The sequence below is a fragment of the Nothobranchius furzeri genome, chromosome 15 (assembly GCF_043380555.1).
Source record: "Nothobranchius furzeri strain GRZ-AD chromosome 15, NfurGRZ-RIMD1, whole genome shotgun sequence".
In the NCBI taxonomy this organism is placed as follows: Eukaryota; Metazoa; Chordata; class Actinopteri; order Cyprinodontiformes; family Nothobranchiidae; genus Nothobranchius; species Nothobranchius furzeri.
This window is the reverse complement of record NC_091755.1, coordinates 29114984-29259162: the sequence shown is the minus strand read 5'-3', so window position 1 is coordinate 29259162 and position 144179 is coordinate 29114984. Positions and strand designations below refer to the sequence as shown.

At 40.6% G+C, this 144179-nt stretch overlaps 5 protein-coding genes across 9 annotated transcripts in view; all 5 read right to left on the bottom strand.

Annotated features, from left to right (window-relative positions):
• Positions 1–26572, bottom strand: part of clstn1 (calsyntenin 1) — a 29559-nt gene extending 2987 nt beyond the window's left edge. Inside the window, exons 1-16 of one of the 4 annotated variants that reach the window (XM_015967665.3) lie at positions 26308–26572; positions 13509–13631; positions 11111–11140; positions 8468–8663; positions 6204–6412; positions 5724–5873; positions 5306–5491; positions 4983–5231; positions 3257–3378; positions 3013–3175; positions 2686–2736; positions 1708–1865; positions 1449–1597; positions 970–1214; positions 263–433; positions 1–109 (exon numbers count right to left, since the gene is read on the bottom strand). The exon at positions 1–109 is cut by the window's left edge and continues 37 nt beyond it. In XM_015967665.3, coding sequence (XP_015823151.3) covers positions 1–109; positions 263–433; positions 970–1214; positions 1449–1597; positions 1708–1865; positions 2686–2736; positions 3013–3175; positions 3257–3378; positions 4983–5231; positions 5306–5491; positions 5724–5873; positions 6204–6412; positions 8468–8663; positions 11111–11140; positions 13509–13631; positions 26308–26389 — 2393 coding nt within the window. In that variant the 5' untranslated portion in view covers positions 26390–26572. The remainder of the gene's footprint in view (positions 110–262; positions 434–969; positions 1215–1448; positions 1598–1707; positions 1866–2685; positions 2737–3012; positions 3176–3256; positions 3379–4982; positions 5232–5305; positions 5492–5723; positions 5874–6203; positions 6413–8467; positions 8664–11110; positions 11141–13508; positions 13632–26307) is intronic. The other 3 variants (XM_054745837.2, XM_054745835.2, XM_054745838.2) reach the window with 3 other exon arrangements.
• Positions 26573–42560: 15988 nt separating this feature from the next.
• Positions 42561–63276, bottom strand: ctnnbip1 (catenin, beta interacting protein 1). The gene is made up of 4 exons (XM_015967666.3): positions 62964–63276; positions 55559–55673; positions 55025–55115; positions 42561–45887 (listed from the first exon to the last, which is right to left on the bottom strand). The coding sequence occupies exons 2-4, from the start codon at positions 55652–55654 to the stop codon at positions 45829–45831; spliced, it is 246 nt and encodes an 81-aa protein (XP_015823152.1). The 5' UTR covers positions 55655–55673; positions 62964–63276; the 3' UTR covers positions 42561–45828.
• Positions 63277–66131: 2855 nt separating this feature from the next.
• On the bottom strand, positions 66132–88653 carry pik3cd (phosphatidylinositol-4,5-bisphosphate 3-kinase, catalytic subunit delta). The gene is made up of 23 exons (XM_015967667.3): positions 88337–88653; positions 87484–87658; positions 86871–87099; positions 85602–85834; positions 85235–85411; positions 83683–83838; positions 83174–83263; positions 82016–82237; positions 78818–78914; positions 78546–78676; positions 78411–78461; positions 78141–78308; positions 73334–73455; positions 73106–73249; positions 72926–73025; positions 72683–72849; positions 72212–72321; positions 72036–72114; positions 71774–71941; positions 69738–69861; positions 69328–69473; positions 68099–68231; positions 66132–68007 (listed from the first exon to the last, which is right to left on the bottom strand). The coding sequence occupies exons 2-23, from the start codon at positions 87622–87624 to the stop codon at positions 67870–67872; spliced, it is 3126 nt and encodes a 1041-aa protein (XP_015823153.1). The 5' UTR covers positions 87625–87658; positions 88337–88653; the 3' UTR covers positions 66132–67869.
• Positions 88654–93954: 5301 nt separating this feature from the next.
• On the bottom strand, positions 93955–105881 carry tmem201 (transmembrane protein 201). Of its 2 annotated transcripts, XM_015967668.3 has the most exons (11): positions 105663–105881; positions 105186–105306; positions 104917–105108; positions 103518–103697; positions 102696–103060; positions 102401–102601; positions 95698–95918; positions 95561–95623; positions 94870–95160; positions 94591–94722; positions 93955–94473 (listed from the first exon to the last, which is right to left on the bottom strand). In XM_015967668.3, the coding sequence occupies exons 1-11, from the start codon at positions 105770–105772 to the stop codon at positions 94376–94378; spliced, it is 1974 nt and encodes a 657-aa protein (XP_015823154.3). In that variant the 5' UTR covers positions 105773–105881; the 3' UTR covers positions 93955–94375. The 2 variants fall into 2 exon arrangements, with proteins under 2 accessions (XP_015823154.3, XP_054601816.2); XM_054745841.2 differs by lacking the exons at positions 93955–94473; positions 94591–94722; positions 94870–95160; positions 95561–95623; positions 95698–95918 and having other exon boundaries at positions 102228–102601.
• A 946-nt stretch (positions 105882–106827) lies between these two features.
• foxl2l (forkhead box L2-like) lies at positions 106828–108479 on the bottom strand. The gene has a single exon (XM_015967458.3). It carries the CDS (start codon positions 108091–108093, stop codon positions 107308–107310), a length of 786 nt encoding a protein of 261 aa, XP_015822944.1. The 5' UTR covers positions 108094–108479; the 3' UTR covers positions 106828–107307.
• Positions 108480–144179: the final 35700 nt, after the last annotated feature.

Sequence of the window (144179 nt, the reverse complement as noted above, 5' to 3'; positions counted from 1 at the left end):
AGCTCGGAGCAGACCAGTTTGAATTTCCTGTCAAAGAGAGCCTCGGTGTGCCAGTTCTTGTAGCGGATAAGGTGCAGCACCTGCTCGTAGTTGGCCATGGTGTTCACACCTGGGAGACACATGAGGATAAAAAAACCCATCAGCTCATAAGTAAGTTTATCATGCAGATAAGTTCCTATGGCTTCTCTGCTTTAAATCTCTACACCATAAGAACAAACAGACATGTATTTGTAGATCACTCCTGCATGAGTGCTGATTGTACCGATGATGATGAGGCCCAGGTTTGACGAGCTCATCTCCAAGGCGCGCTGCTGCAGCTGGGACTGGTCCACCTCCAGGCTCTCGTGATCGCCATCCAGCTCGTCTCCGATCACGGTCACCTCACACGTGTCCAAGTTGTGCATGATCTCCTCTGACACGACTGTCTCTTGGACTGAAAGGAAAACAGGTCAAATTCTCAAGGGAACAATTGTTTCAAAGTTAAAAATAAACTAATACAAAAGTGTCCGTTATTTGTACTCCAGATACTGCTAATTAAGTTTTTCTTTCATCTAGTGTGACGTTTGATGAGGTGGGGCGTGGTAAAGCAGGCAGGAGCTACTGATCTCTCTAAACCCTTTCTGTCCCATATGTCTGAACAGGACAGGACATCTCTCCGTATCCGTGTCAGCGTCCCAGCACATCTATTGTCCTAGTTCTCCTTAAATCAGGTGGAAGCCTAGCAGATGACTCAGCTGGTCCAGAAATAAACATCTTATCTCATCTGTGTCTACCTCCCTCTTTCTGTGTGTCCCTCACCCCCACTTCCGGACATAATCTTCAACACAACCAGTTACTATCAATGTACATCTACCTCGCTCTCAACTCTTCCTGCAGGGCCGCTCAGCATCGTAGTAGAAGACACGAGCTGAATCATGGTGAAAAATTCATGTCGATTCTACTTAAAGTCTCAAGTGAACGTCTTCCTACCAGTGGGATCGTCGTCTGCGCCGTCTGTAGCTTCAGACTCAGCATCGGCCTCCACTTCGCGGGTGATGGTGCTCACAATACGGAGCTCGGGGAACAGAGTCACTCCCTCCTGGCTCTCGAACTCGGCAGCGCTGCGAGCAAAGTGGTCGATGCCGCTCAGGCTGATCTTGGGTTCCTCTGGCTGCAGCACCATCACGTAACCTTCAGCATCTGGCACCATCACACAGGCGTCCTCGTTGAAACATCTGGGGAGGATTTAAAATCCAGCATCAAATATAAAATGATAAAGAACATAAAATAGCAAACTTGCTTTATAATCATTTGGAAGACCAACAAGATTATTACTTTTGTTTATTTGCTGCTAAAATCGACTGATGTACATTTTAAAAGCTGATAAGAACCAAATTATATCCTAATAGGGAAAACAATTGCAGAGATAACCAGCGAGGGAGCGGATGGATGTTTCTACCGATACTTACTTGACGGAGGTGGAGATGCGAAGGTGTCTGATGCCAGGAGTCGGGAACTGACGGGAGTTTAAGTAAGAAATGTGCTGCATGACTTTATCAAGTGCATCGATGTCGTCGCCTTCCACAGTCAGAGAAGACTGGTTAGGGTTGAACTCAACCTGAGAGAAGAAACCACATGATGATTTTTAAAAATATCCTGTTTTTGTTTTCCTTTCAGCAAACAATCCTCGATGGATGAAGCTAACGCAGGAGTTCCTGCTGCCCTCACCTTGACAGCTGACGCTACCTCCTCAGGCAGCTGCACATCCAGCCCTTCTTTGCAGGTGTACAAACAGTCGATCACTTTCTTGTTCTCCAGCTTGCCGGAGCGAATGATCAACCCCGCGAGGTTCCCTCTGAAGAACTGAGCCATCCGGCCGCTTCCACCTGGTTTCGCCAGAACGGCACCACACAAAAACAAATGAGTGATTTAAGAAAGTGCTCAAAAGATCATAAGGTTGAAAATTGAAGCATGCCATTCTGAATGAGCCAAGCTGGTATGAATGAAGATCATGCAAGTTAGTATATGTTTCCCTAAAAGGCCCGAGGCCCAGAAGCTGAGCCAGGCAGATGATGGATGAGCTTGTGAACGCCATCAGTACATGCAAATATGTGAAATAATGATGCAAACTGCTGCCTGGAAAAGGACACAGCATCAACCCAAAAATGAAATAAAAAAAAATCTGTCATTTATAAAAAATGTTTAGAAGGAACTGATTTAATTTGTAATTTGGAGAACGTATGAACGGCTATCTATGTGAGTGTTAGTGTCAAACTCTACATCTGAAGGTCGAAGGCTTCATCTGTGTGCTGCTTCGGGTTTGTTATCTGATACGTAGGAGTTTCTGTTTCGAGCCACAAGGTCACACTTTGAAAGAAAAGCCAGGGAGGATGAAAAGCTGCAGCCAAGTCCGACTTTTTAAAATAGATTTCTGTTCCGTTTTCTGTGATGTTATCAGGTTAAATGTCCAAGCTTCTGAGGTGTGTGAGGCAAATAAAACAGGAGGATGAAGAAAACACGAAAAATAACCAAGTCGATCTGCATCAAAGTACCACAAAAACCTTCCCATGCCAAAAAGTATTACAAAACAAAATATTTCACATTTAAAATGTCAAAATGGTATGAGGATGCAGGTAAGCTGTTAACATGGTGGGACACTGTGGACACACGGACATATCTGAGGAGTGAGAGAAAGACTTAAGCAACCTGAGGCGGTCTCAGGGACTGTTTCAGTGTCATTGTCATGTCCTGAGTTTTCTGTAAAGGACGGAAACGAGAGAGCAGGGAGAGACAGGAAGGAAGGTTGAGGATCTACAGGATAGATTCAGACGCTGCATGAAATAGTCATCATTTAAAAACCCAATAAAGACTGAAAATAAAGTATCCTGAGAGAGTTTTTATTTATTTATAAGAAACAGAGAATCATCCACATAAAAATAACTATAAAGTTTTTATGATAAAATATGCATACGATTGTAAGAGTAATTACATGTGATCATGCAGGGAGGTAAATTAAACAGCGACTAGGTCTACCTTGCCAGCAGGCACCAATTGTGAGCTGAGTTTCGATCTTAGAGGCGTGCAGTGGGTAGTCCTCCGTGACCATGAAGGGCTCAAACGTGGATCCATCCACAAACAGGGAAACAGTGGGGAACTCCACGTTGAGCACATAGTGATGCCACTCTTTGTCACACACCTGAAAAAGACCAACAGCCAGTAAATGGAAGTCAAGGGTCATCCTGGGAACATTCACAGTTTGGTGTCGGGAGAAGCTGACCTGGTCGAGTTTCCAGTGAAACTCTGCTGGTTTGTAGTTCTCAGCCTCAGCCGGATCCTGGCGCAGGAGGAAGATCAGCCTGCAGTTGTGAACGTAGAGCGAGTAGTGGTGTCTGTTCATATCTGCCAGGAGAAAACCGACATAGAAAACATGTAACCATGCTGACTTTACTAAGACAATACCAAAAAAAGAGGAGGCATGGACTGAAATGTCAACAATTATCAGAGCGGATAGGAAGTCTAAAAGACTTATGACATTCAAAAAGTTATCTTAAAGCACACAGAGGGAATTCTGCTGTGATTGTGTTGGCTGGAGCGCACGTGCGGTTGTGAGAAGCAGTCCGAGAGGAGAAAGCGAAGCGAGTGGGAGATGGTTCGGTTGGGAGCAGCTTGTTGGAAGTTTTGACCTGTTGCTCTTGCAGCTCTCCCAGATTGTTGGCGGCACTGAGCTGCTGTGATTTTGAATTTATAAATAAAATAAGAAAACTAAACTGGCCTTACCATAAAAAGGCTGGCATACTAGTAAGTTGTTATATTGTTCGGTAGGTGTGTCATATTAGGAACTACGGCAGAAAAGGCGCCGACAACGGTTGGAAATTGTAAGATAACGTCATGTTTTTATGGTTGTTTGCTGTTGCTTCTGGTGTTAAACTGTTTTCTGAGCCTGGAGAAAGGGGGTTGAACCTTAAAATTATAGTTTTTAAAATATACCTGGGATCAACGGCTTTTTCCAAGAGCAACCACTTTAAGGTCCGAAAAGGAGTCAATCTGTTACTAAACTGTAGAAACACACACACACACACACACATATATATATATATATATATATATATATATATATATATATTTTTTTTTTTTTTTTGACGGGCACAATGTTTACATTTACTAGCCAATAGGGGGTACCATTGCCGGCACTGTGGAAAATGGTGGACTCTGTAAGTCAAACAGCTGCTTCTGAGCCCAGAAGATGTGGTTATCCTTCTCAGTTGCATATTCCACCTTTAATATGAGAATATATATTTAATCATCCCAAACTATGTCCTCAATTCCTAAGAAACACAAGTCGCTTTATGACTTAGCACTTGCTCATTTACTCAATTCCTTCATGCATTTTTAGTTTTCGTTTTAATCTGTGACTGTGCAGAACACGAAAGGGTAGAAGTGGTGGTCATGTGACGTAGACTCTGTGTTAAACGGAGGTCATGAACGGTGTGATGAGATCATGGGTTAGGGAGCATCCTGTCCAGGGCACAGCCGCTCTGATGTAATCCCTCTTATATAAGCAGCAGCTCTGAGGCTGGTGAACAGACGCCGACTCTCTCGGCACGCCACACACTTACAGTGAATAAGATCAAGAAGTGTGGCTGAATTGAAAAACAAAAAAACACATTCAAAGATGAGCGGTCAGTGAGTAATCAGAAGATTTGAAGAAGAAAAGAAACAAGGAAGTGTGTTTGTGTGTGTTAGGCATCCAGCTGAGCTCAACAGCTTATTATAGCCTCGGTCTGAGTTACTATAGTTATTTTAAACGTGGGGATTTTCAGATGCAGGAACAGGTCTGACCTCTTCAGTAGACACCAGGTTCTTTCATATCGATTCAAGTTTCATTTTGTACCTTATGTCTGAATATGCTCTGAAATTATTTGCTGATTATTATAAATCCTACAAGTTAATCACAAATTTTCATGCTTACGTCCAACAGGATGACCCATCTCGAGAGTGTTCACCTGTTTTGTCAGAGTTACAGAGGATGGTCTCCTTCTCGTGGGCCCCGGGGCCGTGCCTCATCCACACAGAAATGGTGAAAGGCTCCTTCATGTTGGTGTTCACCACACCGTCAGGAACCTTGATGGCCTGGGTCCCGTTGAACTCAAACACCTGGTCGCTGTCGTGCCCGTTGTCCGTGGGCAGTCCTACAGTCCAGTTGGCAGAGCTGCTTGGTGTCGGCAGGAGCTCCATGGTACCAGAGCTGGCTCCTGAAGAACCAAGGCGATCATTCAGCACAGTAAATCAGTTCGATGTCATTTGTTTACAGAAGTGTGTTATTTACCACACAACTTGTGCAACGACTTTTCAGAGTAGGTATCGCGGTCGCAGCCCTTCCCGATGTGGTTGGTCTCCAGTTCAATACTGGCCCGAATGGAGGTGACGGGCATGTCACATGTCTCCAAGTGCATGCTGGAAAACAGGGCCAGGCTACCTGTACCAGGCTCATACTCAATACGTTTATTGAAGCCTAAAAAAAACAAGAAAGAAGGAGGAGAATAAAAGTATTTGTTTTTTTATGAGCCAGGATACAGGACTTGGTAATTTAGTAGTTAATGGTTTAAACAGATGTAAATTATTTCAATAGTGGCAAAAGACTTAAGGTTAAAAGGAGTTTTACAATCCTTTTAACAATGAGTCCCTCTTGTTGAACACAGACCCATTTAAAGAGGTTAGTGAGTAACGATACGAAGCTTTGATACCTTGCCAGCTGGGTTTGCAGGTGGGCTTGACGCTGATCTTCACAAGCACGTCCTCAGAAGCTCGGTTCTTTCCACAGTCGTAGGCGGTCACGGTCAGCTTGTACATGTGCTCTTTTCCGTAGCTCAGCTTCTCTGTGTTCTTGATGAAGCCTGAAGAAACAAGAATCATCATAAAAACAAAGATAATTCACACGGTTTATGTTATTTCTCTATATAAAAACATATCAGCTGTATCGTGAAGTCCGGTATATTTATTATATTCCATTTATGAAGATCCGATTATTACTAATCTCAAGAGTCCATCACGAATCACCAGCCAGCTTTTGTGACATTTCCAGAAGGTTGCCATTGCCTGATGTGAATCCTAAATGACAGCTTTGAGGCATTGATGCTTGCAGGAATCGATGAGACGTTGTGTTTCGCATCAATACAATCCAGGCTAGCTACAAACAGACAAAAAGACAAGGACACTGTCTTTACCGTCTTTGTCAATAGTGAACGGGACGTCGGGGGTCACAATCTCGTAGTTGCAGATTTGGCTGTACTGGAAGGAGCAGTCTGCATCCACAGCCTCCACTTTCAGGATGCTGTCGTACTTCTTCCCCTCGATCACAGTGGCTTTGTAGGTTTTCTCCTTGAACACTGGCGAGTACTCGTTGATGTCGTTGACCTGGATGTGGACGGTCGCCCTGAGAAGAGTGCAGCACCAGTCAGATCAGTCAACGCATTGTTGATAACAGTTAAATTTTAAAAGGACATTAAAAGAAGGAATTTTTTAACTAATTTTTGTTCGGTTTCACATGCAACTCACTGGCCAGACCAGATAACAAATATCTCAATAAATACCTGAAAATGAATGATTAAATTCTCTTTAGGTATTTTCTGTCTTGCATGACCCCACATAGTAACTCTGGACAAAAGTTTCATACAGTAGAAATTGTCACACATCTTATTTTGTATAAATAACCACAAAAATACCCAAAACATAACGATGTAACGCTCAGTTAGATGTTAGTTTCTTAATGTTCTGTTTACTGACAAATGAAATCCCAAACAAGGAATGACATGAAATGAATGCTTTGCATTTCATTCAGTTGTTTTAGCTGGCATGTCCATTAGGTAGCTCATTAAAGCTCTTTCCATTCTGTGATGGATGAGAGAAAACACCCACACAAGTCCTCGTGAGCACAGATAATTACATGGATCAGTTGGAACAGAATGCCCTTGACAGTTGCGCTAATGAGCACAAAGATTTTATTTATTTTAATTTCACACACAAAAAAAGACTTGTCTCTATATTTACACAACCCTGTGGTTACTTTAATCTGCTTTCAAAACCATCATCTGCTGAACCACATGTGATGAATATGAGTGCATCCTGAATTATTATGCTTAAATATTAAAGAGGTTATTTAATTATTTTTCTTGATCAGTTCCAGGGAAGTAATTATATTAATCCATCCATCGATTTTCATCAGCTTATCCGGAGTTGGGTCGTGGGGGCAGTAGCCTAAGGCAAGAGGCCCAGACTTCCCTCTCCCCAGCCACTTGGGCCAACTCCTCCGGGGGAATCCCAAGGCGTTACCTAGCCAGGTGAGAGACGTAGTCCCTCCACCGTGTCCCGCGTCTACCTTTAGGTCTCCTCCTGGTTGGACGTGCCCAGAAAACCTCACCAGGGAGGCGTCCAGGAGGCATCCTGACACGATGCCAGAGCCACCTCAACTGGCTCCTCTCGATGTGGAGGAGCAGCGGGTCTACTCTGAACCCCTCCCGAATGATCGAGCTTCTCACCCTATCTCTAAGGGAGAGCCCAGCCACTCTTAGGAGAAAACTCATTTCGGCCGCTTGTATCTGCGATCTCGTTCTTTCGGTCCCTACCCAAAGCTCATGACCATAGGTGAGGGTAGGATCGTAGATCTACCGGTAAATCGAGAGCTTCCCCTTCTGACTCAGCTCTCTCTTCACCACGACAGACCGGTACAACGCCTGCATCATTGCAAATGCAGCACCAATCCACCTATCGATCTCAAGCTCCAGCTTTCCCTCACTCGTGAACAAGACCCCGAGATACTTAAACTCCTCCACTTGGGGCAGGACCTCATCCCTGACCCGGAGAAGGCATTCTACCCTTTTCCGAATCAAGACCATGGTCTCAGATTTAGAGGAGCTGAATCTCATCCCAGCTGCTTTGTACTTGGCTGCGAACTGCTCCAGCAAAAGCTGAAGATCACGTTCCGATGAAGCTAACAGGACCACTCATCTGCAAAAAGCAGAGACCTGATCCTCAGGCCACCAAAACGAATGCCCTCCACACCTTGGCTGTGCCTAGAAATCCTGTCCATAAAGGTTATGAACAGAATCGGTGACAAAAGGCAGCCTTGGCGGAGTCCAACTCTCACTGAGAACGAGCCCGACTTACTGCCGGCAATGCGGACCAAGCTCTGACACCGGTCATACAGGGACCTAACAGCCTGAATCAGAGGGCCTGGTACCCCATACTCCCGGAGTACCCCCCACAGGGCCCCCCGAGGGACGCGGTCTAACGCCTTCTCCAAATCCACAAAACACATGTAGACTGGTTGGGCTAATTCCCACGCACCCTCCAGGATCCCCCTAAGGGTATAGAGCTGGTCCAGTGTTCCACGGCCAGGACGAAAACCACATTACTCCTCCTGAATCTGTATATTAATGTAAGTAAGAAAGTCAAAACAAACATGTTTGGATTTAGATGTAAAGAGACTCACTTGTGTGACTTCTTCATGTTGGCACCATCAGGACCTTCTCCACAGTCGTAGGCCTGGATGGTGAAGGTGTGCTCCTTCTGTAGCTCACAGTCCAGCTTGTCCTTGGCCCTGATAACGCCCTCGCCTGTGGACTTGTCCAGAACCACTGCCTCGAAGGGGACATTCTGTCCATGGATCCTGAAGCCACAAATCTCACCTGAACATTTCAAACACAGTTTGCTCAGAACACCCCAGCAAAAGCTGCAACGATTTAATTTCAAACAACAAAAATTAAGTTGGATTGACTAAAACCAAACACATCCACGCAAATTAAATCAATGTTAGCCACAGATCTGGGGGGCTGTAGGCTGAAGTGCATGGAGTCTGTAGAAGAAGCCAAAACGCACTTTCATATGGGTATTTCGGAAATGGTGTGGGACATTTAGTATCGTTATATTTTTCCAAGCCACTTGAAACCAGTGCATCCAGTCATGCAGGCAGAAACTGAAAAAAAATGTGGACAGGCATTTCACAGGAGTACTTGGAAGATTACGAACGGAAATAATGAAAACAAGCTCAAAAATGTACACAGAGGAAAGGATTTATAGCCAGACTTATTAAATTCCAACCTGTATGATAAAAAAACTATATTTTAACAAAAAACTAGAGAGCACTGTGATAAGATCATACTGAATTAATTCAGCCATTAAAAATATTAATAATAATAGTTTTTTGTTTTTTACAAATAAAGAAAGTCTCCCTGTGTAATTTTGCCTGCCTGTCATTGTTCAAAACCACTTAAAAATTATTAAGTCTTCAAATCAAAGAGAACTGAACCAGTAAAGGACCATTATAGCAACAAAAGGCACTGGATGAGAACTGGGGTTAGAAATATCAACTTGCTTGACATCCACATCAAATGACATCTGCAGCCATGCTAATGGTAGCGATTAGTGGTGGAGAACTAACTCAAGGGATTTACTGAGGCAAAGATGCAACAACAGCAGGAAGAGTTTGCATTAGTTAACAATCTCAGCAATCTCATTTGAGCACTTCAATTTCAGACAAACAGGTTAACAGGAGTCACTCTTACTGCAGAGATTAATCAAAGAATACTTTCCTTTTATTTAAATTAAGGATGCAGTTTCACCTACACGTACTATGAAATTTAAAGTGACAATGTGTAGTTTTTTTACCATTAATCTATGGAAATATCCATCAAAATTATGTTGAAAAGTAATAAAATGATGTCCAGTCATTTAAAAATATTGGCAGCTTCGTAACATATAACCTTAGAAATCATAGAGTGTGGGTCTAAGTCTCTGGGGATGCCATATTAGACGCCATGTTTCCTTCTACGTCAGCCGGGTCGGGGTCCTGCTCCTGTCGATGATGTCACACTAGATGACTGGCTGGATGTACGACTTACGGAAGTTACGGTACCACGTTCATAAAATTTACGTTAGCAGGTTGACCCAGAAGATTTTGATCGGTCTGGACAAATTTGAAGTTGCAGTCCTGTATTTACAAAGAAACTTCATTTTGTGGGAAATATGGTTAAATATTGCCAAAGAAAATGTTAAATTAAAGCTAAAGCATCACCCCGAGCAGCTCTGATTTTGATGAAATGGGGCTAATAGTAAAGAACTTTCTTGAGTGAGTAGATTTTTTTTTACATAGGAACTAACGAAATATACAGAAGATTTCCACATTCATACAAACAGAAAGGGCTGCTAACTATTCAAATACATTACAAATTTGTTGTGCTTTCTGGCAGTCTGATGTTGGTTTTATGTAGTTTCACATTCTTTACAAAACAAAGACTACAAGGTGTTTAATTGACCAATTACAGTTAAAAAGAAAGCATTTAACGGTAAGAAACATGAATCTAACAACAAAGCTGTAAAACTCTTTCCAAAACCGAACAGAATCAAAAAAGAGATGCAATACATTTTGGCCAACTGGTATTGCCGTAGTTTGACATCATCCGAGCAAATCCAGGAACTAGAATCGCCATTGCATTCTCTTGATGGGATTAACTGAAGGACCATCAAAGTGTGAGTCACGCATGCTTTCTGCTCCACAGGTAATGCATTTTTTAACTAGTGACAGTCGATATGGTGCAAAACTACCCTCAAATGTATGTACTGCCCCCTAGTGCCAGGAAACTACACACAGTCACTTTTAAATATTAGGAACTTATCTCGTGCAGGCTTTTAGATTTGACTTCATCTCTGAACATGAAAAAGGCTGATTTGGATTTCCATGTTTGTTTGTTTTTTATTTTTAAATGAATGCGATGGAGCAACAAAGTGAGTGAAAACTCCTGTTTATGAGCTGCTTCTTTTTCCAGGTGACAGCTGAACAACTGTTAGGGTCTGCAAACTGCAATGGATGTCTCATGCACAGATATTTCTAAGAACAGTCAGCCCCCACATCACACTTTTCATCCAGCTTTTGGTACTCTAAAAGAACCAAACGTTTACGGTGAGAAAAATACAAGGTTCAGACAAACCAAAATGGGGAAATTACAGAGCATAGCAGGAGGTTTCTGTGTAAAAGTGTGGATGCTGCTTTTGCGTTAGTGGGTTATTAGTAAAAATAAACAAATAAATAATAATAATAAAAAATAAGCACAAGGCAGAAGAAAAAGCCCACTATCACCTTCTTTGGTGAGGGTCACCTCAAAACTCTCTACAATTAGGAAAGAGAAGATAAACCCAAAAAGGAAAAGAGTTAGAAGGTCAAAGAAGACATGTTCAGGAAGAGTCAGACAAACTTAAGCTGTAGACTTTTAAAAGCAACATTGGAAAAGCTCAAGAGATTTTTTCTTTTCTCAAGAGAGGTAAAAACTGAGAACAACCATTCAGCAACAACAAAAATATCCCCTTTTCCTGACAGTTCTGTTGTTCTCAGCAGACTCGTGTCCTGAGTCTCTGAAGGGTCGGATGTGGTCATTTTAATTTTCACCCTCTCAACAGTCAGGAACAGATTTGACATTAGGAAGGACGAGCAGGCGCGGCTAATGGATGGATTTCACATTAAAGGCTGCTCCTAAAGCCTGCCACGCAGCAGGAGTTACGGTCTCTGTGGTCATGAGCGCTTTAATGATCAGTTCACACCACAGATTTAAGAATTCCTGAGCTTTTCATTAGTCCCAAAGCTCTCTCAGCAGGGATCGCACGTTTCATCTTGATCCACACCAGCCCTTTTCGTCGCTGATGCTGAATATTAGAAACGTCAACCACCAATCTTTAATATTCACTCAAATGACAGGAACGGTAAAATAAGTGCATATTATTTTTAATACAGACAGTTTTTGAAGGCATACTTTGCAACGTTTCCATATTTGTAATCATTTTTTGAGCCAGTCTGTGCTAAAATGACCTTTTACTGGGTTAATGAAATGTCACTCAGACCCCCACCACCCTCTGTGGCCAGAATACCGTACTTGCAGCTTCAGAGTGCCGGTTCGGTCCTGCTGGACTTAATAAAGTAGAGCTAACAAGCTAAACTGGCACTGCAGTCTGCTTCCAGCATGATTCCTGCAGGTTTTAGATCATGAACGCAGCTGTTGTGTTTGATTTGGTGATGAATCACTCTTGTAGACACTAATGAAGGCTGAGGAGACATTTCAGCAGTTAGAAAGCATTAAAAAGACGAGCGCACAGTGAGGAGATACATTTCACTTTCACTTTTATTAACAAACATGCTAAAAGCAAGCCAAAACTGCTTAGCATCCCTTTAAGAGGGAAACTGTTCCTGCTCTGAGTTGGGACACAGCCATCTATGAACATCGTGCTAGTTTTGTTGGTTTCTACCACTTCCAGTCCAGTCTGACTAATAACAGAAGGACACACAGTCTATCAGCAGCTCGTCTTTAACCACAAATATTTATTCTCCCAGTTCTGACTTTGATGCCTGTGATCAGGTCTGAATGGCCCCTGGTTGGACTTAACACTGACCCCTCCTCATAGATGGCACAGATGGGCTGATGATGGAGCAGATCACCCCTGCTGCCACGTGAAGCCCGGCTGCTTGCTCTGTCTCCAGAGAAAACTAGTTCACAGTTCATTCGCTAACACTGCTGATCAAAAAAAGGGAGCCCCAGATAAAAAAAGTGGGAATATCAAGCTTTGTATTCAGCACTAATTCACTGTGAAAGGAGAACAAACATCACGCAGAGCTTTCTGTTGAGACCTTAAAAACAGCAACGCTGACTGGTTTCCAAAAGAATTTCTTGTGATTTTAAAGTTAATTTGGCATCTTTTTCAAGGGTTGATCCATAGATGTTAATGTTTAACAGCAATCCTGAGGTTTAAACAGCCACATGGCGCCTAATCAGAGGTGAAATGGTAAGAAATCATCAGCCAAAGTCAATGATGTTGTGATTAAAAACCTCAAGAGCTAATGTTTGCTTTGAACACAAAGCATATTAATTGTGGCTCTCCATCAAGAAGGTAAAAGTCAACAACTTGAAACGTATTTTGATCTGGTTGTCAAAAGGGCCCATCTGGAGGATGTGGCAGCCAGATGTCCTTGGGTATTAAACGCAAGACATAAACATCAAAAATAAAAATGCCTTTGAGCCGCACGTGTGTGCTACCAGAACTTATTCATCCATTAATCAAAAATCCAAAGTAAAATGTTAGAGTTCCTGTCCTCTTCAAAGGGTTTTCTCATATCTAACCTGTATAATGAGAAGATTTAAGAATTATACATATTAAAACACGCTGCAGGGAGCGAGACCTTCATTTATTAACCATGATACATTCGTGGATTCAAAGCCTGAAGCTCAGAATAGATTGAAGGCTATACTTCCATGTCCAAAGACAGCTGTCTGTCTCTTTGGTTTATAAATAATTCATTAGCAAACAGATAATCAGTCTGCAGGAGTAAAAATAAATGTTCATCATTTCTTCTCCTTCTTGTACATGTTAAACAGTTTTAATGTTTAGAGACTATTCTGAATGTGTCAGAAAGTCATTTAAAAATCAGTCTTTTGATCTTTTTTATATTATTATTAAGTGAAGAAGCAGCAGCTTTGAATTTTCCATCTTACCAGCATAGCGTAAAGGAGCATCCTTGTCCAGTGCAATTAGTGGAGGGTCCAGAATAACTCTGTCATCATTTTCCGTCACAATACCATGGTACGTCGTTTCGATCCATGGTTTGTGCTTATTGACTGTGAAGAGGAAAGGGAAAAGGTCCGTTAATGGGGAAAATCAGCTCATGGTGGCAGTTCTCTCCTGGGACAAAACAAGATGATTAAAACTGCAACACATGTTTGGATTTTGTGTTTTTAATTATCTAATTTCTTATGTGTTTCCTCGTGTGCTGGTGTGACTTTTATCTCATCCCTCCCCCACATGCAGTTAAAATAAATTTTTAATGAGGTTATGGATGCTTCTAATGTTATTTTTAGAAGCACTAACACAAAACGAAGAGATAACCTGCAGCAGGAGCTGAGTCCCAAACACGATCAAGCTTGTATCTTTGCAGAGTGCAGAAATCGGTTTGTTTTCTGGTATTATTGACAATCACGTTACATCTAAATGTTTTGAGTAACTTTAAGCCATAAAAACACTAAATTATTTCAAATATCTAAAATGAAAATCAGTTGGTCGAGTCTTGTTGGTTTAGCCATTTAGGGTGCTACGTACTCATCAGCCTGAAAATGATCTGAGCTGCAGGCTGTGGTAGCAGGCGACAGCAGAAAAAGCTGCAGTGAGTGAAAGATTTGGGCCAGTTTAGAAAACAGCGTGGATGCAGGAGAGATGCAGTTCTCTACAGCCAATATGTACTCACTCCAGAAAGAGGAAACAATAGGATTACTGTGCTACTGAACTGCAAACGTGATGCTAACGCTGGCTGACAACCATTATGGGGGAACAGATATACGGGTCCAGAGGAAACAGAAAAACCAAGTCCACATCACTCCATTAGGTATAGTAAAACATTCAGAAACCAAATTAGTTGTAGCTCCATTTGTATTAGTTAGAAAAACTACAAACTACCAACTACAACAAACATAGTTCTGCGTTTTAAGCTTCTAAAATATGTTCATGCAACAATCAGCATGACCGTACTATAGGCATTAATGACCTGGCATTGCCTAAGCAATCAATGACAGGAAATGATTGACCGCAGCACAGTAATATTGCCTAACGTTACACAGGAAGCTGTACAGTGACATAATCTCTGCAGTTAACGAGTTTGTTTTTAACGACTGATTGTGAGAAATTATATCATAGCTGTCCTGCGGGTGGTTGAAATTTGGAAAAGCTACAGTTGTGTTGTTGGAGGAACCATGAACCAATGAGAACTCAGGCAGCAAAAAGTAGTTGAACATAAATATACTTTTATTAAAAATCCTAATCTTTTAAATACAAATTTTTATTTTTTACAAAAACATGATATATTAACCACCTGCTGAAAGAGTCATAACTACAGCTTGTTGTTATTCTAGAAGCTAATTTGTTTTGAGGCTCGATCCCAGTGCAGCTTTTGATAAAGTGGACCACAACATCCTCCTTGATAGACTCATAAACTGGGTGGGACTTTCAGGCACAGTCCATAGTTGGTTCTGATCACATCTCGAAGACAGGGCTTATGTTGTTTCTATTAGAAATCACAAATCAAAGCTGATCACTATGACATGTGGGACCCCCCAACCCACTGTGCAGAAACCTAGTTTGGACGTCCTACAGACGTGGTATGGACCGACGGATTCAATATAGACGTGATCTGCATGTCTATGTGACGTTGACTGTTTGCAGGGAAGGCTCAATTCTTGGACCAATGCTCTTCAACCTCTACACGCTACCCCTGGGTCAGGTCATATGCAATAACAACATTGCCTATCATAGTTATGAAGATGTCACCCAGATCTACCTAGCTCTATCACCTAGATAGTAACTGTGGTCCCCTAGACTCACCCTGTCAGTGTTTGGAGCAAGTTGATGACTGGATGCAGTCAAACGTCCTCCAATTAAACAAAAAGAATACTGAGGTTATTGTCTTTGGAAATAAGAAGGAAAGGATGGAGGTTATTGGTCAACTTGGCAGCAGAGGAATAGAGACAAAGACCCAGGTTAGAAATCTTGGTGTCGTAATTGATTCAGACCTGAGTTTCACTGGTCACATTAAGTGCTATATAACTAGATCAGCGTTGTATCATCTTCATCAAATAGCACGACTCAGAGGTCTAATGTCCAGACATGACTAGAGAAACTCCTCCATGCATTCATCTCCAGCTTATTGGATGGAAAATGTTTAAGCCTGAAAAAATAAACAACATAAAAAAACCTGCCATTTAATTTTTATAAGTACAAAAGCTTGCATTTGTTTCTCTCCAACTCAAAACAAAAGTGCATTTTGAGTAAAACAATTGTGTGGTGTTTCTAAATGACTATAACAATCCAGCATTGAAATAATACCCAAAACCCAACGTGAGCTGCAGAATTTCATCTGTACTCAATCACATTATTTTTTAAGCCTAAGTGAATCTAAAGCTACATTTTTTTGTACAAATTAAGGGGGTGGTTACATCAGCATGGTACTATAGTTACATTATAAGCTTCAAACCTAAATCAAATGAAATAAAGAAGGGATGGAAATCTTTTCGGATATCAATACGTGTCACTCTGATGAGTTTAGTACCAGTGAAGCAAAACACATATAGTTAATGGTAACAGCAAGTAGCACTTTACAATAAAGCTCATTTTATTAACATTGCCGTAAGTGTCCTCAAGGTTAGGACAGTGGGCCAGGGGGTGTCTAACTTAGTAATGCATTACACAATATGGCTAAGCAATTGTTAAAACTTTATTTAATAGTTTATTAATGCTTAATAATACACTAAGTAACTTTATTAAAGGGGCCCTTATTGTAAAGTGTTAACTAACAATTTTAGAGAAATATTACACTCTACCTGAAAGGGATAGGCATGATGTGGATACAAATATTAGAAATAAATTACTTACTATCAAATAACAGTTGGTACATTTGTCCACTCAATGATTAAAAGTGGTTAAAATTCAACAGTTTTATTTGATTAAAATTAAAATTACTGCTGTATTTTAACTTCAACACTATATCCACTACAATAAAGGTCAACTTCACTCATATTTTTATTACTTTGGCAGTGGTCTCTAGTAGGAAGGAATGCCTTGTAAGTCTTTCTCTGGAGGAAAAATCTCAGATTTGCCTGTTTGAGGATGTAGAGGTCAGCTGGAGGAGAAAGTAGCTTTAGATGACAGGAGTCTTGGAGTCTTAGTTCCTGATATTTGGACATCTTGCCTCTGATTGGATAACAGCAACATGACTCTACCACTGACTCTGTTTGCTTTGCAAAGTTGATGTTTTATCTCCACAAATAACACAAGCCTAAAGGAGTTCTGCTGTGCGGTGGAGTTGCTAATGCTAATGGTTAGATTCTATTAGCCGAGACAATCTCTGCTCTTTCCAGGACACTAAACAACAACAGCCTCGCAAGTCAGGTGGGTAAGTCCATGAATGCTAAGTGACAGTGTGTTGTAGATCTGTCACGCTTTTCTGAACTGAGTTTTTTTCCATTTATATCAGAAGCTAATGCAGGAAATAGGGGTAGAAGACTATTTTCAAGTTCAGCCTGCAGAGTGCCTGATCGTTTTCAAAAATAATAATTAAAAAAATGGTTTTCTCAGTGCTCTTTAAAATACTGTTCCAATGTAAATCATTACCTCATTCAGTAGAAGTAGCTATTCTGTTAACCTAATACTAAAGATGAAATTAAATGGCTTGATAACGAGATGCTGTTGTGCTTAAGTTGGACTTGATCAAGCTCAATAAATCGCTCTGCTAAGTGACTCGTGTGCTGAAGTGGGATGGATGTCTTTAGACAGATTGTCGGGCCAGACTGCAAGAATAATCTGATTTGGGTTCCAACAGAGTTATAGTCATAGTAAGCCAAGTCCCATGTGTGCCTCACAACCAACCACGAGTCGTCTATAGCCTCCACTTATTGGGTGTGCTGAGCTGGGAGCGCTACTAACATCAAACAGCAAAGTTAGTTGATGCAGGGTCAGCTGCGACTTAATCTGATTCATTTTGTATTTATGCACCAAGAGCTCACAAACAAGTTCACACTGATGAAACTATATGAGGTTTTTGGGCAGATAACCTGGTTAATTTAGTGCTTTAATGGTGAGACATACATGAGTGCTTCCCAGGAATGAAGGGAGACTGGCAGCATGAATCAACTGAAACAAGAGTTAACGCAGATATGATCAGCGAACTGTGGAGACATGTGACACAAAGAAGAATGTCGGTATGTAGACAAAAGAGACAAACCCACGCAGCGTTTGACAGACTGCTGCTGTGCGTTTGCTGGGGAAATGAAAAGTCAGCCTAAACCATATGAGCATCGTATTGAAATGAAATCTATAGCATTTCCTTTAAAGCATGAAATTCTCAAATGCTTTGTGTGAAATTGCCAACAAGGCCTCTTTGACAGACAGCTTCATCGCCCCCTGCAAGGCTCCACTGAATGGAGACAACATTTGTTGTGTTATCGTTTGTTCAGAGAAACAAAGGTTTAATTTGCACAAATGCAGACGGTATTCTTAGAAAATGCCATGCAGCTCCCACAAATCCCATTTACTGTGATTATGAAGGAGGGAGCAGTTGTGTCAAAAGGGGAGGCTTTAAGATTTATGAAAGACTTAAACAAAAAGAGCTCTGAAACAATGATGTCTGAGAGGGAAGAATGTTCCACTTGGAGGAGGATTCAGTTGTATTTGTTTAGATAAAGAAAACCAAACCCAGCATAATTACATCCTGAAAATCTAACATTTCATTTCAATGTAGAAAAACCAACAGAATCTGGGTCGTCTTTGCATAAATTAAATAAAAATTTGGCATGATGTCTCAACTCATTATTAATGTAGTAAATGAAAATATAATCTAGATCTAATGTGTTCTGAAAGCTTGTGCTGTTTTGAACTCATATTTCCATTTCTTGAAAAGGAAAATCTATTGTACAGAAATATATAAAATGATGGTGAAATCTAAAATAAGTTGCCAAACATACAAGGTGGCATCTTCAGTGACAATTCGACAAGGTAACAGCAAAAAGAAAAAAATAGCATTTTATTGAATGTGTGAATTATTTTTTTCTTTATCAACTTCTGAGCTCAGAAGTGCCTGTATCAGCATGGATGAGTAAGCTGGAGATGAGGGTGGCAGGATTTGGAGTCTTATTTCCTGATATTTAGACATCTCGCCTCAGATTGGATAACAGCAACACGACTCTACCACTGATGTCGTTGATGCTTTTATTTCCACAAATAACACAAGCCTGGAGGAACTTCTGCCACATGGTGGAGTTGCTAATGCTAAAGGCTAGCTTCTACTAGCTGAGATGCTCTCTGCTCCTTCCTGGATGCTAAACCCCACAACAACCTTTCCCGTCGCGAGTCAATATGAGTGAGTCCAATAATATTAATTAAGTGTGACGTAGATCTGTGAGGCTTTTCAAACCATACAGCTTCACTATCTATTTTCTATGAAAGCTAATGCAGGAGACTATTTTCATGTTCAGCCTGCATGAAAAACTCAGAGTGACCGATTATAATCAGAAATAATCATTAAAATGTTTTCCCAGTGTTTTACATCTTTAAATTATATATGCTATATTTAGCTTTAGGAGTCAGTAATACTAATGACTGCGCAGGTGTAATAGTCCCTGCAAGAACGAATTATAACAGGAAAATTTGAGAGCAACTTTGAATTCAAAAAGAGAAACAAACTACTTACTGTCAACAGTCTCTATTTTGGCACACATACATAACTCCTTAGATGTTTGGACTCTTAAATACAAATCAAAATCCAAGAGAGAAGTAGACCAAATAACAGGTGTTTTTATTAGTAAAACATCATGATGCATACAGAATACACTAACTCTGTTACCATAGCAGACACAAAAACACAACAACCCTAAACCATTAAAGGTGAATTATGTAGAAATGAAGTAAAAAATGACATCCTGTGGTAAAATTTGGTTACTGCAACCACTCTAAAGCCTTTGTCGGTCGTCGTCAAATTACAATAGCATTATTGTAGCATTATTAAAAATTACGCAGCAGTATTTGCTCGCAGGAATTAGTTATGTCCCTCCTTCCTTTGTACTAAAAGGTGAAAAACTGACAATCTCCGCCGCCAGCTGGATATGAAATATTTTTCAGTATAACCTTCCTTCCAGAATGACTTAAACATCAGACTCTTTTGGGATTTTCTCACTGTAAAATTATCACTATATTCTTACATACTGCACCTTTAAGATGCCTCTGAGAAATGATTGTAGAAGCTGTCTGGGTTCAGACTAACATATCAAGCTGTGGCTAAGTGCAGATGGTGGGCTACTGAGCACAGTGGAATGCAATCTTGTTACACAGCAAACAAAGCCAATAACATTTAATCCCTTAATGGAGTGCTACTTCATTCACTCACAAGGTCAAATAAGAATTATCCAAGTAAACAAAGAAGGCACCTGCTGTTTTTAATGTGTGTGTTTGGGGAGACATAGAATGATAACACAATAATAAAAGTAAACACAGCCTGCCATCAGCTTTAGCTTTATATCCACGATGCCCATAAACAAAACTGATTACAGGATGGAGAATATTTTGGACAAGACGAAGGGATGCTCAGGTAACTTCTTTCAAAGGAGGACAAGGATAAAATGACTTAAGAGAGTGTGCCAAACCATCTAAGGATCAGCTCTGCCACCTGCCCTGGGCGCTGTTTCATACAAGAGAAGGTTGTTAAGGTGCTGCAAAACAAATGTTATAAACCAGTCTGCTTCAATTCATATGCAACTATAATTTAGTGTGAAAGAAAGACTATCAAGCAGATCTGAGCAAATAAGTCCCTGTTACAATGAAATTGCTGCAATTTCAGATGTGTTGGTGTTTACCTTGCATCAGGAATAAACCAAAAATATGTGGTAACCACATTTAGGCAAAACATAAGTTCTTTTTTTAATTTTTTATAAATCTTCTGTTTTGTCAAAATGGTCACCCACTGAACAGACTAGCACCATTAAAGCTGCTTTGCTCTTTTACTGAAGCCTGACCTATACGGTCTGACCTGTAAACAATGTCAAACACTTCCTGTGAGAACGTTAAAGTCACAATCGGTCTTGGTAATATTGAGATTCAAAAGGTCATCAGTCCAACGACTCAACATCAGTAGAACTGCTGTGGTACCTCTCAATATTTTTACAATTTCCCTAAAAGAAACTTAAAAATGATGCACATCACACTATCTCAATGTGTTTTGCCCTCATTCTGCCATATTTTTTCTATTTTTACTCATAAGATACTGCAAAATAAAAGCATGCTCAGAAAACGGGATGTGATAAAATACTTGGCTGTTTTTTGGAGCTCAAAATTTCATAAAAACCCAAATTGTACTACATGCACAGCAGCCCCCAATCGTTTTGTAGCCTTCCGCTTGTTTTATATACTCAGTGACCCCTTCTAATTCTCCAGAAACATGATGCAAGTCTGCATGCAGGCTTTTGTTTTCTCTGGAGAAATAATAAAGCTGTTCATATTGTAGCAGTGGCCTGTGATTATCAGATGAAGACTTATAATATCAGGAAACCTCAAAGGGTTTGTTGTGTAATGATGATGCTGCAGTCACGTGTCACGCCTGCAGCACTGTGTGGAGCTCTGCTTCATTGATTTCACTCAAATTTTACAGCCAGTAGGCTATAAAAGATTTTCTTTGATCAGATCAAACGTGAAGCTGAGACCCACTCCCCACAAGGCTGGTCATCTCCCAGCATTTAGCACCTCAGCTATGTTTTATGTTACAACACATCAGTGGCAGCAGACAGGTTTGAACTGCAATCCCTCAAAAGCCAAATAAAACATGCACCTATGTAGCATAATTCATAATAAGCAGTTAGTGCATGGGATTAAATTTCAATTTACGCTGAAGAAAATGTTTGATTAATTGTATTTCTAAACATAAGAATAATTAGGAGTAAAACATGTTCATTAAGGGCAGCGTTAGAAGAAGCATGCTCTCCAGTGTAGGCTGACGCTCTTGTTGTTTGAGACTAAATAAAGCCTCTGTGTTGCCTGGCTGTTCAGACTTGTTTTATTAGCTGTAGTGGCACACTGAAGAGGAAGCGTTTATCTGTGCTCAAAGAATAAAAGCCCAGTTTGAAACATTTTTAACAGATCAGTCTTTTAAAACAGAATCACTGATAAACTGCATGACTTGTGCATTCAGAAACAACTGCAAGGTGTCTTCATGACACCTTAGAAAGCAGCTTTAGGTCCTCAGCAAAGACAAATAAACACTGCAGCCAAATAGGTGAAGGAATGTGATGCAGGCAAATCCGAGTCAAGGAATGACTTCCATTATGCTGATAGGTGCACCAGGAATAATCAATTGACAATCTGCTAACGGCCTGAAACAGTAGGCACACTTCTCTGTTTGTCTTGCTTAGCAAACTTTGGGTTTGTTGATGCAAGCCACTTCCATCAGAGTGGAGACTGTTTTCAGAGACCCAAAAGAGCTGTAAAGTGAGCTTGAGCTTCAGAGGCCTGAATCCCAAAGAACCAGACTCACACAGGAGAGCCTCTCAGTTCCCCTGCCAGGCAACAACATTTGTTTGTCCTCCATGCAGCCGCGACCGCCCAACAGTGCGAACACACCCTGGACGACCACAGCAGCCCTCTGAAGAGGGGGTTGGGAGCTTCAGAGCTTCGAACGCAACTCAATCACCTCTCTGTGTGAGCTGCACAAAAGCTCTAGTGAGAACGAACAGGCAAGAGTGAGACGATGAAGCTCTAAACAGATGCTGGGGTGTAGCTGACCTGCTGCAGGTAGTGTGCTCTCCAGTTACCCGTTTCCCATGGAACTTGAATTTTAATGTGAGCACACCCAAACAAGAATGGCTCTGCTTTCACCTGGAAGCAAAGCCACACAGGAGAGAAGCCTAGATAACCAGGGAGCTGAAATTTTCAATAAAAAAAATACAATGTAACCTCTCTTATGAGCTATTCCTTCATAAGATATGGTGTTCTGCTTTAATATTATATTTTACTATAACAATATGTGTATTTATACAGTAAAACAGGCTGATCTGCACATCTAGTTCCTGAACACAATGACCAAGTGATAAACTAAATGCATACTCCCGTTCTTTGTGACTGACACAACTTCCCAGTGGTCTTGCCAACTTAATATTCACAACTGAGTGACCCTTTCTTAACAGTTCACCGACTCCATTCAGCTCATAAAAGGCACCAAGGAGAGGAAAGTCACCAGCGACCCAAATTTATTCCACCAATTTTCCTCTCCATAACCTGAGAGGAAAATTATCAAATCAAGATGCTTTAGCATCTTAGCACTTGGGGATTATCTCATACGCACATTCTTCAGGGGCCTGAGATGTGATCCCTCCTGTCAAAATCTAAACTCTGAGAAATCCTTCAGTAAATACTGGGAAGAATGTGAGTCTTGACTTGTGGGAGCTGAGAACACACTGGGCAAATAAACTCAGAGCAATCCAGAGAAAGATGTACGGTAATGGTCCTTATCAGTCTGCACAGAAGCAACATCAAAATTAATATCCTGCTTTTATTGTCCCACTTGGGATGATGATGTTTAACGATATCTGAACAAATTCACAACTGACTTCCAGAGAAAAACGGGCTGAAACCCGCCCTGATATCCATCACTACTGTATTTTATCAGTTTTTATTAATAATAACAAAAAACATACTTTTGATGCCAAAACCCATTTTTATTGCATTATTCTTTTCAACAGATACCAGCTTATTGTGTTGTTGCTAATGTGGATATTGCTACTTCGCCTTTGGACTCTCGTCATTGTTTTTTTTTTTGAGTCACTCCCTGGGTGTATTTTCATTGGGCAATTGCAGACGAAGACTATCTGACTGTTTGAAGAATGTCTAAAGCTTAATTTAATTGTGAGGGGTCTTGATAAGTAGTGGGCCAGCCACAGACCTGCAAATTATGCTCATGTTCATTTATCTACGATGGATGAAAAAATAAAAAGAGTGAACCGGGCTTTAAACATGAACATGAATGTAGTTGCTCCCAAGTTACACTCTTTCTGATCATTTAACAATGTTGTCAAGAAGGTCCAAGGAGGTTTAGATCATGAAAAAATTACCTGCTTTTATTATTTTTCCTGAGCAGAAGTTGTTCAAAGTTATAAAATAATCTGCACAAAAACAACAGCTGATGTATTCTATCGATTTACGGCATGAATCACAAAGTATCTTAAAAGTGTTTTTGTAAACTATTGTTGTGTTGACCTGACTTTGTGTCACACCAGAGAAAAAAAGTATGTAAACCAACCCGACATAACAGCAAATAACACATGTCACTAGAGCTGGAAGGAAGAGGCAAACAATGTGGTTGTTGTCAGCCATGTTCATTCACATATCTAATGGCCACAACACAGCAAGATGATCAGCGTTTGCCTGAAGGCTGGAATTGAGCATAAATGATAATCTGTGCAACACAACAGAAATATGAGCATCCATGATCCTCAGGAGGCTTATTTTTTTGTGTTGTTGTTCCTGTCATTATATTTCTAATTAGATTGGGGATCAGAGCGTTACATAAGCCAGAAAAGAGACTCCAGCCAATATTATTTTCAAAATTAAGTTTGTATTTAGCAATAAAAATTAATTGAAGTAATAAGATTAAAGAAATTTGCACAAAACAAGAAAATTAAATGATCTAGTTTTTTCGATAAATTAAGAATACTCGTCACATAAAACACACAAGGCTGACCAATAGATTCTATTTTAAATGAAAATGATTGACCTGACAGAGCTATAACTAACATGTAATTAGGAGCTGATCGATGTTTGGTTCCTCCAGCACAGACGTGGAGATCTGAGAGTAAACCCTTGTGCCTGTAAAAGGCCACAGCTATGCGAGAAGACAGCGCATATGTTAACGCCACACAAAGCAGGGTGTCCAATTTGTTTGACTAGAATTAACTTAATTCAATGATGAATGAGCCAAGAAACTTCCCAGCAGCCCGACTTCTCTTTGTCTGATTGTGTGTGCAGAGGAAAACCATGCATCTCCGCAGACCTAATGTTTGACTCGACAACACGGGAACACCCAGCAGCTGTGCGTGATTACAGAAAACCAAATAAATTTTATGGGTTGACACCTGTGGAAAACGAGTTAGCACCATAATGAACACGAGATAAACACTAAAAACGTCTCTTCCAAATCATTAGAGAGCCATATTTCATTTTTACTCCTGCTTTTTCTTAATAGCAGTGAATTAAATCATTGCAACGTTTTATCTCAACCTGATGACATGAAGAATCATGTGTAAACATCTAAACTGGAGCATTCAAGAAGATGAAAATCCTTTTGGGATTATTCAGCTTCCCCGTTTTCTGCCCAGATAGCTGGCAATAAAAAAAACAGACAACAAACTAGGATGTGGAGCACAAAACAGACAGGTAACCTTTGGTTAATGAAAGACCAGCTCGTGTTGCTTTCACAGCTTTTCTTTCCTGATAAGAGCTGGAAAGGCAGCAGGTGCACTTTGCACACCATGCTTTATCATAAACACGCCACGTTCACAAACCTTCCAGCTGATATTTGCCGTTTTGACTGATGAACAAGGAATGAAGTTACTGCTCAGGAAAATGTGGCAAAGATAAAAAAAAGGCCCTTATGCAGACTTTTATGTGCACCTATATGAAGTTTGTTCATGGGGTTTAAAATGGGTGTAGCATTCAAATACAGCAACACCACACTCTGGGCCTGTTGCTGTCCAGACTTGCTGATAAGACCTGTAGTGACTAACATGCACCTGCCTTTACACACCCTGGATCAGGTGTGGAGAGTCAGTGTATTGACTTTAAGGTTTAAATAGTCTATAAATGCATACAGTGGTGGGGGTGCAGCTGTGAAGGGAGGAGGAAGGCAGACCGCCCTGCAGCAAATAAAGACATGCTGCAAAAAGAAGGGACCAGAATCACGCTGACTTCTTCTACGGTTTCCAGTCATAAGAAGGTGCAGATCCACATGGAGATTTTTGCTTCACAGCGTATAAATATTTAAATCCACCGACAAGCCAAGGACACGTGAAGAGGATCTGCAATGCGTAGTTAAGCGGTCTCCATCCTGGTGCGACCAGTGCGCTGCCAAACCCAAAAATCAGCACCTGAACTAACATAAACCTGCGTTTCATTAAATTCAATTGTACATGTTAGCTAGATATATTGATTAAACAAGTTAAATGAGAAATAACGTCACTGATACACAGGACAGGTACAGGGAGTATCAGAAACAGAAATATTAAAATTATTTATCAGCTCTGCAGAGGATGAGGGAAGGCTTTAATGTTTAATAAAAGAGGCCCCGAAAATTAAAATAAAAGATCTAAACAGAGACACAAAAGAAAATGACAGATGGGGCTCGAGTCGTAACCTTGATATTCTCTCTGAAGTACAAAACAGATGAAGGATTACGGGTTATACATGGTTAATAAGCGTAGGGTAGAAGTGTGTGGTTATTTTTACTTATTTTAGGATAAACTAGATAAAGCATCGCGAGATGCACTTGCTACCGGCGAGATACTCCTACATCCATCCGCTGCGGCTCGAGACCGGGCTGACCATCCCTGAACAGGTCTCCTCATCCCAGCCCAGAAAAAAGCTTCCTCTTTTAAACCTTCAGCTCCCAAAAAGAAGCAGTTCCAGTCTGAATGTTTACAAAGCGCAAATAAACATGTCAGACACGCACAGACAGACAGACAAGAAGACGCAGCGGGACACAAATCCCAGCTTAGTTACCTTTAGCTGCCTCCACCGCACATAATAGTCCGAGGACCAGTCCGACAGCGGATGCAAATCGTTTTTCCTCTCGGAACCGCATCCCGACTTCGAGTTTAACCGCGGCGAAATCAAACAGAGCCTTCTTCTGCCTTCGTCAGTCAGGCGGAGTGTTTTCCTAAGAAGAATAAAATCCAGAAGATGAGTGTCGGTTACCACGGCAGCTCTAAGATGGCCGTGCTCTCTTCAATCAGTGCTGCTCCCGGAGTCTGGTGCGTTCAAGGACCGTCGGAAATGAGGTCGACCAGTCAGGTGCACTGAATATTGCAGTTAAAGTAAAACGTTTGATTGCGAGTTAACAGGATAATGTTTATGATATATTTGTTTTTCAGTCATGTTTAAAAAATTTTCTGCAAATGTCAACAGAAACATGTTAGATAACTCAGAGTCCAATTTTTTATTACACACATCCATTATACAATTATATATCGAGCAATGAAGAGTTTTGCAGAGCAAAAATAGCAAAATCATTCAATTTAGACAATAATTCCTATACACAAACAATGAAAAAACGTTATTTAATATTAAAACCCTTAATTACATTGAATGCTTTTTTAAATTTCATTTTTCTTTTAATCTGCCTATCAAGAAAGTACTCTATATTATTTAATCCCCGAGGCAACTGCTTTTGCTTATTTTTTTCAGGGCACTTATACCTCTCAATGGTCCAAAATCGGAGCTGAAGTTGCGAACCTGAAGGTAGCACGTGTACGACGGTAGCAAGTGACGTCAGTGCTGTTATTGTGGGATCATGCATCTATTTACGCAGACGGCTGAACGGAGACCCAGGGCTCGTGCCAAATGCCTCTCAGACATTCCGCTATAATAGTAAAGTTTAAGGTTGATTAAATTATAAAACGTCACAAAAATAAACTCACAAAACAAGGTTCACATTTAACTGTGTATCTGTAAAATACAACTTGCAATATGTGTGATAAACACAGGTGTAGTGTGGTAATTTATTTAAAAGGCCCATATCAGAAACATTAATTTGTCAAAATGTGACAATTAGTTTATGCTTTTCGTGTGTTTCAGGTTCAAATTGAATCATACAATCTGAAAATCTTAAATGCACGCTCTTCCACTTACTAGTGTTTCCTAAAGTTGGAGACAGGACACTGTGCGGATCACTAACCCTAATCTTAACCAAAGAATCTTCACTGAAGAACCTAAAATACACTGCCCTAGCTTACTCTCAGCAAGGGCCTGTAATTCAAGAAATACAGTGCAAGAAGCAGGTAGCTATCATCACTGATCATTTCACCACACTCTCCTCCTATAGCAACACAACAATGTGAGAAAAGCAATTCCTTGAATTGCAAATTGGAGCCTACATTTTAATCAACACTCTCCGACATAAACGGCTCCCCTGAGGAGAAGAAGATGCAATGAGTTAAGAGCTACTGAGGCACGTCTACATTGCTAAATTTGCACAACACTGATCTGCGGTGATGTGGCTTATACTCATCTAAATATGTCGCAAATATTTCACTGCAAATCTGAGAAATGTGCTAAATGTCTGTCAAATTCTTTTAACAGTTAAGCATGAGTTTGTTTTGCAGTGAAATATGAATAAAAATGCCCAACTATTAGACCTGACCACTGTCCAGCAGCACCAATCATCTCTTGTAAATGTGCTGCGATGAGGTGGCGGGCCTATAAACAGGGACAATCTGTGGACTTCAGGGCCGCAGCAGAAAGGAAACACAAAGCCTTGTTTGTCTGCAGTTGGCAACACATGAAGTGGTCACAGATGTCCAACACTCTGGGGAAAAGATCGAGGCAATGGTCATTGTTTCTCTGGAGAATAACAGCAGGCAGTAAAAAGACTTAAGAGGTGAGAGACATCAGTGAGTTTTCAGATGAGTGTCACTTCCTCCAGAACATCTCACCTAATTGAGAGGAAGCTGTTCGGATTTCTGTGCTTAATTGCAGCTTTTCAACATCTCTCTCTGAGATTTTTATGTAAAAGTGGATCACAGAGTTTTAAAAAGTGGGACCCATTTCATATTTCCACATCTGAAGCATTGATATTTACTGGTTAAATATTTTATATACTGGAGAGGTAACACCATGATAGCTCATGAATATAGAAGAATGTCCTCTGGTTCCCTTCAGGTCGGGACTAACATGGGTTCTGGACCATTAGATAATAATATCTCTCTCTCTGTGTGTGTGTGTGTGTGTGTGTGTGTGTGTGTGTGTGTGTGTGTGTGTGTGTGTGTGTGTGTGTTTGTGTGTGCATATGTGCATGTGTGCATGCTTTAACACATGCATGACAAGTGATTGGCTCTTCTGAAAATAAAAAATAAAAACAAATTCAGACCTGTTCTCTACATCCAATCATATTTACTTAAAGTGACACTGTGTAGTTTTTGCCATTAATCTCTGGAAATATCCATCAAAATGTTGTAGTAAATGAATTAAAAAATGCCCAGTTTTTGAAAAATATTGCCAGTTTCATACAAATCTGTTAAATACATGGAGTGGGTCTAAGTCTCTGGGCGACACCATATTGTAAGTTGTAAGTTTTTACAAAAATGGAAGTTTTTTGACTGATTTTGAGAGTCAGATGGAGGTAGAGGTGGCTCTGAGGGGGATTTTTGGTCTGATCAAACAGAATAAATGTTTGAAAAGGTCAACAGAGGCTGAATAAATCATGAAGCATATGTGTAAATGATCAAATCATTACTTTATAGCCAAATAAAACCCAACCCGAAGTAAAATAAAGCACGTCACACAAGGGACAAGGAAATAAAATAAAAACAATCATTTTAAACAGTTTTAATTAATTAAAATTAACCAATTTTAAAATGACCCCAAATCACTCAGATTGTTTTATAAACATCCCTTTTCTGAGACTTTCCTGGTATTATTAGTCAGGTTTTCTTTTACTGCATGCTGTAAACAGGACATGCATGAAATCTGTACATATTCTCCATATAACAGAATTACAGTCAGACATTTATGACTTTAAAAAGTTTTCTTTGCACAGAAACTAGTACTCTATTCACTTAACTGGACGTTGACTCTAGACAACAAATGAAATATTTTTATTTAAAGCAGATTACAGTTTCTGAAATGTGAAATTTTCTGTTTATATGAATGAAAATCAATTTTTATGGCTTCTGGATTTCGTTTGACAACATCTGACACCTTAAAATTGTTAGAATTTTTTTTTATACTTGTACAGATTAAAATGTGTCATAAACTAAAACAAAACATATCAGCACTTCCATCTTTTATATTACCCAACCAATGAAATTACTTCTTCAGCCTGCAGCCATTGATTTAATTTAATAGATATTACTTCACATTATAACAACTGTCAAAATGTACAAATGCCCAGTGGCTGGTAACAGTATTAAAGCATCCATTTCTTCCTCTTTCTGCCTGTGTGTCTTGGTTTGTGAAGCAGACGGATGCAGTGGGAGTTAAACTGCAGTAATCACTTTATCAGAGACATTAATGTGGGCTGCACTCAAGGCGGTTGGCAGCAAACAGAGCATTAAAAAGATTGTTATCAAGGGAATCAAGGTAAAGTGACCATTAAACACATAAGATTAAATATTCTCCTTCCTGTCTAGAGTCTAGACTGCAAAACTACTGCTTTCACGTACCTCCCAAAAGAGGCAAAGACACCATAAATTCTCCTAGTTTTCTTTTGAAAAGCTCATATTTTGCTGGAAGTCCCAGAAGATAAAATGTTTGGAGCCCCTGAAGCTTTACATAATGACTTCCTACATGATTTTATTTTAATGATGTGTACGGACCAAAATATTTGAAGTGTCTTTTACAAAGGCGAAGCTTACTTTAGAAAAGACGATTGAGCATTTAATGGCCCATGGGAAGAGCTCAGAAAAGTTATTTCAGAGGATTATAGCCATGCACGCCAACACGCCTGAACTTTTATTCTATCTATAGCTAAATCAATGTGTGAGTGTGTGTGTGTGTGTGTGTGTGTGTGTGTGTGTGAGTTAAATCTTAATACTTTTTACCTCATAAATGAAAATACTCAACTTTTAGAGAACATTTTTGTTGGAATATCAACTTCATCCAGAGCTGGACTTTTATCTTTATCTGTCTGAGCGTGGACGTCTTCAATCTACGACCAGGGGGAAATGAAATCTCACTTTGGAAGTTTATCCAAATCTTTCAGATGAAAAAATTAAAACCCCTGGGTGTGGATGTGCAGTTATGCTCCTTTCATTGTCCAACTCACTTAGTTTTCAGAAGGATATTTTATAACACGCCAATGATGATTGATTCTCTTCAACTTAAGCAAATCTCATTTATCTCCCCACTGAAGCTGTCATTCCTGCTCTTTCTCTGTCTGCACTCACTCTATGAATTAATGCACTCACTGTTTTTAAATAAACCCTCATTCATCAGAGTCGTGTCTTCTTTAAATATTGAAGGTAACCATGTTCAGCTTTATTTATCTGTTTTCTTTGCATATTGATGCAGTGCAAGTTTCAGGTAAAATGCATGAATGTAAAGCTTTATTTAAATCTCTTAAAGCACTTTTCCAACATCCAGTGCTTTTCTGTGCTCTTTAGTGTTTTTATGTGCCTCAGCGTGAGTTGTTACAGAGTGAAACACACGTTAGGAGTGAATCAGGCACGGAGGTGTGGTAACCTCTCAGAACACTTCAGTCCTCTCCGCAGGGTTGAAGGATCCTGCAGATTTAGCTGCCAGTCATCACACTGACACACATCCATATTAATCAGAGCTGTGCTTTAGTTGGTTCAACAATGTCAGGTGTTAGACATTTTAATTTAATCTAATCAACTGAATAGATGCCTAAAGTAACTATTTGCCACCCGTGTGTGTGTGTGTGTGTGTGTGTGTGTGTGTGTGTGTGTGTTGGATTCCAGATGGGTAGCTCTGAGGAGTGTTTGGGTGCCACGAGTCTGATGTTTTCATTTTTAAGAGCTTGGCCCCTGAACCCCACAGAAGGTCACCTCTGACACATGATTGGGAGGGTTTGTAGCAGGGGTCAGTGCAGTGACAAACTCTCACCTCCTTGGCTTTATTGCCTGAGAGGGTTTGGGGAGGGGGGAGGGCTCTGTCGAGGCTGTCACAACACGTCCAATCAGTCATTTGTGATAGGCAAGGTCTCTGGGCTCCCCGGAGACTCTTGTTTTGAGCTCTGGAAATTAAACGCCTTGGGGATGGCAGCTGATGAATTTGGACATGTTGGACATTGTGAAGTTGGACTGTTCAAATGTAAATGAGGCTAAAGCAACAATTGTGTGTCTTTATGACGCAAACTAGTGTTTCACAAGCAGATACTTTTACATAAACGAGTAAGTTTGTTTCTGAGGCTGTACCGTCATACCAACAGAGCAATCTGAGCTTACTCTTCTCAGGACTTTGCAAATCCAGTTGAATTGAAAACAAAATATTAGACGATTCAGTCCCCAGATGTGAACAGATTTTTTTAATTAATTAAAAAAAACATGGTAAACACTAGAAAATAAGCACATTTCCCTTCATTTAATTGTAAAAGTTAAATAAATGCTTATTGTTGCTAAAAATTGCAGCAGTGTGTCAGCCATCACTGCTGCTAACCACTTAACATTCTGCCTCTCCTGATCATAACATTTTACTCTCCTTGACATAGAATGTGCTACTACTAGTTCACCTGTTGAATTAATTATAGATTGCCTCAGATAAAAACAATAAAGTTTTTCTCTTAGAAATCACAATGAAGCGATAGAAACACTACTTGGTATATATGTGTGTTTAGGTGTGTGTGTGTGTGTGTGTGTGTGTGTGTGTGTGTGTCTGCTCTGTCTTCTCGATCCCCAGTGAGTCGTGGTGGATGGCTGCTTATACTGAGCCAGGATCCTGGAGGTCTTCCTGTTAAAAGGGAATTTTCCTCTCCACTATCGCTACGTGCTTGCTTAGTATGAGGATTGCTGCAAAGACTCTGACACTTGCTGGGTTCTTTATGTAGGAAACCTTTTACTCATTGGCTTAATGAACTGAACTGTATTGGAATGTTTACTTTGTGACGTGCCTTGAGACGACTCTTTTTGTGATTTGGCGCTTTGTAAATAAACAGAACTGAATTGAATTAAACATTCTCAATAGTCCAGAACTGTGGACTTTTCAGACAGTCTGGTTTGTTAGTGAGTTTAATCAAATCATCACTTAAAAATGTCCCTGTTTGAAAACATCACTTTATGTAATCATGGTCATTAAAAAGGTGGAACACCCCTTTACGTTGGGGGAGGTCCGCCTCAAGCAAAGAGGTTACTGGCATCTTGTGCACAAATAATGATGGAGCCAGTGATGGACGGATGGATAGGAGCTTCAGTTTCAGTTTCATCTGTTGTGATGAAGGAACTGAGCCGAAGAGCAAAGCTCTCAAATTAACTGGTCTGTTTATGTTCCAGGCTGCACAGTGGAGCAGTGCACTCCAGGGTGTATCATGCCTGTTTGCCCCGAGATTGCTGGAGATAGGCACCAGCTCCCCCGCTACTTGCATGGACAAGCGGGTATAAAGAAAGGATGGATGTTTATGTCCCAGTTCCCATCTACAGTAACACGATTTGGGTCTAGAGCAGAACATCGGGATCACAGGATGAAATGATCAGCCTTACTAAGGTGGCCGACCTTAGAGATAAGGTGAGGAGCTCAGAGTGGAGTAGCTGCTCCTTCCTATCAAAAAGAGTCAGCTGAAGTGGTTCAGATTCAGGGTGCCTTGTCATCAATTCACTCTGGAAGTTTAGATGTCCAGCTCACCTCAGATTACTTGTTTGATGAGGAGGAGCCCCCCTCCCAAGTCCCTCTTTGTACGATAAAGCCCCTCACGTCATTTAAAGGCCTCCTCAATGGAGAATGCTTTTTAACTGCAAGTATCCAAGAGATAGTTTATATTGGGTCATGAGGATCCAAATCTTGTGACAAGCTGAGGGTCAGAATGTAGGTGGACCAGAAAATCTAGAGCTTCATCTTCCAGCTCTATAGATACAAAGATCTCATGCTCTGGCTCCATCGCTCAGAAACAAAACCCCAAGATAAGCAGAGACTCACTCCAGACAAAGTTCTCCACCTTTTTCCTGTCAACCCTTTGTTGTTAAGTTTACCTGAAGTAAATGTTATGAATTTACATTCGACAACGTGTGCATGACATATCATTTGCATTTAAATCCACCTGAACAAATCATGAAGCCACTTTCAACCTCTGTCATTACAGATGAGCAAAAACTGATCTCAACACTGACATTTTTATATATAATTGCATGAAACATGTTATTTTTTTATGTATACTCTGAACTTTTGGTAACACATAAATTTGAGAAAATTGTAGTCCTTCATCCAATCTTTCTACAAGTCATTCTCTTATCCTTGTGCCCAGTACTTAAATTGCACACACGCGCGCGCACACACACACACACAGCCCACCCAGTGTAAAAAGCTCCAAGTTGAATTTTGTCTGTGATTAAAATCTGTGTCCTGTAAACCTGTTGTCCAGACAGAGGAAGTCAGCAGTTTGCTCCCTCATTACCCTTGAAGGAGGCTCATATGGTGAGTGGGTTATACGAGAGCGGAGGAGGTTAAAAATGGCTCAGAGCCATCGGCAAGCTCCATCGTCTCATGCCGAGTGTCGGCAGTGTATAGGACACGATTGACTCTGAAGTTGAAATGATAAAAAATCTAACAAAATTAAACATGAAAAAGATCATTTGTTTACACAAATTCAACTGTAAGCATTAGAAAACTATTTTTTTTATTTATTTTTGTGCAGCTGTTGTTAATAAGCATCCAACATTTACCGCAGAGACGTATCAGAGCATCTGGTCATTTCTCTGCCTCACAGTCTGCTCCTAATTATGTTGTTAGTCTGTTATTAACTCAGATTAGTGATTACAACCTCATTAGGCCTCTGCACAGACAGAAAGTCGTCAATATGTAGTCCACTCTCCAAGGTGGGTTCAAGCTACCTGATTTGACTCTGAGATTTCATCAAAAGCGACACATGATTTCCTGATTTGCCGCATTTGATTATTTTAGAACTTTTATTAAATTAAACAACAAAAAAAGTCTATAGCTAAGCTCATCAGAGTCAGCATTGTGTGAGAACTGCTCCCTGTGCATCCATTTGGTTAATTATGTTCAGTCATTACTGGTTTTGTTGAGCTTGGACTTTCCTTCACACAAAAAGAAGTTTGACTCATGTCCAAAGTGGATGGCTGGTGATGCACTTACTGATTATACTGGAGGGGGGTGCAAACTCAATAGCAAAAAGCTTGATGCAAAAACAACTGCAGCAAATAGGAGCAAAAATAGTCAAATGGGTTCAAATTCGTCCAGATTTACTCAAAATTGGTTTGTCAAGGTTCTTTGTGGAGGGTCCAGCAGGTCTTCTTGACTCCATGATGTCCTTCAGCTGTTCCACTGGGGGATTCCCAGTTATTTTCAGTTCTGGGAAATATAATCAAGTCATGAGTCAGCTATACCTCTTAGCTCTTTAAGGAGGAGGTGTCCAAACTCAAAAAGCAGCCGATGTTCAAAACATTTTTGAAGGCTTCCCAAATGCCTAAAGAACTATTGATCGAGACCACTTAAAACAATACAGGAACGTCTGGCTGTTTTTGCATAATACTGGAGCAAATGCTGAGATTTCAAAATCATTTTTCATGCAAGAGCAGATGCAACACCTCATGGTAAATGTGTTCTTAAAAAGAACTAAAAATCTCTAACTTACTCTTAAGACTCTTTGAACTTGATTATTGGCACATAAATGTGCATAAAAATGAAATTTCATTTACGTTTCTGCATGAGATCATGCATGAGCACATCTTTTGTGTCCAAAGCATTTATCCAGCAATATTTTAAAGCATGTGATGCATTATTTAAAATATGAACTCTAACCTGCAGGACGACACCTCAGGGGTTGTTCTGTGAGTATTGAAGGAGCAGAGTGCACGTTTTTCAGCAATTAAATCCCATAATGCATTGGTGTTGGCAGTCACCTCCGGAGGTGAGGGATAAGCAGATTTCTGCTTCATATTGGATTTAGTTGAGGAACGATCTCCCTCTTTCATATGACTTTTTGATTATTGATTTTCAAATCGCTGGATATCATCCCTCCTCTCCTCTCGTCTCTCCAGTTTTTCTCCTTTATTTTATTATCTCTTCTTTTCTTTTAATCCTGTTTTATTCACCTTCCAGAATCACACATGCACAAACACATTTCTGCACACACCTCTCTCTTTTTTTCCTTTCCTGTGCTTTCCCGCTGCCTCCCTCTCACATTGAAATGCGTATCCCTGCTGGTCATGAGCTGCGGTGTCAGCAGGGGAGAGTGAGGAAAGGTAATTCATACCCGACTGTCATCCCGGCTGAAGGTGAATAAGCTCACCTTTTCCTCCTCTGAGACAGCCAGAAATGAGCCCAGCAGAGAAGCATCAATAATCCAGCAGCAACGACATCCTCACAAGGTCTAATCAAACACCGCACGCTCATCCTGTCGCCATGTTTGTACAGTTGAAACCCAGAATGAGATGAATGAGAGTTCTCTCCATCTGTTACTTCCAAGAGCATCCTCCATTGTTTTGTAGGTGACTGAATGATATTTGGTCATGCAGGGATGAAAGGGGTGTCTGTGTGTGTTTTCATTGTTAAAAGGGAAATTAAACTTGACGTTAGGTTTGAAACAATTGTAAAATCAACATGACACACCACAAAATCACAAAACTTTTCAGCTTTAGACCCACAAAAATAGCAGTTGTCAACACATGTGATCAGACATCTCTGGTTTGAGATACAAACATGCTTAAAAATGAAAAAGTTCAGGACTTAAAGAAAACGCTTCAGCTCATGTTCACATATTCACTTTGATTACTAGAAATCATCTCAAGCCCCCCCCCCCCCCCCCCCCCCCCCGTGCAGCTCTTGGTGACCCCCTGTGGAGCCCAGACTCCAACTTTAGGAACCGCTGGACCCGGGAGTTCAAAAGTACTTGTAGGGTAATTTGAAACTTAAAAACCTTCAAATCAAATGAAAAACTCTCTGGTAATCAATGCAGAGGCTTTAGGATGATGGGTTAAAAAAGAAAACACATAACAGAGCAGTCTTTGAATAATTTATAACCTCCAGTCCCCAACTTCTATAACCTCTGACCTCTGTGCAACCCTGATTCTTACAGCATCCCCAGAATAGATGTTCCAAGACAGGAGGATGAGTGCGACGCCTTCACTTTGACAGATTTATGTCGTAACACAAACAAACAAACCTCCATACCTGTCGTATCAGTGACACCGTTTTAAAACAGATATTTACGTCTACCCACTCCTCTTCGCATCAGCCTCGGGATAATTCTGTCCGCGACATTTCAGGAATCTGTCTCAGGAAAATATCCGGGAGAAGACAGCTGCCCTCTAATTTTAAGTGTAGGGCCTGTGGATTCAGGTGTCAGCCGAGGGATGAGAGCCAGCGGGACGTTAAAGTCGGTTTAAAAAAAGCTGCGTTTCCTCACGCTGCCGGGCTGGATGGTCTCCCGCATTTTTCTCAAGTGGCTTCAATGAGGTCACAACCTGGTCCAGAGACACAGTGTGAATGGCCAGTCAACTCATGATTCACCTGACACTTTCCATCTACTGTTACCGTGGCAACAGTAGATGGAAAGTGTCATGCACACACATGGTGGCATCTTTCCTTTGCGAGGAGCCAGCAGAAACAAATAGGCACCTCGGCGAATGTTGCTGTTTGCGTTTCCACCAAATCCTGCTAATAATCAGCTCATAAAAACGTCTTCAGCTGCAGAAATCTTCATGATTCAAGGCCAGCAGGTGCTTCATGAAGCCCGAGTGGTTTGTTGCAGCTCACAAGCATCCAGATATTGATGCTCTTATTCTTAAGCTGATGCTGCTTCTCTTTCGTTCACGCCAGTGAACCTTTGGGAATAAGTATCGACTCAAACATTTATAAATTTCTATGCAAAGGACACGCAAGGCATTTTAATGAGCAGCTGCGGAGTCCATCCTTCAGCTTGAGGGGTGAGATGCTGGTCTTTGCAAAATCTCCTGCCAGGTGCTGACCTGCAAGTAATTCCGCTGTTGTCCAGTGGCAAAAGAGAGAAAACACAACTTCTGCAAGACTTCAAAACAATCAAAAATAAAAGTTTGCAGAGAAATACACATTTCTGTGTCAATGCAAATGGAACCGCCTGTCAAAGGTTGCATCCTGCAAAGCTTTGTGAGGTTTTGCAGGAAGAGTTTGAGGTGATGATGCATGTCAAGCTTTTCTTTTCTTTCCTGGTGCTTCCCAACCACAATCAGTGTAATTTCAAAAGAAAATAAGATGACATTTTTAAAGAAAGCAGACCATGACATCTTGCATTGGACAAGTGGGAGGAAGTGTTCAAACACAGGAGTTTTTGCCAGTTCTTGTAATGATTCTCCTCTGATTGCTTCAACTTCTGAACAAATTAGGCTCGGTAATAACTTCGCAGCCTGCAGCTGCGACTAATCGGTCAGAGCAGAGTTACAATGACAGAGCAGGCGTCAGGTGCCTGCAGGCGGCCAACTGAGGATGATAGTGGGGGGTGATGGATGTCTGCTCTGCCAGCTCTTGCTGAGAATGCTGACTCATTCTGCAGAATCCCAGCTTTCAGTGGGATTCTTCAATAATTTATCAGGTGTCAAAGTCCTCAAAAAGCTCAACATCCATGCAAATATTCCCAGATTCATCTTCCTTCTAATTAAGTCTGCTTTTTTCTCTCTCTGGTTCATAATGTCGAACAACTGAGTCAATCTGTGTCAACAGAGGAAACGACTCCTACCGATAATACGAGACCTGTCTCTTATAAGAGTTCTGTTCTGACGACTGCATCGTCCACTGAGAGGTAGAGACGAGTAATAAATGCAGCTTTGAACTTGAGAGCTCAGGGTCTGGTTCATTAATCAACGCTGGAGCGGCTGTGCCGCTCTGCATCGCTCCTCTTCCTCACTTGACCTCTTTAGGGAGGATTAATATGACTTTAAGATTCTGACTTTTTTCAGATTCATCCTGGGAGGAAAATGAAGGTCGTGCATTTATTATCTTTGCTTTTCTGAAGAAAAAGAAAGAGACGAGGGTTGTGGATTAACATCGAGGCATCATGGCTGCAGGTGTTGTGTTTGGCACTTTTCTAAACACTGTCTAAATTTATTCTGCTCCTGCAGCAACAGTGTTCACTGCTATTTATTTCGGGCTTGTTAGCATTCTCACAATTTGGCACCCGGTTGCACACTGAAGCGGATATTTTAGGACAAGAGCAGAAGCTTTTTGTGTGACTCAGCTTAATATTTGCCATACTGTTAATGACAATGCATAAATAACAATCAAATACTGAAAGTAAAGATTATACGATTATAAAAGTCAGACAAAATGTCAAAAGTTTTGTAGTTAAGGTGAAAAGTAAAACTTTTTGCATCATCAAGAGACATTTTTAAAGCAGTCCTTTCTTTCCCAGGTCTCCTTGTAGAACCAGAGATGTCATCCACATCTATCTTGTCTTGGAACTGTGACATACCTACACAAGAAATCCATCCCACTCAGAGGAAGTAGCAGAGTGGGAATCCTGGAGGTGGACAGTTATGTTAATCCCGAGACTGTAATGTGGGTAAAAAAGCATCTGTCAAAAAGCTTGAAAAAGCTCTAGCAGATGGCTGGAATGAGTACGCCTTCAGGTCACAACACACAGGTGGGGCCGTGGAGTCCGCAACAGATCCGTCTTTGCTGTTGTGGGAGTGCTAGTGTTTCACAATAAAGCGAGATAACACAGGTGCTGAAAAGACAACAAGGATTTAGGATTTAGCTTCAGATATAATTAAATATTCAGTCCAGCCTAATAAATAAATAAATAAAAATAACGTAATCATTGATAATCTCAGATGACGGTTTTGGTAACTTTCACTCTTTAAAGAAAATTAGGTACAGAAAGCATAAATCCAATGACTTTTGACTAAATGTCTATTTTAGTAGCATTTTAAACATTTATTTTACTGATCTCACAGCACGTTTGAATAACATTTCTATTTCAGTGAATAATGTGTGAGCAAAAGACCAATCAAGGCTGCTTCTGATGCATTAAAGAGGTTTCCATCATGAAGAAAATTTTAGATGCTGCAAACTGAAGGAAATATGAGCAAATCTCATCTATTAGTCATGAGATTTTTGTGCACGTCCTTGTGTGGGACTGCGAGGGATTCTGCAGAGCTGCATGGTTCCATGTTCTCCCCATCAGCCTGCATGCCTCTCCCTCCTCCTCCCTGGATTCTTCCTGGCTTGGCTTTAATACGGTGAGTCAGAAAAGTGGGAAGGAGGCCCTCCTCCCTTGCTCGTGGAGCTGCATGGGCTCACACTTTTCACCTCCTCTCCTGCTTAGAAGCTGAAAGGCAGAGCTAGTTCCAATCATTCCCTGTTGTTCTGACTGGCTTATCTTTCATGCATGGTGCCGTTTAACTCCATCTTTTTACACAGCTTTATGATCAAAGCTGGATCATAGATCTGCAGCAGCGAACAGCCCCGGAGCACAGACTCACCGTGTTGCATAACGTGATGCTATGGTGTGCTGCTGGTGGCAGACATGAGCTGGCTCTGACTGACCAGCTGCCGGCTGCTGAGCTCTGCATCTGATCTGTCTGACATCAGATAAACACACAGCATGCGAAGGCTCACGTGTACGCTGAGACGAAGAGTCTATGCTGCTGGAAGGAGAGGCAGGCTGCTCTCAAGCAGAGCGCTCTGTCGGTGATTCAAACAGCAGGCATTTATTTCTAATGAAAACAAGACACCACTGCTTCTTTGTTTATCTGGCAGTTTGTGTTATAACTAGTGAACATAAAATCTCAATAGACTCAATAAAAACCTTGTTTTCAATCATTCATCTCTAATGTCTTGAAGAGATCAGCTTCTTGCTGAATAACATTTTATTCCTTTAATCTTAAGGGATACTTGGTTTTAATTTAAAATATTTTATATGTTCCAGTTTTGTAATTTAATACAATTCTTAATTCTTTTAAAAAATATTACTAATACCTTTTACTAATCTGTGATCAGCCGTGCTTCTAGAGGTAAGGGCTTGTTTACTCCCTGTTGCATTGGGTGCACCACCTTATCTGTGTGATCAAGTCAGAGGTTGGGAAATTAACAGAGTGAAATCTGTGACACCTTGTGGTCTTTAAATGAATCTGTATGAGGTTTTTAGTTCTTTATTTTGCTTAGACCACAAGTGAAATGAAGTTAAGTTTAGAGATCTAATCAAATTCAATTCAATTCAATTCAAGTTTATTTATATAGCGCCAAATCACGACAAGAGTCGTCTCAAGGCACTTCACATAATAAACATTCCAATTCACAGTTCATTAAGTCAATCAGAAATAATGTTTCCTATATAAGGAACCCAGCAAATTGCATCAAGTCACTGACGAGTGTCAGTGACTTTACAGCAATCCTCATACTAAGCAAGCATACAGCGACAGTGGAGAGGAAAACTCCCTTTTAACAGGAAGAAACCCCCAGAGAACCCTGGCTCAGTATAAGCAGCCATCCTCCACGACTCACTGGGGATCGAGAAGACAGAGCAGACACACACACACACACGCACGCACGCACGCACGCACACACACACACACACACACAATAATGTGTCTATAGTTCTATTGTGATGTCTTAGTAAATATTCTATTTGGTGAGATAAACTTTATTGTATTTATCCTAGTGGATCTATAATTAAATGGGTAAACTAGCAGTAACACGTCCAACGTCAAGGAAAGCAAAAATCAAATCTAAGGTACAAAGTGAAATTCTTCCAAATGATTGGAGGAACACTAAGCCTCCCCAAGCAAAATTTAGTTTTTGTCTAGCAGAGAGGGATGTGGGTTTGAAGAAGTGAAAATGCCTTATTTTTAAATAACATGCAGTTGTCAGCCTTCATTAAGCACGATAGCTTAAATGAGTCATCTGGATTCCATCCAAGCGGCAAAAGGACCTCAGAGAGATGTACACTACAGGTGTCACAGTGCTAAAGGTACTAAGATGCATGTATTGTACATATTCGGTTTAAATATTCATTAAATATTTACAACCACACCAAGAAAAAACATTTTAATTATAAATAACTGCTACAGAAATAAAATGATGCATAAAGAGTGAAAACTTGGCCAACAGCTGGTTTGTTATTCCCCAAGCTCGTTGGCTCCTAATTGAAAGAATTTTTTTCTTCACCTGTGAACAAATTCATGAGAACAGTAAACAGATGTTCATCATTAGCAGCACAGGGAAACGTGGGGTCTCTTTTCTAACATGGTGGCCAAATTGTGCCTCTGACTCAATTAATGGCTGGATGGGAACGTGTGAAGGTGTTGCTGTGTGCAGGTAGAATCTGCTGGCCTCTATGATAAACTCAAATCCAGGTAGCTTTTAAATAGTCTAGAACAGTCTGGTTTGATTGTAATTCTGAGAACTAATGCACCAGTTCTGGTCATAACTTTAATGGACAGAGTTTCTAAGTGCAGGTGTGGGGTGGAGGGTGTTGAGTTGGGTGCTTTCTTTGCCAGAAACATCCATCTCATCTATGATCAAAAACATCAAGTTTTTGATTACAGGGTGGCATGGAGGAAACCCCAGAGACATTAGAGAGTTGGCCTCAGAATCCCACTGGAGGAGCTGGGAAGTGTCTGGAAAGAGGACACCCCAGGTCCCACAATTCAGAGGTGAAAATAAAATGGGAGAAATGCTTTAAATTCTGAATATCACTGTTTTAGAACCCCTTTTCCTCACTAGCTATGCAGGGAGTTGGAGCGAGAGGCAGGAACAGCAACGAGACAACACACACACACACACACACACAGGGACTATTCAGGGGCGCAAATATGGTCTGAGAAAATCTACACTTGCATGGGGAGAACCACTCAGAACAGACAGGCTGCAGCAGGGTTTCACACTGGCAACCTTCTCACTGCTTCACCATGCAGCCCAATTCAGCATATTTTTTGCATTTTTTTGCCAAAGACACTTGGACCCAAATTTATTTTTAGAGTCAATTATGATTACACGATATTAACTTAGCATTTTCTAGAAGAAAGCTGCAGTTTCAATTTATTATCCAGAACAGAAGCAAATATCAAGATTTTGTTCTACAAAAGCAAAAACTCATCAACATCTAAATAAGCTTTAATTTGACATTACCATGAATGAAACAAGAAAACGTAGAATTTTACTCTTTAAAAGTTCTTTAATGGTTCAGATGGATTTGGAAGCATTGGATCTGTATGGTCAGCAGCAGCCACACAAAACAAAACAAAACCAACTCATCAAAAATAAAATACAAAGCCAAGACAACAAAATAAACAATAATAATAAAAAACATGTAGGCAACATGAAGTCACAGTAAGAAGATACACAATAAAAGCCTCGATGCAACAGCATGGTGGAAATCAAACAGGGAGTTTTCTTTTTAAGTTCAAAAATTATCACACACACACGCGCGCGCGCGCATGCATGCCCACACTCACCCATTATTTTACACGTGGAAGGCTGTAGAGCAACCCTGTACAGTAAGTCACTTAAAAACAACAATGCATAGACAAACAGAAAAACGCCTTATAATAAAAGTAAACATAACATCGAGCTACAGACCTGATGGCTGTTTACATTGTGGTGATTGTTGAAGACATTCAAAAATAACTTATTGCCTTAACACTTTTTCATACTAGAGAAAATAAAAGTAGAAATAAAATCCCCCCAAAAAGCTTCCACAGATATGAAGAATGTACAAACGACAATCATCCTGGCACGGCTTCAAAGATCCTCGGCCGACACGCTCGGCGTTAAAACGTCGCACTCGTTTCACTAATTTATAACCTGTACTTAAGACAAATTAAATATTCCGCCTGTCGCTAGAAAAACGTTTCAATTAACAAATAGTCATTTATTTTAAATCCCATTGAATCATTATTTTTAAGATAAAAAACAAAAACAAAGTTTACAAAGTCCAGTTTTTAAAAACCAAACAGGGAGTTGCCGTGCTAAATATTTAAATGTATGTTTTACAAACATCCCGCAGATAATAGTGCAAGAGATACAGCACAGTCAAAACTAGCACACACTTCTGATGTTTGGCTTCATGTTTTCAGGTAGCTGAGAATTTGTAAGGGTGAGTTTAGTGTGAATGAGGAGTCGCAACTCCTGATCTTCTCTACCTTCTGATGAACAGCGTTTCAACTCAGAAAGCAATAAATTACATTTACAGCTCATCCCTTGTGGTAAGCTCATCCTACATTAAAAAAACAGAGCTGGCACGCGTTTGTTCTTATCGGCCTACTTAACTTTATGTACAATTTAAAATATTAAGGGTTTGCTTGTCACAATAACACAAAAAAAGGGGGAAATATTTGTCTGGGATGGAAATGCGTCTCTGTGATTCATTAATTACATTTTGTCTGGTAGTGTTATGTATTGCGCATTTCCTCACCGTTATATTGTACACACACACACACTCACACACAAACAAAAGCCCCCCGACCTTCACGTGGTTCTCATTCATAAATATCATTGACTTTCCCAGGAGACGAGTTACCCCACACTGTGAACTCAACGTGAATGATTCACTTCAGGTTCGATGTCAGTACTCAGCATCAATTCGCCTGTCGATAAAATACTAGAGACGAGATTAAAATCTTACAGATCAGAAAATGGAGTGGATTCAGCTTTGTTTCTGTTCTTTTTTCTGGCTGATTGAAGAAAACGAGCAGCAGTTAGCAGCATGGGATGGATGCTGAGGACACCTGCTACAGCTGTGGTTGTGTGTGAAGGTCAGAGACTTGTGCATCGCATCGGTGTTCTTGGTGTAAACGTTCTAAATAATCACCATTTAACCCGCTGCTTTCTGAATGACCTCAGTTTGGTGAAATAGCTTCTAATTCCTCAAGGTTGATGAGCTAACAGCTAGTATAAAAGAAGCCAAGACCAAAGTGGATTGCTGCCATCCTAAAACTGTGCCAGCCTTCTAAACTTTGTAGGAAATCAAGCTACAGTATTTAGAAGCACAGAGCTTATTTGGAGCATCAATAAATGCAGACGAGCAGCGATTTTGTTTTCTGCCAAAAACACCATCCATCCATTACCGTCTGCTTATCTGGAGTCGAGTCGCGGGGTCAGCAACCTAAGCAGAGAGGCAGAGACTTCCCTCTCCTCCGTCATGACTGGGCTTCTCACCCTATCTCTAAGAGAGAGCCCAGATGCCCTGCAGAGAAAACTAATTTTAGCCAATTGTATCCACAATCTCATTCTTTCGGTCACCACCCAAAGCTCGTGACCATAGTTGAGGGCTCAGCTCTCTCTTCACCACGACAGACTAGAACGCTGTGATGCAACACCAATCTGCCCATCGATCTCATGCTCCACATTTCCCTCACTCGTGAACAAGACTCAGAGATGGGTTTCTGGCATGCACTGAAGACCGAGGAAAGGTTTATGTAACAATCTTTGCATGAACTGCTTTGAAAGTTAGGGTACTGGTGCTGTTTAAAGACAGCAGTAAACCACTTTTGAATTCAAGGGGTAAAAAAGTAAACTTTTACTCAGAATCACGTCTCAGTGTCTGAACTATCCCCTTAAATGGAAAATAACAGGCTGTAATCTGAATTTAAATCAAAATTTTAAACAATCCTGTTACACATTTATGGCCTGAATACAAACCGCTGTTGTTATGGAACGCAACAGGATGTTTTTATGCTCTTACTCCTTTTTTTAAAAGCATCTTTTAGGATTATTACTAACTTTCCAGTAACAGGACAGCAGTGAATAAACATGATCTCGAGTTAAACCCATACTTTCATTTTTTTTCACTGACCATTAGAACTAAATTGAGAGAAAATGAACCCATTTCCCTAGATTTGTTATGAACAGAAACATCCACATTTTAAACTCCAGAGGAACATGATTACTTCATGTTTCTGATAAAAGAAGCTCCTACTGCATAACAATAAAAGCCTTTAACACAACAGCTAAGACCCCCAAAAACCAGTCACATCCCTGTTAAGGTAAAAGCAGAAATACGTTAAATCTCTCTTTTGTGACACCGCTCAGGACCGGTTACCGGGCAGATTTAACACCATCCAACAACAACAATCTACCACCGCTAAACAATCTAACAAAATAAAATAAATCATCCACACAATTTACGAGTGTTTTCACAGACTGCCTTATTGTCAAGGCCTCAGCCTGCGGGGAGCCACTCGAGTGCATCTCGGGTAAAGGTGTGTCGAAGTGTGTGAGGACAGGATGACGTGTGAAAGGCTGAGTGGAGTGTGAGACCAAACAAACTGCCTCTTTCCTCTCCTGCTCCTCCCCCTCGCTGACGGCCCTCCTCTCCTTAGCTCATCAGTGTGTTGTTTGTGCCGTAGCGTGTTGTTGTGGTTCACATAAAGAAGTGATTAGTATGTGTGTGTGTGTGCGAGTGTGTGGAGGGGGAAGCCGGGGTCACTGTCGCCGATCCTCCGTCTCTGACCTTGAGAATGCCATCACCACGTCCTCTGCACCTAGGACACACATAGAAAACTTTAATATGTGTTCTTTTAGTAAAACAGCAATGCAAAAATGATTATTTGTCAGCATCGCTATCGGTAGAGACTGATGATGGTCATTTTTAAAAATCGGTATTGGCCTGATGAGTAAAACTGAGCAGAAATTAAGAGCAGTAGCAATGATGCATCCATAAAAACAATAAATATGTACAAGGAAATGTCAAATTTTGACTTTAAATCATCTCTTTGTTGTAACTAAAAAAAGTTCAATCAGATCAGAGCTGGAGGTGTTTAAAAAAATCTAAACAAGTACAAATTACCAGGTGAAATTAACCCATCACACCTTATTTAGGCATGAAATAAGAAACCCACTGAACATATTTGCAATTATCTTTTATGAATCAAAACATGTGGTAATGAGATGAATTCCCAGGCAGGAAGATGAAGACAAATCAAAGTTCACTGAATCTTCTTGGGGTGGGAGATGTTGTCTATTTTTTGATGCAACACCATGTGGATGTATAATTCTGAATCATGTACAAGCATACAAAATCAATATTATTAATATGTGATGAAATGTGAAAGGCAGAAAACACAGCCTCCGACGAGTGTTGTGTAGTTTTTACTTATAAAGCATTCATTTACCAACACTTGGAAGTAGGGGTAGGTCGATATATCGGGCCAATATTTACCATTCATTAACTGATTCAGCTTCAGAGATTTTGTGCATTTAATGATGTTATTAGTGACATTTTGGCATGAAAGTAAGGTGGAAAATGTCTAGCTATCAGCCATCAGCTGATCATGTCTCCTACATATTGGCACCGGCAATAGAAAAACCAATAGTTGAACACTTAAAACATCTTTAAAAGAGAACTACTGTTTGAAAAATCTAAACTTTTATTGCTTGGTTAAAGTTTGCACAGATAAAGATGACAACAGGTTAAAAAAAAAAAAAAAAAAAAAAAAAAAAGACAAATATTGGATGAATGATTGGCCAGGCACTTAATCATCGTACTACAGGCTTGTGAAGATGCTAAAAGGTGTTTTAACCTCGGCTTAAATAGGGTTTCTAGTAAAAATCAGTGTATTTTTCTGCTATCAGCACCTGAGTGTTCCAAACGATTATCGGATCACACTAAATGAAAGAAGCCATGTTTTCCGCTGCCCATCAGCGTTCTGTAAATTCAGGAAAGAAGACCCTGATGTGAAAATCCTTTTATGGATAAAAGGTGCATTCATCTAATCCAGGCTCGACCTGTTGGGAGTAAACCTGCCATCAGAGCCCTGACAGGAGATCCGGTAACACGCCGAGTGGCCCGCTGACAGCAGCATCCTGCACTGTCATAATAAAACTCATATCTGAAGCTTCAGTGCCATTCAACCCTCTAAGGCTGCCTGGGATGCCACAGCACAAGTTCTCAGTTAAACACACAACTGCAGATTAAAGGTATCCTCAGCTGATGATTATAGCTCCCCTTGTTTTGATTTGACTTGTGAATTCTGCCAAAAACACAATAAAACTGTCAGCTTCCTTTTGTTCAGGAAGCAATGATTCATTAGGTCCTCTCTAACTAATTTATCGAGTCATTAAAGCCGATGCACACCTGCCAAGAAGGCTCGTTCCTGTTTGCTGTTAAAAGCACAGTTATGCAGCTAATTCAGCTGCTCAGATGCCATTTTCTATTTGAGCAAAAACTCATTTTATTTCAGCACTTCAGTCTTTAGAGAGAACGCAGCACCATACCACACAGTGATGCAGTAGGTCAAGATGCTCTCAACGGTGCCTTTGTAGAAAGTACACATGATGGAGGCTGGTGCTTTGTGGAGAAAGTTGGCTAGTGCTACAGAGTTTTTAGTCCAGGAGAGGTCCTCTGTGATGTGCACACCCAGAAACTTGGTGCTGTCCACTCTCTCCACAGTTTCATCGTTGACGGTCGGAGGAGCATGCTGGGTGTGTATTCTCCTGAGTTCAACAACAATCTCACTAATGTCACTAATATCATCAGCTGGTGCTAGGGCTGGGTGATATGGCCTAAAATTATGATCACGGTATATTGAGGAGCTCACCTCGATAAATGGACGATAACTACGCAAACGCGTAAAAATTAAAGTCGTCCACTAGATGGGGCTGTCACATGCGTTAGGTAGCCACGTTCTCATGTGACTCCAGGTAGTAAGAAGGTATTTTGTTCGATGCCAGTATATAAAAAATGGTAAATATTGGCCCGCTATATCAGCTGACAGTCTACCCCTGGTCCAAAACCCATCCAAAAAATGTTATTTATTAAAATTAATTGCATGAAACTAAATATGTCGGATGCACAGAATAAAACTCTTCATCAATAAAACAGTTTATGAGACCAGAAGGCACGGGTGGAGTTTAAAGGTGAAGTCAATTTAAAATATATATTAAAGTGAGTAGAGAAATGACAGGTGTGATTGTCTACAGTCATCCTGTAGGAACACCTGACAAACTCCAGAATCATTAACACCAACATCCACACCTTTGGCGATGGCAGAGAAGAGTTTCTGACAACATCTTCATGCCTGCTTAAAAAAACTCTTCACAGCAGCTTTGGATTATTAGAGATGAGAAAGTAGGCCAGAGACTGTGAGGTTCAGCACATGAAGAGTAGATCCTCCTCATTATTAGAGAACATTATTTAGAATTTTTTTTATCCTTATTTCATTTAAATCACAGTTTCAAAACATTAGACTGAGTTCAAACATGAGACTCATAGAAAAGAGGAGGGTGTCCATTTGCAGGACTACTGAATCGAAACAAAAACTGGTGAAGAGGAAAAAATTATTTTGATTAGTTTAATTTTTATCCTCTAAGAGGCAAGATACATCTCCACCTTCATTTAAGAGCAGCTAAAAATAACTGCTTAAAAGATCATAATTCAGCAAAACAGCACATTGGATCATGCAAAAGCCTGTGTGAAGCTGTTTAGATCAACATCCTGGGCCAAAAACCTTAAAATACCTCACAGGCTGTGCTAAATATGAGTAAAACGTCCAAACCGCACCCTGATGCCAACAAACATGCACGCATGTTCTGAGAGAATACACACACAAAACAAGCTCCAGCCAACAAGATGGAAACATCAGGTCCCTTATTGCTGTTGCTTAGCGACAGATAGAAATCAGGCTGCATCTGCGGTGCTGCTGCTGCTGTAGCTTTGATACCACTCTGCTTCTGGCCGTTCTTTCCCCTTTCCATCTGCTTCTGGCTGATTCTCTCCTCGCCTGGCTGAGGTGAACGGGACGTCTCAAGAACGTGGATTACTCCAACAATAAGGAAATCTCATCAGATTCATCCAATATGTCGTTTCATAGAAAGAGGACTGAGGATTGTACAAATTGCCAAAAAAAAAAAGAAAAAAGAGAGAGAATACCAGTATCTACAATCGAACTTTTGAAATTCAAAGCTCCAAATAAAGAATTATCCCCAAGTTATCAATTTCTTTGGGAAAAAAATACCCCCATCCCCAAAATGTTGTTTCCTAAATAAAAACACGTAAAGATGAAGCAGTAAATATATTTTTGTTGATGTTCTGGCTTCAGACCATACACCACAGCGACAGCAAATGTATTTTTTAAGCTTCAGAAAGACAAAAAAAAAAAAAAAAAAAAAATCAATATGTGGTTTGCTTGGAATGAACAAAGAAACATAAAAGCTCCACCAAAACTTCTGAGGATAAGAAATCTTTTAATAACCTCAAAGGGAGCGTGTTTGAAGTGAGAGGCATCCAGCTGCGTCCTGCCCATCTCTGCAGCTCGATGGAGCAGAAAAGCATCCGTAGGACGGCTACGGCATCACAGCCATGCTGCACCGGCAGCATCTAAGGTCACAATCTGTGAGGGGGTCGGGGGGGATGAAGACGCTGAGAACAGCAGGGGTGACTTACAGCAGGGGATGGTGGGTGGTCCGGCTAAACAGACACAGTGGGGGCTACAAAACCACAATCAGGGCCTCCAAGGATTCAAATCCATTATTCACAAACATTGGTGACATCTTAGTTTCAATATTAAATTTAAAATAAAAAACTAAACAAGGTCAGACGTGTAAACTTCCCAGTTTTTTGTTGTCAAAACTAACGTGCTCTCGGAGCCAGTTTGGGATAGTGCATCATCAACGTAATTAGCATTCTCTAAATTTAACCTGCGCTGTTCTATAAATGATACACGTCACAACAGCACCGAACACCCTGGGGAAGCGCAGCTTTCCTGGGACAACTTGGGTTGCTATGGCAACGCCTCCTCGTCTCTCCTCTTTTGCCGAGGCTCGCCGACATCCTTTAGGGAGGGTTCTACTTGAGTCAAATAGGACAGGGTTACCTACATTTAAAGGCAGTTATGTAACATTGTGAATCTAAATCCCAGGTTTAAATAATGAAACCATGTTTGTGTGTTTACATCTGGTCAAATGACATTTAGTTTGAGGAAGACCCGTAAAAGAAAAGGGTCTGCATTTTCTCCAACATGCAGCATCCTTGGTGCTGCATGTTGTTTATGTTGAGACGCTCAACAAGAACGCTGAATAAAGAATATCTCAGGTTTGGCTCATTTCAATTACAAAACACATTTCTGCGTTAGCATCTATGGTAATGAGCCAATTAAAACTAACCAACATGCAAATGCGGTGATCCATAGACTTATGAGAAAAATAACCATTATCATATTAGATTTTTAATCCAAAATATAGCTTTGAGTAACAAATTAGTCAGTAAAGTCAGCAAACTAATTTACTTATTAGAAATCTCCAGACAGGTGATTTATATTTTACACCCAAAAATTGAGGAGCTCTAACAGACATTTCTGTTTAAGATTTCAAACACAACTCCACCACGGCTGCACCCTCAGTCACCTCTAAGTGAGACGCCACTTGATCAATGAGATTCGGTCTGATGCTGGACACCGAGACCTTCTGAGGACACAGCATCAGGCATGATCTGACTCTTTTCCGATTCACACCACGTTCGCTGTGAATAAAAGCTTTGATTCACACTCAGGAGGGAAATTTTCATTTGGTTTATCTCCAACAGATCCATAAAGCATCACTTCTTCGTTCCCATAGAAACTTTAAACACAACCGGAGCAGGGATCAGGGTATCTGCAGGTTTAGGGAAGCCAATTTTAAGACGCAAGACCTTTTTAAGGCCACATTGATCAAATCTAAGACCTTACATTCTCAGAATGAAAAATGGGGTGTGCTTACGTTACAAATGGTTCCGTCTGAACCTTTTTTGGAACTGAAAGGACTTAAAAATACCACAAACATCAAGATGCCTTGCAGAGGATGAAAGTACACACACACACACACATGCTATAGTGGTTAATATGCATCCTTGAATAAAACCCTCACACACGAATGAATGAATGTTGATGGTTCTGCTCACATGTCTCATATGCAAAACACCAATTAGAAATTTGCTAAATTCTTTATAGTGATTTCCAAATTAAATAAATCAATCTTGTGATATTTTTACAGCCAATTACTTATCATTTTTAGGTATTTTAAGGTCTCAACCCTTTGACTCCATCACCAAGAAATAATCAATGAAAACATTTCACTTTTGCATTTTTTGATGTGGGGCAATAAGGACTGTATTTGTGGGGTAAAGGATTAAAAGGACATTGGGCAGTTTTGTTTGCTTTTAGCACCCCCTAGTGCCCATTATTAACTGACTGTGGTTAAACCGAAAATGAAACTTATCTCGAAGCTGTGTGCTCGTCTTTTTAACACCTTAAACTAAATGTCTCAGCTTTCATTAGTTTCTACAGACGCGATTCATCACTAAATTAAACAAATCAGCTGAGTTTACAATCTAAAACGTGCAGAAAATGTGCTGGAAGCAGACTGCAGCTTCACCATGTCAGCTCCACTCCATTAAGTTGGGTATTCTGGTCTTAATGACATTTCATTAACCCTGTAAAGGGTCATTTTAGCACACACTGGTCCAAGAAAATTATTTAAAAAAAAATGAAAAAGTTGCACAGTATCCCTTTAATTCAGGAAAATTTTTCATTTAAAACTAGTTGCAAAGCTACTGTGAAACCGAAACACATAAACCCATTTTTATAAGTAAAACCTAAAATACACGTATGTAGTAATACATGTACTTTACTAATTAAAGTTTACAATGTTATATTTAAAGTAGGGATGCACAATATGTCGGCATCAATATCGGTATTGGCCGATGTTATTCATTTTTGTACATATTGGCATATAAAACCAGGCCGATATTAACAATTAATACTTTTTCCGTCTTGTTTCCATTTGTTTATCTGTTCCAGAGGATGAGGGGGGTGATGTGTATTTGTTTTATTTTCTGTTTAATATTTTCTACATTGGCCATCGGCCAATATTACTTTTAAAAGCCGAAAAAAAATTATAGAAATTAGGCACGTGTGGCCAACTACCGCCACTACTAGACTGAAGAAAGTACCCGAAGGACTCCAACACACAGTATTTTTTATGCGTTTGTTTTATATTTGAAGTTCAATAAATATTAAGAGATTTATTAACTTATTTTAATTATATTGCACACAAAATGTATATACATACATACATTCACACACACACACACACATATATATATTTATATATATATATATATATATATATATATATATATATATATATATATATATATATATATATATACACACACACACCGTATTTTTCAGACTATAAGTCGAATTTTTTTTTCATAGTCTGGCTGGTCCTGCGACTACTCCAGAGTGACTTATATACCAGATTATGTATACCGCGCTGCTGCGGACCGGCTCTGGACCAGGAATAAGCTCCTCTGCCCCGCCATCACCTGCTGGAGCCTGTGGCGAGCTGCAGCGGCCCGGGCGGCTCCAACCCACGAATGAGCTCCCCTGTCCCACTGGGAGGGTTTGAAACACCGCCATCACCTGCTGCAGCCTGTGGCGGGGTGCTGCGGGCCGGCTCCGGCCCAGGAATGAGCTCCCCTGTCCCACTGGGAGGGTTTGAAACACCGCCATCACCTGCTGCAGCCTGTGGCGGGGTGCTGCGGTCCGGCTCCGGCCCAGGAATGAGCTCCCATGTCCCGCTGGGAGGGTTTGAAACACCGCCATCCTCTGCTGGAGAAAGTGGTGCGCTGCTGCGCCCTGGTTGTTTATTCTGTTATTGTTACCGGTACTTGTCTTGCAATGTGAAATGCTTGGTCTCAGATTCTGTAAGAAAAATAATAAAATTTCCCCCCAAAATGCGACTTATAGTCCAGTGCGACTTATATTTGTTTTTTTCTTCTTCATTATACATTTTATGGCTGGTGCGACTTTTACTACGGAAAATAGGGTGTAATTAATATATATATATATATATATATATATATATAGGCCTTAATAATTGGCTTTAGATATCGGCCATCGGCAACACAATTCTTTAAAAATCGGTATTGGCATTGGCCTTAAAAATAAACCATATTGGCCGGCCTCTAATTTGTTTAGTAATGTGACAGTGATTGAAGCATAAATGTGTGTGGTGTGTGTACATAACGTAAATTCAGCTTTAATAGTTTTTATTCTATACAAAATCTGATTTTAGAAGCAATAATGTCAGGATATCGGTATCAGCAAATATCAGTTATCGGCCATAACAGTGATATTAATATCAGATATCGGTATTGGCCCAAACATTTCATATCGGTGCATCACTAATTTAAAGGCAAGCTTTCAGCACTTCTTTAAAAGCCATTTTCACATCTAAATAAGATCAACGGTGAACTTAAACTCTCTCCTGAAAGGCTGCTACGCCTGCTGGTACATACAAAGTGCTGCCCTTCAATTGGCCTTGAATATTTCAACAACGATTAACTCTCCGACCATGTTCCTAATACCTCATCACAATCACTCAGACAAGATGTAGCCCACGAATAATTCATGGGCTCACCGAGGACGTTCACCGTGTCTGTTTGTAATGTAGGACTCATACTCTCTGCACCACTCGATATTTATATTCCTCTATAATGAATGGGACTCGTCCTTGCTAGTTCGGTACAGGGTTCTGAAGCTCTGTTTGCTAGGTAATCTTTTGTTACAGTTCATTGGCATTGACGGAGAAAGGCCACAGACAAATCCTCAAATCTAAAATGAGAAAATGCGTCACAGGTCATTTTCTCCTCTAAAACCCTTCCAGAGTGCTGAAAGTTATAAAAAGAAAAGGCAGACACGAGCCACAGCAGGTTTACAACAGCAGGCGTTCTGTCTGATAACTGTGTTTTGGAACAGAGGTCTATTTACTCTGAAATATCTTACTTTTTTTTTGCTTTCTGCAGAGCATCTTCCAGAAGGATCACTGCGTTTTAATGCAGCACCCTCTAGCGGTTCACACTCCGGTCAAAGTAAAGGAAAAATAAAAGCTCAAGAGTGCACTCTAGTGTTTCAATCTGAAAGAACAACAGCATGTACTCCACAGCTACACACAGAGCTGTGATTTGCGTCACTCCCCCAACCAGGCCAACCATCAGCAGCGACACTGCTGTAGCACTCCTGCCGAGTATGAGTCACTGGATTCTATTCACGCTCGCCGACCGTTGTGTGAGTAATCTCACAGAGCTGGTGGGCAGAGGAGTCATCATCAGGGAGAACACTTGGCTCGATGATGTGCACGCTTTAAGACGAGTGATGTGTGTGCAGGGATTCTCCCTTGTTCTGTGTTACTCTGGGTAGTGCAGCACACATGTGTGAGGGGAGGGCGGAGCTTATCAGCTGCTGGTTTTCCTGTGTTCAACGTCAAATATGACTTTCAGAGCGCTGCATGGTCAGGCTCCACTGTACGTTCGAGACATGCTCTGTCCTTACATGCCTTCTCGAAGGTGGAGAGATCATTGGATCAAAATCTTCTTATGGTCCCCTGTACTCGGTCCAAGACACGAGGAGATCGCTCATTCCAGGCCGTCGCACCGAGGCTCTGGAATGAGTTACCTCTGTTCTTACGTTCACTCGACTCAGTTGATGTTTTTAAGAGCAATCTGAAAACCCATTTATTTCTCCGGGCGTTCTAAACATATTTTGTATGCGGATTGGCTGTTTACACTTTTTATGTATATTGTGACTGTATTTTATAGTAGCCTTTCTATAGGTGTGTGTGTGTGTGTGTGTCAGTGCCTTACCCTGGTCTATATTGTGCTGCGGTAGCTGGCTCATCTGACTGTGGACCACACCTGCGTACGTTCTGAGAAAAGCCTCTTCACTCGACGTAAGCTGAATAGTAAACAAAAGAAAATTTAAAATCACTAAAACAAAAACAGTCCAGATCCCAAAGACAGATATGCTGTTATTGGAAGTAGTGCACATTTAGTTGAAAATACTCTTGATTTTGGTCATTTTGAAAATCTCAGAGATATTTACCAACTCTGACAACAGAAGCAGTAAAAACAAACTTTCAGTCACAGAAATTTGAAATATATACTTTATTGTTTCTTAAAAATTGATTAAACACAATTTTTTCTAGCTGATTGTTCTTTTGACCGAAGCACATCTATATGACCCACTCTGTTTGGAAAAATAATCAATTTTTTTCTGAGATAGTTTGTAAAAGGGGCGTGTCTTTGCCAACTGCACATCCAATGAGAGCTTGTGTTTGACGTGTCTCTTGTTTTTGAATCAAAAACACCTGGTAGTGGAGATCAAGTCCATGTTCTTACATTTGATCCCATCTTTTTAAGCATGAGCAGGACCCGCACTTTCTGTTGGATGTAAATCTCTTCAGGAGACTTCCCCGGCGCCTCCTCGCGGTTCATCCCCCCTGCTCCTGTGGCTCTGGATGCAGACACACGAACACATCAGTGTTACACAAATCCAGTCCACATTAAACGTTAAACAGGAAGTTAAAAATTGTTGTTTTAGTCACACAATCTGGTTCCAGAAACCCAAAGTGAAGCCTTTAAAGGTGATCAGAGCCACATCCCACACTCCCTCCGGACATCTGACCTCCTTGGCTCTCTCCGCCTCATCATGAATATTGCGTGGTAGTTTTCACACACATCTCACGCCTGCCTATGACCCATTTTCATTGTCGCTCTGCAGAGAAGCAGAATGTACGCAAAGGGGAGGGGAAAAAGAGAGAGGCGATAAAAGGAGCTGCCACAGCTAATGTGGGTGACAAAAAAAAGATGGGTTCCGCTGTGATAGCGCACGCTCACACATCAAGGTCGTCTGTTGCCACAGTAGATCCCTCTTTTAACAAGGGATAAGCTCTGCTGGAAATTCAGCTAGTTTACTCTGTAAAAACAAAAAACATAGAAATTCATTTGTGATGAAACGCTAAATTACTAAAAGCTTAAAAAAGATTTTAAAAGGGAAAGAATAAATAAGTATGCATGTTTTTTTACCTCCCCCTCCAAGAATATTTCAGAATATGCGTGTCGCTATGATAAACCTGGCAATTTATTTTTGCCTCTTATCTGTACAAAGGGCCACTAACGCATGCTGACGGGCTGTTTGATGTAGGGTTATATTTAATTGAGGAACTAGCTCGCCATCCCCCTTTTTCGAGAGCCTAGAAGAGGGAGAGACTGGGGGTGCTGATGCTCGTGTGGATCCATCCAGATCAGAGCAGCTAGAGACTACGTTTCTGGTTCCTCTTCATAATTAGAGCGAGCTTTGACGGACTTTTACAACACTTTGAGTTTTTCTTCTGTTCCTCACAACGCACAAGCAGGACAATGAGCGAGCAGCCCATGAATACATTAGGTATTCACTCCAACCTGAGCTGTTTAATTGGTGAGCTGCTCTGAAGACAAACATGAAAAGACTGAGAGACTGCTGGTGTCAGTTCAGCTGCTCGGTAAACCTTCAGGGGATTGGCGACGGTGGTGGCTGAACTGCATTTGGGTGGGGGTGGTGGATGAAGAAGAGAAGTGTGGTGGCAGACCAGCTTCTGTGACACTTTTGATCACGTCTCCAGGCTCCTCACTTCAGACAAATTAGAGAGCTAATACATAATATTAAGAGACCTTCTGCACCGTGAAGATAGACGGAGACTCAGAAGGACCAAATCGGTCCTCCTCAGCCTCACTAAGTGAATAAGTCACAGCATCAATGTGGAAAAACGGCGACAGATAAGAATAGATGAAAAATGCAATTGGCAAAATGGTTTTGTCTTTTTAAAAAGATCTTTGAAAACAACAAATTAACATCAAAGACTTTGGAGTATTGACATCGTAACCATTTTCATCTCTGCAGCTAGATGTAAGTGTCCTCCTATATTCAATCAATCAATCAATCAAACAATCAATCAATCAAAGCTTTATTTATAAAGAAGCCCTATTCCACCATTACTGATAAAAATAGGCCTTTTATGTCAGAGCTGAACTGAATTCACTGATGATTGCGTTTGAAGCTTGAAAAACGTCCATTTTTAGCATCGCACCGGCCCGGGATTTGGCAAGTTCTGTTCTGAGTGCTGCAGTTTTTATTTTTAACCATCCTTAAAAACGACTTTTTACTTTCACAATATCTGCTGCAAGAAAACATTTAAACGACAGTCCACTGGGAGAATATCTCTATTCAGACTAGATTTCACCCCCTTACCTGTATGCTAGTGTCCGTTCCAATCCCTTTATGAATAACGAACATTTCAACAACAAGGGCACAAAAGCGTTGTACACAGAGCAGAAAACCCATAAATTTATGGATCCCAAAAATTCATGGGTAGGGCTGGATGATATAGTTGATATATATAAAAATACAGCATATTTCTAAACTAAATTCATACTGATATAAATAATTATTGATAATTATAAAAATAAATGTTGAAAATGTATTTTAAATGCAGTCCTGACTATTTTATGTCATTATTTCATGATAAAACAAGTTGGTTGTGTTACGAAACATTTAATTGACCATGGCGCCTTTTTTGTCAGACTTGTAAAAACCACTCTGCTGGTGAACAACTGTAACATTTTTACGAGACTATTTCCTCTACTAGCTGCAACATTGGTTTGAGGCATCGGTTTGAGGCATCGGTAGGACTTGACAGCGTGTGCCTGGGTCTGTGTTTTTGATTGGCTGGGAGTAAGTATTGACTCTAGTATCAAGCTACCTGATAGGCTAAAATAGAAAAAAGAATAGAAACTTTTTATTGACGCTTTTATTGACCTATTTTTTTCTATTGTGCCATACATCTATCAATTGATATATATTGTTATTGAATTATTGTCCAGCCCTAATGGAGGATAAAGGAAAAAATATTAGAATAGCTTGAAAATTAAAATACAGGTTAAATCACTAAAACTAAAAGAAAAGGAAATACATTTTTACAATACAAAAAAATATGACACCCAGAGATGAGAAAAGAAAAACTGGAATCGCAAAAGTTGGGTTAAAAGCCAAGAAGTGATCATTTTTGTTGGGATTAACACGTTTCTAAGGTGGGAGAAGCAGGCCTTCCATACTGTGACAACAACTTCTAGTTGATTGGATATTGTAAACAAATTAGCACATTATGGCTACAAATTAGGCTGTAGCTAAGTCTGTAGACCCGTGAAGTGATGTGGAGGTCAGCTTGTGTTACCATATGAAAGTGTCCAAGCACGGACAGTTTATATACATGAAAGAAGACCCAAGCATGTGAACCAATGTCTCCTTATATTACGGCATTCAGAAGATATACACAAGTAAGCATGGAGGACGCTTTCCATGTTTCTTAAGCACAGAGATCCTCCCTGGAAAAGATTTTCTTATGCCTTTTAAACTTTTGCTCTAACTGTCCCTTACACGGGTGTATTACTCTGTAAATCAAATCTGTTTTTGATCAAGAACTCACATTAATTTAACAAACCAACAATTTTATAGATTATTTCTATTCACACAACATTTATTGCATTTGTTATATTTTAAAAGAGCTGTTGTTACATTTTGTCTTACATCCCTTTAAGGACCACAGTTAGGATCCACTTCATCATGCCTAAGATTATCTTCTAGAGATGGCCGGCTATTAGTTCCTCGATGAATACTCAGCCAGTCTAGACCCATACGGGTAATGTTCAAGACACAATCAAAAGCTTTCTTTAATGCTGATCTAGCTTTAATCCCCCAGAGATCCACGCCTCTTTTCGTTCTCTCTCCCAGAGTTGGCAAGACGCAGGGGCTGTAAAGTTGGAGAGCCCAGGTTACATTTAGGGCCAAAGATCATAATCACTTACTTGGATCTGAACTAAAGTCGGAATGTTAAAATCAGCTGTTATGTTTGAGTTATTAATAAAGTTAAACCGCTATGAAGGTGTTTAAGGCTCGTAGAAAGAGACAAGAAATCAAAAACAATATGAGGTTCACATTTCTCTTTAGATAGCTGCCAATGTAAAAGCAGAATCAGTAAATCAAGACGATGAGGTCTTTCGGAACGTTCCTCGGAACATATTACGACTTAAAATAATGAAAGATGCGAAAACGTTCCATGTTTAGTAGCTCCTTCTCAAACTGGCTGGATTTCTGTGAAACCAGTAAAGCCAGGACTTCCACTACTGTGAGAAAACTGACAGAGGAATAGGAGTCAGTCTGCAGAGACACATTATTGTGTAACGTTATACGGTCACAAGCTGCCCACAGGGTCAAAAGGGGCAGTGAGGACTGACACAGTTGTCACACCGTTATTTGCCAGGATGTCTGCTGCGTCTGAATTACAACCAGATTCCTGCAGCAGGCAGGACTGAGCTGCAGAACGACCTGGACACTCTGATGGCCCGAGCAGAGAGGGATAAACCCGAGACGGGAAAATAATTTGAATTCAGTCTTGCGCTGCTACAACAGCTAGAGCAAATGTGTGAGAAACATTAGTAGGCTCCTCGCCTGGTGTGATGGCCTGGTCTGGCCCTGCAGAGCAGCTGTGTTAATGTAGGCAGATGCTCATTTTCTGCTGATGACTAAACCTTTTAGGAAACTGAATTTCTTGGAGAGATTTAGCAACGAGTTCAAACTGGGAACTGGAAAAATGTTTACTTTGTAGAAGGATTGGAATCAGGAACTGAAACACAACCAAGGAGACTAGAGATACACTAGGGCTGGGCAATAAATGGAAAATTTACCGTTATCAAAATTTCTGACTCCAACCGATATACTTTTTCTTATGTCAATAAATTCGACAATAAATTTTTTTTAAATATGTGTGTATGTTGGCCACGTTCATGTCCCTTTAAGAAGGTAATCATTTGACAATGTGACAGCCCCATCTAGTGGACAACTTTTGTTTCCACACATTCCTGTAGTTATCGTCCATTTATCGTTATCGAGGTGAAATCCTCAATATACCTTGACATTGACTTTAGGCCAGCCTGAGGACGCACAAACAAAATCAGGTAACCAGAACAGGCCTATTTTCACCAAATTAAAGATTCAATATGGAACAATTTCATAAAAAGCTACATTTTTAAAAATAATACCTCCACGGGGCATTTAGAGGTGTGCAGAATGAAGCTACAGTATTTCCTTTAAAAGCTATATTTTAATTAAAAAAAATAGTTTAATTAGGGCTGGGCAATATGGCCTAAATCAATATCACAATATATTGAGGATTTCACCTCGATGATAAATGGACGATAACTACAGGTATGCGCAGAAACAAGAGTTGTCCACTAGATGGAGCTGTCACGTGTATTACGCTAAGTCAAATTTTTACATGAAAAGAGACATGAATGTTGCCGACCTACACACATATTTTCAGTTTTTTTACTATCAAATTTATTGACATGATGGGAAAAATGATCTCGATAAGAGTCAGAAATTTCGATAACGATAATTTTTCGATTTATTGCCCAGCCCTTAATCAAATATTTACTTTGACAGGCACGACGCTGGGTTTAAGTACCCGATAAAAACATGGAAGTTTTTAATTCCAGGCTCATAACACTCACAGTGTTAAAGTATTTTCTTTACTTTATTCTGTTATTATAGTTTGGTGAGGGTTCTCAGATTCAGTCGAAATCTGTATTAGCGAGTCAAGACGTGGAATTGGTCCTCAAGACCAGGATCAGTACAACTGTATAAAAATTATTTATACAGGGCCTCCACACAAGAATGTCCAGTAGGCATAACATTGAATGACAGATAAAAATGTTACAACTTGCAGAATATAAAAGTGAATTGCAGAGCCACCCAAGGACAGGAAGTCTGACTTGGATCCACAGGGTCTTTGCATGTGGCTATATGTTCAGATGCCCTTTGTTTACAACAATGGCTTTAGTTTTTGGAGCAGTGGTGATGAACTAGATCGGGAAAACATGACATAAATGTAGGTCATGTCTTGTTGTTACCATATTAGGCGTGAATGCAAACAATCCAGCTGAACTACAAAGGGAGCTATTCTTGCACTTTATAGTAAAACTTCCAATTAGAGTTACAGAAAGTTAGCTATTAGTTTTCTACATTTCTTTCTCCTTCCATAAGGCAATTCTGCCAGCTTTTAACCTAACAATTAAAAATTTATTTAACTCACTTGTTTTTATTCATTATACTACAGCAGCATCATGGGGTTTCATATATACCTAATTTTATAAAGCTATGTTTTTCCAGAGAGCATCACATTTGAAGGGAGGAAAAAAAAGGGCATCTCATCTGGTTTGTGATCACAGAAAATCTATACTCACTCCTCAGGGTCCCTCAAAAGGATCCGAAACAGAAGCTACTGCCTTAAGCCGGTCCCTTGGGAGTGTGGCAGCAAAATTTTCAAAAGAGCCAGCGTCAAAGCGGGGCATAAATTTCTGATTAGCAAACCGCTATAAATGATCAATGTGGCTGCAACAATGCAGTGATGGAGGCTGTAAGTAACAGTGTTTCTGGTATCTTCCAGTGCAACACACATTATCATAGAAGACAGAACAATACACACACACACACACACACACACACACACACACACACACACACACACACACACACACACACACACACACACACACACACACACACACACACACACACACACACACACACACACACACACATTTTTAGTCTGATTCATCAAAATCATTTAAAAAAAAACCTTGGCAGTGAGTGCAACTAAACCATGTTTTTCTATCCAGATCTGCTCTGTGCAGCTGATGATATCCCTTTAGAAGCGTCTGCTGTGGTGAACCTGCCCTGCTTGCATGTGAGGGGAAAATGAGATCCAGACACAGCAAGGAGAATGTGCAAACTGAGGCAGCTTTAGCCTGCTGTGGTACATGACCAAGGCTGCTAGTTGCCAGGGGGATTCAGAGTGCTTGCCTGCAGCCAAGCCCTGACACCTGCTGGCTGCAGCAATCATCAATGTCCTGCTGTCACTGGGGTGCCAGCGTTGCCACTAAAAGGGCTGTCAGAGCCCTGGCATGTGGAGGGGGGAAGCAGACACTGGAAAAGGCAGGGTGGCACAATGCATCTGGGGGTGGCAGGAATCAAAAATAGAAAAAACATCTTATGTGACTCAAGAGCAATCTTAAGAGTGAAAACCAAAATAGGGAAATAAACTGACTGGAAACGTATTACCTTTCCTGACTGGGTGTTTCATAGAAAACAGCTTAAAATACAGTCATGTTTGACAAGCTTTTATAACTAGAGTGCAGATTTTCACTTTTCTTGAGATAAAATTGAGTATAAAGTCGCTGAAATGCGACTCACAGCTAAATGAAGCAGAATAGCTCTGGTTTCAGCTGAAATGATGGACAGACAGGACTGATCGGCGCTTGTCATCGTATTGCTGCGGGACTGAGCGGCTCCCTGCGCTAACGCTGCCGAGCATCCAACACATTCTCCAAGCGGCTCCTGGGCTAAGCTACACCCGCCTCAGTAGCGCGAACGAACCGCGCCTTTAACGACAACATTTTTACGCAAACAGACGTTTATTTGCGGCTCTAAAACCAAAACAGCGCCCCTGGAAGCCAAGTGGTCAGAGCTAGCGAGCTGAGCTAGCTCGCTAGCATGCTCCAGACAAAAGCCTGAATGAAGTTCCTGTGGGCACAGACACCATCCAGGTGCAGCTACACCGCTACAAGTCTGAGCGCCGCGATTCACTCATATCGCTTCTGAAAACCTTTGACAATCTGCGACTAGTCGAGAACAAACGACATAAATGCTCACCCCTCCTGGTCCAGCTTTACTCTTATCTGTGGTCTGTTTGAATGGGGTGTTGTTGTAAGAGGGCGTCCTGTTCCGGGGTCACATCCCTCCAGAAGGCAGAGCTCAGGCGGACTGGCTCAACGCACACTCCACGGCACACGCATATGTTCCGCTTCCGGCCACAGGGGGCGCTACTCCCTCTGCAGACGATGCACTTCGACACTTGGAGGTATATTTATGTCAATGGTTTACACACTGGAGACAAGTGATCACCTTTGTTCTTTCATGTTTTTGTAACAATAACCGATTCTTACATTTAAATCCGTTCATTTTATTCTGTACAACCTCATCTGACCTGGCTGCATCTAACAAAGACATCAAAAGTGCCACAAACTGCGAGCAAAACTAATTTTGATTAACTTCTCAGTTTAAAATTCACATTACTACAGTCATTAATAACGTCACATTACGTTGCATCAGATTTTTGCATCAGAAGAATGTTGATTAGTTTCTTCTAAGAAGGCTGATATTTAACATTTATGATCTGTGACTTTTAGATGGAAAACATGAAAACATACATTTTAATAATAAAAACCGCTGCACATGAGGACCAGGGACGAAATTTTGATTTCAGAAGTGGGGGGGACACAGCAGGCTTGTGCAGATTTGGGGTGGGGGGTGTTATGTAAAGACCCCTTGACACGTCACATGCCCATCTCAATAATTTTTCCATCCTTATTGAAGTGCAGTTTTGGCTGTTGACAATGGATAGGCCATTGTATTTATTGTTTTGGGTCTTTTTTTATTGTTTTTGGTGCAACATTTTCTAACAGGGAGTGAGATTCCTTTTTTATTTAATTTTTGTTTGTTATTTTTATTCATTTAGAAGTTCTGGTTCTGGACATTTCAATGTTAAATGAAGGTTTCTTTGTTGCATTTTAAAGGGTGTACTTGCATTATTATGATATATTAACATTATATTAGTGGTTATTTTGGTCTAGATAATGTTGACAATATCGTTTATCATCAACAATTTGTTGGACAAAATATCGTCCAGCAAAATGTGTTACTTTCCCAGGCCTAGTCAAAAGTATAAAAATTATTTATACATAAACGGTCCCTCCTGAGATCTGGCCGTTTGTTCATTTGCTGTGTTAGAGGACATGCTGAACTAATGTTTTACACATGATCATCACCCTAACATTTGAGTGTATAAAAACATATTAAATATGTTTTTCCCTTAAAAGTGTTTAAACAGTTGTTGCATTTCAACACACAAAAAAATTTGAAAAAATAAGATAAATCTAATGAAAAGTGTACATCTTTGACATTAAGCTTAAAAAAATCTGTTGACGATGATGATACTGTTCATTTTTCAGAGCTTTTTAATGTGAAAATATGCATTGCAATAGATAGGTTTACAATAAAGTTAAATGATAAGAGTTTTGAAGTTACACTTCTACTACTACTACTACTAGTAATAATAATTATGATGATAATAGTAATAATAAAAAAATAATAATTATAATAATACGAATAAATTGTGTCTGAGGAGTCAGTTATGTGGAGGAGATGAGTTTGTAAAAGTTAGTTTTGAGTATGTTTGTGAAGGAGGAGGTGAGTCTGAGCTTAATGCAGGTCTGTCACATGTTCCAACTTACGTTTTGACTTTGAAAGAAGTCTCTTATATCCACTTTTCGTTTTCTTGACATGCTGCCTCCTGGCTGTGCATAACTACCAAAGACTCACAAATGAACACTTATTCAAATGTTATGTAATGGAAGCTGAGCTGAGCTCTGATATTACACAGCGTCTAGTTGACGATGTGACTCAGTACCGGTGTTCCCTAGCGGCTCCAAACTAGCAAAACAACGTGAGCACGTTCTGACTGTTTACAACTTGAGTGACAGCAGCAACAGCCAATAATACGTTAGCAAGTATCAGCAGAGCCAATAGATTAGCTTTTGGGCGGGTCTAATAGTAAACCGGTTTCCGTTTCGGTCCTAGTGCTCAACCAAATCCATTTAATGGAGCGTAACATTGTTTTTGGACGGAAAAAAGTGCAGGGGACCAAAACTGCCTTTTGAAAAAGTGGGGGGGACATGTCCCCCCCGTCCCCCCCCCAGAATTACGTCCCAGATGAGGACAGAACATTTTGTGAAAATGTGTTAGCCTTCACAATAAACATTTGCAATTTACTGTAACCTCTTATCACAAATAGAAAAGCTTACTTTGTTAATAATTTGTTTTGATGTTTGATGCGGCCTCCTTCTGGTTTTATGAAAACTGCTGCAAAGCAGGAGTTGCCAAAAATTGGTTAATTTATTATCTAATTCCTTTGTTTTGATCCTATTCATAACCTATATTGTTTGATAAACTCATTTTCACAAATCTAAACACTTAATGAACGTTGAAAATCATATAGAAATGGGAAACAGGTTGGGCCTTTATCTAAATAAATAGCCAGTTTCAAAGAAACAAGCTTAACATTGAACTTGGATTCTAGAGAGCCTGAGAGATTGCAGAGGGTTTACTGAGGGCATTTTTCCATTTCAAACAGCCAGTGCAGAAGCAGAATGCAGGTAAATGGCAGACATAATCTAAACTTATGTTAACAAAATCTATCTTTCTGCTTCAGCTTCATGTGTGTAAAACAGAGTTGAGTCTCAAAGTTATTTTACTATTTAATAAATTTAAGCCTACAGTGTTTTTGTGGTTTTGACCCATAATTTTGGGTAAAAGTAAATCAGCTGCCTGTCCAGGGAGTGGCCTGGGGTAGCACATACCACCCTTGAAATCTGATTGGCCACCCCACTGAGTTCAATTTAAATTTGAATTTACAAAAAAGCTTGGGGTTCAAAACCCCCAAAACAGTAGGTGGCAGCATGCACCTTTAACATTGTTTCCAGCCCCAGGCCAACAGAAACCTTTCTGTATTATTTTTATTCTTTATTATTTTTTCGCATTGGCATAATTAGTATTTAGAATTCCAGTCCCATTCTCACTCAACTCCAGTTGGTGGTGGAAATGCACCAAGAGGGGCTTTCTAACCACCCAAAACAGCTTGAAGAAAAAAAAAGAGAAAACTGGTCATGGCACATTGTGAAGCACACAAATTCACTAAAATGACAAGAAAAAAAAAAAGACTTTGTGAGGGGTGACCCGGTGACCCCCCCCCCCCCCCAAGGGGAAAAAATACCATAACCATAGGTGCCACTCATGCACAGACAAGTGCCCCACCTGGGCCACCTGAAAGGCCTGGACACGCCACTGCAGTAAAAAAAGCGCAAAGAACAGTTTTAAATTCCTCAGTGAATATTTACCCTAAACGTCTGAGTTTTATCTGTCAAATGAATTTAAAGAAAATAGACAAGGGGCCATTTTAAGACAAACAGCAGAATGTATTGCATGTAATCCACCAGAACCAGAAAAAATAACACTCAAGTGAACAGCAACAGGCTTTTTAAAGCTAGAAAAACTTCTCATAGCATCTGACACATCAAGCCAAAAATAAAAATGCTAATTCTAGTGCAAAACATTAACAGTACACACACACACACACACACACACACACACACACACACACACACACACACACACACACACACACACACACACACACACACACACACACACACACTTCTCAGAAAGCTCATGTTGTGCAAACCGAGACTTTTTGACCAACAGCACATTCAGAGAAACACATCCACATGTTAATGGCTTTTAACTTTCAATATTTTGTCCCTAACGTGATTTCTCCCTCAAGCTGCCAGTGGTATTTATTATTAAAACAGTTAAGGCATTTTAAAAGATAAAAATAAAGATACAGTCTCTCTCTCATAGTGAAAGTGTAACATAAGAGCCAGGCGACTTTTTGCTAAGCTTAGCAGAATAAAAGGAAATGAGGTAAACACTGAACCTGGCTGTGTTTTTGTCCACACACATCTTAAAAGCTAAATACACTGTGGTATTTAGAAATGTATATAGGCATATTGTTTTCTCACTTTAAGCATGAACATGTTTTATAGCTGACCAGTTTTCAGTATTCCTGCAAAGCTGCGCGTCGCTGGCTTCTGCAACAGACAAGAGAGTGGTACACAGTTCCTCATCTGAGCAAACGATGGCATTGCACCTTTAATGCACATTACCTCTTTAGTTAGAGTCTTACAGTCCTGGTACTAGAGTGAAATATCAGTCTGAGCATCTCACTTTACAGTATGTTATAATATTTCAGGTGTATTGGCACATCAGGGTCAGAACAGTAAGCACTTCAATGCCAAATCACATTACGGCAATGAAACACATACTAGAACATCAATGCTGGCTTTACAAGTGGTTCAAGGTAATAAAATTAAATAAAACAAATAAAAAATATGAGACACAAATGCAACAAGGCAGTTTAAATAAGAGGATGTGACAGAGCCATGGAAATGTTGTCAGCCGTCCGAAAGTCTTGAGGTGAAACTGCCGCTGTTCCGTTTTGCTCTGATGCGAGGAGCTGTCTAGAGTCATCTCACAGTTTGTTTGCAGCTCGCCGCCTGGTGACTAATGCAACCAGACTTATGAACTTTCTGTTTCACTGATTCTCTTTTCATGAGTAGATGGTTTTCAAGTAAAGGCTCTGAAGATTCAAAAATACATTTATGATCCGGTCTGATATCTCCTCACGGAAACGTACAATCCATTCGTAAACTGGCGAAAGATGGATCTCCTTCACGATTAAAATATTTGGTGAAGCAATGAGACACAACATCTCACGGTCTTTAGATGCCTTTGTTTAGTTGTTATGTACCACAAATCAGCCAGTGACGTGTAAACATTTGTCTGTCTTTGAATGCCATTCTTCACATAAAACATGTATGTACGTTTTTATGTCTATAAGTTAAAAGTCATCATTTTTGGTGGGGTTTTATTGATGCAGTGCTCTTCATGGTCTGTTATCTTTGGCCAAGGAGTGCATCATCCAGTTGACCTTTGTTTTCCAGCTCTCCCGTAAAGCTTCATTGAATTTTACTTTGAAATTCTTCAGTGCTTCATCCTCTGACTTCCCCAAAGCCAATGAATCCTTTTGAAAATTACAAACACAAAGTAAACTTTATTATCATGATCCTCATAATCATCAAAACATCAACATATTTGTCATCATTGTTGTGTACCTTTAGATACTGGATATCCTTGGAGGACGTGAGCTCAGGCAGGCCTGCTGCCTTCATCATAGCGAAGAGGTTAACAAACAGAGTCCCGTTCTTACATAGGATCTTGTAGGCCCACTCGCAGTATTCCCTGAACCTGAAAAGGAAATCAGAAAATCATCTATTAGTGAGAAAAGTGGGGGATTGCTGGAGTGGCAGCCCCTTGTGGTGATTAAAGAAAATTACAACTTAACTCAACAGTAACATTACATAGGCAGCTGCAAAGAACATATTTTTAAGTAGCTATAGCACTGTTGTATAAGAGGGAAGATATTAAATTAAGCAGAAATGAAATCTCAATTTGTCGTTGTTCCCACACTTGCTAAGGTTAGCAACACAGTACAGCTAGCTACTACAGGAAGTAGGAAAAGCAGCATTTTAAATGTGTGGATCAATTGTTTAATCAGTACATTTGCAGTGGTCTTTAGTAGGAGTGAATGCCTTGTAAGCCATACTCTGTGGAAACAAAGCTCCAGTGCACTCGTTTCAGGAAGTAGAAGTGAGCCACATCAGAGCTGAGCTTCAGGCGACAGGAATGGGAGTCTTATTTCCTGATTTTTGGATTTCTCACTTCGGACTGGATAGCAACGCAACTCTACCACTGGATCAGTTTGCTTTGCAACATGGATGTTTTATTCTCACAAATAACACAAGCCTGGAGGAGTTCTGTTGTGTGGTGGAGTTACCAATGCTAATGGTTAGCTTCTACTAGCCAATATGTTCTCTGCTGTTTGCTGGACGCTAAACCAACAACAGCCTTCCTTGTCAGGAGCCAAGATGGGTGAGTCGATAAATGTTAAGTGACAGTGTAATGTATAGGATTTTCAAATGCTACCATTTCAACGTCTATTTTCTAATGGAGGAGATAGGTGGAGAAGACTATTTTCATGCTCAGCCTCTATGAAACACATAGAATGATTATAATCAGAAAGAATTATAAAAACATGTTTTTTCAGTGTTCCACACCTTTTACTCATAAAAAACATTGGTTTCAAGGCAATGTCTTGTATTAGTGATGGTCTGTTAATTAGATAACAATTATTTAAAAAGATTCCTTCACACTCTGCCAGTGAAATTACAATCCTCCTAATAGCTTGTAGCGTAAATATGAGGCGATATAGCCTCCCATAGCTGTAAGCATGTAGAAGAATGCAAATGTTTTGCTCAGATGAATACATTTATCATAACTGTACCTTTCAAACTTCTCACTATTGTTGGTCCTTCCTTGCTGAATCACATGGACAAAGTCGTATGTCAGGATGAAAGGCACACGCTCCCTATTTATCCCAAGTTTACGCTTGAAGTTGCCAAGGAAGTGTCCAAAGTCAATGTGGAAAAGCTGAAAAGTGTGGTGGAAAGATACGATTTAGGGACACTTCTTCCCTAAGTAGAACAGATTTCTAGTACGTGTACTATTATTTTCTGATCCCTTGTCAAGATGTACTAACGTCTGATAGACAAGACATTATCCTAATGTTCAGTAAAATGAATTATTCACAAACCAAGCTAAAAAATTCTGAATCAAGCCTCAGAAAAAATAACAATGTCACATTCAATAGTATCATAACAGCACACACACATTCATACATGTGATAAACCTGACCTGTCCGGTTTCTCGGATCATGATGTTGTCGTTGTGACGATCTCCGATGCCTAACACGTAAGTAGCTACACAGTAGCCAGCGCAGGAAAGTGTGAACTCCTCTATTGCTTGATCAAGTTTATCCCTGGTGACAACAAAGTCAGAGAAACAAGGAAGAGAGGTGTGAGTGCACACTAACTCAGCTGTAATCCCTGCTGCAGAAAAATACATGAAACATTCCCAGAGGGTCATGTGACAGAGTAATGATTGACCATCACTTCCATTCAGTCTAGACAAGCATTTGGTTCGGTGTGTTGAGCTTTTTATTAATTTTCTATGCTCTGTCTCCAGCTATGCAGCATTTCAAGCTAATAACCTTTCTCTTCTGTTGCCATCGTGATGCACAAAGGCTTATTCATTATATACTCCAAGATGCTTTCAGATGCGAGACCTACATACTGTTGGCACCAAATAAAAATCCACTCTTATGAAACACTGCAGGAGTTGCCTGCAAACCTTTTTTATGTATTTATTTTGGTCTGTCACTATGCTGACATGGACACCAGGAAAAATAATTAAAACTAATTAATTTCATGCATGAATATCACAATATTTTTGCTAGAATATTTATCATGCAGAGCTGATAGCACCTTTGAGATTTGAAATGTTTTCACAAGACTAAAATCCTTTTCAGCTGTTTGCTCGTCAAGCCAACAAGAACTGACCACTATTCTTCCCAACTGAGGTCATTAAAAACAGCAGGTAAGATATCAGTTGTTCATAGATTGCTATTTCATAAGATTTGAACTATTTAAGCTGCAGTCAATTAGACCCAGTGGATCCGCTGATGATGTTCAGACGTTAAGACACCACAGGGTACTTGCAGAAGTCCAGAGTCCATAACCCATTGAGGAAAGAGTTATTTTTAGCAGCAAGAGCACCAATTTAGGCCACTGGTTTCAAATAGTTCACACTACCAACTAATAGTGATTGTGCAACACATCAGGATTAGGATTTTCTGATGTGGCCCAAGAACTCTCTCCCCCTGAGCCTGAGACCAGTGGACTCATTGGTCTCCTTTAAAAAGCAGCCGAAACAGCTCAGGCTGGCTTTGGTGTGACCTTCTGTTCATCCTCTTCTTGCTCTCTAGCTTCTTTATTTATGCAATTGTTTCTGCTAATTCTGTCTTTTCCAGGATCCCATGATTTTTCTTTTTCATTTTATTCAAAATGTTTGATCTTGAAGTCATACTATGCAACTTCTTTGTATTTTTAATCATTTTCTTGAGCCAGTATGTGCTGAAATCACCCTTTACAGGGTTAATGAAATGTCACACACACCGCCACTGTCTCCTGTGACCAGAACATTGCACTTGCAACTGAGTGCTAGCCCGGTCCATAGGTTCCACTTTAGTCTTAGTAATGTGGAGCTGTCATGCCTGGCGCTGCAGTCTGCTTCCAGCATGTTTCAGCATGTTTTAGATCATGAACACAGCTGATTTGATTTCGTGATGCACCGCTCCTGTAGAAACTAATGAAGGCTGAAGAGACATTTCAAGTGTTAGATTAAGGTGGTAAATAGATGAATGCACAGTGACGGATGAGTTTCACTTTTGGTTCTACTAAACGGACACTAGGGGGTGCTAAAAGCAAGCCAAAACTGCCTAGTATCCCTTTAATTTTTCCCATTTTCTCCCATTTTTATAATGATCTTTGTAATCATTTATTTATTTATTTTTATAGTTCTTGTGAAGCGCCTTGGGATTTTTATCTTGAGAGGCAACATATTAAAACATACAAAATTACCCTATTTGCCTCCTTAAGGATTTAACAAGTGCACATTGCACATGTGATGAAATGATGGAGTAAACTGCTACATTTGAAACTGGGACAAAGCTCATGACAACATGTCCTGACACAGGAAAACTTTCTAACCTCCCTCTGCAGCTTTCCTGTAGCTTAAAATAGTGCTTTAGCGCTGACATAATAGACCCGAGGATCATTACTTCCAGAGTGATAGTAGAGGTGTAGAAGTTACCATTGAGACATCATCCTCACCCAGGATTCTTAGATTTGAGCCAGTTGAGCAAGGCGTCCTTGTTGAAGGCAGCAGTAGCAGCACTGTTGCTGTTGTTCCGTTGGATGTTGGCGATGGTGTCGGAGTGTTTCACCACTTCGATGAGACCCATTTTATTCCCAGTAGACAGGCAGCCATACGGGATCATCCTGTGGGTGCAGGGTGGGAAAAACTGAATTTAGTTTGTGTAGAAGTCCTCCATGTTTGATGCATTTAAGTGATGCAAAAAAAGAAAGGACCGACCTCAGATCCAGGCCCTCTTTCTTCCACAGGTCCTCCATCAGATGGATCATCTGCAGGGTCAACATATCCTGACGAAGATCTGAAAAATATTCACCCATCGCATCAAAATCACATTTAAAGTTTAATGTTTCCATCCGTGCATGTGGGGGCAAATTCTCCTCATCTTTGTGTCTCACCGTCTCCATTTTTGAAGATGATTCCCACCATGTCTGCATGTTCTGAGGGGTTCTTATACATCATCCAAAGAGGCTTCATTTTAGAGTCCATAAATCTGCATTTGTCTGCACTGCAAAAGCAAAAACTGTCATTTCAAACACAGTCGCTTGGACAGAACTCCAGATTCAAGCTCTACAAAAGGCTGAGCAAAGTGATTTTTGGCTTTTAAATGAAACGGTTATGCATAATTAATAATTGTCTTCTGCAACATATTTATATAATTTAATAGACACTAAAAATGGTGAAAATAAGCTTAAATTTTGATGTGACAGGATTACAAATAACCAAATCTGTTAATGGTCTGTTAACTAGTCATTTTAAGGAAAAAGTGTTAACATTTTATCATTAAAACCCACAAAGAATCACCCAAATTGCATTGAAAGAACAAAAGTTTACATTACAAACATAATTATGTATTTTCTGCCACTAACCAGAGCTCAACAAGGATGATGCTGGGGTTGAGTGGTGACATGAGGTTGGACAATGCCTCCATGTAGGACTCCTGCCTGATGCACAGCTTCAGGTCCTCTACTGTCATTTTCTGGCAGCCTGACTTCACAATGTCACTCAAGGCCTTCATTTTACCCAGGGCCTCATTCTGAGAAGTAAAACTGAGCTTTAGAACAACACCAGTGTGTTGCTGTGGAGGTTAAAGTTCATAATGGTGTGATTACCTGTTTGGTCAGCAGCTTGATGTGGTGGATGTTTCCTCTGCAGTAAGCTTCCAGAATCAGGCCAAAACGCAAACTCACAGATGCCACGTGGATCTCTGATCTGCAATAAACACAAAAATCTCTAATTAAACAAAAATCCTATAGATGTTTTAATATAATTACCATGAAACAGCATCTCACCTGAGATGCCAGAAGAGAAAGTGTCCTATCCTCCTGTTAGACAACGCCCTCTCCAGCAGAAAGGTGGTGAGATCACAGTCTAAGTAGGACTCGTACTTCAGGACCTGGACCAGCTGGATTAGGTACTGCAGCAGTTCATTATCACTGGGTTCAAAGACATTTAAATAAATTAGAGAAAAAGAAACCTGCTGCTAAAAAAAAACACAAACACAAGGAGTGTGTGTGTACCTAAGCTTCCTGAGACACCTGATGGTAAAGGATCGGACTGCTGGGTCGGGAAAGCTGTAGTCCAGCAGCTCCAAGGCCTGGATGGCAGGGAGATCAGGCCAGTTTCTCAATAAACTCACCATCTAAGAAGAAATACAGGACGATTTTAAACAACAACAACAACCTAAATTAACACCATGACAATATAGCCATCTAATTTTAGTTTTGTACTGCTGTGGAGATTAATGAGCTAATTCTCAAAGCTCTCAAAACTATATTCTCAAATAGTATTTGTCGAGGTTGGATCTGATGCATTCATTACTCCTCTACATAGCAGTAAAAAAAATCACAATTTTAATTTCCAATAAACTGGGATTATTTATTTACATGATTAAAATGGTCAAGATTTTTTACGTTAATGAACCCAGATCTGTTTGCAATGAGTCATTCAATAGAAAGTAGCATTCTCTAGCATGAGCAAGGTGTCTGAATATTCTAATTATTGTGATGAGAAATCACACACAGCTCCAACTGTTGTTTAGAGTTGTTACTGGAAATTAGGTCTGGGTGAGATGGAAACATTTCCCATCGATATATATAATGATGTCATACATTTGTCAATCTTTTATGCGCTGTTACGTTTGAATTTGATTTGAAGATATCAGAACATTTATTTTCAAAAGCTGCTCATCTCATGAAACATTATTTAACTGTTTTGGATTAGAACAGAAAATACAAATTCTCAAAAATGTCTCTGCATGTTTTAAATCCAGCTTGTTTAAGAATCAACGATGGAAAAAGAAGGTTCTAAAAAGGTTTTATCGACTGGTCCTCAAATGTCTATCGAGGAAAAGTCGTCGTCGTCTTCCCCCGCTTATCCGGGTCCGGGTCGCGGGGGCAGCATCCCAACTAGGGAGCTCCAGACCGTCCTCTCCCTGGCCACCTCCACCTGCTCCTCCGGCAGGACCCCAAGGCATTCCTGGACCAGATTGGAGATGTAACCTCTCCAACGTGTCCTGGGTCGACCCGGGTGCCTCCTGCCAGCAGGACATGCCTGAAACACCTCCCCAGGGAGGCGTACAGGAGGCATCCTGACCAGATTCCCAAACCACCTCAACTGACTCCTTTCGATCCAGAGGAGCAGCGGTTCTACTCCGAGTCCCTCCCGAATGCCCGAGCTCCTCACCCTATCTCTAAGGCTGAGCCCGGCCACCCTACGGAGGAAACTCATTTTGGCCGCTTGTATCCGTGATCTCGTTCTTTCGATTATTACCCAAAGCTCATGACCATAGGTGAGGATTGGGACGTAGGTCGACCGGTAAATCGAGAGCCTGGCTTTCTGGCTCAGCTCCCTCTTCACCACGACAGATCGGCTCAGCGTCCGCATCACTGCAGACGCCGAACCAATCCGCCTGTCGATCTCCCGATCCCTCCTACCCTCACTCGTGAACAAGACCCCCAAGATACTTAAACTTCTCCACTTGAGGTAGGACCTCTCCCCCGACCCGGAGTTGGCAAGCCATCCTTTTCCGGTCGAGAACCATGGTCTCAGATTTGGAGGTGCTGATCCTCATCCCAGCCGCTTCACACTCGGCTGCGAACCTACCCAGCAAGAACTGAAGGTCAGAGCTGGATGAAGCTAGGAGGACCACATCATCCGCAAAAAGCAGAAATGAGATTCTCCTGCCACCAAACTCGACACACTCCACACCACGGCTGCACCTAGAAATTCTGTCCATAAAGGTAATGAACAGAACCGGTGACAAAGGGCAGCCCTGGCGGAGTCCAACCCTCACTGGGAACAGGTCCAACTTACTACCGGCTATGCTGGCCAAACTCACGCTCTTCTGGTAAAATGACTGAATGGCCCTTAACAGAAAGCCAACCACCCCATACTCCTGGAGCATCCCCCACAGGGTGCCCCTGGGGACACGGTCATAAGCCTTCTCCAAATCCACAAAACACATGTGGATTGGTTGGGCAAACTCCCATGCCCCCTCCATCACCCTTGCAAGGGTATAGAGCTGGTCCACAGTTCCACGGCCAGGACGAAAACCACATTGCTCCTCCTCAATCTGAGATTCAACTATCAATCGGACCCTCCGCTCCAGTACCTTGGAGTAGACATTTCCAGGGAGGCTGAGGAGTGTGATCCCCCTATAGCTGGAACACACCCTCAGGTCACCCTTCTTAAAGATGGGGACCACCAACCCGGTCTGCCACTCCACAGGAACTGCACCCGATCACCACGCAATGTTGCAGAGACGTGTCAACCACGACAGCCCTACAACATCCATGGCCTTGAGATACCCAGGACACATCTCATCCGCCCCCGGGGCTCTGCCGCTGTGTAGTTGTTTCACTCCCTCAGCAATTTCTGCCTCCGAGATTGGACAGTCCATCCCCAGGTCTCCCGGCTCTGGTTCCTCCTCGGAATGCGCGTAGGTGGGATTGAGGAGCTCCTCAAAGTATTCCTTCCACCGTCGGACTATAGCCCCAGTTGACATCAGCAGCTCTCCATCCCCACTGTAAACAGTGTGAGCGAGTTGCTGCCTTCCTCTCCTGAGGCGCCGGACAGTTTGCCAGAACCTCTTTGGAGCCGATTGATAGTCTTTCTCCATGGCCTCACCAAACTCCTCCCACGCCCGAGATTTTGCCTCGGCAACTGCCACTGCTGCACCCCGCTTGGCTATCCGGTACCTGTCTGCTGCCTCCGGAGACCCACAGACCAGCCACTCCCTGTAGGCCTCCTTCTTCAGCCTGACGGCTCCTCGAAACTCTGGTGTCCACCAGCGGGTACAGTGGTTGCCACCACGACTGGCACCGGCCACCTTGCAACCACAGCTAGCAACAGCCGCCTCAACAATTGCAGAGTGGAACAAGGCCCACTCGGAGTCAATGTCCCCCACTGCTCTCGGGACGCGGTCAAAGCTCTGCCGGAGGTGGGAGTTGAAGACCGTCTTGACAGGTTTTTCTGCCAGGCGTTCCCAGCAGACCCTCACTATATGTTTGGGTCTGCCAGGTCTACGCGGCATCTTCCCCTGCTATCTGATCCAACTCACCACCAGGTGGTGATCAGTTGACAGCTCCGCTCCTCTCTTCACTCGAGTGTCCAAAACATACGGCCGCAGGTCAGACTACAAAGTCTATCATCAACCTGCGACCTAGGCTGCCCTGGTACCAAGTGTACCGATGGGCATCCTTATGTTCGAACATGGTGTTCATTATGGCCAAACTGCGGCTTGCACAGAAGTCCAATAACAAAACACCACTCGAGTTCAGATCAGGCAGGCCGTTCCTCCCAATCACACCCCTTCAGGTCATGCTGTCATTGCCCACGTGAGCGTTGAAGTCCCCCAGCAGGACAATGGAGTCCCCTGATGGAGCACTATCTAGCACTCGTCCCAGGGACTCCAAAAAGGGTGGGTACTCTGAACTGATATTTGGCCCATAAGCACAAACAACAGTCAGGACCCGTTCCCTGACCCAAAGGCGCAGGGAAGCTACCCTCTCGTCCCCCGGGGTAAACCCCAACACACAGGCAGAGAGCCTTGGGGCTAACAAAAAGCCAACTCCAGCCCTCCGCCTCTCACCCGGAGCAACTCCAGCAAAGGAGAGTGTCCAACCCCTCTCAAGGACTTGGGTTCCAGAGCCAATGCTATGTGTCAAGGTGAGTCCGACTATATCTACCTGGTACCGCTCAACCTCTGCCACAAGCTCCTGCTCCTTCCTCACCAGCGTGGTGACTTTCCATGTCCCAAAAACCAGTTTCCTTGTCCGGGGATCAGACCGCCAAGCCTCCCGCCTCAGTCTGCCACCCGATCCACACTACACCGGACCCTTCATGTTCCTCCTGCGGGTGGTGGGTGCACAGTTGGATGAGCCCATGTATCCGGTTCGAGCTGGGCTTGGCCGGGCCCCATGGGCGAAAGCCCGACCACCAGGCACTCGCTCACGGGCTCCAACCCCAGGCCTGGCTCCTGGGTGGGACCCCAGTCCGGGCCGGGTTCTCCGACTCTTTGAATTTACCTTCATGAAAGATCTGAACCGTTCTTTGTCTCACCCTTCACCTAAGACCAATTTGTCATGGGAGACCCTACCAGGGGCACAAAGTGCCCCAGACAACATAGCTCCTAGGATCATTAGGGCACTGAAACTCCTCCACCACTATAAGGTGACGGTTCAAGGAGGAAAAGTTATTTCTAAATGTATATTGTTATCGTTCTCTCACCAACCCCAACTGGAAATCTAATGTTTTTTTTTTCTGCAAAACCACACAAGCCATGATGTTTTTGCTAAAGATGCTCGATACTGGCTTTTTTTTTACCGATATCAATATACCAATTTTGCTGACTTTTAATTTCCCATACCGATATAAACCAATACCGATATATGATGTCCCCCTCACATAAAAATGGAAAAACTAAAACATCTACATATCTTCTATCATGCATGTTTACATTTTTAAAGGTTTCTGTGCTAAATGACAACTACTTCATTAGGAAAAGTGGAATGTTTATTTTGTCTCCAGCAGCAGCTGAATCTCATTCTCCCTAAGCGGGATGCTAAGATATCAGCCAATGCTAATAGTAGACCGATACTATCACACATCCCTAATTTTTACATGTCTGTTTATTACCAAAGAATATTTCGGAAAACATCAATTATGTTTTTATGAAACTCCTAGAAAGTCTTCATCAGATGCATTTCCACCACTGATGAAGCCAGCTGTATCATTCTGATTTTAATGAAGCCAGCTGGTATGACATCACAACGGGATGACATCAGTCTAATTGATCAAGCTGCTCAATCACCCCCAGATCATTACCTGAACGACATCCTCTCTCTTGCTCCACTTGGTGATGAGGAGCAGCTTGGACAGGCTCTCGGGATAACAGTCACGAACCTCAGTGCGGAGCTTCCACAGGAGCTCTTTCTCATCCTCAAAGAATTCGGTGGAGTTTTTGTTGTCCATGATTTCTTTCAGCCTCATGCGCTACAGAAACAAAAGTCAAAACAGAGAATCGGGTCAGAGGGAAACATTTCCAATAATATAATAAAATAAAATAAAAAATATTGTACAATGACATGGTCTTACCTCCACTTTAGTGGCAAAAACAGCATCTCCGTTCCTCTCCATCACAATCATCTGTAATCAGGATGTTTTTGTCTGAATGTTAGAAATAAAAATTCACCGCAGAGCTGAAATTAAAAGATTTTCAGGAGGAATTACCTTGTCAAGAGGAGGGTAGTAGAGAGGGTGTGGTCGAATGTTGGGGAAGCGAATGAGAAGCCCGGCGGCGCTGTCCACGTTGGGGTTCTTCTCAACGGTTCCCATCGGGTTCAAAAGGTCGCTTTTGTCGTCTGTAAATAAAGTCACATTAAAGGTTATTTTCGGCAGATTGTTTTCACAACAGACTAGTTTGATTCCAAATAATGTGGAGGATGATGTGAGTGTTAGAGCTTTAATTAGGAGGAAGAAATGTAAGAAGAAGTAGAAAGTACCAGGTACAGATGGCCAGGTGGATAAGATGAACTCCCCAGTCTTCAGCTGGTCCTTGTAGTCGAACACCATGGTGTTAACCCAGGCGATCGGACAGTCCTGGAAACGTGAAGGGAGCTTTTAGAGACACAGAATCCTGTCATTTGAGTCCTAAAGGTACCTATCATCCCCCATAATCTCTATCAAATCTGGATTAAGAAGCAAATGCAGTTCCTGTAATTAATCACATCCAAACTTAACACTGTTACCCTGCAGTTTTAAATATTACAATTCAGACATACAAAAAGTGGATTCTTGTTTATGTCAGGTAAATTTACTAAAACCTTTGGTGTCTAAGATTCTTTTTTACAGTGCTGAATAAATAAATGAGAAAAGCAGAATGAACACAGTTAAAAACAGAGTAGTAGACAAGAAGAGCTAAAATAGATCAGCTTCCTTCTGCCTCTTTGGCATCTGGCTGCAGGACTTCTCTTCCGGGCAACAGAAGAGAGAAGTGACCCAAAAAAAGAAGTGGCCTAGGTGCCCTTAAACACACCTGGGTGCTATGTTTGGTAAATCAGCCCTAATGGGGTACCCGCAGCCGCACGCAGCGCTGTCAGATCAAAAGAAGCTGAGACCAGCTGCAGAAAAAGGGGAATTTATTGTTGTTCAGCGAGTGGGTGTGAAGAGGTTTGTTAGTTTACTGAAGTCTCAAAGTGCAGCTGGGGTATAATCTTATTTTAGAAAAGAAATTTGAGTTTGAAGTAATTATTGTTGGAAAGAGGCTGGATAATTAGATATAAAATTAACAAAAATGTGTACAAAAAGCTGAACAAAAAGCAACAGCTCAGGACAATCAAATTCGACTAATATCTAAATTTATTTTTATGCAAATCAAATCAAGGTGTCTGGTTTTCTTAAAGGTCAGCATGAAATAAAATCTATTTAAAAAAATTAATCACGTCGATTTAAGATGAGCTGTTTCTGGGACTTTTGTTCTTTTGTGTTTTAGAAATAACAAAACGAATACAGCTCACGTTAGAGAAAACACACACTCATCTGCTGCTGTAGGGCATATTGAATTTGTCCAGCTTTGAGTTATAAATTTGCATTTTATTTGTACTGAAAATATTTGATTATCCGACAGTTTTTAAGGTCAGGCTAAAGACTTTTATTTGATCTGGCCTTTAGCCGGGGCCGTTGGTCTGCTTTTATTACTGAAATTCGTGTGCTGTTTTTATTTCTTTTTTATTGTTTTTATTTTTGTTTTGATCCTTGTCCTGTTATGACTAATGCATGTCTGTACAGTGCTTTGGCGTCACCCCTGTGCCTGAGAGGCTCTTTAGAAATAAAGCTTGAGGTTTGTTTCGTTTTACTGAGATCCTCATTAGCTTCTGCTTAAATACAGATGCTAGTCTTCCTGGGGTCTCACACATTTTCATACAATGCCATAAATACCTTACATAAAATAATACACACACACACACACACACACACACACACACACACACACACACACATCCATAATTCACATGATCCATAAGAAGCTCAAGATGAAGTTGCTTATTTGAAACAAAACTGCATATTCACACTAATATCAGGACAGGAGCTAATCACACCAATTAATATTGAATATAAAGTATGTGGCTTCATGTCCATCATTTCACTTCATAGTCCATCAACATCTAGTTTACAGCCTTCAAACCAGATATGCAATCATTTGTTACAGAATTCATAATCACAATACAACTGAATGTGTAAAGAAAAATTTTTCAGTTTCTTTTGAAAAGAAATTGCATTACTTTCAAATATTAAGAATCTATGTATTCCATGCAACCACAGCTTTGTAGCGAAACACCTTTCATGTCATTTATCTGCTGTGTATTATAGGTATGATTGTCTGGGAAAACACTAACTTGCTCTATATAATTATTGGCATTTTTGTAATTATAATTTTCCTCACAAATATTACGAAGAAATACTTCAATCTACTCTTCACACTGAGCCAAGCAAGTTTTTCATGCATAATTCTGCATAGTTGAGTTGAGTATCTGAGAAGAAAAATGAACAAGTGTCAATCTTTGAGATATTTGTTGTTTTTTTTAAGTGAAACATGGATTTTAACATGATAATAGAATCATGTTTAAGAAATCTAAAGGGAATCTAATTTTTCTAATTTGTATTTAAGTCAATTCAACAAAAATATGTTTATGTAAAAGTAAAAGTATCTTCATTACATTTTTTTACATTAGTAAGACATTTACTCAAAAGTACTAAGGCAACATTAACAATCTCAATTTTTAGGTTATTGTTTTTCTTCTTTTTAAATGACCTTTAAAACATCTTGAGTCAATAAAGCTCAGAAAATCACATTCAACCAAGACTTACGTAACAATTTCTTCTGTATTCTGACACATGCAGCTCTTTGCTGACGTCACTGGTAATGCAATGTTTATATGTTAATGTGCACATGGCTGCAGGATCTAAAAAGCAAACTTAACTCTTGTTCTGTCTCACTGGAAGTGCATCATCATTAGAAAGTCACTTTTTAAAACGAAATTACCTTTTTGTTGGATATACATGACTTTCCTGATTTCTACGCACAGTTCTCATAATCTTCTATAATTATCTGTTAGGTAAGGACTTGCAGATATTCTTGTTGCTTAGCAATAACAACCTAATTTTGAGCTGATTTGAAGGTATCTCAATTAGTGTCCTGCAACCAGCGATCTTTATGTTTGCAACAAAAAATTCCCGTTATCTTCAGCTGCAGATAGAGGCCTAAAAAAGTCCCAGTCTAAAAAAAAACTGCTTTGTAACGTTTTAGGCCTACACACACATCTGTCCACTGAGCCTTAAATGTTGAAGTGAAATGTAAAACCTCCAGCCGCGCGTGGGTGGGCGTTGTAGTGTTAGCCGTGTGAATGATTTTAGACTTTCTTGAAAATGTTTGCGAAATCCTTCCTTCCTTGGAATAATGTGCAGATAAAAGAGCTTAGGCGGATGAAATGTTAACCGCAGCGTTGCCACTGAAGTCACTTGCACAACAAGACGCAGCAGAAAACACACACCCTCAGAGTACACACGCTGGAGAGGAAACAGCATCTGTGTATGAGTGTGTGTGTGTGTGAGAGAGGCTGTTAACAAACGTGCACACACCAGCCTGAGCATCTCTCCACTCAATCACACCTTGAAGATGAGTGAGTTTGAGATAACCTCACCGCTCTCTTGTTCTTCTTCTTAGTGCCGCGGGGTTTCTTGGTCTTCTCGATGACAGCGTAGAGGGCGAAGCACAAGCGGCTCATGCGGGGCAGGTCGGACACGTTGATGTCAAAGTCCAGCTTCTGATCCCACAGCGGCTCGGAGCACACCGTCACCTCGGAGCTCGTCACCACCTTACAGAGCAGCTCGCTGCCGTGGAAGAGGCCGGCCTGCACCACCAGCTGGAGGTGGTGGTGGTGGTGGGGGAGAGACGGGAGGACAGAAATACACAGAGTGATGATTAGACATGACATGTGGTTTGCAAGCTGAAATGTTTAGCACTTACGTGCGGTTGATTGTTTGTGGAGTAGTTACAGACTTTGCTGATAGATGATTCAGAGCTTCCTGTGTCACTCAAGCCATGAGTCAATGTTCTACACTTTCTTAGAGTAATCAACTCAACTTTATTTGTAATCAAGTTGCAATGGTTTTACAGAGTCCAGGAGGAATTAGAAAAAAGCTAACAGGCATTATTAAACAATGAAATACATTTGTACAATTGTAAATAAAGCAAGCCGATTGTCAAAAAACATGAAAATGTATTTTAAAAAAATCTCTGACTGCGGGTGCGAGTTAGCAAAGATCAAATGCAGCACCAGGAAATGCTTCTAAACACCCTGACAATCCTTCTAAACACACATATTTATGTTTGTTATTTTTGTCTCAAGTGGAGGAAAGTAAATGGAAAAAATTGGGATATAACTGCAATTTTCAACATCCCATTGCTGATCATTTGCAGGGAAATTACAGGGAAAACCCTGACTACTTGCAAACACATGCAACGACGACAAGGTGCATGCAACGTAAAAATGAAAAAAGAGGTGCATCTGAGAGCAAGAGAGGGGGAAAGAGCATGAAGACCGCCTTTTTTCTTAGAATCTAGGCCTCAGAATGAGACGTGAAAACCAGATAGGCCTCCCCACTTCCTGTTTTGAAGTTTCAACCAACTGCCTTGATGAATTATGGGAAACGTGCGGTTTGGACCATGTGACCTCTCTGTCATTTACATGTCATTTTCACCATTCGTACAACTGAAATTGAGATATTGGTAAACAAGCGAATGCTGCATTTCATTGAGCAGCGACGTGAGAGAAAAACCTACGTGAAACCACACCAACCTTCATTCCTTCGTCGGCGTTGACTCGGCTGCCCTGCAGCAGGTGAATGTAGAAGGGCTCATTAATGGACCAGAGAGAGGAAGTGTTTTGCTGTAGGAAAGAGCAAAAAGAAGAGGAAATTGGTATTTTGTTTTTGTTTTGGTCTTTTTTTCTTCCCATCACATTTGCATTCACTGGTGTTTAACCCGTGAAACTGTTACTGCAGCTTCCTGTTTGGCAACTTGTGACAAAGATGCAGCACACTAGCTTTTACAATTATTTAAAATAAAGTTTTTAAATGTTAGACTGTCAGAAACTTTTCTCATGACAGCTCAGAGCTGCTCAGATTGGATTTATTGACACAAACCACTTAAGACAGCTTGTCCTTTATATAGCTCACTTATTTACGTGTCAAGCATGTAAATTATCAACATTATGCTGCATCACATTTGTTTCAGTGTGTGCCAAAGTCCACGGGCTGGTTGAATAGTAACTGATTTTAATGATGGTTAATAAAGACATCCTTTTACCTTCTTCATGGGCAGAGGAGGAGGTCTGGACTGCGAGCGGATCTTGCCCACCTGGCTACACAGCTGGCCCTGTTCCTCCTGGTATTTGCTGATGGTGGAGTGGTGCACCATGATGAGCTGAGGGTTCTGACCATTTCTTAAACAGGAGAAAATGTACTGTGGGACACAGGGAGGGAGGAGGGATAAGGGGACGTGAGTGTACTGGTGCAGCCATCAGTCAGCTCACCCACTGATATTTCCCAGCGCCCCGATAGCGCAGGCTAACTCCAGAAGGCTGCTCATTTGCTGTAGGTTAATGCAGTCCAGATCTCATTACATTTGGATGCAGCTCCCCTCTGCAGGGCTGCTATTCAGATATGAGTCACTACTGCAGGTAGCTGCAGTTTCTAAATCAACAATGGAGACTCCTGCTACCAAAACCTTGACTCACGCCATTTTTGATCTGACATGTCGGCTCTGCTACTGTGGACCACCTGCACAGTTGCTGTTTCTTTATTAGCACACAGCGATTGTTTTTAAGGTGAAAGACATTCCAGGAAATGCAAGCTTCATTGTCTTTATAATGTTTTTCTCCTAACTTTTGGCTTCAGTGTTGAAACGACGCAGCAGAAAACTGTCATCTTTGACTGAAGATCAAAGGGGAAAGCTTAAATATCGTAAGCGTGAGGACATAAAAAAGGCCCAGATGAAGATCTGCATGGGGCGGGTGTAGCATGAGTGATGGAGGCAGCTAGCAGCTCTGTGAGACATTTCATGGTGGCAACGTGGAGTTGGACGGAAATCACTGACATCTGCGCAGACTGTTTCACTGCAGCCGGTCCAGAAGTCTGGAGCGGCTGAAACAAAAGCAGCAAAATGCAAAAATGATGGAGGAGGAGCACGAGACTGGCTTTATTGCTATACGTGCAGCATATGATGCTCACAAATCTCCCCGTTTTTTCTTCATTCTGCAGAACTGAAGCGTTCTGTTTCAGCTCCTGTCTCCTTAAACACCCCCCCCCCACACACACACACACACACACTAAAGACCCCCTCTGCTCTGATTGATCATGTGATTGCTGAAAAATGGCATAATGCAAAACAGCTGCTCGTTCTCTGTTCGAGTCATGCCAAACTCTCTACCAGGCAGGAATTATGGGAGTTTGTTTTGTGTGGATGCTGATGAGTGTAAGAAAAAAAAATTCACAAATCAGGCAGTTCAGGAGCTGAACTCGGCTTCCTCCTGGAGAAAAACACATCCAGCAAAAGATAAAGGACGAGCCCAAAGCGTTTGCGTCAAACTTTCTTCAGAGCTTTAGGGAAACATGAACTTTGTTCTGATATTTTAGCTCCGTCTCTGAGACAAGTAGGAGGAGGTGGAAATGTTCAGTCGAAATAAGATCAGTCCTGATAAAATAATTCACCACATTTGTTATAAATGCAGCGTGCAAACGTTTTCATGCTCTAAAGCTAAACTAAACAGATAGAGTATAAATCAGAAAACGTTTAAACTCGCTGCCATGATGTTTGTAGACGATAACAAGTTTTATTTAATTTTGCTAATGCGACTCACCTTGAACTGTCTCAGCGGGTGGTTCCCGTAGATAAATTCCCACCTCCCGCTGACCTGTAGGGTGTAGTCCTCAGGCTCCTGCCGCACCGATCGAAAAACGGTGGCCCTCTTTTTCAAGGCGCTCTTCATCAGAGCCACCGGGATGTCCAGGGGGTCCTGCTGCAGCATAAAGCTTTCCTAAAAAATACAAAATCATGTGAGAAATTAGGAGCTTGTGTTGCTGCAGTGGGAGGGGGGGGTTTCCAAAGGTGCTCAGATTTCTATAAAATCATCCTCCACAATTATTCTACACAAAATGGAACAACAGTTTTTTTTTCCATTCAATTAAAGTTTCTTTGTGGACTTCACACATCATGACTCAACTCACATCACAAGCCTCAAACTTGACATTGATGAAAAGCTTCTTGGTGTGTTTGGACTTGGTGCCGCCGTGGACGGGAGGGGAGCAGCATGGCTCCAGGTCACATGGGAAGCTGTACTCCATCCACTGTTGCCATGGCAGATTATGTCGCTCCAGCGCCTTCTCCTCACAAAACGTACGCATCTTGGACCGAAACTCATCCACCTCATGGTTCTTCTGAGCTTCAAACTCATGCAGACCTGATGATTTGTTGAGAAAAAGAAAACAAAAACAAAAACAAAAAAAAAAACACAAGTCATTGTGGATCTTTCTGGAAGTGGTTAACCTTGAATCAGAAAAAATGGCTCTAACAAGTCTTTTCTTTTTTTGAAATCATGTAGCTTAAATAAATCTGACAATCTTGTCTTCTATAATGACATATATATATATATATATATATATATATATATATATATATATATATATATATATATATAAATATATATATATATATATAATCTACTTTCAATTTCCAGGTTGTTAATCTTAAAATAAACACAGGAAAAAAAGTTATTCAACTATTTGAATGAGTTATTACATAAATAAATTATGGAGCTAGGATTGGGGCAATATTACATGTAACTTGTACAAAGTTTTGTAATTTGTTACATGTTTGGCAACTGTAACTTTTATTTTGTAACACATAAAACTCATTTTGTAACCCAGAACTTCTATTTTGTAAAATGAAATTCTCAATATGTAACACATAACTTTCATTTTGTAGCATGTCATTCTCGTCAGTGGTTCCTTAGGAAGGAAGCTAGAATCGGGACAAAATGTTTTGTACATAGACTTGAGTTTTGTATAACTGTATACTGAAATGTGTGTTATGAGAGTTTTTGCAGAAAAAAAATACTTTTTTTTCAGAAAGTTACAAAATGAAAGTTTCATGTTAGCTCTAACAGTTACATGGTACAAGACAAGAATTACATGCTACAAAGCCAAAGAATATTTTACAAAATAAGAACAACGTGTTACAAAAAGAAAATTACAGTAACAAAATATGTTACAAGTTACAAAACTTGGTACAATTTACATGTAATATTGTCCCAATCCGAACTCCATAATAAAAAAGATGTATGTGAACACACACATATGTATTTATAGATATTTTCATTTCCTCAGCAATAGAACTGCAGACACTGAAAAGAGTTGACGTGCGTCATTATCTAATGTTATAAATATTTCAACACCAACATCACAAGTAGCTTTGTCTGCTAATCAGATGCAGCTGACCTTTTCCGATTAGCGAGCTGATGTGAGAGTTGGTGAGTTTCTCGCCCCGGTCTCCTTCTCTGGCCACCAGCCTCAGGACGCACATGAAAGGCCGTACGTCGCTGATCCGCCTCGACTCCTCCTCCAGCTCCTCCCTCTCCGCCGTGTCATTGATGCAGGTGAAGACGTACCCTTCGGGGTCACCCAGTCCACAGTACAGGGCCTCAGTCTTGGCATTTCTCCAAACCATCTGAAACCATCACGAACCAAAAGCGATGCCACATTTAAAAAGAAACAAACAAAAAATCCAGAACATTTTTGTCTAAATCTTAGTAACAATAAATTGTTAAATCCAACAGCGTGAAGAGGCAGAACTGTTGGCTTGCTAACATTTCACAGCAGAGCTGTGGCTCCTCTTCCCATAATCAGATCAAAACCAGTCATTGCTTTAAACTGGTGCGTTTCAATTGATTTAAATGTTTGAAGGAAATATTAATTCAACTAATGTGCTCAAAGGCAGATTGTGTATGACCAGTGGTGACAAAGCATGACAGTTTATTATCTCATGATCCAACCTTCTGGACCAGCAAGGAGCTGTTTTCTGTCCTGTTTTTTCTAATGGGAGGACACAAACCTTTTTGATGTTTTTGATGGTGTCGTTCCGAGGCACAGGGAATTTGAGGAATATCCCGGTAGGCAGCAGGAAATCCATGAGGATGTTCTGGTCCCCCTCCTTCTCCCACTCCTCCTGCATCCCATACTTCCCCGGGGGCATGGTGATGGCCTCTCATTTACTGTCAGCTCCCCTGCTGCTGATCGGAACACAAGTCCACCCAGAGGAAGCACGGCCACCGGGTTAACAGGTTCACTCTTTACACTTGCTCACTTTGGACACAAATGTAGTTTCAAGATTTAAACATAAACAAACTGCTTTTATTATAACAGATTTAACGGAAATGAATCAAATCAAAAATTGAACAGCACTGTCTTCATGCAGATTATTGAGTCAGTTTCTAACATGCAGCTTTAAGTTTTAATGATGTCAGAAAGAGATAAAAGGGCCAAATATGGTAAAACAAAAAGAAACTCCAGTTCTCTGAATTCTACGTTGCATAAAGCTCCGGCTCATTTGAAACTGCTTCTGCTTCCTTCAAACTGAACAGTTTTAGAGCCTGAAAGTAATTCTACCCCATTGATTTTGGTAAGAGGAAACGTGTGCTGCTGGGTGAGCTGCCTTCATTTTAAAGACAGATAAGCAGACTTCTTCATAAAACGTGACAAATCAATCCCAGTTGGATGATGTAAGCTATAATAAAAATAAAATGTTGATTATTTTGAGGATTATAAGAGAAAATGTTAAATATTTGAAGTTAAAAAAAAAGAAAACACGAGCTTTCTGAAAACAACTGATGGCAAAAGCTTTGCCAACCTGTTGGCGCACAGACACACACACACACACACACACACACACACACACACACACTTGCCTGTCAGCGCTCCGCTCCGGTCACCTCGTCATGATTCTACCACAGTGAAGGTGAAAGCTGGAACACCAGGAAGAGACGCACCGGGAATCCGTCCGTTTGGATCCACCTGCACAGACGACCGGCGGCCGTGCGGCTCGTGTGACGCGGTGCTGAAGTGTCTCTCTCCCGATGCGCTGCGCTGTCATTCATGCGGTGACGCTGTTGCACTGACGGAGCCGCAGCGCGCAGCCTCGCGCCGCTACAAGGGACCGTCTGAAAAGTGTCGAACTCAGACCTAGCGCAAAAGAAGTGTGCACCCCTTAAACAACCCCCAGCAAATATACATCGTAAACACACGTTATTATTATTTATTAAGAGTTAGAGACTAAACCCGATTAATATTTAATATTATTCACTTAGTTAATAGAACATTTATAAAAATTATATCAAGTTGATTGATAAACAATGTATCCACAATTCACTACAAATGTATTAATGTCTTTTTCATTTTTATATCATTTACAATTTATTATTATGGCAGCAATAAATAAATAAAAATTCCTAAATCTTCCCCGAAAAAGTTTATGTTGAGTAACATAAATTTTTTTAAATTTCTCTTTTTTTAACGTGCATTAGGATAAACAGAAATGTATTACTGCTTGGGATTTATTTTGTCAGATCAGCATTCGGCCATGTTCAAAACCAGCAACCTTTGTAATAAAAAACAATCAGTAAACCACCTTAAACAAACAAACTAACTAACTAACTAACTAACTAACTAACTCATCAATCAAGAAATAGATGAAATGTTGACATAACAATTTTTTACAGTGAATGCTTTTTTTCTTAAACATGTATCTTATTTGTTGAGCCAAGCATCCACCTACAGATTTTTATTTAGAAGTTGTGTGCTCACCACCTGTTTCTAAACTTTTTTTAATGATTTGTTGAAGGAATTAAGACTTAAAATAAGAGTCTAAGGTACAGCATTGCTGCTGTGTTGACAGCAGCTCTATCAAATCTGTTGATTTTACGGCTGGAAAATGTTTTTACTAAGAATTTGTTGGTTTTTCTTGGATCTGATGAATAATAACCCTCCCACTGTCTTTATGGGTGACCTCGTGAGGAAAGTTGACCATTGAGCAGGATTGATGGTTTATCCCTTGAGGTCCACGTGGCAGGGGTGATGTGGTGCTCACTTCTCACCCCTGCCACATAGACCCAAGGGATAAACCATCAATCCTGCTCAATGGTCAACTTTCCTCACGGGGTCACACCCATTAGGACAGTGGGAGGGTTAAATGACACGTTTCATACTATCTTCGTTTGTCATTCATCCATTCACACACACATTAACGCACTGATGGTGATGAGCTATAGTTACAACAGCCCTGAGGCACAGAGGCAACAAAGATATAAACAAAGAAATTAGTAAAAAATGAACAATTCCAAACATGATTTTTTAGACTTCACCTTTCAAACACATGAAACATTCATTTTGATGCACTGAGCTGCTTCTGTTTAGAATAAATTACCGATGACAAGCATTAACATGCAGATATCATTTTGCACTCTTGAAATAATAGGAAACAATAAAGACAAGTCCTTTAAATTTTAATGCTTCAAATAAAAAAAATGAAACGTAAGCATTTTACTGTCAGTTTCACTTCAAGTTAAGAAAGAATTTTATAAATTTGATCAAATTAGGGCAGATTTTTCTCAGTAATAATAAAAAGAGAAAGAAAATACGTCTAACGGGATTTATGGTTACAGAATGTACGCTTTCCCCTTCTGTCCTTTCTCCTGTTTCTTTTCTGTGAAAATGGTGGATAATATTGTAGTGGAGCAAGCATCACATGAAAGGTCGGGATTGTGCCGTAAGAACAAATTAATAAAGGAGATTATATCATGAAAGGAATTCAAGGCAATCGAGGTTTTCTTTAATTACATGAAGAGCAGATTTTAATTTAAAGTTAAAGAAACCCTGATTTTCTGTTAAGGTTTTTTCCCAATGAGTTACGCTTGCAGCAGTGAATAATAATGCGTTCATTACAAACAACACAGGCCACATCAGCACAACGTACAGTAAAAAGGGGAAATGAAAGGGCCAGCTTCAGTAGCATGAGGGGTGATATGACATCACATGACCTCGCAACCCTTTGAATGTGCTCCTAAAACAGTTTTTAACCAAAAATAAATAAATAATTTAAAAAAACCACATATTTAGTATGCAGTTTGGTTTATCGCTCAGAGTCTATTTCGACACTCGATGTTGTTGAACTTAATGTTGTTTACTTCCCGACACACATGAGATCGTATCAAGTTTTAGTGAAAAATGCAACCTGAGTTTGTGAGTTCAATTCAGACCGGCTGGTAAAAACAGGAAGTGATCGTGCAGAAGAGAAACTTTTGGGCCAGACTCAAAACATGAATAAACTTCCCATCCTTTCACTCTAGAGCACCACTGAATTGTTTTTTCCACCATCAGTAAACAAGCTGCCAAGAAGACCCCCTTTTTATTTTATTTATTTATTTTTTTAGAAAATCACAGTTCTCTCTGCTTTGACTGGAAACCTAAAATCTGAATTTTATTCTACCATCATTAAAATAGATTTACAGTTGTTTATCTATCATCAGTAGATGACCCAACAATGCATTTCCTCACCCAACTGTTCATGAGTGTGTTCTGTTTACTAGCTAACCCACAGTTGTGTGGTGGGGGATGTGAGAGGGTCTCCACTTCCTCCACTAAAGACAAACTGAAACAAACCAGGTTGATGTGTTTTCTTTCAATTTACAAAGGAAAAGAGATCAACGAAATGCACATGTACACTAAAAAAGAAAAGGGATTTTAAATATATTCACTCCATGCTTTCATCATCTGTTGTTGAGCTTTTCCCTGAGGTTAAACCGGTTCCTCAAAATCTGCTTGATTTGACATTTTAAGCCATGGTTCTCTATCTTTTCAGCTTTGCTCCTACAAAATAAAAGTTGTGACCCCATGGTCATTGCTGATCAAAGCACAAACTATCCTATCAAGCCATTCAACACAGAGCAGTGTCATGGTAATGTCACAGGTAATTATTTTTTAGTTAATCCGTAGTTTCTGCAGGTAGACTCGTTAAGACTGAGCCAGTGTTTCAACGCTGAGCCAAGATGGTACAACTAAACATTTACGTTGATTTGTTTGACTTCTAGAGTTCAGGGAAGTTTGCTCTTATGTGGGCCATTCGGAGCAGAAACTGGCTCTAAGGGACCCATTTCTAACTCAGTTCACAGGAAATTAATCTAAAGACAAATCTAAAGTTTGCATCATGTAACGAGCAAACCAGTGAGAGAAATCTTGATTATGTCTCCTATTTAGTTCTCAATTTCCGGTTAAAATTCAAAAGAGGCTTCCTCCTTCGATTAGGAAAGGTTATGTAGATCAGTTCAGAGTAAAAATAAGACTTTATTCTGAGAAAAAAAAGGAATAAGGAAAGGTCCATGATCCAACCTGTGAAAAGGGAAGAAGAAAAAGTTTCAGCTATTTTAGGACAAAATAAAAAGAACCGAAGAAACTGACAAATACTTTTTAGAAGGAAAGGAAATGAGGCGTTTTAATACAATTAATGTTTGAGATGCTTAAATAAACCTGACAAGAAAAATGCTAAATCAGGGACATGAATGAAAGAAATATACAAAACACATAGTTGTGTGAATAACTCTCATTGTTAGCCTACAATGAAATAAAATTAGGACATTTATTCTCCAACTGATGATCAATACAGTTTAAAGAGCAAATCAACCCCAAAACAACTTGTTTTTGCTGATAAACTATATAAATGAGTGTCTAATCAACCTGTAGAATCGTGTAGTCAGTAATTTGGCCCTTGAGTGAATTTTAGTGAAAATTTAAATATTCTGACTAAAACTGTCAGTGTTGTACTTTGTTCAAATAAAAACTCTGCAATGCATTTGAATTTAAATCTGCCATTGCTATTGGCTAAGAGGTGCACGCATTAGCTGGTACATTATGATGTCACAGTGTCATGGTGAGTCTATGTACAGGGGTGCAGATGATATTTTTGGGTTGGTACTCAGGGGAGAACCTATGGTTGCTGCTTTGTTCTCACATTCACTTAATTCTTAACTCAACTCACAATAGGAACAAAACAGAGTAACGCGTTGATGATGCAACATATTTTAATTTTGTCTGAAAACAATAAGTACAACAGGTATATATTGCCAGCTTAACTTAAACCTAATTTTCAAATAACATGACTGAATTGTCTGAATGTAAAACACAATGTATAAACAGCTGCTTTTGTGATAATAACAAATTTTTTAAAGCACTTAACAAAATGACTATTTCAGAGCACAGAAGTTTTTTAAATGGCATAAATGCCGTTTTTATTTCTACAGACTCTCGTCATCCTCATCATGGTCCTGACTGCGTTCAGCTTCATTATTGACTTCCCGAACAACTTTCTGATGTTCTCTGCTGTTAGTATGCTTATCAAACACTGGATGATTGAAGTTTTTAGTGCCTATGTAAAAGGCGCTGTTTTTGTCTGCGAGGGTGGGATTTTCACGGCATAATCTGCACCAAATCTCTGTGCGTTCATTGTTTGTTTGAAGCCAGCCGACCTCCTGCAGCCACTTCTCTACGAATACTCTTCTTTTGCGGTTCTGACTCAGTCGGACGTTTTTTTGGAGGCGGAGGAACACCAAAATAATTACTTAATGGAGCTTGCTTCTTGGACATCTTTAAAATGCTCCAGAAAGGTCTTCCTTCCTCCACAAAGTCTTAGGTGCGCAAATGCGTGCTGCAGCTTTTTTTCAGGTGCACATTGCTTATTTTGACAGCGCATGCACGCCTCTGTCTATGTATTTCTTAGCAGCTCCACCTTCTCGGCCTGTCAGGCAACAGCATTTGTTGCATTTTTCAAACAGGAAGTGGGGAGTGGAGTAAGACTCTGGTGGGGGGTGTCCTGCTCTTTATAGACCTCTGCTTCATTGTATTCATGGTACGATAGGGATTAAATCTGGTATGCGTAGATTATACTTTAGCAATGAAACTACATAAAACTCATCCTTACTCTTTAGCTCAGTGTTTTCCAGCATCTTTTTGACTCCGTTTGTGCACTCAACAAGGTAAAATCAAGTCAAAACTATTGGATTACCACTTTGTGTAAAATGTTTTATGGCCACAAGGGGGCGACACACAAATGTTTTCTGAAGCTCAAGCCATCTAAATTCATAGACATTTATTTTCAACATATTTGCACAGAACATTAAAATAACAAGTCTTTAACAAAGGAACTGTAGTGTGAACAATAAAGACGTCTTCATTTATCATGTGTGGGTGACATTATCGATTTGACATTGTGATGATATAAACTCCCACAAAGGATGTAAAATACTGTAATTACATTAAAAATATCTGATAAATTTGAAAACCGATGAAAAAGGAGTTTTGTTTGATGCACAACATTTTTAGAGACGTGAAAGAACATCTTTAATTTCAAATGTAACATTTTTAAATAACAGAGCGACCAAAGAGAAAGAAAACATGCACAGAGGCTGCACATCCAGTAGAAATAGTTATGTACAGAATACATTCATCAATTTCTAAGGCCGCTTCATGACAGTCTAACACGTCACTTAACAGTCTTTCAGCAAGTTCAAGTTGTTCTGAAAACTTAATAAAAGTCAATTTTGCTTAAAAGAAACTAAAAAAATCAAAATAAAACAAGTCAAACTCAAAGTAATCACACTGCAGAGTTAGTCAAAAGCTGTTAGCTTTAACGCCTCTGACTATATCACACATGCAGCCAGCAAGTAAAAACAAAAAGAACTAATTATTGTTGAGCGACTGGAAAAGGAAACACATGGAGACGTTAAAGTGTTACAGCAGTAAATGGCGCTCGTGTTTCGGCTGAACAATAAATAAGGAGCCTGAAACAGGCTGCGGCAGCACCAGAGGATCCTTCTGCCGTTTTTCTCACGCAGTTTGTTTTTTTAGAGGCTCAGACTTTTTACAGTTCATGAGGGAACAGCAGCAGGATGAAAGATGCTTCATCTCGACCTGTGGTACACGAAGAAGCAGGCAAACAGCAGGTTGGATGTCAGGCTCACAAACAAAAGCCCGGCCCAGATGAGACGCTTCACAAAACCTGGAGACACACATCAGAACCATTTTGTCCGTTTTACAGATTAACCCATTCAAGTAAACTCATCACACAATATAATCTGACCAGCTTTTCAGATTCTTTTAAAAGAAGGCGGCTAACCTCTAGGAGGAGTGAATGCCTCAGGACTTTGTGTCGTCGTGCCAACCAGACATGCGGAAGACTCAGAGGAGCAGCTTCGTTTCTCCTCCTCCTCCTCAAACACACGCCGGCCTCTCGTTAAGGAACTCAGATCTGTGAATAAAAGCAGCAAGTTTAATCACAAATACCCAAAATAAAGTCACTAAGTACAAGATCAGGGTTTCACACTGCCCTCTGGTGGTGGAATAGAAAATAAAATGTGTAAAATATGAATCTCAGGTCAGCCTGAGCTCTACTTACCGTTTTGACTTTGAAAAGGAGAAACGTCCTGAGAGACGCAGCCACTGTAGACCGACAGTGCCGGCTCTACGTAGAAGGGGAATGGAGACAGCGGAGGGGACATGAGCTTCGGTTCTGGCTCTCTTGAAAACAGCCGGTGTTTCTGCCTGCTGATGTTGAGACGAGCTGGACTGATGAGGGGACGGCGCTGTCTGGCAGAACCGGAGCTGGATGTAACTGACCCAGCTACTGAAGGAGTCGGAGACGGACCTGGGGATGACGGGCGGCTCCACGAATTCATGGAGAAGTAGTCTTTGTTCACAACAAACAAAAAGGGGAAAACATCAGTCTGGTAAACAGGAAGCTTCATAATATTAGTAGGGATGCAACCACACCACCTTTTTCCAAACCGATACTTGGATCTGAGTACTTGCCGATACCGATACTTCTACCACACACAAAAATGCTATGAATTGGAACAAAGGTTTTATTTTCTTCTCTGCTTTCCAACAGGAAAAGACTGAGAGGTAGATAAAAAGCAAAATATATGAATAGAAATGATCACAAAACTAAAATATTAGGTGAACAGAAATGACAATTACAGTGAAGCCACTTTCAAGCAACTGCATTGGCTTCGGTTCCTGGTATCGGTTAACTTTTACTGGTATCGGTGCATCCCTAATTATTAGGATCTAAAAGGTTAATAAGTTACCAGATGATGTTGAGTCCTTGTAGAGTGAGGCGGGTTTACTACCACTGAACAGATAACCAGAATCTGGGGAAAAAAAACAAAATTACCAGAAAGAGGAAATATTAAACTGTTCCTTCAAAGTGAGGTTTGATTGCTACCTGTCCTTGTGAGTGATGGGGCTGTTCCGAGGCAAAGGACTCTACTCAGGCGTCCGGGTAGAGTGGAAGGGGATGCCTTGTGCTCGCGGGGTTCGTGCTGGCGGCTGATGCGCTTGGGGAGGTTGGGCGGCGGGGAGGGAAAGAAGGAGGCTGCCATGTTGGGGGTGAGCAAAGGAGGCTGGCAGCTGAAGGGAGGAGCTGCAGAGCTGCCTAGAAGGTATCTGCAACACAAGAGCAACAGAGTGGTCTACTACCAGCAATCAAGATGAACCTTAAATATGTACTTTACTGTACTACTACTACTACTACTACTACTACAGGATCCCTCCACATACCTGGAGTACACATCAGACTCAATACTGCATTTGATTTTAAGCATTAAACATGTTGGGACAATATATAAATATATGAATGTAACCAATTAAAACAAAATCAAGTTGTTTACGTATGAGATCTGTGACATAAAACCTGAATTACTGATAATTTACAGAAAAATAAACTGTGAAAGTTTTCCAGCAAAAAAGGGAGATATAACAACCTTAAAGACAAACAGGATGATGCGTTTGTGTGGAAAAAACAAGCAGAAGTCGTTTTCTTTCTCCAACTCTTTATTTTATTCTACACACAACAAGCATTGCTACAGATAAATCTAAAAAATGGATCCCGACACAAACAACTTTTGTCTCTTGATTACAAAATGTAACTTTACTGCAGGCAACACTTCAGCAGCGATGCTGCTACGTCTCCATGGTAACAACTTAATTCACAGACTGATGTTGATGCAGCTGAGCATAGAAAATACCCAAATGGTCAAATGAACTGGGACAAAATCACATTTGATGGCTACATAATGAATCATCATAATAAAGCAGTAAAAACAGGCTGAAAACTAAAATAAGGACGTAATTATTGTAAAATGTTTTACATATAAGTTCTCATAAATAACAGCAGAGGTATATAATAACCAAAAATCAGCACAGTGCCTTTGGAACTAAATGCTTTACTTGGTGAGATCAAACATTCACGTAGCTTATAGTTTAAAAAACATCAGAAAAACATGCAGGAAATAGGAAATACCCAAAATGGACATTAAAAACCTGACAAGATAAGAAACATGAAGACTAGAGACTTAAACAAACGCTGTAAATGTTTAGCACGTTGTTGTTTTGTCTAAACATGCATGTTTTGGTTATTTTGAGGACAAACATATTCAAATTCATCTCAGAACAATCACTGTTTTATTTGGAAGCATGGTTTAATTTCAAATACCTTAAATGAGAGTTAAAGTGTAACTGTGATCATGTTGTGGAATAAAAGTTACGTTTATTCCGCACAATGCACCGACTTTAATTTCATAAAGAGAATCCACTAATTAACTTAATTAGTACAGATAATTACCCCACATGTTGTAAAACGTTTCCTTATAATCTACAAATTACTTCACTAATGCTTAAAAACTCTCTACAAGTTAAGATCTGTAGTCTATTAACCCTCCAGCCACCTCAACTAATCATTTCATGTTTGTAGATAGGGTCTGGGTCAAACCAGCCAAAATAAAGAAGTGAAATATTAGTGCATACCAGGTGTTTATATTTGATCAGTAAATGCTGTCTGATTGAGAAAGATGAGAAATTTGGAAAATATAATTATTTTGTTGAAATGAAGCTAAGGCAAGAAGTGGATACTCCATCAATAACCACGTTTACACACGCCAAATTTCCCCAATCCGATTCAGATCTTAGTTGGTTGTAACTCCCGAATCTCTGTTTACATGCACACTAACTGAAATGATCCGATCATGCCGAGAGTTTATCAATTATTCAATCAGGATAAATAGGGTGAGCATGCGCACTTTTCTTTCCTGGAAAAAAAAAATGTAAACCACCACCATGAAACAAAATGAAAAACGTAAAAACAGAAAAACAATTCTTCCTGCTTTCCTGATTCATTTAATCAATTTAATGTTTTTATTTGTTCATAGAAGTTTTCTCCAGTGAATAACTGCAGATTTATGCTTTGCTGCATTTTATTGTTGGCAATATTAAGATAAGGGAGGGTTACCCTCTTCTCTGCCTCTTGATCGGCTGGTCCGCGGGTCTGACGTGATGGCTGTGCAGCGAAGTGGGGGGTGGCGGTTCAGACTCGCGTAATATGACTGAGCTCTGTTGTGGCTTATTATTAATAAAATGTGACAATCAGCTGAAACCGTCGAGAAAATTTGGTTCAAACTAAACAACAGGAGATGTTCAGAAAGTTTGGAAGCCCGTGTTCATTAAGTGTTAAACAAACCGCATCTTATCTAATCTGCGTTAACGTGCTTTTACACAGATAGTCGTCCAGAATATTTAACTGCGGATGTTCTTCTACTCAACATCAGCCTCCGTAAACTCAAACCAGGTCTGATTAACCGGTGTTACTCCGTCTTCTATTTGAGCGCGCCTCCATCCACCTGCTGCAGAAACAGCTGCGCTGCGTTCACAGAAGCGAGGATCTGAGCTGCAAACACAAAATGAATCTGCGTATATCCAGTACAGACTCAAACACGTTTGCAGAATGATTTTTGCAATAATCAGATTTTTATTTTACTTCCACAAAATGTTCTGAATTAGAAATTACAGAAACGGGGACGGCTTGCTATCAAATTAAAAAGTCGGTGCTCGTTAATTAGGCCGTCATTTTCTAGGTCAGGAAGTCTAAAGGACAACGGGGAGGCTCGCTAGCTGTTGCACACATGCACAGTGGGCATTTATTTTCTCCAACAATCCAAATGGCTGTGTACATGCACATCAATCGGAATGATGATTGGACAAAACCACCTCTCTCAATCGGATTGAAATTTTATTCCGATCGGATCAGAACATTCCGATTGACGTATTTACATGCAGAATTTTTGATCTGATTGGGCGTTCAATTTGATTAATTGTGCGCATGTAAACTTGGCTAATATTTTCTAATTTGAGTTCCTTATGTTTGTTTGAAGCACCAGTCCAACAAATCCACCAGAAACCCTTAACAGCAAAACCCCAAAACAAGCCATGCACCTGGTACAGGTAATCATCTACCAGCAGCCAGTAAGAAAAACAACATAAATCCAGTTTATGCACAATAACAATGGACAGTTATATGTCTGGAAGTGATTAGATCTACTTTGTAGTTTCGCATCATGAGGATGGTGAGTGCACACAGCTGGTGTGATCGCCAGATTCGATGACATCAATGCAGGCATTTAAAGGTGTGGTTGACTGAAAAACCATCTTTTAAATCGGTCTGAGTATAATCTGGAGTTTTTCATGCAAGCCGAACATGAAAACTATCTCCTACTCCTATATCCTGTGAAAGATTATGATAAAAATAGATGGTGAAATGCTAGGATTTGAAAATCCTCACACTGTGATGTCACACTGTAAATGTGCATTTACGTCCTCACCCATCTTGGCTTGTGCCTGCCTGCAGGAAGCCTGCATCTCAGAACAGGAGCGTCATAGCCTTTTTTTTTTAAATTACTCATAAGGCTTTGATTGACACTAGACAACACTGTATTGAATAAACAGTAAACCACACCTTTAATCTGCAGGTGAGGTTGGGGTTGGACAGATTTATTGAACGTGATGATAGGCCTTCATTGTCTTTTTAATAGCAGATTTGTATTTGCAATGTACAAAAAAATATACATAAATGGAACGCTGGGATTCTTGTGATTCCAATGACATACGCCAATCAGGGACAGAACCATACACACGTTTTGTCTAAACTCACTAGTGTTGGGAATCGAAAACCGGTTCTTGTTGAGAACCGGTTCCCATTGGTTAAATTCCTAGGAATCGTTCGCCACTTTTGCAAATGATTGCCCTTATCAATTCCGGTCGGCACCAATGACGTCAGCGCGCATGTTGCGTAGCTTACGGAAGCAGGAAACATGGCGTCTAAGCGGCACAAACGCTCGAAAGTTTGGTTATACTTTACAAGAAAACAAGACAACAGGGTAACTTGCAATAATTGCAAAGTAGATATTTCATCAAGGGAGGAAGCATTCAGAATATACAAAAGCTGTTTGGCACAAAGTACGCTAAAACTAAGTTATTTACGTGTTTTGACTCGCTCTGGACTAGTGAATATCAACACAGCAGCAGCGGTGACGTTTGCACATCCTCTCCTGTTAATACTTCTGGTAACTAATAACCTAACACTGCCTATCATGTTAGCGTCATTTACCTCTACACTAGCAGACTCCAGGGACAAAGGTCTCACCTGTGCACCAAACAAGAAGACGAGCTTAAAGGAGAACATTTGGAAAGATATTTCCAACCGATACAGGTACAACACATTAATTATCATAAAGTAACTGTTATAACGCAGGAGCTGTGCGCAGTTAGTTTTTGTGATCTGTAATCTGGAATTGATAAGAGAATTGGATCAATAGACACAATCTACAATGCCATTGATATTGATAAAAATGTATTAATTCCCACCCCTAAAACTCAAATCCAGTAAAATGGAACTTAATGTTGTGAAGCCTCATCATTGACAGAACAGCCACCTCTAACCAAAATGGTCTTTTTACATCCACAAGTGTCCAGTAAAGGTACTCTAATAAAATAGTTAGACCACAAGTCTTACGCTCACAATCCAACATAATTAAACACTGAAAATCTTCAAAATGCCCTTCAGATGCATCTCTGTCATCATAACCTATAACTTCTGCAGGCAACCTCACTTTAATGCAGACAAGTCTAAAAGTCAAAGTGTCTGAAACCCTTTTTTGTCATTTCAGATTTTGTGTCATTTCTAATCACATTTTTAACTTTAGTTTGTGAAACTTGTGCACATTAGAGCACGTTCGTCAGGCTTTCTGGTGAAGCTCAAGAACAATTTCAAGTAATAAACGGGTGAAAACAAAAGTATTTTAACACAGGAGGACTCAAACAGCATAAAACAAGACCTTTGAGATTATGGCTGAATTTTGTATTAAGCGCATTTTACTCGACTATAAGCGACATTTTTAATGCACCAAAAGGATTTCACAAGTTACTGACCAAAAATAAGCTAGTTTAGGATGAATTCAGCCATTTCAGCTGTGTGTACACCATAGCCTCCCCCTGTAGCCACACACACACACACACACACACACACACACACACACACACACACACACACACACACACACACACACACACACACACACACACACACACACACACACACACACACACACACACACACACACACACACACACACACACACACACACACACACACACACACACACCTCCTCAGACATGAATAACTGGTTGCACGGGTGTAAACTGACACACCTATACAACACTGCTGTACGCTGCACTGTTGAGCTATAATTTACATTTTTAAGGCCGCATTTCATAGTTTGTTAAAATTTGCACGTATAATAAAACCCTAATCTGATATCTTCCATTTCCCTTTGTTTCATCGTTCCAGGAAAATAATTCTTGGATTTTTGTTTCCAGTCAAATCCCAACGCAGGATCTCCCCGCTCCGATCTAACAGCAAACTCACACGACCACATATTTACTCCCCAAATCATCCAAGCTTTTCCTTTCATCAGCTGTAAATGACAGGTAATACAGGGCGGAATAGGTTTTACAACTAGATCTTACAAAGTAGCGTTCCTTGCACTGATGCATGGTTAGTGAAACACTTTCAAATTTTTAATAAATAAAGTAGCACACTCTAAACACATTCAGAAATTCCAGTAGTGTAGATTACAACAGTTAACAGCACGTAAATAACACTGATATATTGGATTTAATTCATAAGTGAATTTAGTGAAACAGTTTCTAAATTCACTAAGAGGGTAAAGTTAACTTCTGCACAGCTTTCTAGGATTATTTAGGTAAATGTGTAGTTTATATCTACTAGTGTTGGTTTAGTCATAATTCATCTGTCACTTCATGATTAACCAAACAAAACAAAAACACTTGTGACCGTTACATTTCTGTACCGACAAACGGGGATAAAGAGTTCATGTAAAATTCTAACAACCGTCTCCCCAGAATTCACCGTTTTCTCATCTCACAGTCAGTCGTTCTCACAACACAGTAAAGCAGGACGGCCAAGTGGGAAAAGACGAAACAAACAACGAATTTCCTCAAATAAAAACTGGGGTTTTGCCACAGATTGTTTTGTTGAAGCATTTATCAAAGTCTCGCGACATCCTCCTACAAAGATTCAGCATAATTTATTTGTTTTAGTCCATTCCACGTCAGTGTGCTCCGCTGATGCAGGCACATTTTTTTCAGTAAAAGCGACACTATAAATACAGTTTTACGACTAAATTTGATTCTCAGCAGGTAATTAAAACGTGTTTCAACAGCCTAACGCCGTGTATTTGCATCTTTGTGGGAAGGAAAGAGGAAGAATATGATTTAAGCATTAGTCCGAGATTTTGGAAAAGTTGTTTAAAAGCAGCAGGAGTCGATTCACAAGCATTTGTGTTTATATAATCCTGGTTTGACTCTGAAACGTGTTGCTGGATTTAAAAGGTATTCTAATGAGTGATCAGAATTAATAAAAGCTCGGTGCCCTAGGCAATAGGTCAAATGAAGGCTTTTATTTGAGGAAATCCATTAAACTCATCACAGTTATGTATCTGATCTGATTACACGATGCACTCAGCGTGAAGGCCATCTGCTGACCCAATGAGAACATTTATTACTGCTCAGATTCTGACCTTCGATGTCTGGCTCTTCGTGGACCCAGCGATTTGCGAGTTGCAGCAGCCGCAGCAAAGCTGACAAGGCAGCAGAGAGAGACGGTGATGAGCTTCACTGTGTCCATCCAGCTAAAGGTGTTCGTCAAGTAGCTCTCAGACAGGTAGAGGCACAGGGTGAAGAACCACAGCACTGACGCCACAACATCAATCCTCCTCAACCTAAAAACATAAGGAGGACAAAAAAAAAAGCAGAATTTGATTAATCCCGAGCTGAAAATCCCCATTTAAAAGACAAAAAAATACAACTGCTTACCTCGTGGGTCCTGCTAAGAAGATAGCCGTGAGACAGGTCAACAGGCCAGCAGAGACGGTCACCAGTTGGTTGTTCTTTCCGTGTTGCCACACTATCTGGGCATTTTCTATGACCCTGTCTGGAAGAACCTCCAGCACACCCTGCCACACAAGCAGAGCAGCACTAATGTTGTTGTTGGGGGAGGTTGCATTGTTGGATGTGGGGTTTGGAGGCGTGACACCTCCACTTAACGTCTGCGGGCCACTTGGTGAGACAGGTTGTTGTGGGAAGTCACAGAATGACGTGGTAAGTACGAAAGCACACAACAGGAAGGCAAGGACCCTCAGCATTATAACTCCTACTGGTGAGGACAGCGAATGAGAGCTCTGTGGAAGAGAGAGAGCATGTTTCTATTCTTAAAACTTGTAATAGAAAAAAAATCCTGCAATAACGATTCACTGACAGGTAAACCGAATGAGCACTTTGACATAAGGCAGCAACGTAAATGGGAACAAAAAAAGCCTTAAAAGCTCATTTCTGTACACAAACTGAGCAACATACATGTCAAAACGGGACAGGAAAAAAATATTTATATTGAGTCTTTGTTGTGTGGAACTGAATTTCTGTTTGATCTGTGAACAAATAAAAGTCACCAGGTAATGTGCAGTTTACATACTACCTCCATAAACAGTATTATTGATGGGTTAAAAAGTTCACTGCTGTTCGCATGCAAATTGAGGTGGTGTTTACAAATCAGGTTCTTATAATATAAACAAACCAGCACAACTAATATTTCTGTTTGTATTTGTGTTTTTTGAAAAACTTCTAGTGTGTTGCACTGACCTTTACAAATCCTGAGTCAGACTCTCTGGTGCGCCGAAGCTGGTGGTTTAGGAGCACAGTACGAAGCTGGCGGTTTTGATACTTGATGTAATACTCCACCGCTGTCTGACAGGGTCTGCATAACTTAAAAGTTTGCTCCAGGTGATGCTTGAAGGCTTCAATTTCTTCATCATAGTTCTCCTAAAGTAAAAAGAATTAAGAAAACACAAGAAAATTCAGCCATGACCCTATTGTGGATATATGATGCAACTAGGGTTGTCACGGTGTGAAAATTTAACCTCACGATTATTGTGACCAAAAATATCAAGGTTTTCGGTATTATCCCAGTATTTTTTTTAAACGTGTAACATTTTCAAACAACTAAATAAACCCTAAATAAATCAGGTAAGCATTGTCCTCAGTTTGTGACTAAATTTTGCCTGAAATTTGTTATTTTGTAATTATGTTGTTTGTTTACATTTTTCCCCTTTACTTTAAAATACCAATATTTGCACATAACTTATTTTTTGTCTGTTTGATATCATCATTTTAAAAATATTAGATCAGATGATACTCAGTACTCAAGTAGCCTTCTAATCAGATACATTTTTACCCTTACTTGAGTAATAAACCCTATATCAGGAAAATATTGTCCTCAATTTGTGTCCTTCCAGTGAGCTTTGCAGATTTGGGAAAATGTCATCAGGCAGTAATCATTGTTAAATTCATAATTATTCTCGGAGAGAGACCAACTCTTATCTGCCCCTGGGAGCCCCATAATGCATAGCATCATTTCAACATGGGAGTGTCCGCGACACGGTGTATATGCAGGTAGCGGCGCTGCGGCTACTTTATATAGCGACTCGTTGCTTTCTCCCTCAACCCAAATCCTTGGATCACGCATTTTAGCTAAAACGCTAACGCTAACTTGCCTTGCTTTGACTGTAGAGTTGTGGGTGATGGTCACGCAGATGTGTCATGAGATTTGAAGCCCTGCTGCCTTTCACTGACACTATTTCCTGCACGTGCTGCAAACAAGATAGCCGTCTTCTATCAATTGTCCCTCTGCATTCTTCAAATATTCAAAAAATGCCCATACTTCTGACTTTGTCTTCTTGTGTAAACAACAAAGTACCCATGTGCCCCAGCAACTTCAGCAGATAAGGTGGCTGGTAAGAGTCACCGCGCCTACACCGCAGCCACGGTAATCCACTGAGATAATATTTTTATTTAAAAACAAGACGGTTATTATTATTGTCAACTTTCTTTTACTGGGGTTTAAAGATACACCGGTTACCGTGACAACCCTAGATGCAATATTCAAATACACCGTTACCGTGACAACCCTAGATGCAATATTCAAATACACCATTACCGTGACAACCCTAGATGCAATATTCAAAACAATACAATTCCATACATCATCTCTAGGGATATATGACGCCAGCTGCTTGATCTTTGTAGACTGGTTGTTACTGCACTTCCTGCACAACAGCATTTGACAGTTGACCCATTGCAAGGACTTGGGCGTCTCAGATTGAGGGCTTCCAGAAACACCATGATTGAGATGCTCCATGTACTGAGCTGGGATGGGTTTGTTGTAATCTCCATTCTGGGAAAAAAGAAACAAAAAAAATCAAAACAATATAATTTCTGATTTTAAAGATGCGTGAAAATCTTAAAACTTACCTCCTGGAAGCCATTGTACTGGTCACAGTTCGGACAATCCCAGCAATTCCTGTTGCCATATGGCACCACTGTGTTTTGATTACAGAACCAGCAGTTGACACTGGCATGAGTGGGCTTCTTTCTGCAAGTAAAAACTGGGTTCAGCAATCCACTGGTCAATCTTTTAGTTCCCTGATTACAAACACAAAGATTATGCTACCTCACCACGCTCGTATAGTGTGATTAACTGTTTAAGTCGATGCCCCGGTAGGGTTTGCTACATGTTAGCATCAGGGCTAGCAAAATTAGCATACAAGCTAGCAGGATTTTTGAGAAAGACTCCATGCATTTACAAGTATTAGTCTTACAAACACGTTCTCTAAACGTGCCAAATAGGAACATCCAAACCAGGTACACGAGCATAACTGTGTTTACATGAAGGTAACGCGACGGTAAGATAAAAAAACAAAGTATCTCGCGGTTCAGAACAGATTTTACCTGGTGGCAATCTTGTAAACTAGAGCGCCACCTGCAAAGACCGCCGTCGCTCCAAATCCACTGTACATCAGCTCAGGATACTCAAACAGAAGCATGTTAAAAGTTTCCATTTTACTAAAATTAGTCACTGGGTTCTTGGTTCACGGATTTAAGACAGAGTGAGCGCGCCGCGCACGCGGTAAGAAATTCCTTTTATAAACGCCCTGTGTCGGAAACGGAATGTACGTCATTTCCTGGCCGCGTTCCAATACATGGTCGCGTTCCATGGTGAGCGGTTTATGAGAAATAATTGTAATCCTCCTCCATATCATTCAGTAGTTGTATAATTTACACATTTATACATATTACATGTGCCCAATATTTATTTAATTAGAATTTAATAGTATTCAGCTCATTTGACTCTTAATTCATTTTTAAACCTTGTTTAAACAAAATCCAACCTTGTTGGAGTGTGGCCTCTTTGTTTCAATGATGCATTCAAATACAACTGAATACCAGTGGCCACAGCATGTCGCCGACTCGCCACATTTTTGACACTGGACTCAGACATGATCCATTCCGCACCTACAACATTGATCTGAAAGTGCTTTGATTGTGAACATTGCATCGGTAAGATGTACCCAAACTTATATCGAGGTTGCTGTTTTATCATTTTGTTAAATAAACAAACAAAAAAACTCATCGGTGGGACTGATGTTCATAAAATGGCAAGGATTAGTACCAGAACGTCCTCGCTCACTGCGATTAAATTAATTTTCTCCACATTCTTGTTTATCCCGTTACCGAGGTGCATCAAACGCAGCACAATAACCTCCTAACTTTATTTCATTTTGTTATAACTACATTTTACATTAGTTTCTGTACAAATGTTCAATTAACCTATACAAAAATAGCTTCAAATCGTGTCAGAAATTGTCCACACTTTGTGAAGCTCCACATTTTTCATTGATAAGTTGATGAAAACGGGATTTTTTAAATGAAAAAATAGTTTTATGCTGAGGACAGCAGGTAGGACCATGTCAAACATTGGCTGATTATTTTATTATTTTAAGCTTACAGAATTATAAGTATCATGTCATTAAATTGTTGTCTGTATGCGGACACTAAGTAGTAGGCACTGTAGGCTAATCATGTTTAGTAACAGTTAGTCCAGTCAGTTGCAGAGTATCATGGAAAAACATTTTATTTGAACAAACATTATGCAGTCCACATTTAAAAAAAACATTCAGAATCGAATTTTTCAAAAAGGTCGGTGCTTCTGTTTCATCAACTGATGTAGCAGCTAAAAACCCTCAAAAAACAAAAAAATGATAAACCACAACAACAACAAAAAGTAATAAATAATAGCTCTGACATGTAAAGCAAATCGAATAAAAACCATACAAATAATATTAAGACATTTTTTGGCATGTAAAAAATACTACCAAAAAGTCAAACAGTTCTTTGGTTTTGCGTTTACTGACTGTATTTGAGGTGAGTAAATTCTGGTTTGATGTTTGAACTAAAATAATAACCTTCCGCTTTGGAATAAACGGTGTAACAACAGATCTATAACACAGTTAATCATCCAACTCAGCCTGACAGCAGAATAGAAATGATGAAACAAACAAGAGTCTGTCGGAGGTCAGGAGAAATTCCCAGTCTCTTACTGGTCGGAGAAATAAACCAGCTGCGCCTCTGCCTGCCTCCCATAAGTGAAGTGCTGGTGGTTGCATCCCACAGACACGGTGGCACCGTCCGGACTCATCGGCTGGGTCACTCCGCCGTAGGGACACCCGTTGTGTGGAACCAGAACCGACGGGTGTCGGTGGAAACCCCCGTAGACCGGGTGGTGGAAGTTGGGAGGCGGGCAGTAAGGGCCGCTGGTGGACCCGTGGGTGTGTACGGAGATAACCTGAGGTCCTGGGTATCCTCCGGTCTGCTGGGGCGCGCTGGGTGGGCAAAACCCCCAGGAGCCGCTCACATACTGATGCAGGTAGTAGTCGGTGTACTCCACCGGGGAACCGGTCATGTAAGGCACACTGGGGGGCCTGTAGGGCCTCCTCACCCTCCTCCGACGCCGGTAATTCCCTCTCTCGAACATGTCTTCAAATGCGGGATCCAGCGTCCAGAAGTTGCTTTTCCGGTCACCTCCGCGCTCTCGGGGCACCTTGACGAAGCACTCATTCAGAGATAAGTTATGTCTGATGCTGTTCTGCCAGCCTTTCTGGTTCTTCTCATAATAAGGGAATTTAGAAATGATATATTTATAAATCCCGCTCAGCGTCTCTTTCTTGTCTTGGCTGTCCTTGATGGCCATGGCTATGAGAGCCACGTAGGAATAGGGGGGCTTCTCCATCTGGACGGCCTCGTCCTCAGCAGAGGGCGAGGTGGAGCAGATATCCAGGATCTGTTCAGCCTGGTCTCCAACGGGCTTCTTATCCGCATCCATACCTCGGGTCGACTGCGCGTCTGTGCGTCCCTGCAGGAGCGAAGTGTGAACTCGGCAGCAAATCAGCGCTATGAATGGGTCCACAGGTGCAGACACTCCGCCCAGGTCAATGTAAAGCTGCTACACGGCTCCTTTGATCTCATCAGGTTTCCCACGGTTGCAGTGCAGGTTGAAAAAAGGGTCAGGCGACTTTTGTTTTAGAAACGATCAACATCACTCTATGTGGCGCGTCATCAAAGAAGGATGCGACCTGCAGATCTCATGAGATCCGAATGTGTTTTCATTTTCCTCCAGGTCACTTCAATCATTCAGATTTTCAGCTACTTTTATCTAAATAAACTTTTAAATCACAAAGGTGTGCAAAAAATTGTTTATTTAATTTGAAAAACCCCGAACCAATCAAAAACGCCACTGGGCATGTTTAAAGTTAGACTAAAGTGAAGTTTTTTAATTTTTAAAAGATGCAAAAATATCTACAAATAGAGATCAACAAGCACACTGCCTTATTTGTATCAGTTTGAGCCTTTCAAGTACTTTTCATATCTTCTTATTGCCTTTCAGTTTTGAGGCACGTGGTTGGGACTTTCTGTGGACTTACTGAAATGCAGGTTGACAGGCTGCAGGTATCAGAGCCCAATTTACCACCCACATGCAGGGAGGTATGATCAGGTGAGGGCAGCAGATAATGATCACCTCTCTGCAGACTGTCTGTCTCTGAACCAGGTATATAAACTGTGCCTCTGTGATAAGATAAAGCAGTTATTTAAAGAGCAAGTCACCCCCAAATCAACTTTTTTTCTGATCAACTATATAAATGTGTTTCTAATTGTGTTGCAGACACGTGTAGTCAATAGTTTTGCACTTTAGTGCATTTTGGTTAAAATTTTAATTTTCTGCCTAAAACTGTCAGTGTTGTGCCGTTGTCAGGTAAAAACTCTGCACTGCGTTTGAATTTTAATCTGCCATCGCTATTGGCTAAGAGGTACCCTAGAACGTTAGCTGGTACATTATGATGTCACAATGTCGTTGTGAGCCTGTGTGGTGTGTGAATTTGTTAGCGGCTCTGCCCTTTCGGTCTGCTAGGCAATAGCATTTGTTGCATTTTTCAAACAGGAAGTGGGAGTTGAGTAAGAATCTGGTAGGGGGTGACTTGCTCTTCAATTACATTTTAATCCGTTTAAATAATGTAGAATTGAAGCTATCCGTTTGCACATTTGTTTTGTATTTGTAGTAATACTGTTTAGGGCTCTGGCTTCTTTGCTTTGTGGAGATTTGTTGAGACACACAGACGTTTAAGTTTTTAAATGTTTGATTTCTATGGTCAAATTAGTTGAACAATAAGTAAAAGGAATGCTATTGCCCAAAGGGGTTGCAACCAAAACCAAAAGTAAAGTAAAGCCGAGTTAAAGTGAATTAAATTAGCTATAATAAGGTTAAAGAAATACAGCTGAGGTAAATAATGTAAAGGTAAATTACGTGAAAAAATAATTAAACTGAAATGAAGCTGATTAAAGTTTAGTTCAGTTAAGTAAAGTTAAGGAAAGCTAAATAAAAACTAAAGTTTAGTTAAATAAAGTAAAATTTTGGTAATAAAAGTTAGTTACAGTGAAATAGCATTAGCTTCATGGGAAACCATCTAAGCCACATCCTCATTAGTGTTGTGGGGACCTGATGCATCTTCCAGCAGTCATACGGGGGACACCCTGGACAGGTTGGCAGTCCACCAAGAGAGACAAACAAGACATACACCCACTCAAACATTTACACACCCAGGGGACAATTCAGAGTCACAAAATTAACCAAATATGCAAGTTTTTGACCTGTGAATAAAACATCACGTGGAGAAACCATCTGTTCCACCATGCAGCCCATATGAAACCATGCTTAAACAAAATTGCAAGTATAAAATGATTCAAAGATGGAGTTTTGACTAATGAAATCAACAGTAAAAAAATTCCAAAAGACTTTCTGTTGAAAACAAAATAGTGATTTGAGTTTATTCCCAGTCTGGCACCACTTTGTTTACTTAAAACACAAAACATGTTATTGATTCTTAAAGCTCATGCAGATTATGCTGAAGGCTTTCATAACAAGTTATCAATCTGATTTTGTAATCTATTATATGATATTATCATTATATCATATGTTTCCTGTGCTGCAGAGTAAATAAAAAAGCCAACATATTATTAAACCATTAAAAAAAACTTTCATTCCACTTTCGTGATTTTGTTCTAATTATTAACCTAAACTGTGCCGTCATTATAAAACACTCAAATAGATTCACAGCTGAAATGAAATTGATTTTTGTGATCAATTACAAATAAATGTTTTATTGTGTCCACAACGTAGAGCCTTGATATAAAAGTGTTATTATGATGTTATGACATTATCTTTCCCCTGAGGATAGCCGGCTCTAACTTCGAAACAGGATAAACCAGATTCATATCAAACTAATGAATGAACGGTTGTCAAACCACTGAATGGATGGACAGGAAACTCAGAAACATAGTGTCTCTGTCTCCTCAGCAGCAGATGTACAATTAGATTAACAACATTAATAGAGACTCAGTCAATGAGCGCATTATTCTGTATTCTGGACTTCATGGCAGTTATTAAACTAGATTATTTTTAGCACCGAAGTTCAGCAGGTTTAAAACATGTCTTCATGTGAAATTAGATTTTAAGTATTGTTGTTGAGAAAAGTCAATATCTGAATATTGATGCATAACAATTCATTTAAAACCAAAGGGCAGAAATGTCATGAAGCAAATATTTTAACAATGAAATAATGAACAGTTTGTGAAGAACTGGAAAGAAAGCAGAACATGAACTGAGTCAAATATGAGCCCCGAAAAACTATTTAACTCTTTTTCTTCTTGATATCATTTTAGATAACTCAAAAGGAGGAAATTGTCAAGTTGGATTTCTCCCATGATTTCTTTTGAGCAAAGCAAGGCGCCAGGAGAAACACTATGTGCAGGTGACAAGAATGCAGAGGGACTGCCAAAAATATTAACTTTGGATGCTTAGTTTAAACAAAAAATACATAAGTATGAATCAAGCATCCCCAACTCATCACTAAAATTAAAAACAAATAGAAAACTTTTTTATTCAAGTGTCTTAAACCATATTTTCATTACTTATGCTCAACATCGGAAGACAATGTGTGCAATTACATATCAGTTTAGACATGTTTTAATACTTTAAAGCACAAAGCATCCAGATTTAGATTTATTTAAAGGTTTGTCACAGCTCGGCTAACATTCACAAATAGCAGAAAACATGCAAATATGAAAATTTCTTCTACTCATGGTAAATACGCTTTAGTTTAGGAACACAGAAATGATCTGAGTTATGAATGTTAAACAACCACAAAAAGAAACATGGATACAGACAAAACTAGTGGAAAAAAAAGAGAAGAACAATAACTCATTCTATCATTTTTGAAGTTCAGAGGCAGCCAGGTGTCACTACTTCCTCTTCACCATCTAGCAACAAACTCCGCCCACCTGAAGCTGCCAAAACAGGAAGTTCCAGTTAATAGTAGGACACACACACACACACACACACACACACACACACACACACACACACACACACACACACACACACACACACACACACACACACACACACACACACACACACACACACACACAGTCTCATCTTTATTTAGCGCACTGAAGTTTACAGAACTGTAAAACCAATGAGTTCATATTTTTACTTTAAAAAAAGTGTTTTATAAAACTTTTATTTTCTAAATTGTTATTAATGGGTGTAGTGGAATTTTAAATGTTTGAGATTTTGCATTTGTTCTCTGCAGCTCAGTAATCTAAAAGTCAAGAAAGTTGTTTTTTCTTTTGCACTTTTTAATCTGATGTTTTTTTCTGCTGTCATACCAAAAATTCCTGTTCTGCACAAACGACTCCAGAGCTTCACCAGTCCAGAACACCAACCAGTCTCAACAGACTTCTGTTCTGCTTCCTCCTTTTTACAGATTTGGACTAAATGTGTGTGTGTGTGTGTGTGTGTGTGTGTGTGTGTGTGTGTGTGTGTGTGTGTGTGTGTGTGTGTGTGTGTGTGTGTGCACGTCTGTGCGTGAGTGTGTGTATGTGTGTGTGCATCTGTGTGTGTGTAAGTGATCAAATTGTGTTGAGGCTGCAGCGATGAGGCACATTGTTGATGACAAACATCCACTTATCCATGTTAAACAAGTGGAAATCCGATCTCTGTCCATCTTGTTAATGCTTTTAAGAATAGTAACACACAGTTACATAACTTTTGTGTTAGTGCAACACAAAAGTATAAAATGCAAATGGACTTACTCGTAAAAAAAATAAGGCAGCATGAGATAAATGAAAAAAAAAACTGGATTTAAAAGTCTTTTTAGAACAGACTATAGTTGAGAATTCTGGTCACTAAACAAACAGCACAAACACCTCCAGTCAAGCAATAATCAAGCACAGGGTTGGAGGGCTGATGATTTGGGCCTGTTTTGCAGTTTCTATATTTGAGTTGACTTTAAACTCCTTTGCATAACAAATCGTTCGGGGGTCATTTGTGATGCTGTTTGTGCCTGGTTTAGATTGTGTCTCTTAAATAATCAGTCGTGTCAGGTTTGAAATGTTCTCTAACAATGTTAACAGAGAGAAATGTTTTGTGCGGGTAGCAGCACAACTGTTACAACTCATGGAAGCATCACTGATGCATTCATCGAAGTTCTGTTTTTATGATTATGTGAAAAATCTGATCTGGGGGCTTCTCAGAAGCTTACAAAGAGCCAATCCCTGAATCAAATTTACACAAAGAAAGTACGGCTGTAGGATGACAACCATCAGATGAACACATGAAACCTGAGTTGTCTTCTGGACACCTGGAAAGCTGCATCAGTGATGAAAGGAACTGACAGCATGGGTTTTAAGGGGGTGGGGGTTGTTAGTAGATCACAACCCACAGTAGTCATTTTCTGTGCCACTCCCCAGACCTCCTTAATCCACAGATTACATGGAGCTTCACATCTCCTTCAGTAAGCGACTGTAACTCTGAGATAAAAAATATATATATATCATCTTTAAAATCAAAACAAATACATTTCTAAACTTCAAATTAATAAAAATCCAGCCTGAACTTGACAGAACTACAAATGCTAAAGATTCCTATCAGTTCTGGCTGATGAAGTGCCAACGTTAGGAGTGACTGCTTCTCATGCAATTAAATGTTTCAGTTTCCTTTTCAAGCTACATTGCACTAACCTGCTCATCTTCCCACAATGCATCACTCTGCAGGGTTCTAGATGACTGCCCGTCAACCCGTCCTGCACCAGTCCCATCCTGCCTCAGTATCACAGGTCATGCTGCCAAACCAACTGCTCTTCTGCTGCATACCTTTTAACGAACTCACTGCTAGTCAATATCAATGCTATCCTCCTACTTTTATTTCTAATTATTTTCTCTGATTGGATCTTCTTAATGGAGATCTTCACCTTTAAGCCAAACTAACCTCGGAGTCTTGTGTCATTTACCAGCGTTAGCATGTGCCAAAATAAATAAAACTCCAGAGTGACAGATTGAAAAGAGGTAAACTCTCATTCTAAGCTTAAGACTATCTTTAAGAAAAAAGTACGTTTTTGGATTTGCACATCCTGCTGTCAGCTGTTTTCTGACCCATGGAGACTTTTTCAGCATCTTTCATCAAACTGACAGAACCTGGATCTCGTTTAACTTGTTTTGAACACAACATCAGCCTGCTGCCACAGGTCTTCGTTAGAAACGCTCATGTAAACGTCTGCAGCATTGCTCTCACCTTTTTTCCATGGAGAAAGAAGCTGATGTGAGATAGCAGTGATGTTTTTGACATCCCGTGATGAATGATTTCCATCAGAGCCTCTCTCCATTGGCCTGAGATGAGAGGCTGAGGCCAGATCACATTTACATGATAAGGACAAATACCTCAAAGATTACCAATGCATGTTCCCACAGGTTCTCTTCTCTTTTAATGTGTGATTTACATGGCGACCTTATTTTATTTCATTTATTTCATTTCATTCTAAAATATAAAGATCACCTTTAAAATAGTTTCAGTTACTCAATTATGAAACCAATTTTTTTTGTACTGAGGAAAAGCAAATGTTTAACGTGTCGTATTTATTTATTTTAGTGACACAACCCCTCATTCTCAAGGATTAGCTGATTTCTTCTGCCCTCTTGTGGACATATATAAAAGTACAAGTTCAATTCAAACCTCTAGGACAGATGTGAGGATAAAAAGCTGCTATAGAGTCGATAATAACCAATAAAAACCAAGGTGTATGTAATTACGTAAATTACCTAATTACACAGGAACTCTGCTCAGAGTCAGATGACAGCAACAATTTTGTGTAACTGCCCTACATAAGAACATAACATTTGTGTTACTCTCTAAAGATCCAGATTTGTTACAGTCTGAACGGTGTAGTGGTGTTATTCTGACTGTTCGATTAAAATCCCCCAGCTGACAATTCTTCTGTTTTAATTAAGTAACATTTAACATCCACAAAAGAAAAATAATTCATTTAACATGCAACAACTATCCTGGGAAATAATCATAATAATGATTTAAAATAACCTTCACTATCAGAAAATGGACCATTCTGTGATTTTTTCATTTGTTTTCAACTTGAAAGACGACTTAAAGGCTAAGTAATTCCTATAAAACATACAATAGTGATCCTAAGAGTGGCACAATCACATAATTATGATTAAAAGCATGATGCAGGCTTCAGTCTGTTCCTTCATTGGTTGTTTTGTTCTAAGCAAATTAAAAATGTACATGCTGTATATGCATTAAGAGATCAGAAACTTTACAAAGGCCACAAAGAAGATATAAATCATCAGTTTGTTCAATATGCAGTTGCTTGTCTGTGTTAGTAAAATAAAATGGTTGAAAGACCATAATTCATCTGTCATAAACATAGATGCTAAATGTTTGAGTCTGTAAATGAAAATGAACATAAGAGAAGAGTATTGAAAAGTCCTCGAAAGTTTCCAGCTGAGGTGTGTTTCTTCATTCTGTCAGAAGAGGGCAGCAGATTGCAGCTCACGAGCCCTTCAGCTGGAATCATGAATAACACAAATCTTTGTGTCACATGGAGACATCTAATGTGAGGAATGTCACAGCATCATGCGTTTCATCTACTTGAAATCTTGGGGTGTTATCTCATCTGCTGCCCTCCATCAAACAGCTATCTAATAAAAAACAGTCCTCATCAGAGACATGTTTTATGATGTGGAGCCAAGGCAGTGAATGCATCGCCGCATGCAAGTAAGCAAGAAGAGAGACTGTCACTCCGCGTAGAGCTAAAGTAGATTTATGCCGATCTTGACCTCGCACCATGACCTCAGACATCAAACACAATGACTAAAAATGTAGGCTGGATGATCCTTTATGTGCTGATGCACTGTGGGGTGTAACCCATCATAAAGATCATCAAAACAAAGGAGTCTTCTTGCCCCTGAAAACACTTTTGCACTTGAAAAATGTTTTGTGGTGTGCACTGTGGGGACTACATGGCTTAAATGCCCCTTAACTTGGTGACAGGTTCGGTAAACAACATCCAGTGGTGAACCTGGTAACGCCTCTGTTGTGCCCTCCGACATGTCCCACAACCATGCAGCTTTGAAGTCGAGGACAAGAGCAAAATGTATCCACGGGGTCTTGGGAATCCATGCGAAGAGCCACAAAAACAACACTTCATCTGGGGCACCATTCAGACTGGTGACCAGCAATATATGGGGGAATTCAAATGAGAAGCATTGTGTGAGGTAAAAGCCAAACAGATTTGTCTCATCCCTGGCTCCCGTCCTCCTTTTTCTAACCTCCCGTGATTGACTTTGATGGGGAGACGATGATAGTAAAACAAAGCGGTGTGGCTCAATTACATCCAAATAGAAAATAGGTTATAGTGAGTGAGTGGGATGCAGGAGCTAGAATAATGATAATAAAAAAAGTAAATCACACATGATCAAGTGAAGTTGTCCGTCAAACGATGGGAGGGGAGGGAGGAATGGAGATATGAAACAAGCCTAAGGAAGCTGGGAAAAACTGATCTCCCACTCCTCTTCCTGCTGGTTTCGGGCCAGTTCCATGATGCTGACGGCGCTGCAACCCTCCCTAAGAATCCCCTGTCACCCCAGCTGCCCTCCATGTGCTGAAGCTATAGACAACCTGGACCCCAGACCACAGCATGTGTAGGCCAGGCCAAATGACCTGCTCTCCGATGTGCTCCTCAGCTGGAATCAGAAGCAGCAGACCCTAACCCAGTAGAAGTAAACAAACTGATTAAAGGCAAACTTAAACAAAAATGCTGGAATAAGTCCAGAAAATGCATTATCAGCAACTGGAAACCGTGGGAATGTGCACGTCTGTCATCTTCAATAAGAAAAACATTAATGGGCTTCTGAATAGAAATTTGATGAGTGATAAGGCTTTGTCGTGAGAAGTGGTTACAAAGAAAAAGCTCAAACATCAATATTCTTAATTTAATAAAAAAAAATCTCTCAAATGTGTTTTGGTGTGTGGACAAGGCAGTGAACCGGGTTTGGTGTTTTCAGTGGACACAGTCAATTATTCACATAACTCAAAGTAACTTTGCCTTAATGAACAAGATGCAAGAATGAAAATAGATCTGGATTAAAATTAAATGAGTAAAAGTTGCAAAGTACCCAAGAAGTTGGTATAAATTGTTTTGAATTTTTACATTTTTTTTCGTTCAGCTTCAAAATTCTTCATTTTTATTCACTTGGAGTTAGACATGGCAGCACAATAAGTTCACAGTTAATAAATGTTGTTGTTTTACACATTTACCTCTTCACTCGTTGCCCATGATGAAAGGGAGTCTGATGTGCTTTTCGTTTTGCTGGAGCTCTTCCATCGATTTTTGACCCTAATGGGCATCCATTGGTAAAGTCCTACTGGAACACAAAAAACACTGCTGCTTGCAATGATTTAAGTACGTACTGCCCCCTATTGCCAGGGAAAATACACACTATCACTTTAATGGAACCTAAACTTGACTAAAACATTCAGCTGTGATGGTTGAAGGATAAATTAGTTTAATCTTTATAGAAATTAGTTGTCAGAGGGCAGACGTTCAAATATATCCTGGATGTGATGCATCCTGAATGATCCTGTTTGCATTCCTGAAACAACGGGAGCTGTGGAGTTCATTTTTATGCCACAAACCAACCTGGTGAGTCTCGGTTGAAGTATGTGAAATGGATCTGTGTGATCAGGTTTTAGTTATCATGGATAATCAGAGCTGCAGCAGATTTTACAGAGTCAGTATTCTGCATTACTAGTGTCTCTCAGTTCAAGAGGTTTTTTTTCTCTAGTGTCTAAAAATGTCTTTAGCGCAGCAAATGTTGCATGAGCAACGTAAAAATAACATTTTGTTTTGATATTTCGTATGATTTTGTGGTTAATCCAGACAAAATGACTGTAATGTTTTAACAACAACAATAGGCTGCAAGGTGGTGCGGTTGAAAGCACTGTTGCCTCACAGCAAGAAGGTTGCAGGTTTGAAACCCTGCTGCGTGGAGTTGGCATCCCCTCCCTATTCATTCCTGGGTTGTTTCTGGGTACTCTGATTTTCTCTCACGGACCAAAAACATCCATGTCAGGGTAATTAGAGAGTCTAAATGGTCCCTAAGGTGTGAATGAGTGTGTGAATGGTTTTGTTTCTGTGTGGCCCTGTGATGGACTGGAGACCTGTCCAGGGTGTCCCCTGCCTCTCTGTAGTGAAGTGGTTTAATGAGTGAGTGGACAAAAAATGTTAATTTTTCAAAATTGTTTAGTTTTGTACTCTGGAATGAAAATAAATAAATTAAAGCAGCGTAGTTTGTGACACAAAGGCACATAGAGTCATCTTTATAAGCTAGTTTAGGTGTTTTAAAGTAGCACTGCATGCAGCAAGTGTTAAAAGTTTTATCTGAAATAGAAAAAAGTATTTGCATTCATAGAATCAGGGAGTAAAACTCAAAGAAAAGTCATGGATAGCTTCCTCTGAGTGAGATCTGCTTGAAAGTAAATCATTTCAAATCCAGTTCTTTGGGCTTTTCAATTAAAATAATGTTTCCACAAATATGTGCTGTACATATGTAAACAATAAACATAGATAATGACAAAACTTCCTGTAACTGTAAAAGTCTTTTATTGCAAAATCTTTTTTATAAAAATGTCAAAAGACACATTTTTTAGATGTTTAGAATGGACTCTAGGTATATTCTAAAGGGAAAGACCATTGAAGTAGCTCTCTGCTTGCTATTCCCCTTACAGGATGTCCCTTTGTGCAGACATCAGACGTGTAAAACTAACACTTTCGCTTTACACTCTCATGCATTTACAAACCACCTAAGCCCCATGAATTAAACTACACACACTTTATACACTCATCAGCATCTCGTCTGTGCTGACGTGAATTAATGTTGACTCACAGTAGATTCTGTGGTCATTCTGATGCTAATGGAAGTGTTAGCTACTTAACCTAGCTGCCCTCTGTCCCTGTACAGCTCCACTGATCTGTGTGTGTGTGTGTGTGTGCGTGCGTGTGTGTGTGTCTCTGTGTGTGTGTGTGGAGAGAGAGAGGAAAAGATGCCCCAAAGAAACATCTCTTAACCAGTTTGCGATGCTTCAGTGGATGCTCCAGCAAAGAAAATGAGAGCTAAAGACAATTATTATCTGCATTTTGAGGTTTCTCTCCTTGTGTATGACATGTCACTGTAATTGTCCAGTATGGACAAGAAAGGAAACTTGAGCTTTTAAAGGTGCACTGTGTAGAAACAAAGTAAAAATGACATCCTGTGGTAAAATTGGTTACTGCAAGCACTTTAAACAACTATGGACATGTTTGCACGCGTCATCAAATTACAATTGTTGGCGCTGCAGTAATAGCTCGCAGGAGACACAACAACCTCACACTCACTGATGGTAAACAGCGGTTACGTCCCTCCTTTCTTTGAAAGAAGAAGAACTGACAATCCCCACAGCCAGCTGGATATGAAACATGTTTCAGTATAACCTTCCTTCCAAAATGACTGAATCATTAGACTCTTTTGGGATTTTCTCACTATAAAATTCTCACTATATTCTTACATAGTGCACCTTTAAACCCACAAAGCAGCACATCAATTAGTGCACAAGGTGCTACAGTAATGAAAATGTTTCCTAATTTGGCCAAAAAGTAACCAATACTGCCACTAAAGTGATGAATGCTGTCGATCTTTCATGCAATAGGAGTACTGGAGTGTGTAACAGAATGAAAAATGTCCCACTGCCTTCCATAAGAACTGCTTTCCTTCTAGATAAAGAGAAACATGGTAAAAGAAAAGAAAATGTCACTATACGCTGTGTAACAATGGCTGTGATCTTATTTGCAGTTGTACCTCCAGTACTGAAAGTGACAAAGATAATGAATGTTAGAACAAGAATTGCAGAAATGCACAGTTTTGCTGCAAGATGAGCTGAGACTTTAAGGTGATTCATTATGAGTGAGGATAAATGGTCTAAGTGGTTAGCAATCTGACACTTTAGCACCAGACGCATGCTTGCTTGACCTGATGAGCTGGAGGAAGAACAGGTGGTCATTAAATTTGATGTAATCCCCTCCATGAAGAGCAGGAAGACCAGAAGAGAAAAGGAAGGGGAGAAAAGGTGAAAGAAAGACAAAGGGGAAATGGACAGCCGGGGCAGCAGGGCGACTAAGTATAGGATGTTTGATGCCTGGACCATGTGCTCCTTCAGAGCGGATGTGTTAACAGTTTCAGGCTCAATGGAGGGAGAAATCCCCACAAAGGGAGGTGTACAAATATTGTGGGAAATCCGTCCGCTCTTTAATATTTCATGAAGGCCCACAATCTATTCATAGGACTCCATTCCTTTGGAGGGGCCCACATTCAGGCTCACTCCACAGGCTCAATGGGCAGCCCTTAATTGAGTGCCCGTTCATTCTTCCTCTCCCTGGCAGATTGTTCCTCATGAAAGACCCCCAGCTCTTCGTCCTCCTCTTCTTCTCCATGAGAGTGGCAAAAGAAAAGGGGCATTGCCTTGCTGGTGGTGCATGTGGGAGGGAGGAATAAGCATGGGTGGGGGTGGATCATATTTGATAATAGGCCAAGAAGGAATGGTAGTAGTGTGCACAGACATGGGGGTAGGGGGCTAATCCTTAGGGTGGGTGATAATGAGGGTGAGTTAAATTCCCCAAGAAGGCCGGAGTGTCCTGGCATCTCTGAGGGTGTGTGTCCCTGTGGTTGTGTGCTTCTGTGTTTTAGCTGATGGGAATTATAGAGCCTGAAAATTGTTTTTAGCTCGCTAGCTACAAAAAGCAACACAATGTTCTGTGCAAAGGTTATAAACACTTAGTGTGCTACCTGTTGTAGATAGCCTCAGTGTGGAAAAATGATGGCTAGTTTTGATGAGCTAGCAGCTAATTTGTTTGCTAATAAGACCAAATTGGATTGGTTTGGATTATTAAAATAACTTCTCACTCAAAAATGTAATAGATTTTCAAACAAATACTGTATATTTGCATACAACTTTACATCACTATCTATTACAATAAGATATTTACCCATTGTGAAATTTATGCTAGAATTGCCCCTAGGCTGCATTAAAGTTGTTGCACTTACGAAACTTTACTAAATAACAACAATGTAAACATTCTAAAATAACATTTGCATGAACTGCCACAGATCTGATGGATTTGAGTTGTTTCGAGAGCCATCTGCAACAAGTAGAACAATTGTTCATGTCCATTTCTGCAAAATTTAAAGCACCAAGACCTCTCATTAGTGACGTTTGTAGATTTTACTAATAGAAGTGACCCAGAGGAGGAATTTGTTAAAAACACACACACACACACACACACACACACACACACACACACACACACACACACACACACACACGCACGCACGCACGCACGCACGCACACACACACACACACACACACAAAAGCTATTTATTTGAGGAAAATATTAAAAGTAAATGAGAATTCGGTTCTAAATTTTACAGGAATGCATTGGCCCACCTAATTCTGTATGTCATTTGATTTCTCTAACGTGTGCGGCCATTTTGGATCTGTATGAACTAGCCAGAACTTTTGATTTATGGTATTTAATATTAAACTGTGATCCCCAGAATGTGCGTTTTGGTGTGAGGTTGGAATGGAACACAAATCACATGTAATGTATGTTTAATAATCTTTTGCTGGTTTACCAAACTGCATGAATTAAAACCTTAGACTCATAAATGTACACCTCATGCCTGCAGTGAGGGTTTCATCCAGCCTTGCTACACTGGCTCAAGGTGTACGGACAGCTGGGAGTCTGACCTGAGGGCTTGGCTGTAGCCAGTGCTCCTGAAGGCCTCCAGCTGCAGCTCAGGCTCCTGATCCCTGATTAAAGGTCATCCCGCTCCTTCTAAGGGCCTGTAAGACCCTGGGATCCTGGCTCTCTCCTACTCCCCTTCTCGTCTCCGATGTGTGTCCAACAGGCTTATGCTGGCTCATGGAGGGTGGAGAAGACCTGCAGAGGTAAAGAAAAACCTCCCTTACCAGCACATGCATGCATTCACACACACACACACACACACACACACACACACACGCACGCACGCACGCACGCGCGCGTGCACACACACGCGCACGCGCGCACACACACACACACACACACACACACACACACACACACACACACACTTAAAAACACTAGATGCATAAATTATCCTGGTGGTACCACCCCTGGTATCCACCAGAAGCACCCCCCTGGTGGAGTGTGGCAAAGCCACGCTAAATGGATTCTGCAGAGGAAGAGATTTAAAGCTTTCATAGTGCTTAGTGTGTTCCAGGCGGTTGCATCTTGGGGCTTTGATGGATTTTTCTCAGGCTCATTTTAGGATCTTCTGGGGGAACGGTGGTGGTCATGCAAGGGTTGATTTAAATCAAAGAACACAGATTTAAATTTGATTTAACTGGATGTTATATTAAATGAATACCTTCCTGCCATAGAGGATTTGACTTTTTGCCAGAGGTGGAAAGACTACTAAAATTTCCTACTTAAGTATGAGTACCAATACTTTGATAATTTTTTACTCAATTACAAGTAAAAGTACTTGCCTAAATTTTTACTTAAGTAAAAGTAAAAAGTATCGTAAACAACATGTACTCAAAGTAAAAGTTACTTAGTTACATTTTTGTCAGCGTAAGGATGGCTACATCTAAGTAGTGCTAAATCACAACGCCAGTTCACAATTCGCTCGTGTGTGTGCGCGCACACACATACACACACGCTCAGCTTGAAGGAAGGATTTCTATCCAATAGTGAGAACAGGACGTGCACATTGATTGGACAAGGTTTTTCTAGGATGGTAAGTTTCAATTGTGGTTAAAATTATTCTTTATTTTGAGAAAAAATATTTTTTAAGATGCCATCAGTGTGTAAGGTATCTCAATGTTTTCATGACAAAACTCTAACATGAGACTGTGCTCTAACCTGTCACATAATATAACAAGCCTAATGCAGTCAAACATTTCAGATGGACCGTATGACAGCTGCTAACGTTGGCCCTGCCCAACTTTACCTCTACATTACAGTTCCTTCGTGTCCATCCTAGAGCTCCTCTCTGACCGTCATGTTTATTTAGACCAGCTGATTTTTAGAGTTCATCCTTGGTAGTGGGTTCACTCACTCATTTAACCCTTCACCACTGAAATCAGTTTGTTCATTCCAATCCTCCTAAATAATCCTCCAATCGTCCAACTGGAATCCTTAAGGGTCCCGTAACGTCCAACCTGTCAGAACAGGCCTTGGGAGCCCAGGTGTTACTAGAACTAATGGTGTCTCCTCACCAGCGTGAGCCTCCAAACTGTGAAGGTTGGTCTCCAAACATGAACTTTAAATTTATGCATTTGTCTCCTCTTGTAACACTTTAACATGTTTTAAAAGGCTTGTATCATGATAAGTTACACCTCCCAGACCAAAGATAAGATAAAACATTATCGTAGACACTGTAGAGACGTCATTATTTATGAAATATGTTTTTTCCTGAGCCATTACTTCAGCCAAGATATAGGAGTGCATGGATTTGATGAAACCACGCTGTCTCATGCAGTCCTATATGTGTAACACACACACACACACACACACACACACACACACACACACACACACACACACACACACACACACACACACACACACACACACACACACACACACACACACACACACACACACACACCATGACTTATCTAACTACATTGAACTGCTTTAGTAATAATTTAATCTCTTATTCTGGAGTAAAATAAAGAAACAAGCTAAATCATCACATATCTGTGGCATCAAGGAGCATCTTGAGTTCAGACACAGGGATGGAGCACAATGTTTACACCTGAACAGTATCAGGATGTTTTAACTCACAGAGGCCTGTAGGTCTTCTGTCTTATGAGCAGAGCGCTGAGAATCCACTTGTTAGGAGCGCAAAACGTTATTTTGCCGCTGCCGTGCAGAGCGGTAGGGAAACACATTTCAAACATGGAACCGAGTCCGGCTACCGAACAGAGCAGAATTCTGATGACGTCACACCGGTGCGCGAAGGTGCGGGATCCAACACACAGGAGAGGAGGGAGAGGGGAGGTAAACAGCGAGTTGAGGAACTGAACTGATGTCTTTGAGCTCAAGTGTACACCCCCACACACCCCCCCCGGTTTAGACGCGGCGCTCATGCAGGTGTCTCTTCTTTCCATTCCAACGCTGCTACACGTAATATCTTTAATTTATTAAGCCTATAATTTATTTTTACTCAGTAACGGATATGATTTAAAATGTAGCGAATTACAATTCTTTTTTAAAAACTTACTCAAGTAAAAGTAAAAGTACAGCTTTTAAAAACGACTTAAAAAGTATAAATTTACAAAAAAGCTACTCAATTACAGTAACGTGAGTAAATGTAATTTGTTACTTTCCACCTCTGCCTTTTGCTCTTCTTTATTCTAACTACTTGCAAAATAAATGCAAATATTCACAAACCTGTGACCTAAGACTCCTGTAAAAGGTCAAAACATCTCGTCTAAAATGGAGCAACGCCAGCTGTGAATGCCCTGCTGAGGAATTTAGTTCTATCATTGCATTCTGCTTATTAACCTAACAAGTGTAGATGATTAAAACCTAATCCTTGGAGGCCCACGGATCCAGGAACACTCTAATCCAGTCTTCTCCGGATATGGGACACACTCACCGCTCCGTTCTTTGTGTCTGGGGGTATTAACACCACAAGTGCCACCTGGACTGAAATGGGCACATTATGTAGAAAACTCCACATACTAAAAAGGCAGAGCTGACGGCAGCTTTTGGTGTTTGTGCAATATTTACTGAAACAGACTCAGATCTGTTACAAACTCCAATTTAGCCTTTCCATTAGTTGTTACTGGGTGTTTCCACTCAATAAAAGCTTCACTTAAGCACCGACCTATAAATTAATTCCACTAAGTGGCAGCCTGCAAGCCCCCTAATTATTTATACTTTTTCCATTGGTCAGGGTGTCACTTAGATAAACACGGTGGAGGTTCATCTCATCTGGTCCACAAAACACCAGAGTGTGCCGCTACCAATGGCTCTGCTGAACTCTGACCTCGCGGGGTCACTGGGAGCGTTTGTCCCTTGGTAATTGGACAGAAGGGTGCTCTCGCTCTTCATTTAACCTTTAGGGTCCAAACTTTTTCTCCCCCCAGCCACCATAAAGTCCCTGGTCCTGACCCAGTGTTTTTCAGCCTATCCTTCCACCCCCATCATGTGGCCTTTGAAAGCCGGAGAAAAGCTGGAGTGTGCTAGCCCTGTCAGAGACAATGGTGGAGTTAGTGACCCCTGACCTGGCAGACTGAGGCCTTTCTTCTTGGATCAGGCGCTGCCTTTCGCTACGGTGGGTTATTGCTGCACAGCTTGGCAACAGAAAGAGGGTAAACACTTGTTAAGATTCTTCTGCTCCTGGTCTCACCCCTTGACTTTTTTGTCTCCTGCGGTCAGCCGGCTTACGTTTTTCCTTTTTTTGGACGGGTTTTGGGTCTGTTTAAGAATGCACAGGAGTGAGGACAGGTCTGTTGTTTGAATTTCAGGCCGCGCCATCATCACGATCCATCATTCTGACAGCTCTTTGTCACTGGACCAAAGGGGACAGGAGTCACAGCTGAGAGGAAAATACACTAACTAAAGTTATGCAAATGGTTTGGACATGCATCTGCTTGTGTTTAGGAGCATTGGGAAGTTTTTGTTCAACTTTTTTTTTTCAACTTGCAGAAGCATTTGCGTTACAATTCACCCAACGGTTACACGGATGCACAAAAATGCCTGAAAGAAAAATTTAAACAAACTTAGATTAAAATCTTTGAGCTCCTGAAACTTTAACAATCAGAACTCAGAATGAAACGATTGGATGGATGGATTTGTGCTATAAATTTAGTTTTCGGGTGAATTTTCTTCCAATCGAATCATCTTTTTTATAGAACTGATTGAAACTAATATTCTGTCAGGATTTCAGTCTGGAAGGAGCATTTTCTCATAAAATCCACCTTGAAGTACTTCCTGTCCATAATCTCTTGATTACTACCCAGGATTTTTGTGTATCTCCTCAGAGTTACCATGGAGACTCTGTAACCTCCCCCCTAATGCTGCATTGGTCACTGAGGGGCAACCTTGCGTGTCCAGATGCTGAGCATGCGGCCACAATAAGAGGAGCATCCTGTGAGTGCTGCAGCCATATGGGTTGAAAGGGAGGACTCCTCAGGAGCTGCTGGCCATCTTCTTTAGGGACAGAAGTCTATTGTCTCGGCCCTGCCCTCCGTGCCACTTAATGGTGCAGAACAGCATTGTACAGTATTGTAAACTGCTTTCTGCTTCTTTTTGCTCTGTCGGGTCATCAATGGTAAGACCCTCTCCCACTTTCCTTCTCGCTCAGTGGGTGTTTTAGAGCCCTCTGCTTTCATCTCATTCTCTAACCGTCTCCTGCCTTTTCTGCTTTTTTTGGGTTTCTCAATGTTCCGCTGAGTGATGGTCTAATTGTCAGGGAACAATTAAGCCATCTGATTCCCCCCTTCTCCTTTTTGGTCATGTCTACTTTGCCGCAGTACACGAAAGGGCCGAGGGTCACTTCAATATCAAAAGAAGTGAAATGGCTCAATTTATTATTATTTTTTTCCAATGACATTTCATTGCTCTGGTCAGTTAACATGCATATGGGGGGTAGATGTCCTGAAACACCAGGGAAAATGATTTATTGGTCTTTTGTCAAATAATCAAACCGATTTAAGGCCTCCCCCTTGTAGGCCCAATAAATCTGTCTCTTCTTCTATATTCAGCATGAAATGTGTTCCCTTTTAATAGACAGGTGAACCAAACAGCTGGGAGACAGCTTTTCTAAGGGTGTCTGCTCACATTCATGCTCAGCTACTCCTTATGTTAAAGAAATGTCACATCTGTGACCCTGTCTGCTCCCTTGCCCCCCTCTGTCTTTCATCCCTTTTTCTGCTCATAGTTTCCGCTCAATTTCATACTGTCTCGGTTCCGCCCAACACGTGGAGGTGAGGCCCTGCACAGAGCTGCTGCTGCAAAAAGAAACGAACAGGCCTTCCTTTCAAATCCCATTTCCTCAAAACCTCTGCTACTTTCTTCTACCGTGACTTTCCAATTGCATTATTTCTTGTTATTTTAATGTTTTCTCTAATTGTTTTTCTCCCTAGAAAAAAGCCAGAATTCTGCTGAGCTGTGAAGCCTTCCTGGAGGAGGCCATTGGCTTGCACACTACTGCCACATATTCCCACTGCTTCAGCTGGATCAGAACCCATTCAACTTCAGCCAGGCTAACGCATTTACATGCATTTAAAAGTCAACTTTACTCATATTTACACTCTTTTGCGGTCTCTTTTAGGAATAAATGCCTTGTAAGTTGTACTCGGGGAAAAAAAAAGCTCTGCTGCGCTTGTTTCAAGAACTAGAAGTAAGCCGGATCAGAGTTGACTTGGAGTCAAATTTCCTGATATTTGGACATCTCACCTCTGATTGGCTAACAGCAATGAAACTCTGACTGTTTGCTTTGCAACATTGATGTTTTATCTCCACAAAAAACACAAGCCTGAAGGAGTTCTGCCATGTGGTGGAGTTGCTATGATAACGGTTATCTAGATAACGGTTATCTAGATAACGGTTATCTAGACGTTCTCTGCTCTTGCCTGGACGTTTAATCAACAACAGTCTTCCCCGTCTTGAGTCAAGATTGGTGAGTCCATGAATGTTAAGTAACAGTGTGATGTAGATCTGTCCGGATTTTGAAATCCTAGAGTTTCAACATCAGTTTTAAATCCTAAGCTAATGCAGGAAATAGGGATAGATCAATATTTTCGTGTTAAAGTCAGTGACTTGATGCAATCTGCTAGGTTTTCTTACGTAGGAAACTTTTAACTAATTGGAATAATAAACTGAACTCAGTGCACTGAAAAGTAGGTTCATCTCGAATGCTGACTTTGTGCCTTGAGATAATTCTTGTAATTTGGCGCTATATAAAAAACTTAATTGAATTGAATCAGCAGCTGCTCCACACCAAATGTGTTTATACAAAATTTCAGGAAGAAACATCTGGTGTGTCCGGTTTCTTTGTGTTTGGGACGGAGCATTTCACCGGGAAACTGACTGATAAAATGAGCACAGTTCCTCTTTTCCTAGACGGACTTATCTCTTGTTTATCACATTCAAATTACAATTTTTCTTTAACGATCTTTTAATTTCCTGAAGAGTTTTGTTAAAGTAAAATTCATCAAATAAGAAATGTTTTTTAATTAGAAAAATTAATGGGACAACAGGGCTGAATGGGTTCAGATGTCTGCTGGTGCTTCAGGTTGTCACGCGAAAATCTGATTACAATAAAAGTAACTTCAACACTAAAACTACCAGTCCTCTGGAATTAGGTATGCCCATTTCTAACCATCCTTATGGTATTTTCACATCCCAGTGAACAGCTAATGATGTGCCTGTGCGGGCTCTCTGTGTGACAGCAGAGCAGGCCACTGAGGTGCTAATGAGAGAAGAGGACGGACAGCTTACCCCTCCCATAAATACGACTCTTTGTCTCTCCCTCTGCCCCCCATCATTTGCTTAATGTGGCCTTTTCCCTTGACAAAAAAGACCAGGGCCAGCTTGGCGAAAGGTTCACACATGCAAATCCCACCCCTGTGCTAATGGAGGTAAATGAAAATTAATTGATTTTCATTCAAGTCTTTTCATTTGCCAGTTCTCCCTCTGTGTTCTTGTAAAATGCAGATCATTTCTCTTTAACAATGCATGCTTGCCCCTCCACCTCAACAAGTCAGACATATTGCAATTGTACTCGGCATTCTCATGCACGGAGGATGTAACAATAGGGAGCAAGGTAGGACGCTGAGCTGATACCGAGTAATATGAGAAACTCAGACTTTAGAGGCGTGGCTCATTGTTTAAAGACAATTAAATGTTATTTCTCTGTGACAAGAACAGGTTTAGCTTCCGCCATCTTGACAAACTGCAGACTCCACAAGAGCAAGTGTAGTTATAAAGTTTTTTCCACCTAATATTATCAAAGTATTTTCAAGAGAGCATGGTAAAAGTACAAAATCAGTCTTTGTCAGACACATGATCTGCATGTCAACCACACACCCTTACCGCCATTTTGGGTGTATGACTCACATTGCTAGCTAGGCTGCAGCTGAAGTTGAAGCAGCTCAAGAGTCAAAAGGACGGATAAACAGAACAAGGATCCCTTACAGGGATAAACCTGTGAAGTAGGATAGGGATCTGTATTTTCAACAATGGTCTACAATCGATATTTTAGATCCCTACGACCTCAAAGGTAACAAACAGGGCTCAGACGTTTCATTACTGACGAAAACGTGAGTAAGCGTAGCACTACTTCAACAATTTTATAATCAAGTGAAAATAAAAAGTAGCATCCAAAAACATTACTCCACTAACACAGAGTGCTGCGCCAGGTTTTAATTTCTGGATGGACCTTAATTAAGCAAGTTATTATTATTATAAGTTACAAGCAAGTACAGAAACAATACCTACACGCAGAGGTCGCGCTCGACATGTTTGTTTTTGTTTGACCGACAGAGTTTAAAAAACGATCATGACTGTTTCCTTCCATCACCGACGTTCTCAGTGTGTGACGTTTAAAATGTCCTCACACTTGCATGCGTCGGGATATTTCCAGTCTGTCAAAATGACCAACAGCCCTGAGATTCTTCCCTTAAACTGTGAAATACTGAAGATATCTGCACACTGTAGTTATTCCTTTGCTTTTGAAACACCTGATTTGACTCAGTGGTTGGCTAACAGGCTGCTGCAGAACATGAGACAAGTTGAACAGTTTAATTCAGCCATTCAGTAAGGTGTGTAGGAGCAGGGAAACATCCAAAACAAGCAGGATTGGAGAGGTTAGGGCAAGATTTAGAATTAGACACCTACTACATTAAGGACAGAAAAAAGTGACCTCTGGAGGGCAAAGAGAGTATAATGAATGTTTCTTTCATGGTTGATTCATGAAAGTTGAGGGATTTTGACCATGGATGTTCTGGGAAATTCTTAAAAAACAACAAAAACAACTCTTTGATCTTTCAGAGGACATCAACCCTTTTCTTAAACCTTCTTGGTCTTGCTCAGGAGTCTAGGGAGCTGCTTCTTATCTCTATCCATGTCTGCTCACAGACATGCAGAGCCGATTCAAAATCACCATTTAACTTGTAAGACTTTACCAACGGATGGCCATTAGGGTCAAAAATCCCAGGGAGTGCATCCTCCAGCAAAATGACAAACACATCAGACTGGCACATCCCTGGCAACGAGTGAAAAGGTTTAACGTGTAAAACAACAATGTTTTTGAAAAGTGAAAGTTTTGTAAACATTTGTTACAAGTAGGTAAAGGCTTTTTGTCCTCATGGGCTCCCGTAGAAGGAAACATTGCTTCTAATAAGCTGTTGCCCAAAGACTTAGACGCCCTACAACCAATTTTTATTTCAACAAGTGGGCATCATTTAATTAATTTTCAACAACATTTCAATGGATATTTCCAGAGATTAATGGTAAAAACTACACATTGTTACTTTAACATGCCTGTTTTTTGTCCATAATTGATGAACCCAAAGTACTTGGAAGAAACCCTATTCAAACTTGTTTCAAAAAGGCCCAAGTTAGAAGTTGAGCTCTGGACTTTCTTGATGAAAAGCAAAAGCACCATCCTACAGGTACAAATGAAGAAACTCATCAAGGCACAGTAGACAGAAAACAAACAATATTTTCTATTAAAAAGCTATGAAATAAAAGGTGTCAGGTTCCATCATTAGCTGTGATAATGAGGAATGATAGATGAAGATGTCACAAGAGGAAGATAAGCAGACTCAGCTTCATCCATGCTGTTTGTTTACACATTGATATTTCAACTTCTGTTTTCCTTTTATGATTAACTCAGCCTTCTCTGCTGCTATCTTCTTTCCCAAAGAGCTGAAGAGTGAAGCATTAACCAGACAGAGGCGAAGCGACAGAGATGAAATGAGCCCTGGAGGGATGATCCTGTTGTTATCCACCAATGGGACGATTGTTCCTGAGCCAGTAAACTGCAACCCAAGGTCAACTTAAAGGGTCACATTTGACATTTGATGAGACAGGACCTCATTATGTCCATGTACGAGACCAAATTGTACACATTTAGCACGAGAGCTAAAAAAAGAACACAAACTCTATCAGTTTATGGCAAATCTTAAAGTAAATTGTAATCCTGACTTAGTCTTTTGTATACTATGATGACGCGACAGGATCTATTGCTGTTATAACTGTGCGAAAGTCTCACCCGCGTGTTTGAATTTTTTTGAAGGCTGTGAAAATTGTACACATGGCGTTTAAAGTTATTGTTTGAAAAGAGGGAAAAACAAAGATCCCGACCTCCCAGGAAGTGCTATTCATATAAAACTGAATCACATTCATTGGCTTTGACCGGTGACAGATAGCTTTACATTACTCCTCGGACGGTACCGTGAGACCGCCAGCACCTATCAGTTTAACAAGCAAAAATGCACGAAGATACACACCCAGTCGAACACACACATTGTCCTGCGCCTTGCTCCAAAGTTCACGCATACAAAATCAGACAAAAAACCCAACACGTTTCAGAATCCCAAACCAATCAAACCTAATAAAACCAACAAAGCTGGGCAAGGTTTTTGAGTAGGGCCATGAAAGAAGAAGAGAGATGGTCCTACAATGAAAGCCACTGAAAGGAGTGCCATTTGCTAAGCTATCATTCATGAGGTATGGCTCCCATGCCTGTACAAGCTTGCTCCCAGCTCCACACACTTGTTGCCATTGTGACACGCTGGCAGAGAGAAGCCTCTGTAGTCCCAGGGATCAATTCAAACTCTGACAACACCACACTAAACCAGGGTGCCATTTGTTCAGAGGAACCCCCTGAAACCCCTCTCCCCATCTGTCAGGGGGCCTCCAGGACTTTATGTGTGTGTGTGTGTGTGTGTGTGTGTGTGTGTGCGTGCGTGCGTGTGTGAGAATGTGAGTGGGTGGGAAAGCACGGCGAGTGAGGGGAGGTTAATCAAGATTTAGATGTGGACGGGTGTGGGAGGAGGTCCGGTGTGAATGTGTGGTCATTATGCTGATTTTCCTTTTTCTTTTAAGACGTTCGAAGAATACGTTCTTTCACATTCCTTGTTCCTACAGGCCGGGCAGTCTTCTGCCACCTATGCTGCCCACTTTTATGCTACGGCAAGGGTGGTCAAAGAACAGAAATCTGGGAATCAGGTCAATTATGGATGGTGGCTTGCTGATAAGAGTGAAAGAGAACTAGCTGGAGAAAGCAGGAGTAGCAGGAGAAGGGAACAGGGCAGCTGTTTCTTCATATAATTCGGTTGAATGCTGCTGGGTCTGCAGCAAGCCCGGCTTGACCCGACCGCCTGTTTTGTCAGATCTGTTGTGGCACTTCTAACTAGATCTGTTCTCACACAGACCTCCCCCCTGAGTGCCATGTAAACTTTTTCTCCTTTTTTTTCCCTTAATGGTGGGACTCCTTTCCAGTAACTTCGCACGCATCCGTGCACACCTGCAAATTCTCCAAGCACCGCTTTATTTTCTATTTGTGTCCCCACCATTGATGATGTAGAAAAGAAGCAACAAAGCAAGGAAACTCCTTGTTCTTTACTTAATTAAGAAACCTGAAGAGACCCTTTCACGTGCATCTGTGCAGCAAAGACACCTCAAAGCAAAACTCCTGTTCAGTTCACACATCCGTGGCCCCAAAAACTAACCGGGCACTGTTTCCCGCTGACCGCAGTATTCGCCCAGGGTTCATGTTGGTTCTAGTTCACAATGGAACAAGTGTTGACCTCTAGCCTTGGCACTGACCCCTTCTCTTCCAGGGGTTAGGTGCGGAGACAGATGTGGGTAAACTTCCCCGTGTGGACAAGAAAAAGAGGCCCACTTGTTAAAAGATTGTTTTCTCTCTGGTCTTATAGAGTAAGTAAACCTGAAAGTGGAAGATGGGTCTAATTGGGAAAGGTCTGGAAACAGGTTCAAATAGCAGTGAGTTACCTGAAGAGCACAAAGAATATCAGTGGAAAGCATAAAAATATGAAAAGGTTTGGTCCCTTTGGTCTTAATCAGTAAGAAAAAAAAACTAAGTATACAACTTTCTATTAAGAAAATTCAATTTCCTTTAACAGAAATTTTTAAGGAGGGCCTACACTGGTGTTTTTACTCATATAAAATCATAACTGTATTGGACCGTTGTATTTATTATTTTTTTTAATTCAAAGAATAAATCTGAGACTTTTACAACAATACAGATTTCTTAACACATTTCTTTGATGCTACCAGTAGGCGGCGCTCTAAGCCTGAAGGGTTTGAGTTCATGTCAGACAGAAGAACAGGTGGGCCAAAAACAATTACTTTAAATCAGTTAAAAAGCCTAAATATAGGTGGAAAAACTGATGAAAATTTAAGTTTGTGTGTGGATTTCTTGTAAATATGTTTGGTGTTTCATTTCATGTAACCCCAGAGAAACACACTTCAAGGTTAATTATCTGTATTGTAACAGTTTTTTGGTTGATTTGAAAGGTTTTGTTGTTTGTTTGCATGGTCCTGTGTAAACCCTTCACTCAAGACAGCCCATTAAATAAGTAATAACTTCTTTAATGGGCTGTCTTGAGTGAATAATAATTCACTCTCTTAAAACCTAATAATGAACCGATGATGAAGCTATTAAAGCCTGGGATTATAATAAAGAAGGAACTGTTTTTAAATTGTAAATGCACATTTGAGATACAAGGATGTTTGTAGCTAAGGTGGTTCAGATTTTTTTATGACCTTGTGTATGGAGGTAGGATTGGGACAATATTACATTCAACTTGTACTACGTTTTGTAACTTGTAACATATTTTGTTACTGTAACTTTCATTTTGAAACACCTTTTTCTCATTTTGTAACATATAACTTTGGTTTTGTAGCATGCAATTCTCATTTCATAACATGTAACTTTCAGTCCTAACATGAAATTTTCATTCTTTTAACTTGCAGAAAAAAAAATGTATGCACAAGTTTTAAATCACAGCTCTCAAAACACACATTTCAGTCTAGAGTTACAAAACTCAAGTACAAAACATTTTGTCCCAACTCTAGCTTCCTTCCCAAGGAACCAATGATGAGATTTACATGCTACAAAATGGAAGATATGTGTTATATATTGAGAATTACATTCTACAAAACAGAAGTGGCAGGTTACAAAAGGCTAATTATGTGCTACAAAATAAAAGTTACAGTTACAAAACATGTTTCAAATTGCAAAACTTTGTACAAGTTGCATGTAATATTGTCCCAATCCTAGTTCCACACTTGTGTGCCTTTTTATTGAAATGTTGTTTTATAAAGTTAAAAACACAATGATTTTATAATTTTATAATAATAATTTTACTTTAAGCTCCAAAAAAAAAAAAAAAAAAAAAACGTTGTGTGCTGTTTTCTGTAAATTTCAAAGCAACGTCAATTTGATCCATCTAAATGATATCACACATGACAACTGATCATTTAAAGCTGCTGGGTGTGGAGCTATAGCTATAAAGGACATTTACAAGTCTGGACAATACTGAGCAGTTAAAATCAATCTTGCTTGATTTACGTGCAAGTTTGTTGTAAATTTATTCTGAACAAATGTGTTGTTTAAAGACACCCAACCCACAAACGCAGTGAGTTACACCAACAGTTTGTCTCCACATCTGCTGAAGAGATTCTGGTTGCCTGGATCATCACCAGTAATTTTTACATCCTGGTGAAATAGCAGTGCTGGCTCCTGTGTAATAATGATCACTGGTGAGGCTAGAAAATTAAAACCATCACCAGCCTGGGATGCCAGTAAAGAGACAATGGGTAAGAAATGCAATAATGCACCACTTAAATCACCCAGGATGGGACAGCCTGGTTGGACCCAGGAGAGACCTTTTCTTCTGCATTCCAGACACGGTCCAAAAATGTGAGAGGTCTCAGCTGAGAGAAGCTTCTCCCACTGCGTCTGAGGGAGTACAAGAGCTCAGGGTGTCCTGAGCGTGAACCTTTCATTTTTACCAGGGCCGAAAAGTCATAAATGTCTTGTTCCTATTGTGTGGTAACTCATCTTGGACATTGTCCCCTCGGCTTGGCCCACCAGTAGCCAATAAGTTGAACATGGTCTCCTATCGAGCAGCAGTCTAGCATTCCTGGCATTTCCAGTCGGCTGTCTAGCACGAGGTCGAAGGAGACACCTTCAAGCAGAGAGACCTTGTTTTGGTCCATTTTCACAGAGAGGACACAGTAGATGTCTCCAGACTGGAATGCTTTTGTCTTCACCAGGTTTTCAAGCGTACAAAATCAACATATATTTGTTCTGATGCAAAAAAATGTAAAACAGTGACAATGATGAGCTAAATTAAAATTAAAATGTGTTTCTGTCACATGCTTAATGTTTTCTTTATTAGCCGCAAAACTGGTTGGAAGAATGCTGCTAATTTTGCTTAAACATGTGTCCCCTCTTGAGTGTCTAGTTAAGAGACAAAATTTTATTTTGTCTTAATATAGTAGAAGAAATAAGGTGCATAATGATTGTAGCTGTATTATACGTGTCAGTAAATAAAATGTTATGTTTTGTGATGCAAGCGTTGTACCGGCCTGTCGGTCGGAGGGAGCTGAGCTGGAATGCGAAGCGCTCGATTTATGTTTATTTATTTGGCAGACGCTTTTATCCAAAGCGACTTACAATTTATAACCTATAGGGCTTGTTGTGATCTGTGGGGGAAACTGGAGTACCCGGAGGAAACCCACGCATGCATGGGGAGAACACACAACTCCACGCAGAAAGGCCACAGCCGAGTTTTGAACTTGTAACCTTTGTGCTGCGAGGCAACAGTGCTAACCACTGTGCCACCATGCAGCCCCGGTTGATCTACATTCCTACCCTCATCTATGGTCATGAGTTTTAGTGACCAAAAGAATGGGAATGCGGTTATAAATGGCCAAACAATGGTTTCTTCACAGGGTGGCTGGGCTCTCCCTTAGAAGTAGGGTGAGAAGCTTGGTCATCTGGGAGGGGCTCGGAGTAGACCCGCTGCTCTTCCACATAAAGAGGAGCCAGTTGAGGTGGCTTGGGCATCTAGTTAGGATGCCTCCCCGACGCCTTCCTGGTGAGGTTTTGGGTACGTCCAACCGGGCGAAGACCTAAAGAAAGACCCAGGACACACAGGAGGGACTGTGTCTTTCGGTTGGCTAGGGAATGCCTTGGGATTCCTCCAGAACAGCTGGCCCAAGTGGCTGTGGAGAGGGAAGTCTGGGCATCTCCACTTAGGCTGCTGCCCCCACGACCCGACACCAGATAAGCGAACAAAAATGGACAGATGGATGGATGGATGGATGGATGGATGGATGGATGGATGGATGGATGGATGGATGTTTTGGCCGTGCATGTGGCTGTATGTGATTGCACCCAATGGTTCATGGGAAATGATCTTGGACCAAATTAGGCCATGCTGTAAAATAAGCGTAGGGACCACTGGTTTAAATGGTCCCCTTATTTATTTATTTATTATTATTTTTTTTACAAAGGAGTAGTTTGTTATCCTATAGGATTGTTATCCATCATAAAAATATGTATATATTTATACACATACACCTGCAGAGAAAAATATTTTGCTACTGCTATGCTTGTCTAGATTTCTAGGCCATAATTCAGTCATCATTTGTTGAGATTAACCCAAAAGAAAAATGTTTAAAATGAAACAGGTTCCTCTAATTAACTGGTTTCAGCCAAGTGGAAACTGTTTTAATATGTTTGGGTAAAATAATTATCTGACTAGCAAACAAAATAGTTTAAAATTGATTTATACATTTAAGTCTGTCTCTACCTTTAACAGGACTACTACACAGGAGAACGCTGATGAAAGACATGACTCTTACTCAGTCACAAAATTAAGAGTTAAATACAAAACCGCTTGCAGTTAGCATTAGTGAACCCTGAGGCCGGGAGTTTTACCGCTTTGGATTTAAAGTCTCGTCACTGGGAGATTATTAGATTTAATCTAGTAAATGGGAGCGTGAAATTCTGATCACCCTGAAGGCTCATGACAGCTTTTAGAAACAGTAGGGGAATTCATCAGACATGGCCATGTGCTGCCTTCCTCCTGCATCACCCTTGTCAGGGGGTAGGGAGGAGTGTGGTTGACCCCATTCAAACATCACCTGAGGCCTTTAGCTGGCAGGTACTGGCCACAGCGTTTCAGCGCTTTTTGAATGGGTTGGGAAAGTGTTGATGGAGTACTGGCCTGTGGTGAGGAGTGTGGTGAGCTTTGCCTTGGGGGGGCAGCTGGTCTGCTGGATGGAGACGGATCATCATGGGAGTCCTTTGAACTGCTGGCTGCAGGTGGAATATGCTGAATCAGCAGGTGACTGTTTAAATCCCGTTTAGGGGTGAGGCCTGAAGAGTCAAGCTGAGGCTAATTGTTTTTGATTTGGAAGTTTGTGACTGAGATTTTCCAGCTATCGTGACCAATCCTTTGTTTTTACCAGCTTCACAATATAGCGTTCATCACAAAAATATCAGTCATTAGGCATATTTAAACATTTATGTTTTAAAGTATGATTAATATTCTGCAGATAGACACAATTTTTTATTGGTTTTGGGACTTTCAGCTTAACTTTTAATAAAAAGAATTACCTTGGATGAAAAAGTTTGTGACTTGGGGGAAATAAATATGCAGATTTCTTGGATGAAATTCAAGTGGGATTCAACATTCACACAACTCTAAAACTGACTTCTCTGAAGTCTTTTTAGAGTTTCTTGTGGTTATAGGCCTTTATTTAAATGTTTGGGGGTGTTACAATTAAGGATGGGTACCTTTGACATTTGAATCGATCCGGTACTAATTCCCGGTACTTACGAATCGATACCGGTACTTAACGGTACCAATTTTCGATACTTTTGAGTGTTTAATATTTTTAGTTCTCTTTTATAATTAAATATATATTTTTTCTCAATATATAACCATATTTGATAAAAATCACGATAAATAACATACAACTGTTTGTATTTTAACATCGTCCTTGTAGTTTTACAAGTTGGTAATTAAACTGAAGCAAACGTCTTTAATGTGAACTAAATCTACTGTGTATCTTCATTCCTTTTACCGTCTTTTTTCAATTGATTTTTCCTACTGGGAAGTTAGAATTTCCGAGGAGAAAGCAAACGCACCATTAGATGATAACAATGGTGGCATAGGAAGCTAACATATATAGCTAACGTTATCTTAAACAGTTTAACTGCTGGAGCAGATTAAAACGATGATGCCTCACACTTAAATCGTTGTCACTGGTTTCATCTTCACCCAATCACCCGTCGCATTTAGTAAAGTGAAGCCAAACATTAGAGCGCGTTCATGTTCTTCTAGTCGGAATTTCGGAGTTCCGAGGAGAAAGCGAATGCACCATTAGTGAAACGGAAGCTAACAAATCAAGCTAATGTTATCTTAAACATTTTATTTACCTACCAGAGCTGTTCTGTTTACAACTCGCTCGCAGCGACCGATGACATAACGCTCTTGCGCATGCGCAGCTGTCTAGGCAAGTTCTCGTTGTGAAGGACGGGTACCGAAACGAGGCACCGTTTCAAATGAAGTGAATCGGTGCTCGGTCGGTACTGTGGAATTCGGTCGGTACCTTAAAAAGTACCGAATTCGGTACCCATCCCTAGTTACAATGGTGTTTGTTGTTTTGAGAGACATATGTCTCAAAGTTGCATTCATCCATCCATTTTCTTTGCTCGCTTATCCACGCAGGGTCGCTGGGGGGCTGGTGCCTGCCTCCAGCAGTCTTTGGGCAAACAGGCAGGGTACACCCTGGACATGTTGCCAGTTCATCGCAGGGCAACCCAGAGACACACAGGAAAAACAACCAAGAACGCACACACTCACACCTAAGGACAATTTAAGCCAGTTTCCGAAGGTCGCCACTCAGAGTTACTCGGACTTGTGCCGCTCAGCCGGACCAGTCCCCCAAGAGCACTTTCTCCTCAATTTTTAGTCCCTGCTTCGTTGAGGTCCCTGGCAAGGCTGAGTTGGGCCGGCAGCACAATTATGGCTGCTGATTGGCTAGGGGGTGGTGTCGCTGGTTGCTCCGAAACTTTCTGCCTGCTTATTTACTGCCTGCAGCCATTTACTGTTTCAGAGTCTGACAAAAAGTCGTACAACTGAGCAGAACGACCAGCAACACCACCGTTTCTGTGCTGAGTTGTGTTTATTTGGAGCATACAGGTTACCTCACACTGTTTACTGACCATTTTGTGCTATTTTTGTCATTTTGGACTATGAAGGGCACACCCACTTTATGTCATGGAGCTGGCATGGGAACAAAACTACATTCAGATGGGTTGACTCAAACCACGTTGTACATAGCTGTTTCGGGCTGAATAGTGCCCTTTGACAAACACAAGAGAGACCAATCAACCTGACAGTCATGTTTTTTGACTGTGGGAGGAAGCCAGAGTGCTCAGAGAGAACCCACGTGTGCACAGAGAGAATATGTAATCTCCTTGCAGAGAGACCACAGGCTGGAATGTGAACCCAGGACCTCCTTGTAACAGCGCTAACCGCTGGATCACTTTGCAGCCTTATCTCAAAATCAGAGACCCAGAAAACCCCAATGATTAGATGATAGACACTATATCCAGACTCTGGACAAAAAGCCCATGTTCATACGTCCGAGGTGGTTGTGTGCGGTACTGGAGCTCCACAGAGTACAGTGCTCTCACCCTTTCTCTTTACCTTCCACTCCTCGGACCTCACCTACAACACCAGCAGCTGTCACCTCCAGAAGTTCTCTGATGACTCGGCCACTGTAGGTTGTGTCTGAGGGGAATGACCAGGAGTACAGGTCAGTCATTATGGACTTTGTGGACTGGTATGAGTGTAACCACCTTCTCTTGAACACCAGAAAGACAAAGGAAATGGCGATTGAGAAACACTCCCCCTCACTCACCAGTAAACATCCAGGGAGCAGACATTGAGGAGGTAGATACATTTAAGTACTTGGGTGTTTACCTCGACAGCAAACTGAACTGGTCCAACAACACCGATACTCTGTATAAGAAGGGCCAAAGCTGCATCTACCTCCTGAGGAGGCTGAGGTCCTTCAGAGTTAATTCCCAGCTGCTAAAATTCTTTTATCACTCTGTGGTTGGGTCTGTTATCCACTCTGCTGTGGTCTGTTGGGGTGCATGCAGCTCTGACCGAGATGGGAAGAGACTGCACAAGCTAATTCACAAAGCTACCTCCATTCTGAGCTGCCCACTGGATTCAGTTGAGGAGACGTGTGAACGGAGGATGCTGGGGAAGATGACCTCCATCTTTAAAAAAAACCTCCCACCCAATGCATTCCACTGTGGAGACCATGGACAGCTCCTTCAGAGGCAGACTGACATCCCAGATGTAAAACAGAACGCTACCGTAGGTCATTCATCCCTTCTGCAGTAAGAGTGTCTAAAGCCGGGCGTACACTGTGCGACTTTTTCACTTTTTTGAGCCGATTTTCCACTCGTGCGAGAATCCACGAGATCGGGGAGATTTTTGCGCCGAGCGTCGTGTAGTGTACAGGGGGTTACGAGAGGCGATTAACACCACGTGACCAGCTACCGATCAGCAATCGTGAGTTCGCACAAACTTCTGGCGTGTTTGAAATTTTGCTCGTCCCTCGTGAGGGTATCGCACTGTTGAAGCGGGGCTGCGAGCAGCTGCGACCCAAAAAGTATCAGAACCGCTCATGGCACATGCGCAATCCTGCATCAACACCGCTCGCCCGCTATTTCACACCTTGTTCGTTTTTATTTCTACACATTTTTTACTCACAAAGATTGTCAAGAAAGCGTGTTTGTCGTGTTCATGTCAAATTAAACTGATCACAAAACACAGATTTACTTTCTTTATGTCGTTTTCCTCATCCAACCCCCATAAATCCCTGTGTGTCCTCCTGCAGCACTCCCGAAGGACAACAGGCAAAACAAGACAAAAAAGTCTGACGTGTTGAGTAAAAACTGCTATTTTTAGCATATTTTTAGGGCCGACGTGTTGCTACCAGACGTACAGTGTGAGCAGTCAGGTCGCATCCGAGAACTGGGTCGTGCAGTGTGAGCGCATGACTTGTGAGATCTGCCCTGCGAGGAAGTCGTACAGTTTGAGCTGAAGCTGAGTGCTACGAGTGAAAAAGTCGCACAGTGTACGCCCAGCTTAACTCCTCAGTTTTAGCTGTATGGGTGCTATGCTGTTACACAATTACACCAATGCTATAATCAGTGTGTAGCGTTATGAATATGCCATTCCTGCCCTTAACAGCTGCCCTTTGACACAGTGACAGTGTGCATAAATTGCCAAAGTCGTGTGCTTGCTTCTGATGTTTACATTCCAGCAAAGAAGACAGAAGAAGGACGAAGAACGCTTTTCATTAGTTAATCAAAGAACTTTATTTCTAATAAAGCTAATCAAAACAACTGTTGGTCATTAATAATCAGGTGACCGATCTGTGAAATCACAATGTTATGATTTACGTGTTTAATGAATAACAGGACTTTGGGCTAACTGAGCTAAACATCCTGATCCACATAAGGTAAACACATGACATATTGTTCACTCATCCAATCAGAACTTCCTTTCTGATGCGTGACAGAGTTCTGTGGTGTTTAGTTAATCTGTCCACTCCGATTCGCAAGAATCATAAACAACTAAGCTTAATAAAACAGAACAACGCCATTTTAATTTAGTTCAACGCACGCTCAGACGCTAGTTTCAACGTAGTTCCAACGCAGTTCCAACAGAGTTCTAACCAAGTACTCAACCAGCTCTCAAATCCATCTGATGTCCATCATCGCTAAGTGAAGTACAGACTGGCCAGCTGTATTTTCTACTTTTAAGCTGAGAACTGTCAAGCTGGAAAATTCTGTCGTTTTATCAACAAGACGACGGTTCCTTCAGAATAAAAGCTGAACTCTCTGACCCAAAAAGGGGGGTCTCTACCTGACGCTGAAAACCTGCCGTTGTACCGGGAGACGATCCATAGACTGGTTTGTCGTGCTGCCGACGCTGTTTCACCAGTTCCAGCACCAAGGAGGGTCCGAGGACCTGGCATCCGGATCTAACACGGGAGTCTCCGCACGGTACGTAGATCGGCATAGATAGCGTCTCATGTCTTCCTCCTGAAGTCCATCGTCGGTCAGTTAGGGCAAACAACACCTCGCACTCAGACTCGCCTCCACCAGATGGAGATTCTGAACTGACACACACACCAACACTTCAGCATTACATTCATCTGCATCCATCATTAGAGAGTTAATCCTGGTGATTGTTTCAAATAATTATAAAATAAATATTCTTAAACGTCCCACCTCTCTCTCTCTTCTTGTCTCTAATTCAATACAAGGTTTATGAATAAAATTCCCTGTAGTAAAAACAACCTCTTTTGATTCTAAGGGCCCGGTCCAAAGATTAATAATCCAGCTCAGGTTTGGATCAGTGATATCTCTGGACCTTAATAAAAGTGTAAGAATATACCGATTATATTCCGCTACAAGTATGTGTTCAATAGTCGTTCAATACTAGATTTACATCCTAGGTCCGTGTCTCTTGCAGTATGCTGCATAGTATTGTAACCCAAGTTTTTTCCTATTTATTCATGGTTATTAGTGGTGGAAGGTTACAATTCTAGACTACTGCCTATATGTATTTACATGTACCTTTGTTAGTATTTTTCTTCAAATTATCCCCTTAAGTGTTAGTGCTGCTGTAACAAGTGAATTTCCCCACTGTGGGATTAATACATTCTATTCTATTCTATTCTATTCTATTCTATTCTATTCTATTCTATTCAACAGCAAGCGTGCTTAAATAAAAACACATGGCTGCTCAATAACTGAAGTAAGATAATCCTGACTTCCTGTTATGAGACTCCCATAAACGAGTTGCAGGACTTTTATTTGTCACTGATGACTTTTGCAATCAGCCATATCCAAAATGGCAACCACAAACAATAAGTCACTTTTCAAAATTTGTGAATTAATTTTCTGACTTGTTTTCACAACAAAAACCAAAAGTTGTAGAACTTGGGTCATAAAGTGCAACAAGCCCCAAATGTATAAGGAAAAAGGCTACACAAATAAATACATAAATAAAGCTATGTGGGACTCCATGTCTAGTGTTCCCAGATTTGATGTTCCCCTGTTACATGCATTTTATAAGCCTTTGACTTGTAATGTTCTAGTTGTTTTTTTATGTCGAACAAGCACTGCTCCTTTAAGACCAAGTCAAGTGAGAAACCGTCACTGATTTTCTCATACAAGCTGAGTGTTAAAAAAGTTTTCTACCCCTATTTCCTGCATTGGCTGGTGATACATAATAGATGAGGAAACATTTGGATTAAAAAAAAACACTCAGCTCTACGTCACACTGAAAATTAGCATTCATGGACTCACCCAGCTTGGCTCGCAATGAGGAAAGCTATTGTTTATTTAGCATCTAGGAGAGAGAAGAGTGCATATCTGTGAGTAGAAGCTAATCATTAGCATTAGCGACTCCACAACATGGCAGAACTCTTTCGGGCTTGAGTTATTTGAGAAGATAAAAAATCAACGTTGCAAAGCAACTCAGTGGTAAAATCGTGTTGCTGTTAGTCAGTCAGAGGCAAGATGTTCGATCTGGAAACAGTAACGAGTAAAGCCTGGTTCATGCTTCTCCGTCAGCTCCGCAAGGGACAGACACGCACGGATTGACGGAAGCGTTTTGCTCTCGTACTTCTCCGTCTCCTGGAGAGTGTTGCAAAGCAATTGCCTGGCAGGACAACAGAGGGCGTAACGCTGTTCTGTGGTATCCTGTCATGTATCCGGTCCAAGATGGTGTGTTTATATTGTGTTTTTTGTGTATATAAGAGACTTTTAACACGGACATATTTGTCTCTCATTCTCCTCCACCTCTTCATGCGCTCCCCACCTCTAAACCCACGTTTCCTGTCATTTCCGTCCACAAATAAAACACTTGCTGTGCATCTTTTCACTCCTCCAGTCATGGGAGAATTAAACGTTCATATTTTTATAGTTTTTTGCGAGGTATTCTTCAAGCTTCTCCGCTTTCTGCCGCTAGTTATCCTCAGCTTTTTTTGCAATGGCGGCGCTGTAAACAACAGCGGCGTCCTGACCAATCATAAGCTTGCGTAATCCGTCTCGTTCGACGGATGTTTAAAAAAGTGGGCTCGACTCCGTACGTACTTGCGTGCCTGCTGGAGCCCTACGCAGGGATGGATAATGGCGTTGCGTGTCTCCACACTGACGCAGACGGATAAGCATAAATCAGACTTAAGACTCCAAATCCTGATGTGTTTGACTCTCCACTCGTCTGGCTGAATTCTGCTTCATGAAACAGGAGCATGACGGCTTTTTTCCACCTCAAAGATTGACTCACAAGACATTCATTTACACTAAAGACCATTGGA

What these genes read in the sequence shown, in the direction of transcription:
- foxl2l (XM_015967458.3), bottom strand. Translation starts at nt 108,093, where the DNA reads ATGGATGCGGATAAGAAGCCCGTTGGAGACCAGGCTGAACAGATCCTG.
- ctnnbip1 (XM_015967666.3), bottom strand. Translation starts at nt 55,654, where the DNA reads ATGAACCGCGAGGAGGCGCCGGGGAAGTCTCCTGAAGAGATTTACATC. An exon ending in TTAAAAAGATGGGATCAAAT is followed by an intron (nt 55,116 to 55,558) that starts GTAAGAACATGG and finishes TTTACTATTCAG; the next exon opens with CTTACGTCGAGTGAAGAGGC. An exon ending in GCAGCACAATATAGACCAGG is followed by an intron (nt 45,888 to 55,024) that starts GTAAGGCACTGA and finishes TGTGTGTCCTAG; the next exon opens with GTGCAGAGGACGTGGTGATG.
- pik3cd (XM_015967667.3), bottom strand. Translation starts at nt 87,624, where the DNA reads ATGCCCCCGGGGAAGTATGGGATGCAGGAGGAGTGGGAGAAGGAGGGG. An exon ending in CAGCTCGCTAATCGGAAAAG is followed by an intron (nt 85,835 to 86,870) that starts GTCAGCTGCATC and finishes ACAAATCATCAG; the next exon opens with GTCTGCATGAGTTTGAAGCT. An exon ending in AGAAGAAGAACAAGAGAGCG is followed by an intron (nt 78,915 to 82,015) that starts GTGAGGTTATCT and finishes TCACGTTTCCAG; the next exon opens with GACTGTCCGATCGCCTGGGT.
- tmem201 (XM_015967668.3), bottom strand. Translation starts at nt 105,772, where the DNA reads ATGGAAACTTTTAACATGCTTCTGTTTGAGTATCCTGAGCTGATGTAC. An exon ending in AGTACAATGGCTTCCAGGAG is followed by an intron (nt 105,109 to 105,185) that starts GTAAGTTTTAAG and finishes CTTTTTTCCCAG; the next exon opens with AATGGAGATTACAACAAACC. An exon ending in CATATATCCCTAGAGATGAT is followed by an intron (nt 103,698 to 104,916) that starts GTATGGAATTGT and finishes TTTTTACTTTAG; the next exon opens with GAGAACTATGATGAAGAAAT.